The sequence below is a fragment of the Colius striatus genome, chromosome 3 (genome assembly GCF_028858725.1).
Source record: "Colius striatus isolate bColStr4 chromosome 3, bColStr4.1.hap1, whole genome shotgun sequence".
Taxonomy (NCBI): Eukaryota; Metazoa; Chordata; class Aves; order Coliiformes; family Coliidae; genus Colius; species Colius striatus.
In genome coordinates this window covers 89759071-89901336 of record NC_084761.1, presented here as the reverse complement: position 1 = coordinate 89901336, position 142266 = coordinate 89759071, and the positions used below count along the sequence as shown (strand labels likewise).

Sequence of the window (142266 nt, the reverse complement as noted above, 5' to 3'; positions counted from 1 at the left end):
TGTCTCAATCCACAACAATCTTGCTTATCTTTTTACTCCCATTTCACTGGGTCCTCCGCCATCTTAACGAGGGTGGGGGTGAATGGGGGCATCGAGCAAGAAACTGTCGTGGTGCTGTTGTGCTAGCTGGGCCAAACCACGACAAAGGTTGACTTCAGCTCTGGAGTGTCTGATTCTCTTTTGAAAAATTACTTCATTTTCACAGTCATTTAAAAGAGTTTGAGTTTTTTTCCTCTTGCTCTCTCTGGCTTCTCCTTGTGTAAAACAGAGATAACAATACCTTCAGGACCCACCACGTTTTAAAAAAGATTTGTGACCCTCAGAAGGACAGTATGCCAAGCATTGAGCATTAACTCACTAATGGGAGAGTTTAGCAGATGAGAGAAAAGTCAGGGAAAAAATACATCTATGGGTGGCCTGGGTGAGTCTGGGTCTTTTAAAGAGACATCTTTTGCTGGCAGTGGTAAGATGTGTAGATGAGAGTGTTTGCTGTATTCTTTTGGCTTAAAGTGAGTAGCTTTCAGCACATAGGAATGAGGTTGTCAAAAGGTTACAGGAGGATTCAAGCCACTTATGATGGGACTATATAGCATGTGGAATATGTTTGTGCTGTTTGAAAGGCTACAGTTTGCAAACTAAATTAAACCTACCTCACTAGACCTTTACAAGATGACCTTGGCTAAGCACAGCTGACCTTATTCCTCCATGGCTACTAAATGTTTCCTCCCTCCTCTCCCTGCATGGTGCCTTGTTCTGCCAAACTCTCTCTACTCCAGACACAAAGTCCTGCTCCGGGTCAGTGATCTGCTGTGAGGACTCCTGCGTTGATTTCAAGGCTCATGGAGGATCTTCTGTTCCTAGGACAGCAGGTACTGAAGGTTTTTCTTCCATACCATAAAACCCCAAAAGCCAATAAAAGATGAGTTTGTGTATTGAGCCTGTGACTCCCTTCTGCTCCACCTCTGAAAAGCAGAGCAAGGGAACAGGGCCAAGTGTTTCAGGGCTGCAGTTTCTGCATGTGGAGAAGTTGCTGTGTTGTCTCCTCAGACAGAGGAGGTCATGTTGATCAGTGTTTCAGCCCCGTGCAAGGAGTCCTTTCATAGGTTTGTACCTTGTGGAAAGAGGAGTCCATGTTATAATACCTGTTTCTGTGGTGACTGCTGAGTCAGGTTTTTATGGGATTTAACTGATCTGTGCTTTGCTTTTGAACCCATTTGTTTTGTTCTGATGTACTGGCTCTGAGGTTCCTGTTTGACTGGACCAGTTCAGAGACGTGAGCCAGTGGATTGGGAGGGGTGGGTTTTAAAATTTCTAGACTTTTAACATTTATTCATGACTTTAAGTGTCAATTGCTTTTTGTGTGCAGTGGGTTTGTGTGGCCAGGTTTTGGTAGCTACAGGAGTGGTGTCTTCAAAAAAGAGCTGCTCGAGGCTTCTCCTGTATCTGATAGGGCCAGTGCCAGTCGGCTCTGAGATGAACCTGCTGCTGACCTAGACCTGGCCAATTAGCAATGGAAATAACCCCTCTGTGATTAATGTATTGGAGAAGGGGAAAAGGGGAAGAAGTTGCAGTGCAGATGCTGAACTGCAGCAGCAGGGACTGAGAATGTGGGAACAAGACCCATGATGGGGCAGTTTGTGAAGAACTGCTGCTTGTGAGAAGGACTTGCTTTGGAGAAGTTTGTGGAGGACTGTCTGCTGTGGGAGGGACCCCTCACTGTAGCAGGGGAAGTGTGAGGACTCCTCTCCCTGAGAGGAAGCTTTGGCAGAGATAATCTATGATGAACTGACCAAAACTCCCATTCCCTGTCCCCTGGCACAGCTGATGGGGAGGAGGCAGAGACCTGGGAAGAAGAAATGGGTATGGGGAGGTGTTTTTAAGATTCAGCTTTTCTTTCTTATTACTCTCCTCTGTTTTGATTGTTAATAAATCAAACCAATTCTTCTCAAGCTGAGTCTATTCTACCCATGACAGTAATTGCTGAGTGATCTCCTTGTCCCTGTTTCAACCCACAAGCCTTTCGTTATATTTCTCTCACCTGCCTAGTGTTGGAGGAGGAGTGACAGAGCAGCTTTGGTGGGCACCTGGCAGCTAGCCAGGGTTAAACAGCCACACAGTCCTGTATTGGACTGGCAGTTGGTCTCACTGTTTCCCCAAGCTTTTACATGCAGGCTTTGGTCTGATTTTTAGCAGTCTTGAATTTGTCCTGAGTGCAGAGTCAGTAGGGACATGCAATACACTTCTGAATTTTTGGAGGGAAAATACAATACTCTTCCAGTTCCTGAGGTTCAGTCTACAAGTAGAGAGGTTTTCCTGGACTCTACAGTGAGACAATGGCTCAGTCTTCCTTCAGCTGTCCCTTTCTCTCCTCTTCCAATACTGGAATAGTTGCTCTTAGAAATCAACCAGGTAAAATAATGTGTGTGTATATGTATCTGTACACACACAAAAAAGCATGTCTATATATATGTGTGTGTATATAAATAAAATAGTGGCACAGATGTTGGCTCTGACAGTAATTAACACATTCAGATTTAAATGAAAACCTTATTCACAAGGTTTACTTACCGTTTTACTGTGGTTTCATACAGAATTGAGCATTTGGGAACGGAGAGAGTTGCTTTTTTGCTCTGCAATCATGTTAATAATCTAAACCAAAGCTGAACTTGCTTCCCTGTATTGTATCATGTTGAAAGTAGTGGAAAGCATCTAAAATTGTCTTAAAACTTCGAGTGATTCCAGAAATTTTGACTGATAACTCACACCACCTGAAACTTTTTAAGTGCCTAGATGGAAACTTGCCTGTGATACCTGCCTGAAGGAGTTCTCATTTGTAAGATAATGTCATGGGGAGGCAGAGTAGATTAGATCACAATGATGTTTCTAAAACATTCACAGTAAACAGATGTGTAAAGTACTAAGAAAATATTCCAAATAGTTGTGGTGTCAAGTGCTCAGGATTCTCCTCTGCCTTTACAAGAGTAGAAGCTTGGAAATATGTTTTTCTGTCAAAGCAAGGGCTAGTAAGGCTATATCTCATTCTGATTTTGGGATCATGAATTTTATTGCTGAGTGAAATGTCTGGTTCTGACATTCCAGGGTGTGTTTTCTGTTGCTTCAAAACCTTTTTGGACCTTTCTTTCAGCTTTCATCTCTGGTTAAATATCTCCTTAAACTCTACAAGGCACTGCAGTAAAAGCACATTAATTTTTTTTCTTTGTCTGAGGATCTGCCATGATCCAGCATTCTAACTTTTACCCAGAGGCTGGTGGAAGTCTGGATGTCAGTTGTCATTATCTGATAGCTGTGTACGATATCCAGAGGGGCACTGTGCAGATCAGAGGTCAGACACAGAGCTGCAGATCAGTTGATGAAAGAATTTGGTTATTGTGGAAACAGGTTAAAGCAGGGATGCACACGAATTATGGTAGCTGGGTTTTGGCTGGGTCTCATGGTACTCTCCAGATTTCAGGAGGCAGGGAAGATCAGAGAGTTCATTGGCAATATTTAATGTAACATCAAACGGCTCTTGTCAGACTTGCTCCTTTGTTTTCAGAAAGGAGGGATGACATTTTGGGAGAGGTGTTCTATCTTGGTCTTGCTAGACTGGTTTTTATAGCCAGAAGAGATGGATAAAGGTTTGCCTTGTCCCATTTATGAGGCTGACCCAAGTCCTCATTTCCCAGACCTGTGCTGGGTTGTCCAGCCACTCCAAGCTCCTGTGTTCAGTGGTTGTGCCAGGTCTGCACCTCACTGTTGTTCTCCATAATGTATTCACAAAAAGTGACACTCCATAAGAGGCAGCAAGGAATTATTAGTTTAATCTTCAATTAGTTCCTGCTGAGACTTGATGAGAAACCATTTGAAAAGGTTTGTGTGAGCTTTAATATAATCTGCCTGTCCAGTTATCACAAAGCACAGTGTGCAGAGAGGAAAGATGTCGCAAATGGAGAAAACCATGACACTAGCATTGAATGTTTTATTAGACTCCTGCCTGTGATGCATTTTTGGTCTTTTTGAGTGGCTTCAGCCACTGGGATATTGCTACATGGTGTTAAAGACAGCGTGGGGCAAGAGTCAGTGCAAGCAGTATGTTCAAGAACGAAAGCCATCACTGTTGGGTTAAAGATGCAGTTTGCTAGCAGACAAGAATATTTTTTTAAGTGGTTAGTGAGATGCTGAGAAGAATCATAGAATCATAGAATGGTGGGGGTTGGAAGGGACCTTTAGAGATCATCTAGTCCAACCCCCCTGCAGAAGGGGGGGGACAGATCACACAGGAACATGTCCAGGCAGGTCTTGAAGACCTCCACAACCCCTCTGGGCAGGCTCTGACAGGGCTCCCTCACCTCAACAGTGAAATACTTTCTTCTTATGTTTAAGTGGAACTTTTTGTGTTCCAGCTTCATCCCATTACCCCTTGTCCTGTTGATAGATACCATAGAAAAAAGGGATGTCCCAACCTCCTGACACCCACCATTGAGATATTTGTAAATATTAAACAGTTACATTTGTTGTGCCCTTGGTTGAGAAGGTTTGTGAATCAGGCTGTTGAGCACTTTTTAAAGCCACAGGAGCTAAAGCCAGTCCAAGAAGTTTTTACAATACCCTTTAAGAGTAAAGTGAGTGAGGTGGGAGAGGACTGGCTCCCTAAATCCTTTAGATTTGGCTGATTGCCTCTAGTAAACAGTTGCACGAGAGTGCCTCCCTTGGGAAATGCACTATTGCTGACTGCACAGCAAATGAAAACCACTGGCCACTCTAATGAAACAGGACCACGTCCTGTGTTGTGAACTGGCTTGGTTGGCTTGGTTTTGTGTAAATTGTTTCTTATTTTTCTCCTATCAGCTGGTGGTTCATGGTTACTTTGTTCAGGTCACTGGTCCAGCAGTCATTAAAGCTGTTCTCCATAACCAAAACATGCCAACCTTCTGAGCAATTAAAGATTTGCTTAGAACATGGGTATCCAAAAGTGCACCTTCTGGCTATGGAGGAATCTGTCGGTTGAATGTTTAGAGGTTAAACAAAATAAGAACTCCCTAGTGCCATTCACATCTGCATTGGACTCCCTGTGGACAGCTTGTCTGTACTTACATCTTCATGCTGGATGTCTCCTGCAGCTGTGTGGTTTTAGGTTCCATATGTTTGTGGTCTGCATGCTCCCCTCAGACATCTGGGTTAGGTTTCTTATTTGTGCTGGGTATATGCCCAGCCCCCTGTGGAGTTTTACTAGAAATGGGTAGGTTCTGTATTACTGAGAATCTGGTCTGTAAATCTTCAGCTTTGTTACTCTTCAGAATAACCTTTACTCACCTACTGGAGGCAGCTTTGCTGCCAAGAAGAGAGTCCTTTGAGTGCTCACTAATCTGCTACAGATAAGCTGAGTCCAGCTCATCCATAATTTAAACTAATCTTGATTGCACTGGCATGATCTACTCAGCAGAAAAATGGATGGTGGCAAGTACTCTGTCACTCCTTTTGGCAGTATTAGCTTTAGTTGCCTTCAAATCTACATCAAAGCAAGATCAGATTGGACATTAGGAAAAGATTCTTCACTGAGAAGGTGTTGGGTCACTAGAACAGGCTCCCCAGGTAAGTGGTCACAGCACTGAGCCTGCTGTTCAGGAAACATCTACACGATGCTCTTAATCCTATGGTTTAGTTTCAGGCAGACCTGTGAAGAGCAGGGGGTTGGACTTGATGGTCCTTAAGGGTCCCTTCCAACTGGAGGTATTCTATACCCATGTGGTGGGTATTTACAGGCAAGCAGATTATGGAGCTCTTTTCCTGCACATACCTACACTTATTTGGGGCACCTCCTCTGGCTGACAACACTGAATGCCATGTTGAATGAAAAGCACTGGGGAAGATTTGAAAACCACTGGTATTGGACAGGTGGTGCTGGATGTGGAAATGCTTGCATCCAGAGTGTTTTGTGGGTGTGTGTTAGTTCAGGAGAACTTAGGAAGGGAGGTAGACAGACTTCCTCAGGCTGGCCAGAATGCTCCTGTGTGCAATGGCTAGGAAATGTTTCTTTGATCAGTGGGCTGATGGGTTTGCTGGCAGTACTTCACAGACACTAACAGAGGAAGCACATACACACTCCTTGGTTTAGTGACAGCTAAACCATGAGAAGCTGCTGCCTGGATTGGAGTAGCTTGTGAAGACTGGAGTACAAGCTGAGCCCTGGTGAGTGGAGAGTGGTTGGAGCAGCACTGCATCTGATAAACATCAGAAAGAAGACCAATGGCATCCTGGGATGTATTAGAAGGGCTGTGGTTAGTAGGTTAGAGATTGTCCTCCCCCTCTGCTTTGCACTGAGGAGACCGCATCTGGAATATCGTGTCCAGTTCTGGGCCCCTATGTTCAGGAACAGGGAGCTGCTGAAGAAAGTCCATCACAGGGCCACCAAGATGATTAAGGGAGTGAAACATCTTTCTTATGAGGAAAGGCTGAAGGAGCTGGGGCTCTTCAGCTTGGAGGAGACTGAGGGGTGACCTCATTAATGTTTACAAATATGTAAAGAGTGGGTGTCAGGAGGATGGAGTCAGGCTCTTTTCAATGTTGTCCAATGATAGGACAAGGGGCAATGGGTATAAACTGGAACATAACAGGTTCCAAAGAAACACAAGGAAGAATTTCTTCACTGTGAGGGTGAGGGAGCACTGGAACAGGCTGTGCAGATGGGTTGCAGGGTCTCCTTCTCTGGGAACATTCAAAACCCACCTGGATGAGTTCCTGTGTGACTTACTCTAGGTGGTCCCGCTCTGGCAGGGGGATTGGAATAGATGATTTCTTGAAGTCCCTTCCAACCCTTAAGATTCTGTGAGAGTCAGGAGAGGAAAAACAGCTGGAAAAAGCCAGGAGTCAATGAGGAACCTAAAAGCAGTTGCAGTACAGGCTTATGGTGAAGGCTGCCAGAGGAGTGGCATCCCATGACAGAAGGTGGGCTGGTCCTGTCACCTTGATGTGAGAGGGGTAGATGACCCCTCCTGGCTGTCCTTGGCATGTCCAAGGTGCAAGTCGGTGCCTGCTGTAAACCAAGAGGAATCAGCCCAAATGCTGGCAATCCACTATATTAAAATGGGCAATGCTATATGCATATATTTTGGGCAGAGAGGAACCTCATGTCACAAGGACAAGTGCAGAGTCCTGCATCTGGGAAGGAACAACCCCACGCACCAGTACAGGCTGGGGATTGACCTGCTGGAGAGCAGCTCTGCAGAGAGAGATCTGGGAGTCCTGGTTGATAATAAACTGAACATGAGCCAGCAATGTGCCCTCGTGGCCAAGAAGGCCAATGGCATCCTGGGATGCATCAAGAAGAGTGTGGCCAGCAGGTCAAGGGAGGTTCTTCTCCCCCTCTACTCTGCCCTGGTGAGGCCTCATCTGGAGTCCTGTGTCCAGTTCTGGGCTCCTCAGCTCAAGAGGGACAGGGAAATGCTGGAGAGAGTCCAGCTCAGGGCCACCAAGATGATCAGGGGACTGGAACATCTTTCATACAAGGAAAGGCTGCGGGAACTGGGGCTGTTTAGTCTGGAGAAGAGGAGACTGAGGAGAGATCTTATCAACATGTATAAATATCTAAATGGTTGGTGTCAGGAGGTTGGGACATCCCTTTTTTCTACAGTAGCTGGCAACAGGAGAAGGGGTAATGGGATGAAGCTGGAACACAGAAAGTTCCACTTAAACATAAGAAAAAACTACTTCACTGTTGAGATGAGGGAGCCCTGGCACAGGCTGCCCAGAGGGGTTGTGGAGTCTCCTTCCTTGGAGGTCTTCAAGACCCGCCTGGACATGTTCCTATGTGACCTGATCTAGGTGACCCTGCTTCTGCAGGGGGGTTGGACTAGATGATCTCTGAAGGTCCCTTCCAACCCTACCATTCTGTGATTCTATGATACTATAATAAACTTTTCTGCGTTGACAAGATTCGTCCTCCTGCTATCCCAAGGCATGAGAGCTCACCCTTAAGTTCCCAGTACTATGTTTGCCTTGGAGTTAGAATTCAGAGTCCTGGTAGCTGAAGAATGTGTGTGGATCTGCACAAAGGCAGAAGTCATCCTCTCAGAGGGAGCATTTGTGAGTACAGACCATACAGGATTTGGCAGGCCATATGACTGCACAGGATCTGTGGGATGACAGGGAAACACATGTTTCTGCTGGAAACCCAGTGTGTTTTCACTGGGGATAGCAGCTTTTTCACGTATCACTCTGACAGGTTAGTAACCTCCCCTGAAAAACTTTGAGCAGGGCATTGGGAATTAAGTCAAGACCAACCATGACCTGCTGTGTGATACTTTCAGTTCAGTCTCTTGAAAAAAGTACCCATTTCCCATGCAAGGACCCAGAGATGCTGTGGGATGGCTGTGACATCCCTGGCAGCCTGTCCCTGAAATAGCAGCTACCTCTTGTATGGTCTCAACTTCCATTAGCAGCCACTTATGCAGATAAGCTCTTTGGCTACCACAGTGGTGCCCACTGGCTAGTTTGGTTTTTGGTTTTGTTTCTCTTTTTGGCAGCTCTCAGATCAGGCAGCCTTTTACGAGCATCATCTGAACTTTATAGGTTACAAGAATTTTCTCCAATTTCCATTCCTGAGGCTGCCTTGCAATAATACCCAAAACACCATTTACACTTTAATATTTAAATATGTTACCAACTGATATGAAAATCTCCTGTGCCTTAAATATTTTATCTGGTACAGATAATATATATATTTTTAAAACCTTGTAAATTTTCCTCTTTGGGTCTGGAGAGCTGAGCTGAACGTTTGCGAGGCAAAGTCTGGCAGCTGGGGATAATCTGGGATCTCCCGAGGAGAATTTGCCATCAACTTTCACTGCAGTCTCTCTGAGGTTGCTGGAAAAGGGCCCAAACCGCTCTCCTTTCTGGAAGAACAGCAAGCTAGAACCCATTTATTCAGCATAGCTCTAATGCTTGCTACCACAATGGTGAAAAAACTTGCTTAGCTGAAGTCCTGCCAAACTCCCCGTACTTGGCTCACTCTCATCTCTGTGAATCCAGGGGATGGCTTCCTGGTGATGGATCAAACCTCATCAACACTTAGAAGCACCTAAAAGGTGGATGTCAGGAGGATGGGGGCGACACTTTTGTCTGTAGTGTCCAGCGACAGGACTAAGGGTAATGGGCATGAGCTGGAACACAAAAAGGTCCACTTAAACACAAGAAAAACTTCTTTGATCTGAGGTTGAGAGAGCCCTGGCACAGGCTGCCTGGGACAGGTGTGGAATCTCCTTCTCTGGAGGTTTCCAAAACACTCCGGGATTTGTTCCTGTGTGACCTGATTTACCACAAGGCTGGACTTGATGATCTCTAGAGGTCTCTTCCAACCCCAACCATTCTGTGATTCTGTGAATGAATGGGAATGAATCAATAACTTCCTTCAAGCATCTATTTAAATATTACTACCTTTTATGCTGCTGTTAGAGAGGAATGACACCAGCAGCATTAATTCTTGCTGGGACAGAAACACTGGTGTGTGCAGCAGCAGCATGGTCAAAACAGTTGCCATCATCTGTTTTTTCGTGATGCAGCATAAGGCACAGGGCAAATTTCTGCACAGCAGGGATTATTTGTCTTCTTTTGTGATATATCTCGAATAAAAACTGGATTAAATCATGGTCTATGTCTAAAGTGAACTGTTTAAAACAGGTTCTCAGAGGAATTTGCTTCTAAGAGAAATATTTGCATAGCATATTAGGAGCAGTTTTTGATGGACTAGACACTTTCCAGCATGTAGCTTGCTAAAATGTGCTAAAAACCAAACAAGGGCATGAGGACTTATTGATTAACCCCTGTAAGTAAGCAGGGGCAAAATGATTCCTTTCAAGTGGGATTTGGGAAACCGTTCATTGGGAACTGAGTAATTTTCACTGTAATCTGATGTGTTGCTTTCTTACCAGAAAAGGAGTACGTCTGATAGTATGTACTGCAGGGTTATTCCACATGCTAAAGACCTGCAAAGGATTTCTTGACAATAAGCAAATCTCATAAATGCTCTGTTTGCTCTAATTTGAACAGGGAGTGAGACACATGTAGAGCTCATGTCTTTGCTCTTTATACTATATGACTAATTTTTATAAGGATATTACTTGTCTCTCTCTGTATGTCTGAAGATAAAGGCACATGCATGACAAAGTCCATCTTGCCTCCATGTATTGGAAGTGCAAGACATTTTGGGAGTGGTGATTTGCAATTTCTGGACATAAGGGATGTTTTTTCCCCCCCACTATGCTAATCTAGGGTCTGTAGCATGAGTGTTTGTGTTTCTGATAAACTTAATTACAAAATAGTTCAAGAAATCTCACTACTCTAATTCTTAATGTAATTATTAACAACATATCAGTGTATATCTGGTTTCTTCAAGCAATGAATTCCAGTTCTCCTCGTTGTCTGTGCTAATGCTTCCTGGTCTGACCACAAAAACTGCTGAAATCCCATTTCCCATCTTCTCTGCATTCACCTCGCTGTCTCTTGCCATCAGTTCTCTCTCCAACTGAATGTCTGTGCAAAGCTGGCTTCCATGGTTACTACAAAAATAGGCAAAGGAGATATTTTTGGTCAGAATCTGCCAGTTCAGCAAGAGCAAAATGCTTTTGGGAAATGTTCTGATTACAGTGAAATTCAAGCAGGATGTAGTCTAGCAAATGAAATCAAAAAACCCCTCCAGCTTACTGCAGCTCACCTGCACCTTCTCAAACCACCATCCTCCTGGGCTACCCAGTGCCCCACTGCACCCTAGGGACACCTGCCATACAGACAGCCCCAGAGCAGAGCATCACTCTGGAAATGTTTCTTTTTCTTGCTCTTTTCATCCAAAGTGTTGACATGTCAAAATTTTGTGTGCCCCATGTCAGCCAGGGTGCTTTTCCCTCAGCCAGTTTCCTCCAGAGCACTCGCTTCTCTTGTCAGAAATACCTGGTGTCTTTGCATGTATTATTTATTTTAGATATACATAAAAGGTATTCAACCACACAATGCCTTTGCTTGGTAATGTGTTATTGTCCCTTGTCCCTCCTAGTCTATCATGTTTGTTTCCCTTGTGGCATGTCCCAATTAGGTTGCAGGCCCTCTGATGAAAGGGAATGTCCTTTTCCTATGTACTTTGAGGCAGGAACTGTACTTCCTCAGCCTGAATGGGGTTTTTTTTGTTGTTGTTGTTGTTTCTACCATTGTATCAGTCCCTCTTGCAGTTTGGATATCTTTTTACTGCCTTGATGAATGCCTTTGCATTGTTAAACTCCCCTTACAGGCACTAGGGTGGCACCAGCTGTGGCTCCTGTGCAGTTTGACAGCACCGATCCAGTGGCGCTGTGTTCATAACACTTAAGTTTTCTGTAGCTTCTGAGCCTTTACAAACCCCCATCATCCATCTTTACAGGACTCCATCATCCAAGGAGACCTGCAAACTGAAGGGTGTATGGACTTTACTAGATTTCCCAAGCCCAGCTCTGCTGTCTGCAAGGTGTTTCCCTACCTTAGGGTGAGCTTCTGGTTTCCAGCTCTCCCCTGAGCACAACAGCTTCACTGCCATGGACCTGTCGGTTTAGTGGAGGAAAATAAGAAGGGAGCTTCTCCTCCGTGATTCCCTGTCCATGCCTGTCTCCTTGGGCCAAGATTTTCAGAAGCAGTGGAAGACTATTTCTTCTCTCAGTGCATTTATCCCTCTCTGCAAATTGCAGTGTGAGAAATCAGAGAGATTGAAAACATCATTTTCAGTAAGACTTCAGATACTGAGCATTTCAGCCCAGTTGATGGCACAATGTGGGGCAGGAGACAGCTTCCTAATCTGTGCAGACAGCTTTTTTGAACTTCAAATATAGTAACCCCCTGACACACAGAACCCCAGTGCTTTGTTTTTAACCAGCACGTATGTATTTTTATACCCAGTTGAACAGAGTTGTTAAGGCATGCCTGCTCTGAAACAATCGGAGGATGAACACGTGCTCTGCAGCCACTCTCCAATTTCAAGATTTGTTGTTGCCATGTGTGTTACACTCCCAATGGGCCAGACTGGAGGACTGCAAGGAGCAGTGACAAGCCTGTGCTCTGGGTAGCCTTATTTTCAATGGCTTGCCCTAGACATAAAACCACAGAATGGCAGGGGTTGCACCTCTAGAAGGGTGCATGTAACTTTTCATGTTTTTGTTGAATTCTGTGTAATGAAGGCATTACAGGATGATCTACAGAAACAGCCATATGTTTTTGAGAGTTGGACTATGTCTTTGAGGGGTGATGCACATTTCTGATGGCCTTTGAAGTGGGGACATCCTTCTACCAAAGAGTCCTCCTTCCTGCTCAAAGCTGCTGCCTAAAAGGATGTTGAGACTGGACCAGTCAATCTCAAGACTTTTCAAAACCAAAACTATAGTACACTTCCACTTCTGAAATCCAAAAAGGCAGTGACCTGTGTGTCAGCACCTCTACAGGCAGCTGCCCATTTGGGTTTTAGACACAGAATTATATTTAGAAGAAGTTGCAGACGTTTCTTGTGTCTTAATGGAATAAATTCTGATTTGCCCAGAAGGTGCTGCCTGGCTTCTCCAACCACAATCTCCATCAGCAGGATCAGACATGCTCTTCTGTAATCACAGTTTAATGGTTTACAGTTTGTGGGTTGAGCTCTGGTAATTGACTAACTAGAGCTGTTACCTCCCTGAAAACTCAGGGGAAAGCACCTTGCCCTAAAACTTGGCTAGAGGAAGTTTTATTTGGCATGTGTAAGCCCACACTTGCAAGCTTGAAGGCTATGTTTGCAGTTGGTTAGCAGAGATCACTTGACGTATAATCAACAGATATGCCAGGATTAATGGAATTGTCTGAACTCTGATCTATAGGCGAACTTCATTAGATCCACATCTCCAAATCAGAAACCCTTCTACCATTTTGGGTGGTTTGTTATCTTTAGAGATCACCATGAAAGATGGAACAGCTGTGAGAGCTATTATTGAAACTAATATATAATGACTGCAAAAAAAAAAAGGTGTTTAGATAATAGGAAGACAGATTTGCAAGAGGATCATTACATTCACATTGCTCCAAGGTTTAAAAGCTGGTGTGCATTAAGGGAAGAGCATGAGAGAGATCCTCAAGTCCAGGGAGGTTAGTGTTCATGGGAACATTATCTAGACTTGCCGTTGTAGTGCCTAGCAGAGGAGGGACTGGGTGAGCAGGACAGATGTCCCCTACAGAAAGAAGTCTACAAAGCTGTCCTCAGAAGTTCCATTATGCATTTCAGTGGTTTCCAAGAGAAGTAGCCTCATTTTTTTTCTTGATGAGAACAGTTACAGCTTCAGTTATTTGCAGGGTACTCAGTGCTGGGCTGGAGCACTCAGCTATCAGTGGAGACGTCAGAGTGGAGCATGTGAGGGATGTTGGCACCCAGTGCATTGGTGCCTTGAGTTTGGCAATTGCAGCTTGTTGTGCCAACACCTATTCTGGGTTTGGTGACCAGACAGTCTTTGTGGTAGAGGAGGGATCTTGGCTAGCCTGTAGCTTGAGAGGGGCAAGAAAGAGCTGAGTGCTAATGGAGCTTCTCCTCCTCCTGATCCCATCCCAGGGAGGGAAGGCTCTCTCACTGCCACAGGGCTGCTCTTCCCTTAAAGGTTTGCCTGTCCTGTTTTAGCTGTTTCTTGGCACCAGAACAAGGGGTTACTGACTCCCCAGGACTGCACAGATCTGCAGAACATCAGCAGAGAGAGACACAGCCCAAAGAGGTACTTTTTTCCTCCTCTGGCTCCGGTGAGGACTGCAGGGATTATGTGGGGGTAAAAAGCTTTCCTTGCTTTCAGCTCCACGTGGGAAAACAGCCACTTTATCAACCACTTGGCACACGTGCTTCAGTGACGCAGAGGAGGCATGTGGAGTCTCCATAATTAATATCAATGACTTTCTCAGAGGAGGAGATAAAACCTGAGTCCTGGAAACTCGGATTCCCTTCTGGTGCAGAGGGGAGGGGAATAAGGGACATATTATTAGAAAGCATTTCTTTTATTAACGGATTTTAAGTTGCACCATATCACTATCAATCTGTCAATTACACTAATAGGAAACAGCTTATAGAAAAGTTGAGAGATGTGAATTGTACAGGGAAAATTCCCCCACTTCTGCAGGATCCCAGAGCTGGTACAGCCCTGTCTGACTGTGCAGAGCACAGGGAGCAGCCACACGGATGCCATATGCACAGGGCAGATGTGGATGAAAAGGGGAAGAGTTGTGGACTGTCGCAGGAAGAACTTGTTGCAGCTGGACAGATTTTCTCCTGCCCTGCCCTGGTTTGTCGTGCTTGAAACCAGATTAAAAAAACCCAATCTGTAAAGCAGAGACCAGAGATCTTTGGGGTTTCTGCAGTATATACATACCATGCTATGACTTTCAGTGGGGTTAATCAGCGTTTTCAGAACCTGGGTGGATTAAAGTCTGGAGGGGAAAACCAACCTCTCTTGGATGATTAAAGGTTGAAAGGCAAGCTTGGCTTTGCTGCAGTGTGTGTTGGTCCCAAGTCTCAGAGCCAGTGCTGTAACAGGAGACGGAAGGTGTTTTCCTCTCGGACGCTGCGTTGCTTCCTTAAACTTCTCCTGGTGATCCCCAGCCTCTGGCTGTGGCTGCAGCCAGCCTGATCTGGTACAGCATGGAGCCCAAGGTTAAGTGATGGGAATTTCAAAACAAAACAATAAATTAATAAAATGAACGTGCCACCAGCTGATCCTCTTCTGACCACCATCTGTCCCCTGATCATGTGATGTCTCCCAGCTGGCCACCCAAGAGACAAACCATGCGAGATCATCAGCACAGCATATGCTGCTATTTACACAATTTTAAAGGTAATAGTGGCTAGGCTGTCATATTAGTAGTTGAAAGTAGTTATTTGGAAGCTAAGGGATTTTTTTCTTTCTCTCTCTCTCTCTCTTTTTTTTTCTTGAGGAAGCCAGTGACTCAGCAGGTATATTTCTGACACAGACACGTTCAGGGTTGGATCAGTGGAAGTTCCTATGTACAGTAAATGTGCTTGTCCCCCCTCCCCCCCACCTCCTTGTTCTATGGTATGCCGTTGTGCCTTTTGTAATAAGCAATAGAAGAAATAAAATAGAAGGCAACCCTACTACAAATGTTACTAGTGTACCTTTTAGGAACATTTTGTGCTCTCTTTGCCATCTCCAGGATGCAAATCAAGCTGTGCATTTTTAAACTATTGTTAAGATCAAGGATGTGGTTATGAGAAGACTTACACTTTATAGGATACTTAAGCATTAAGGATTGAGGCACAGAACATTTCCTGGGGATTAACGACTGACTGGGTGAGCCTCAGGCCATTAACCCCTGCCTGTCATTAATCTTCAGGAAATGCCCTGCAGTGAGGTCGTTATTGCTGTTTAATGCTGATATAGAAAATAATAAGAAGAAAGGTCCATTTATTTATTTGTATTTTACATAACGTGGTTATATAGGGACTCTAGGAAATTAACCTCTTTCTGGTCATCCTGCTTAAATTAATGCAGTTCATGCACCTCACCGTTTTTGTGAAAGATTATCTTCACCTCCCTCGAATGTGAGCAGAATTTGGCCCACTGCTTGTGTTGCACAATATTTAATACGACTAAAAAGCAGTGCTTCTCTGGTATAACTGCTGGCAGAATTTAGCCTTATATAGAAACCAGCTCAAAATGCTTGTTTTACAGCAAAGCAATTTATTCACAGTTCTAAGCATCTCGCAGCCTTTTTTTAACTCATTGAATAATCCTTTTAGGTTCCCCATAAAGCAGGTGAAATGCTTGTGCTGCAGTCCTAAGGCAGAACACGGGCTGCATAAATAGCATCTAAATTACTAGGAATACAAAATACACATACAGTAATACATACCTACAAAGGCAAATTCATACTGACAGGACTGCAGTGTGTGCTTATCAGCAGCAAAACATCTCGGGGAGAGGGAAAAAAAAGTGTCTTTCTATTGAAATCTCCTATACATTTCTCTCTATATTTAAAGACTTAAATACTATTTTGTGCATGTTCTTAAACCCAGATGCAGGTTCCTTTTTAATGAGCCTGCCTGCTTAAACATTTATTAGCTTAGAGATGTATAGTTTTCATAAAGCTGGCCGAAGCTTTTTGCAGAATATCTTTGCAAAAAATCCCCCCCCTTTTTTTTTTGTATACGTGGCCTCAGTCCTTGCAACCTCCTAGAGAGTCTGTCAAGGCGCAACTTAAAAGCTCGTTCAGGCGACCATGACCCCCTGCTAGCAGATTGTCTGCCTAAAAGGTAAGGGAAAGCTAAAAAAGAAGTAGAAACTTAAAAGTAGCTTCTCAAAGGCTGCATAGATCTTTTTTTTTTTTGTTAAACCTGAAGTGTTTAAAAGCTTTAATATTGATGGCCTGTCAACTTTGTCCTGATTCTTTGGCTTTCAGTTAAAAGGTTTTTGTTGTTGTAGCTTATGCAGTTGCTCTGTTGCTATGGAAACGTGACATCAAAATGACGTTTCTCTGTTTAAAAGCTTTTAACTAAATTCCTGCCTGTCAGATGTAGGCCCCATTTTGTGCACTCAAGCTTCAAGCTGTTGCAAAAAGGTTTCATATGTTCTGTTGTCATTCAAATTCTTTATCCACATATGCATGTCTTGCACTACAAAAAACCTAAACTAAAAACTCAATCTATATTAAGTGTCCTCTTTTAAAACCCTTTTAGGTCAGTCAGCAATGGCTGCAGCAGAAATTCCCAGTTACATTGTCTCTTCTCAGACTGAGAAACACAGGAGGGCCAGAAACTGGACTGATGCAGAAATGAGAGGTTTAATGCTGGTCTGGGAAGAATTTTTTGATGAGCTGAAACAAACTAAAAGGAATGCCAAAGTTTATGAGAAAATGGCTAACAAACTCTTTGAAATGACTGGAGAAATTCGCCACGGAGAGGAAATAAAGATAAAAATTACAAATATGACATTCCAGTACAGGTAAGCTTCAGTTCATTCTTTTTATTTTAAGAGATTTTAGCAGGGACAACGCAGTGATTTTTTTTTGCTTTTCAGAAGAAGTCTCCTAGAGGAAATCTGTCGATAAAAGATTGAAGATTGTTCGTATCGCTTTTAAAATTCTCTCTTGCCAGTGCTGTTACGTCATTGTTAATTTTTTCCCCCATTTCATGTCAAACTCTGGGACAACTTTGTTTCTTTATAATGAGCTAGCATTGTTATGATGCAGAGGGATGGAAATGTATTTTATGGGAAAGGAGATTGATCTTTTTTTTGCTCTTTGCTGAGGGGACTGATTGTGTTAGCTTAGCAGCAGTTCCTTGCAGAGAAACTCCTGCAGTTCGAAGTGGCCAGTGAGGATCGGTACTGCAAGACAAAGTTTAAAAAAACCCCACGGAATGATGTTTTGGGAGGGGGGACTGAAGCTCCTAGATTTTGTTCTCATGAGTTGAAGGGTTACACTTCACGAGGCCAAGAATAATTGAATGTCTTATTACAGAGTGACACACATTGCTATAATTATAAGCAGCAGCAACAGCAGCGAAAGAACTATTATATCTGCAGAGGGAGAATCAATGTGCACCGTCAATACTGCTCAAACGAGTCGGGGGGAGGGCGGAGGTGTCTACAAGGGGATGATAAAGAGCAGGCAGTGTCAGTTAGGAGGGGAAGCTGACTTTAGAAAATGCGAGGCATTTGTACATTTGTTGTTTGCAGGGGAAAAACAATTAGAACAGAAATATTTGCATATCTTTCCCCCCCTCCTTTTTTTAAAAAAAAAGAAAGAAAAAATCTTATCTGTGTGAGGCACAGACTGCCTCATGCTGGAAATCCTGAGTGGTGATTTTAGCTATGTGCTTGTAATGCAAGAAAATCAAATATGTGACTCTCTTATTTAATCTCTCCTCAAAGCTCGTATTAATAATAAAAAAGGTTATTACAGCAGGCAACCATGTTAAAACTGCTCGCTTTTCTGTAAGGCACCCTTACTGTATTTAATGCAGAGGCTGCTCATCACACAGAAAACTGGGGAAAATCCTGTAAAACCCTTAACTTTGAATGTCCTCCTTCTACATTTGTATGATCCCCGAGCATAGTCTTTAACATCATTTCCCATAACATTAAACTTGATATCTTGTAGCAAGTGCTAATGTCTCTAAAATGTTTTACTAACCCTGCTGTAATCCTTACAAATTTCTTCACCCGGAATGTAGATCAGAAAGCTGGAAGTAAGAGAGATTTTGCCCAGCATCACCCAGCAATTCACACCCGGGTGCAGATTTAGAAGTCGGGAGTTGCTGGCTACCAGGCCTTTGCTTAGTCTGCTAAATCTGCAGTCCTCCCTGCTGAGAAATACATCTCGCAGCACCGAGATTTTACAGGTGTCTAGCAACACTGCAAGATATTGAAGTGCTGTAATTGTCAGGTGGAATAGGTTATTTCTGTCAGCCTTTGTTCTAAATTTTTAGTGTTGTCACCCATCAGACTGTCTCAGATTTTCTAATGAATGTTTTTACTTTAAAGTTGCATTGGAGGAAGGGAAGAAATGAAATCACTCACATACATGCACTCTGTGTGCGTGTGTAAACATAGCACAAAACATTCTGATGTTTCTGTGAACTTCTAAGATTGCTTCTGTCGCATGTTGTCGTGCTGCTTTTCTAATTTGCAGTGCATTGCAGCTCCCTGCTTATTGATTAATATGCTAATTTAGGAGAGTTAAAAACTGCCTTGCGAAATGAGACAGCAAATGTGCCGTTTCATTTTGTACCCTTGAATGTGAAATGCATCTTTCTTATTGTTTGCTCTTATCCAAAGCACGGCTTTGTGCTTTGCAGTCAAGGAGAGGTGTCAGAAAGAACAGGGACAAACAAAAGCTATGAGTTAGGATTTCCAGTTTTCTGGGTACTTTTTGTTGTTGTGTGAGGATAGGAAATGTTGTGATGAAACTGTAAATGATGTGAGCTGCCACTGGCTGCTGCCTTTGCTGTGAGGCAGCTGAGTTTTAATCTGCATTTTGGCGCCTAAAGGATAATTGAGGAAGGCGCTTTACCCTACTGCAATTCTGAGATTTATCGTGGCACTGTGGCTTAAACTGAAAGAGAACAGCCCCAGAGGGGGGAAAATGCTCTATTTTGAGATAACATTTTGTAATGATTACGTAGGGTTAGTAAGCATGACCCGGGAGAACATAGCACCAGCAGCAGGAATGAGGAGGGTGTACTGCACCCAAGCTGTTATTTTTTCCCATCTTTCTTCATGATCCTTTACTCTTGTAGAGAACTACTTACAGTGTTGCAAAAGTGATAAGGTCTGTACTCTTACTTTAACAGTCAGAAATGAACTGGATTGGAATATTTAATCAAATGGTATTATTATTACTTAACTATGGGCCACAATGTCATAAAGGAAAACAAAATTCTCTCCTACAAATTACTGTATGTGCATATATATCTCCATGTATGCATATATGTATATTTTTTTCCTTAAAAGAAGTGCTTGAATATTTCTACTAGTCCTTTTAACTGTTCAGTCTTAAAATTGTTATCACTGGCATATCTTCTCTTGGGACATCCCTTGAAACAGATATTAATGACCTGAAACATTAAAGGATCTGAGAGAGGGAGAAGTAAACACGTTTATAATGGTGCTTTCCAGTCTGAGGATCCCATAGCCTTTTAAGATGCAGTTCTATAAATATTGTTTTTGTTATTTTGGTCAGTGAAAGCTATTACTCATTGTGCAGAAGGAGTCAAAGTCAGACAATATTATACATAGGTAGGGGAGGAGCATTTCTTAGCCAGTAATTATTGCAATTGCTGCAGCTAATGCAACTCAGTGGGTGCTTTCAGTGGCATAGAGCTCAGTGTGTGCTCACAGCCTGAGTATTCACCCTGGCTGTGGGTGCTCTTGGATCCTATGTGGAATTTTGTGCTGCCAGATAAAGTTAGTTCAGATGTAGTTTGGTGTATGTGTGAGCATCTGTCACAAAAGCAATTTTAGAGTGATCTTATCCCCTTCCTCCACACCTGAGGTAAAACCATTATTCCGATGTCAAAATGCCACCACATAAATCTGATTTTTGTCATTACTTCCTCCTGGAATTTGTCTGTTTATTTGTGACTGCCCTATATTTCATCCCAGGGACTGAGAAGACGTCTAGAAAACGATATTAGGCTGAGATGTGAAAAGTTTTCTTTATTAAGAGAAATGGGAAATTTTGTGACTTGCTTGGAAAGAAGGCAAAGAAATATAAGGGAGTTCTAGAGGTGCATCCAAATATACAGTAGAACATTTTCAGAATATAAAGCTGATATCTCTTTTGCCATAATACAAGAAGTTATTTGTTGGAATTGCAAGGCAAGAAACGTAAAGCTAGTTAGAGTCATATACATTTGTATGACACTGCATAATAAGCATATGGAACTCATTACCGCTGAGATTCATCAGCACCAAGAGAGTGGTAGGTTGTTTTATTATGATTTTTATTAGACATTAGATTTATTAAATAAAAATACAGACGTTGTTTGTTTTCAAATTAGATAGTTCTGGAAGACAAGGCGTTTCAGCATATTACTAGCTGTCAATGGGAAAGTAACCAGGTGTCTTTATGGGTGAATGTATGCCCCAAACCTGTCCGTTAAAATGGCTCTTGAAGTATTTAACACTGTCTTTTGTCAGGAGTGAGGGAACAGGATGATGGGATGATCTGGGGGCAGTTCCTGTATTCCTCTGCATTACTGTAGTCCAAGTATATTTGGAGGAAACTATTCAGGGGAAAATATCCCATGGCCTGAAGTAATTCTTGCAGGAGTCTCAGTATGTTAAAGGACCATGGAAATTGAGAGGAAAATCCTGCACCTTGGGTGGAAGGAAGATTTTTTCGCTGTTGCATTGGAGTAAAATTCTGCTTTTAGGGATTACTCTAGAATCTGAAATATCTGCTGTGGATAGATCACTCACTAGGTTTCTAATGTTCAATTTTAGAGATGCCTGTGTGCTCAGCTGCGTGAACCTCCTTATTTATCTGTCTTGGAAGGGGGAATGGTTGAGTCAAGCCTGCTGGAATTCAGAGTTAAGCTTTCTGATGTTCTGGTCATCAAAAGTTTTGCTGAGATTAGCATGCCAGCTCTTGCAGTTTAGCATCACTTAAGAGTATGTGCTGAATTCTTTCTATTATGTAGGCTACTTGGAGCATTCAGCACATATGAACCTGTAATTACTCCTCCCAAAAGAAAGCACTGTCCTGTCACTGCTAATATGCTGATCTTGATGAGTAACAGTGCCCTGTATCTGTTGTTATAATATTTCCAGTGACATAAAACACGCAGGCTTATAAAAAGGGAGCAGGGATTGTAAAGCTTGCAGAGTGGTCGACAGTTTTGACTGATTCCTTCTGATGTTTAAAAATAAGAACTGTGTGAATGCAAATTTATTATTTTCAAAAACATTACCCTCCCCAAAGCCTAGAAAACAGGATGCAGCTGTTGCTTTTTGATTGAATCACAGTCAATTAATGCTAATGATTGGTAAATTTGATTCAGTCTCATGGTTTGAATGAAAGATTAGCCTAATTTTTTTATTTTCATGTGTACATGATAGCAATTAAACATTGTTGCTTGTGTAATCCATTGCTGTGTTCTATGACATTAAGCAACTGGAATATTTGACCTCTGCTACAGCAAATGATAAAATATAAGTGCAGCCGAATTACTGCAGAAAGATGAATTTGAATATTTTACCATCTTTTTAATGTCAATAATTTATAGCAGATGCACAACTTAGTACTGTACTTTCATACATTCTTTCTTTTGCTCACCATTGATTGGTTCATGAACAGTTGCTATTTATTATTTATTTTGAAAGCTTTTCTCAGAAACCCCAGGAGATGGATCTCGTATCCGTTCCTTAAGGCAAGTAGTAATATCAAATAATGTCATGACAATAAAAAACCCAATAGTGTTTTGAGTAAAGACTGAAAAAAGAGGCAAGTTATAGGTTGCCTGCTTTCTACTGACTAAATAATGAGGATTTGAAAAAAATTCTTTAGAACATTATACAGTAATACTTTTATTTTAGGAGTATTGATAGGCACAAAGAAGAAAGGTCAATGGCAGCCCAGATCACTCAGCTGTTGTCTCAGCTCATTCGGTGAAGCATTTTGGCGATAGGATCTCAAAGTCCATTAATTTATTCACTTCTCTGCAATTAATCAAGCAGCCACATTTCAGTTTAACTGGGTTGACAGTGTTTTTCATACTGCAGATATTTGTCCCCTGGAAGCACAACTTTTATTCCTGAGTTTTTAGAGAGAGTTCTCAGCTGGATTTTAATAGAGCCTCGTGAAACAGCAACAGGTCTAGATAAACTCAGTGGGAATTTATTTTGCAAGCTCTGCCGACTTTCTCACCTCTGTTTTTTACCTATTTTTCCTGCCTGGCTTGCTCACTCAGGCAATGATTTGCCAAATTTCAAAATGTTCAGTGTTTGGTTTGTCTTCCTCCTTCTTTCATGGGCTATTCCATCCCAGCCTTACTATTGTCCTGTTTCTTCTTAATGTCTTCATTTTTCATTAAAACAAACAAATCAAAGCACAGAGATACAAAGAACCTCAGCTTTACCTTTTGGATGTGACTAAGACTTGCTGTGGTGAGTTACAGTACTGACTGACAGACAGCAGGAAATTCATCATTTAGACTTCAGTTCTGTGAGGATTATGCTTGCCTTGATGCAGGCAAAAACTCTCAGCTGTCTCACTAGATTTTCTGGACATCTGGCAGTTGTAGAAGACAGTATTTTAAAATCAGTGAATCCTGACACCTGATATTAATATTACAGAGTTTGATATTTCATTTATTTTTACCAGAAAGCAAAACCATCACCACTATTCCAGTGAACGTTTTCCCTCTTTACCTCCACTTGCAGTGTTTCTGCTTCTTTTCCGAAGGACTAGCACTCCTTTCCTCCTTCTCATCTCTCTGTCTATTTCATCCTTTTTTCTTTCTCTATGAGCCAGACTCCATATAGGTAGATGATTGCTGCTGGCAAGTTCTCTTGCCTCCCTCATGGTAGTGATACCCCCTTTTTTTTAGGCCAGAACTATGGTAAGCAGTCAGAAACAGAAGAATTAATATCTGGTGTATTCAGAGACTGAGAAATACCTCGTTTTACATAGCTGCAACTCTACAGCTGCGTGGGCAGATAATAAACAACAGCTCCTCCTTCAAAATCATAATATTTTTTTAAGAAGTGGGGTCTAGGTACAGAGCTGAGTGCAAATATAAAAACCAAGGTACTGACCTACTTGGGCAAAATACCTACTTCTGAAAACTTATCACACAATAATAGAATGATTTGGGTTGGCAGGGACCTGTAAAAGTCACTCCTATGCCATGAGCAGGGATATCTTCCACTGGATCAGGTTGCTCAGAATCCTGTCCAACTTGACCTTGAAGGTCTGCAGAGATGGGGCACCTACCACCTCTCTGGGAAACCTGTGCCAGTGTTTCATCACTCTCATATTTAAAAAACCTCTTCCTTATATCTAGTCTGAGTCCACACACTTTTAGTTTAAAACCAGTACCCCTTGTCCTGCTGCTGCTTGCCCTGTTAAAAAGTCCTTCCCCATCTTTTCTGTAGGCTCTCATTAAGCGTTGAAAGACTGCAATAAGGCCCCCTCAGAGCCTTCTCCAGGTTCAACAACCCCAACTCTCCATTCTTTCCTCATAGGAGAAGTGTTCCATCCCTTTGATCTTTTTCTGTGGCCTCATCTGGGCCTGCTCCAACAATTCCATCTCCTTATGCTAGAGATCCCAGAGCTGGATGCAGTCCTGCAGATGTGGTCTCACAAGAAGAGAGGGGCAGAATCCCCTCCCTTGACCTGCTGGCCATGCTGCTTGTGATGTAGCCTGGAATATGATTGGCTTTTTGGGCAGCAAGCACACATTGCCAGCTCATATCCAGCTTTTCATACACCAGTACCCCCAAGTCCACCTCAGCAGGGTTGCTCTCAATCTCTTCATCTCACAGTTGTTGATGCTAGGGACTATACTGAAAATTTGCATGAAGCTTGGTTGATTTGGTGAAAGCAGGTGCAAGTAATAAGGCTGAGAATATTCTATACCTTTTTTATCTCAGTCTTCACTGCCCAGGAGTTTCAGTCTGATGTGCCTAGAGCAAGGTTAGAGGAAGTACCACTAATAGAAAAGGGCTGAGTCAGGAATCACCTCTGAAAGTTTGTGAAGATTAGGGGAGGTTCCGGGGGACTGAAGAAAGGCCACTGCTGAACCCCTCTTCAGAAAATGCAAGAATAGGAGTTAAAAGTTTCAGCTTCCCTTTAGCCTCTAGGAAGATCACAAAGCAAGCCATTTTGGAACCAATATTCAGTCACATAAAGGAGATGATAATGGCTGGAAATAGGCAGATTGTATTTACTGAGCCATATCTGACCTGCTTGCTTTCTGTAGTTCAGAGACTAGATCTGTGGATGAAGGTAATGTATGCTGTCTAGTTTGACAATAGCAACCTTTTTGACACAGTCTTGAAGAACATCCTTATATCCAATTTGTGGTGTTATACTCCAAATGCATGCAGCTGGGTGAAAAACTGTCTGGATGTCTGGGCTCAGAGAGCAGTGGTTCAAGTCTTGTACTCCATCTAGAGGCTCATTCCAACTGGAGGACTGCAGGGATTTATACTGGCACATGTCCTGTCTACTATCAACAAACCAAAGAAGGGGGCACTCTCTCCCCTTGTCTAGATCATTGATAAAGATATTAAACAGAATCTGCACATGTGAGGGCAGGACTGCCATTCAGAGGACCATTCAGGACTTAGACAGGCTTGAGGAACGGGCTGACAGGGACATCATGAAATTCTACAAAGACATATGCAAAGTCCTATCTCTGGGATCGTCAAATCTGCTGCACTGATAGAGACAGGGGATGGACTGGCTGGGCAGCAGCTCTGCTGATGAAGACTTGGAGGTCGTGGTTAATTCTAGGGTCAATATGGGTCTGCCATCCAGAGCAGTCAGTAGGATACAATCTCTGAGTTTTGCATGTCCTTTTTGGCACAACGTTTAGCAGTCTTGAAGACTGAAACCATGCCCTGTGAAGTCTTAAAGCAGCTGCTGGACTTTACACTGGCATGTATGATCTGTTCATGCATGGCTTTTTGCTGTCTTGCCCATGGGGATTACTGACCACGGTGAATGTATTGCAATAAGCATCTGAGGATAGTAATGGTTTAAACCCTGTTGCTTCAATATGTGGAGAGGGTTTCACCACGGGCGAACACATGTGGAGTGTAGACTTGGCTAGTAGCTTATAGTGCTTTAATTAATATGTTTTTCATGCAAATAGCCTAAAAAATTGAACTAAAGATAATCAATATCAAGTGATTGTTGCTGTCAGCCCTTGTATTTAGCTATTTGGTATCTGTGCTGGAAGGATATGCAGGTATTTATAGGCTGTGCTAGATATTCTCCTGACTATGAAATTGCAGCGGTAGGTTGTGAAACATGTATGAAATTAAAATTTTGAATGCATACAGGGCATAAAAATATGGATGGCTGTGGAGACTTTGCTATGCAGGGCTATGATGTGCATTTCTAAACAGCTGGAAAAGCTCATCAGACCTTGAAAGGATGAGAAAAAAAAAGAAGAATCCTTAAATGGCTTTAAAATCTAAGCAAATCTTTCTGCCTTCTTTCCTCACTGGTGGATTTCCCCTTACCCTAGGCTGAGAGCTGTTTAAAAGGAAGAACTTCCAGTTCTCACTTTTAAGTTTGGCACCATTTTTGTAATGTTTACATGTTATTTAATTCTGTGCTTTGCAGGACTGGTGTGGGCAGGGTGGATTCTGAGGAGGAAAAACCTGAAAGGCTTCAAAACAAGGGAGTGGGCCAGGTGTCCAGGAATAGTTTTTATCATTTTTTTTTCTGCAAATAAAAGCGTCTTGCTAGTTGTGAGAATCTGATTTGATTTGTTTGAATGAAATCTGGTTTATGAAAATGGAGCATTTGTCACTGGTCTTGCCTTTCCTGTTCTGTTCCCTTGCTGCATTTTGATTTAGAGTAACAAAATTGCAGCTGGGAAAGGCAAATGAAAAGAAAGTTTGGGACTCTGCTGGGACATCTTTGAGATGTATAATTCATCTACACATCTCAGTGTTTTATTTCTCAGTAAAAAGAAATAAAATAACAGTGGGTACCAAGTGGAATAACAGTGAACTTTATGTTAGGACCGAATAATAGATCTCCCGATCAAATGCATGTGAAAGACAAGTTCACGGTTGATAGTCCTACAAAATGACTGTAATGATTTTGTGCATGCTGTTTATAATGCATTGTTAACAGTTTTGATTGGGGCTTTTGAGAATTAATGGAATTCTATAGTTATTCCTACACTTACCTTTGTTGTGTAACAGATGAACAGACATCTACGTCTCATAGTTGTTACTGAGATATTTACCTAGGCAATTCAGAGCTTTTAGGCTATATTAGCAAAAGCGTATGAATTATATTTATAGCCACTTGTATGCATCATGGAAAACAAATATTCATTCTCCAAAGCATGAAAGGACAAGGCTGTCCATAGTTTGGTAAAGGCTGTGGTGTGTTGTCTAATCCAGTTGTCAGGGGCTGCTGTCAGAATGGTTAGTTTAGCACTCTGTAAGGGCATGAAAAGCTATTCTACAACCATCACAGTACAATTTCCATTCAAAGTTGTAATGTTCTTTATTTGTATTGAATTTCGTTTGGGGTTTACATGCAGCTTTTTATCAGAAGTTAAAAACTAGGAAAAGGAACTGAAAGGCTTCACTGGAAATGAAAGAGTGTCTAATTTCAATCTTGTTAAAAGCATTCCGTTCTACCCCTAAATGTGACCAGAACAAATGTTTTGAGATAGAATATCTGTATGAAAAGTACTTTTATAGGAAAACAAGCTTTAATGTTGTATGCCTTTTCTTGCAGGAAATTAAAATGCATGACTGACAGTGAAACTGTTGCACCTGACTGGCCTTACTACAAAACCATTGATAGGATCTTATCCAAAGTGACAGACCACAGTGATGTGAAAATGCATGAAAATCAGCAACCAGGTCCTTCTACATCACAGACGGAGGCCTCCCAGTCTCCATCAGCAAAGTCTACACCTCTGTATTTGCCATATAACCAGTTTACATATGAAGGAAGGGAAGAGTGCTTTGAAGATGAACATTCAGAGAGCTCGTCAAGCTTACTTTCTTACAAGCTGAGGTAGTATTTTTTTCCCCCTTTTTCCTTGTATTTACAGAATCTGAACCAGATCTTCTAAAGGGGACACCCTAGAACAGCTGCTGTATCTTTCCTGTCAATCACAGGTGAGATCTGCTCCCCAGTCTCAGCCATTTTGCTGAATTAGGGCATGTACTTTACTCTTTCATGAGAGACTGGAAGGGAATAGGAAGACTGGGCAAAAAGTTGCATAATATTGCCAAAACTCAGCATGCATATCACAGCTGACATGGGGTACAGTGTTTATTACAGGAACATAGGCATGTTCAAGTGCATCCTGCAGTGTAATCAGAGATAAAACATACTGCTGGGATGATTTTTTGGCTTGCTCTAGTTTTGCTTTTGGTATGAGTATGAAATTTCTTTGGATTCAGTTATTATTAAAATGGTGAAAAGATGCATCCAAAATATTTCTGTGGACACCAAAATGCTACTCATGCAGTTCAGAAGTACATTGCAACATTTTAAATACAATTGAGAAGCAAATGCTAGTTTGAGAAAGCAAATATGTGTTTCCTTTTTTCATAAGACTGGAGTTCTTTGGAAGGCAACTTTTCAATAAAAGGCAGGTTTGTACGCTTGATACACATTTTAGACCTCACTGTTCTCATTTTTCATCCAGAGTGGTGTGAAATAAGAGTTGATTACAGTTTTCTGGCAGGAAAAGAAGTCGATACTAGAGATCCTTATCATGAGTCTGTGAGACTTTACTGTAACAGTAAAATTATCTGTCAGTCACGCAACTGAGAAGGTGTTGAGCTGGAAGAAGAACCAACTTAACAAGTCTGGGTTATTGTTTCCAGACCTATTCTTGGATGAATAAAACTAGAGTAAATTCATTACATTATTTAAGCAAATGACCCTTGATTATTTTTAAAAATGGTTTTTTTTTTGGCAACTGAACAGATATTAGGATGTATAATTCTTGAACTGTAGCAACCTTTTTGTTCACAAAGCAACTATTTATTTTCATCCTAGTCCATTGTAAGTTGTTGATATCTCTGATACACAATCTGTCTTGATTTTAGGATTTGCACACTCCAAGATCTTGTTTCTGATGCAATAACTTTTTTTTTTTCTCCCCAACTCATGATTTGATTTCCAATGATATTATTTGATATTGAATTAAAAGGTCACTTCCCCACAAACATGAGGTATAGTTTATTCAGTAGACTATTTGATAACATCAACCTTTTTAAAAATGACAGATGTTTAGTTTCTTCAGTTTAGGGACAACTCCAGCACAACACAGATTTTGTACCATAGGTGACTGGTAGGGGGGGACAGAGGTCACCACACCAGGTTTGATTACAGAGCGTAGACAAGTCATCACAGAAATGGAGCTAATCAATCACAAATATGTGTCTGTTATGCTTACAGTTTGCACATGGACTCCCACTCTGATGTAGACATTTTATTTACAGTGAAAGTGGACTTAAGCTGCTCTAATGGAATTACTTCCATAGTGATAAGGTCTGGAGAATTTAGGCTATAATGTGTTTTAGCTTCAGGTTTAGTGGGGTTTTTTTTTGACTTTGTCCAAGGTAATTGTCTAACTTATTTTCTTGAAAAATATTTTAGCTTTACTTGGCCAATTTATAAACTGCAGATCATTTAAATCTAGACTTTAACGGTACAGGCTGGCTTTTGACTGGCTGCAAGTCTGTATGGCAGGTAATGATGTTTTGTCCCTGCAATAGGTCAGGCTGCAATGCTGCTGCTGCCTGCTAAGGGTGACTGTGCAATAGGATTTGGGAGCTGGAAGGAAGGGCAGGTCACCTCTCTCCTATCAAAGAATTCTGTGTAATGTTATGTATATGAATTAACAACAAGATGTGTACACATTCACAAGTTCAAATACACTTCTGCCGTGTTTAAAAACAGAAAAAGTTGAGCAGTAGATATCACTGGAGAGCTTAGGATGACACTTTAGGTGGGCATCATGACCAGATTGTGAAATTAATGGGGCACATATCTATTAATGGGTGACATATCTGAAGATGAAAAAGCGATATTCCAATAGTCATAAGGGCTTTTGAAAAGCTTGTGCAGCTTTGACTTGTTTAGTTTAGCCTGATGAATGAGAGAAGTGTTAGGGAACCCTTTCTTGGCCAGAAGGAAATACAGCCCTTGCTAATGATATCAGATGGGTTAAAATCACTTAGAGCTGCCATGGTAAGACAAGGAAGATAATTCTTTTACAGTTACTAATGGAAAATTATGAATGAAGGAGCAATTTTCAGCTTAAGCAATTAGTGTATCATCCAGTATTTGAAAACCACTTTGAAATAGCCAACAAGAGAGAAAAGAATTAGCATACAAAATCTGAGTCCATCTTGGCTCTTTTGTAAGTGCCCTTGCTTGCTTCTAAATGGTACACACTTGATCTAACAGGCTTAGAAAGGGAACTAAAGACAATACTTGGATTTGAAATGAAAAGAACATTTCAGGACCTCAATTTCCCTCTCAAGTTTTTTTTTAACTTTCTGGCTCTGCAAAACAATTATTTTAACATGTAATTTAAAAATAGACACACAAAGCTGTAAAATATCCATGTATTATGCAGCTGTATATTTTGCAACTATGTATTCCTCATTCTTCTGTGAAGCAGACTGTACACAGACCAGTCAAGCATGCAAAGGAAGGGTATGCTACCAGATATTTTTCCTCAGTAATAAAAATCACAATGTTATGGCAATAATGGATAGTGAGAAACCATCAAACAGTACTTTTTAAAAGTAAACTTTCAAACTTCCGACAACTTTACTGTTGTTCTCAAATACAGCTTCTGAGTGTCAGCTTTGTCTTTTCCACAGTGTACTGGAACATAGCAGAAGGCTACTTGGCTATATGAATGACAACTAAAAGAATTATTTAATGTAATGTTTAGCATTCATGATAGAGAAAATGTCAATATTTGTACTTCAGTCAATACAGTGCTACTCTCAAACTAAAAACAGTTGGAACTGAGCTTCTTTGCATTTTATTTGAAATTCTTTTGAGTTTGCAAACTTCTAACAAACCCCCAATTTTGTTAGTGAGAATACAAGTTAATGTGGGATAAAAGTAATTTTTATTGTTGTTGCAATTTGCAGATGAGGAAAACATTTCAAATCCCTAATTCCCGTTAACAGGGCATCTGCTATTTGCTTACTGTTGTTCTAACACCAATCTTGGGCTTCAGCAAAGCTTGTTTCATCACAGAATCCTTATTATTATTATTATTGCAGTTGGAAAAGACCTTTAAGATCAAGTCCAACCACTAACCTCACACGGCCAGGCCCACCACTAAACTAAACCATATCCCTCACCAACTCATCTATACATTTTTGGAATATCTCTACGGATGGTAACTCCACAACCTCCCTGGGCAGCACATTCCAATGCTCAATAAACCTCTTGGTGAAAAAGTTCTTCCTAATCTCCCATCTAAACCTCCCCTGGCACAACTTGAGCCCATTTTCTCATGTCCTGTAATTCATTACTATGGAGATCGACCCCCATCTCACTAAAACTCCCCTTTAGATAGTTGTAGCGAGTGATCATATCTCCTCTCAGCCTCCTCTTCTCTAGGCTAAACATCCCCAGCTCCCTCAGCCACTCCTCATCAGACTTGTTCTCCTGACCTTTCACCAGTTCTGTTTCACATCTCTGGAGACAATCCAATGCCTCAGTGTCCTTCTTGTCGTGAGTGGCTCAGGACTGAACACAGTATTCGAGGTGCAGCCTCACCAGTGCCAAGTACAGGGGGACAATCACTGCCCTGGCCCTGCTGGTCACACTATTGCTGAGACAAGCCAGGATGCCTTTGGCCTTCTTGGCCTCCTGGGCACACTGCTGGCTCATGTTCAGCCACTGTCAATTAACAGCAAGTCCTTTTCTGCTGGACAGCTTTCCAGCCCCTCCGTCCCAAGCCTGTAGCGTTACCTGGGCTTGTTGTGGCCCAAGTGCAGCACCCGGCACTTGGCCTTGTTGAAACCCATGATTGGCCTCGGCCCATCGCTGTAGCCTGGCCAGGTCCCTCTGAAGAGCCTTCTTGCCTTCAAGCAGGTCTACGCTCCGGCCCAGCTCAGTGCCATCAGCAAACTTACTGAGGGTGCAGTCAATCCCCTCATCCAGATCACGGATAAAGATGTTAAACAGAACAGACCCCAGCACTGAGCCCTGGGGAACACCACTGGTGACCAGCTACCAACTGGATTTAACTCTATTCACCACCACTCTCTGGGCCCAGCCATCCAGCCAGTTTTCCATCCATCTCAGAGTAGGTCCTTCCAAGCCATAGGCTGCCAATGTCTCCGGCAGGATGCTGTTAGAGGTTGTGTTGAAGGCTTTAATGAAGTCCAGGAAGATCACATCCACAGCCTTTCCCTCATCCACCAAGCAGGTCATCTTGCCATGGAAGGAGCTCAGATTGGTCAAACAGGACCTTCTAGATGATCTTTCGAGGTCCCTTCCAACTCTTCCAACTCCAAGTTGGTCCCTTCCAACTCCAAGATTCTGTGATTCTGTGACTGGGCCTGAACCCTTGGTTATCCTATATGTGCTTCACAGTGGCCTTCAGGAAAATCTGTTCCATAACCTTCCCCAGCGCCAAGGCTGACACGCCTGTAGTTCCTGGGATCTTCCTTCCAGCCCTTCTTGTAGATGGGTGTCATATTTACCATCTTTCAGTCCACTGGGACCTCTCCTGTGAGCCAGGACTGCTGGTAGACGATGGAGAATGGCTCAGTGAGCACTTCACCAGCTCCCTCAGTGCCCTCAGGTGGATTCCATCCGGCTCCACTGGCTTGTGTGCATCAGGGTGGAGCAGCAGGTTGCACACAATTTCCCTTTGGACTAAGGGGGGCCTCATTCTGTCCCCTCTCCCTGTCTTCTGACTCAGGTGGACCAGTGCCCAGAGAAGAGCTGGTTTTACTATTGAAGACTGAGGCAAAGAAGGCATTAAGTACCTCCACCTTTTCCTCATCCTTGTTCACTAATTTTCCCCCTTCATCCATTAAAGGCTGAAGATTCCCTCTAGCCCTCCTTTTGTTGCTAATATATTTGTCATGATCTCACAACATCCTTACAGTTCTCCTGGGCTGCCTGACCTTTCTTCCAAAGATCGTAAATTCTCTTTTTCCATAAAACGTCTGACCATAATAGAATTGTTCTTTATGGTCAGATAATATAATGCAATGTGGTGGAGTCTTGTACTGCAGCTCAAACTTTTAAGATCAAAATTCCTGACACCACTAGAAATTAATTTTTACCTAATTGAAAACTGTTTTTTCAGCCTGTGGACTAATTTATAGTCTTTATTTTCATAGTTAAAGTAATGACAAAACGTAATTATACAGACTGTGAATGTGGTTTGGATTTCACCTGTTCTGCCATTTCTAGTGTACTGAAAATAGGAGTGAAAGAGTTACTTTGATAGACCAACAACCCATAGTAAAACTACCATGTCATCTAGTCTGATTTCTTGTTAAGTGCCATCCATGTATTTGAATTCTCAGTTGTGGAACCCAGAAATGTTATGGTGGGGGGTTCTGTGACATGCTTCACTTCAGCAGAGAACTGCTGCCTGCAGGAACCTCAGGTCTCTGTTGTCCTTTACATCTTTGTTTCTGTGATTTGTCTGAGTCTTGGAAATTTGTTCCTAGATATCTGGTCTAGACCTGATATATTCAGAAGACGGAGAATTCGCTCTTTCCTACAGGGATCTGTCCTAATGATTAATCTCTTGCTTAAACCAGTGTCCTGTTTCTAACGTGAATGTGGTAATAAACTTTCAGATATTACTTCTATTCATCTTTCTTTTCACTGTATTGGAGACCCTTTGAGTATTATTCCTTTTTTGCCTCCAGGTAGTTGTGTACCATGACCATACCATCTTTGGTGCTCTTCAATTTTTAAATGTAGATTAAATCATTCGGTACAGAAGATTTACACACAGAGAAAAAGAGTAAGACTTGGTAGCATGAATTAACCAAGACATGAGTTGCTTGGTACAAGTGCATTAGAACTTTGTTGAGATGGTAATAAAGGAAATAATTTTGGTAAGGCCTTTAATCTTTCTAAAATTATGCCATGACTATTTAAAACCTGAATGGGCAGCAACTACAAAGAAATCTGAGCTTTAGGCTATGCATATGATGCAGTGTATCTTAATGTATTATGCAGACTTGTTATCATAGTAAGATGCTTTGCCCAGGCTCCAAGTCATTTTTGTGGTTCAACACTTTACTTCAGGGATGAACTTCATTAATTCCTGAATGCATTAGGCCATATTTGAATGAGCCAAGTTTACCAGAAGATCCGGGTTGCATGATCCTCAGTCCTCAAATGCTGAAGATCTTTGAGTCATCTCTAATATTAATATTGTTTTCAGATCACTGTTAAGCCTCTTCCATAAAGAGTTATCAAGATCTACTCATACGTTATGGGTTATAGAGAACTACTCAGATTTGTACATAGCTTAAAATACAAAAAACAAGCCAGGAACAGCTGCTAGTAGTTGAAAGCCATAAATTCCAGAAATTGATGGTACTGGGGATGCATTTGACATCAAGTAATCTGAAACAAATAATTGTTTTTATGGCTCTGTGGAGGTAATGTGCTTTGGTGGACAGATTACTCTGTATTCAGCTCCTGCTTCATTAATTATTCACACATATCCCTGAAATGAGCCTTATTGGGTGAGTGTAGGCAATCAATCACGGAACATTTAATTGAATAGTGAATTAAATTGATCTTAGATAGGTAGACCATAAATGCATTTGAGACTTGCCTAATTATATGTGGAGGTTTTACTTTGTGCCCCCTGGTCCCCAATACACGCTGTTGTTTCTGCTCAGCCTCCTAGATGAAATGGAACATTTTCGTTCTCTTGGTTTGCTTCTTTTGAACCCTGCCTGTCTGTTTTAGAGCATAGTGGGGAAATAGCCTTGCAAGGTTCTGCTTGGAATATGGTTCAAATGTCAGAGCTCTTCTACACTTCACTTGTGGTGTCAGGGGAATACCAGTAACAATTTCCTTGGAAGCTCTCTGCTGTACACATTGGAGGCCAAAGAGGATTGGCAGATTGTATTTGATGCTCTGGATTTCCTAGACCCATCTTTCCTCCAGATCTCTACATCTACTTTCAGATACTAGGCTTGTCAAAGAGTGGAGATTTGTTGGTGGTCTGAGACTATGGATGCTGTCAGAATCTGTTGCACTCCTGTTGTCAAAGAGCTGTTGGCTGCACAGGGATGTAAAATGGGGAATTAGCAACAGGAATTGGTGTTAGCTACAGAAAACATTGATAATTTCTTATGCTTGTGCCTATAGATTGTGGAACTAGACATACTCTTGACTGAAACTATATGAGGATACTGATGCTGGTGGTTTGCTCAGTCCTCAACTGGTAATTTCTGTCCCTCCTTCCTTCTTCACTTTCTGTTGCAAAAAGTTATTGACATTGGAGAGATCTCTTTGGCGTGCTACCTAGGAGACTTATAACTTCTCAAGAAAGATGTCTCCATATCTGAAGAAACACTTCAGCATTCAGATAATGCCTTCAGGCAGCATTGTACATTAGATATTGTTTCATGCCGCTGAGGGGTTTTAACTTGTAAATCAGATTCTTTGGGTCTTTCTTTTGTAGACCCTTCTCAAGAGCTCTCTTTCAAGAGCTGTTCTGCAAGAAGAGAGGATTGTAAATTCCAAGTCTTTGCCATGGACTTGTGAGTGATCATAAAACCCTCTCATTGATAGTCACTAGGGCTGGAGAGAAAAGGAGATTGGAAATACCATCAAAGGTAGGAGTGTCTGAAATAAGTGTTTCTTTTCAGTGAAGGCTATCTAATTACCAATCCATAGGTATTAATTGTAAACATAGAGAGTACTTAGGAGACCTTGAAGAATCATTGTGCTCTGGCTTTTGAGGGACTTCTCTGTGCTGAAACCTGATTTTGAGCAAGCACTTGTCAGCAAGTACTTTCTCAGTTGTTAGCAGACTGCAGATACTGTTGATACAGTTCCCTATGTGGCTGCCACCACCACCAGCAGACATTTTGCCTCTCTCTCATCTCTGGAATTGTGGAAGACAGGTATTGTTTTAGATTTATGGTTATGTGTCAAGGTTTTAATGGATAGCATTTGTTTAATGGAAAAACAGTCCTGTACAGATTCTGAGAAAACACTTCAAAAGCCCTTTTTCTTCTCTTAAAAATAAGGCTTATTTTAGAGCTTTCATTCCAAATGATTCTATCTCCTTTTTTCATATGTTTTTTTTTTTTCAGTCTTGATTGAAATGAAAAAAACAAACAGTCATCACAATTGGCAAGAAAGTCAGACAATACTCAGTGCAGCTCAGTACCATCAACATGCCCTGAATTTTGTCTCTCATTCCCTACCCAGGACACTCTCACCAAGGCTGCTTTGACCAGACACAAGCCCTCTTGTGGCTTTAGGAGCCAGTTCTTGTTTTAGACGAGGTCTCAACATAGCTACTTTCTAGTACTTTACAGGGAGGAGGATAGCAGTGTAATGGTGATAAAGCCCTTTGAATTGTACAAATAACTTCAAATTCTTGGATAATTTGAAAGCCAGGGGTCTTTATCCACTGCATTAGTGTACATTTATAAAGGAAGATTGTTGTTCTTTCTTACTTGTGCATAGGAGGACAGCACATTCAAATGACTACACAGTACTCAAACAATTTCCCTCAAGATCAATTCTAGGGTATTTTTTCTCTAAGATGTTAACAGCATTTAATTTAATCCACTTGTTTCTTTTCATAGACCTCACCCTTTTTGGGTTACCGCACTCTTAAATGTCAAGGGGCTTGTGTCTGTTTGTTATATTTGCATTAAGTCTTTCAGATGCTAAGGATTGTTTATTTATCTTGCTGAGAGATCTGAATGTCACAGTCACTGTTGCACAAAGCCTGTCAAGTAGAACAAGAATACGAATGAAATTATGATAGAAATCTGCCACAGCTGAGTGACGTCCCTCCCCATTCCTCTTCTTCAAATTAGAAAAACATATTCTTCAAGAGTTCAAGCAATGTTTATTCAAGGATGTCTTGAAATCTGCAAGATGTTGACATGTCGTGCTACTCACAATAATGCTATCTCATTATTGAATTTCACTTAGAAAGGACACTTCAAGACTCAACATCAGATAACTTTGATGCTCAGGACTCCAGTCCGGAGTTACCAAAAGTGAGAATGAACACACAATTACTTTAAGTTCAGAAAAAAAGTTGTCCAGCTGTAACTGTAGTTTTTTAAGATGTGTACAACACTTCCATGTTTATGTTCTACTCTCTTCCTCACAATTCAGCATGCTGCTTTCTTTGATTACAAGTTAAGAGAAAGAGATCTATGTGTGTGTCTATGTAGGCTGGCTTTGAATTCATGTGTTGCACTGTCACCCCAAGCTAGGATGGCCATGTGAGCTCTATACCTTCAGAGCACTGTCTTTATTGCTAGGATTATCTTTCGAAACAGAAACTCAGCACGATACAGCAGAGGAAATTCTTAAAAGATTACCTGAATTGCATATGGCATTTCTACAGATTTCAGATGAGGATGCACAATTTGATACATGCTTATCTAAGCTTTATACCCTGAGAGAACTTAGGAGACATTGTGGTAGAGGAACATCAATGTGACAGGATACATAGACGGACTTAGATTTGGCGTTCTCCTAGGGCTTCAAATACACTTTTTCAGAAGAAACCCAAATACAAATTAATTAGTATCACAGAATCATAGAATGGTAGGGTTGGAAGGGACCTTTAGAGATCATCTAGTCCAACCCCCCTGCAGAAGCAGGTCCACTTAGATCAAGTCACATAGGAACGCATCCGGGTGGGTGTTGAAGACCTCCAAGGAAGGAGACTCCACACCCTCCCTGGGCAGCCTGTGCCAGGGCTCCCTCACCTGAACAATAACATAGTTTTTTCTTATGTTTGAATGGAACTTTTTGTGTTCCAGCTTTATCCCATTACCCCTTGTCCTGTTGCTAGATACCATAGAAAAAAGGGATGCCTCAACCTCCTGACACCCACCTTTTAGATATCTGTAAATATTAATGAGATCCCCCTGCAGTCTCCTCCAGACTAAACAGCCCCAGTTTCCACAGCCTTTCCTCATACAAAAGATGCTTAAGTCCCCTAATCATCTTAGTGGCTCTGTGCTGGCCTCTCTCCAACAGTTTCCTGTCCCTATTGAGCTGGAGACCCCAGAACTGGACACAGTACTCCAGATGAGGCCTCACCAGGGCAGAGTAGTGGGGGAGAAGAACCTCCCTCTACCTGCCGGCCACACTGTTCTTGATGTGCCCCAGGGTGCCATTGGCCTTTTTGGCCACAAGAGCACATTGCTGGCTTGACTTTAGTTTATTATCAACCAGGACTCCCAGGTCTCTCTCTGCAGAGCTGCTCTCCAGCAGGTCAATCCCCAGCCTGTACTAGCACATGGGGCTGTTCCTCCCCAGATGCTGGTCTCTGCACATGTCATTGTTGAACTTCAGGAGGTTCCTCTCCACCCAAGTCTCAAGCTGGTCAAGATGTCACTGAGATACCATTGTCCAGATCATTAAAAAAGATATTAAACAGAACAGTGCTGAGCCCTGGGGAACACCACTGGTGAGTAGCTGCTGACTGGGTTTAACTCCCATTTCCCACCACCCTCTGGGCCCAGCCATCCAGTCACTTTTTTTGTGCAGCAAAGAGTACTTACATTGAAGCCATGGAGAGTCAGGTTCTCCAGGAGATTGCTGTGGGAAACGGTGTCAAAGGCTTTACTAAAGCCCAGGTAAACCACATCCACAGCCTTTTCCTCATCTACTAAGAAAAGAGGGAATCTTGTAAGATGCATCTTGCTAAAGTTTTATATTTATAATGTTTTGTGAAGGAATATATAAACAAGTGGTCAGTGCAACTGCTGTGTCTCATTGCAAGTGTAAATTCTGAGACTAGTACTCTGCAGTGGGACCAGCCCTACTGATGCAATGCTTTAAAAAACAAGCTGTAGCTTACCACCACACATAACAATGCAACACTTTCTCCAGATGGGATGGTTATTGCAGCTTTTAAATGAGAGTTTTAATGGCTAGAGAAGCAAAATGTCTCTCTCAGTACAGTTTATAAACTCAATGTGTAAGAAAAGTCAAGATAAAAGAAAAAAAAAGAGCTTGGTATTTTGCAGGGAAATTTCTTGTGACAAACAATGAGATTTAAAAACTTTTCTTTTTCAGTCTGCAACACTCTGCAATAATACAGTAAATGCTTCTGTTTTGGCATGAACTTGAGAGGGAATTTATTGGGGAACATAGAGGTGTTTAAAAATATGACTAGGTTGTAACTTGGCCAAAAATTTAGTTGAGCATTTTAGGTTCTAACACAGATTTTGTATAAATATCAATTTAATTGTTAACAAATATTCACATTTCAGAGCTGAAGAAAGACCAGTTAAGAAAAGAAAAATGCAAAGCTGCAGCTTCCAAAAGAAGAAGCTAAAATTAATGGAGGCCATGTTGGAAGAACAAAAGAAGTTGAGTAGAGCCATGGAAGAAACCTGTAGAGAAGTGCGCAGGATTCTGGATCAGCAAAACATCATTCAAGTTCAAAGCTTACAGTTACAGGAGAGAATGATGAATCTACTGGAGAAAATGATCTCCAAATCTAATGTGTAATTTCCTTTGTGAATGCCTCTGAGATTACTAGTGATATTATAGGTATCCCTTTATTGCACACCATACGTGCGTCTGTTGCCCTATTCCCAGGTTTTCCATGGAAATTAAAACCCTAATGTAATCTTAGTTAAGCAGAGAGAACAGATAATGCAAGGTGAGAGCTATCCAGTATGATAAAATTAGTGCAATATATGTCTAAGGTGAATTATTTTTATACAGAAAGGTTAATGAATGAATAGCTCTGGGAACTTCAGTACCATTTATGCCTCGGTCAGGTATTGTTTTACAAAAGGTGGTGTTGGATATTGCTTCACATCAGGGACTGTAGCTTGACCTATCATTGTAGGAGAATGAAATACTGCATTTCTAAATATGGTAACTGCATCTTGACTCTGCTGATGATTAAACCCTGTTTTGAAGCATAGGCTGTGATTGTACAAGTGACCTATGGTTCTTGTGAAGAGCTAGTTGGGACCATGAGTTACATAATTTTAAACTCCATGCCTGATATGAATAGCACTCTAAAGTATTAGGGTAAAAATAGCCTATTCAAATACACTTTTGATATAAAAAGAAAACCCCCAATCCACCTTACTATATACTGAATACTAAAATGTATAGAAGATACTTGAAGTTGCTTTTGATATTAAATGTTTAATTTTTTTCATTATTAACTGGAATCTGTTGACTTAATGAACAACCAGCAATGAAAACTCTCATCTATTCTCTATTACAAAAGAAAAACATTGTACTGTGTGCATATACATATATATATATAATCTATCAAATGAAATAAAAAGAAGAAACATATTTATTATTGCTGGGCAGACAGTATGCTTTGGGATGATGAAAAATTCTGGAAGAGATAACCATGGTCAAAGGTTTTTAATTCTTAAATGCAGTGTAAAGATCTCCTATATTGGTGCTGCAAATATAAAGATGGAAGTCACAAAGAACATTCCATACCTCTACGGTAATATTTGCTGGTGGCATCGCTTGGTGTGCAATTAGTTGCTTTAAGGTGTGGTCTGTAGGGCCGATCAACACTGATGCACCACAAGAGGGAGCCGGAGGCATAAAGGATTGTATTTAAGTCGCTAAGTAGCAGCAAGTATCTGGTTCTTAGATGCATTTCCTACCTACCATTTCTTTTTGTCTCTCGGAAAACTCATTTCTGCTGCTTTCACTGTATTGCAAGTCTGAAGGGCAGATGCAGACACAGAAGTATAAAAAGTATAGTTAATGTTTGTACTAGGAACTCAGGCCATTTGCAATTCATAGAATCATAGATTGGTAGGGTTGGAAGGAACCTTTAGAGATTATCTAGTCCAATCCCCCTGCAGAAGCAGGTTCACCTGGACCAGGTCATCCCACTTTTAAACATTGGCCCCCTTGAACTTTTGTTTTTGAAGGCATTTGCCTATAAAACTTAATGTATTGTTGCCTAAGCCAGTGTTAGCTAAACTATTTTAAAACCCAGACCAACCAATTAATCTGTAATTATACTTGGTGAACAGGATAAAGGTTATACTCACTAAGCAAATTAATAATATGTGGAGATCTTTCTTAGAAGATCCTGCAGGTATGAAGATTAAGAATGATTAAGTATGTAAATGTGGCCCATTCCTACAGAGCTGAATTTATGATAACAGGATAATGCAAATGTGGTTGAAGACTAAACCTGCAGAAAATAGTGTCTGCTGAAGTATAAATACCTTTTCTTCATGTTTTCTACAATGATTGGGTGATTGGAAGAAGGGCAAGTGTCTGGTCTGATTCTGCAAAGAGAGGGTGACAGCTGACATTTAGCAAAAGTGAAATTACAAATACTTTTGTGTATGCAAATCAAATTAGTTCTATCTGAAAGAGAATCAGGTAACCTTATCACAGCTCTGCCTGCAGAACTCCTGTTAAAAGCAGGACTGCTCCTGACGTCAAAAGCTTGCAAGAGCATTGTCACACAGGCATATAAGAGAGAGGGAACCTATATGGTGTGCTTTGTCATAAATTTGCACATTCCAAATGTAGACCTGTCACAGATTTGGGTTGGCAGACATATCCACATTGTAGTGCTTCCTGACTTTTTGTTTACAGTAAGATATAAAGAAACTGTCCCCCGACTCCACAGGAATTAATGATATTTACTGATATTATCTACTTGAACCTCGCAGCATTTAAATCCAATTAACGAGCAATAACAATGGCATCATATTTGAACCTTGTACTGTAGCCCCTCACCTTGCATGCTATGAGAATTTTAACTCCAGAGCTGTAGGAACACAGGAATGGAGGAAATACACTGATGCCTTACCTAATACCAAAAGCAACCATGTCATAAAATCCCTTTTGTAAATGTGTGGTTCTATATCTTAAAAGAAATTGAGTGTTTTCCCCCCTAGAATTATATGAAGAGCTGCATTATAGATGGGTGAACTGCAATTTAGAAGATTGCCTCTAGGATTATTCCTGCACAATTTATACTGATTTCTTTTCATGTTGACACTGATTTTGCTGCTTTCTGTAGCATTTACCCTTGAGAGCCAGAGGTGATATCCCATGCAGCCTTTCTTCAGAAGAACACTCTTTCATAAGGTAGGGATTATACTGATAAAAGTTTTGCTAATTTTACCCCTTTAAGTTCATCTTTTTTAAAGAAAGGTGAATGACCAGAATCATATCCAGCACTCTAGATGAGACTCTGAACTTTGTTTTACATAACTGCATTAAAGGAAGTGGTGTTTTCTACACGTTGTGAGATTTTATTCCTATGCACCAACATTTTTTTAGTAGCTAAATTTATAAGATCAATTTTAAAACCCCGTCTCTTCTAACAAAAGGCTTTATTCTCATTCTTCTAGATTATCTGTGTTACAGCTCTGCTTTTGTCCAGAGAGTGAACACAGCACTGCTGTAGGAAAAGACAACTGGTTTTCATGTATGACAATTTTGTTAATGTTCTTTTTGACAACAGGTTGAAAATTCCCCTCCTACTCATAGTTTCTTTTTTTATGCTGTTTCATTTGTTTTAGTTAAGACCAAACATTTACTTGGAAAAAATAGGTTCACTGATTTTTCAGGTTTTTTTTTTCTTAAAGTAGGTGCACAGATTTCTCATCTGTATGAGAAAGTTAGCTGCAGGTAAAGGTGTTTAAATGTTTGATAAAATCAGACTAATTATAACTTGAAAGACCTGCTTAGAATTAAAATGCTTGGTAGAATTCCTGGTTTTGCAAAACCGAGACACTGCTTCTGTGTCTGTATGAGTAGGGAGTTTTAGAGTGTAGTAAGTATTCAAGGAGATCACATCAGGGGTTACTCAAGTTCATCATTGTAACTATGACATTAAAGGAACTCCCTCATGGCTTCTAGAACTGTGATCAACGAATACACTGTAGCATAGGAAAACAAATTTCTTTTTTTCCAGGCAGTAGCAGGGTCAACACCAAGTATGATATCACTTTCACTAAATGTATTACATGTACATACACAGATGGTGCAAATGGAAAAAAAAAAACCTAGAGGAGGAAATACATTGCCCGGAGGGAGGTGACATTGTAAGTCATGTAAAAATAGAATGGAAGGGAACCTGAGGAGCCAGATGAGAAAACGAGATATTGAGAAACATGCAAGCAATTGTGGAGAAGTGGACTGTGATGAAAGATTGAAAAATATACATTGAAAGAGCAAAGTAAATCCTTTCAAACAGAGCTAGTAATGACAGGAAGAACACAATATTTTAAAGGATGGGAAAGTGAAATGGAAGAAAATCCACAATGTTGAAGGTGAAAAATTACAGTATGAAGCGCTAACACTGGTGAAATTCTGTATATTTAAATAGCTCCTACAGATAACTTGGAGAAGTTACAGTGTACAGCAAGTAGTGACTTTTTTTTCCCAACAGAGAAAAAAGTGGACAAATATATGGAAGTAAAAATATATTTCACAAACTCCAGAGGCTAAGTAATTTGTGGGAGAATTCCATTACAAACAAACAGCATTTTCTCATGTTGGCATTAACAATTTGCTGATTATATAGAATGTAACTATATTTTTTTTTACTTCTTGACTTAAAATTGGAGCAGCATTTTAAGATTTCAGTCTATTTCAAGCTGTGCCAAGTTTAACAATTGTCCCCCAAACCAGGCACTATATTTACAGACACAGAATGTCTTTTATCATTTTCTTGATAAAGCTCTTTTGCAAGGTACAAAAGTAGGAGAAAACCACTTCTACAGGATTAAAAAAAAAATTTTCCAGACTTAATATGCCCAGTTCATTAGAGGCAAAAAGAGATTACAACCCTGTAGACTTAAGTCTGGTTCTGTGAATCATCTCTTGTCGGAAAGTCAACAGGACTACTAAAACGTATCAATTTCTTGAAGTCCGTATGTAGATGTTTGCAGGATCAGTTCCTACACTGATAATGGGATGTGAAAGGCAAATTTGAAAATGAAATTTAGGAACATTTGGTGATGTTCTGTCAGCAAGTAAATACTAACCATCTGGTCTCTAGACTGCTAATCTATTTCCCCTGATTTTATGGGTAGCATACTTCCTGTGTGTGCAAGCTTGAGACTACATCATTAAACTCTTGTGTTGATCTTTTTGTGTTTTAGCAGAAACATTTAAATTACTTTGCTATTTTGGAGGGGGGTGAAATTTTGCACCTATGCATAATTTTTCTGGTTGGAATTTTTTCATTCTCCTACAGCTTATTTTAAGGTATTTTATTGAAACACATTTCTGATAAGGTTGAATAACTTCAGATGTGTTCTTTGAAAAATAGTCATCTGAAGTGAATGACGTGCAGTTACATAGAGCTGACTTATGACTACAGATAAGATCTCAGTTTTGTCCTGGTTGAAAGCTAGGTCGTAGAATCATAAAAGCCCAGGTTGGAAGGGACCTTAAGGACCATCTGGTCCAACCTTTCTTGGCAAAATCACAGTCTAGACAAGATGGCCCAGCAACCTGTCGAGATGAGTCTTAAAAGTGTCCAATGACAGGGAGCTGCTGGATTGAGTTCAGTAAAGTTGGTAAAGATAGAGGTAAAGGAAGTGTTGAGAACTTCTGCCTTTTCAGCATTGTTGGTGACTAATTCACTGCTTCTGTTTAACAGCAGATAATATTTTTCTTCTGTTTCTGCTTGTTGTTTACATACCTAAAGAACCCTTTCTTGTAGTTTCTGACATCTCTGGCCAATTTCAGTTCAAGCTGAGCTTTTGCTTTTCTAACTGCATCTCTGCACACCTGAGCAATGCCCTTGTAGTTCTCAATTGGCACTTGTCTGCTTTTCCACCTCTGGTATGCTTTTCTTTTGGTTTTGCGCAGACTCAGAAGGTCACAGCTAAGTCAAGGGGCCCTGTTGCTCTGCTTGCTTCCCTTACCTTTAAAGAAGATGAACTGTTTTTTTGCTTCCAGAAGAACATTCCTGAAAAACTCTCAGCACTTGCTAGCTCCTTTATCCTCCATAGAAGCTTCCCAAGGAACCCTCCTCTCTGAGCTCTGAGTGACCTGGTTTGCTCTTCTAAAATTTATGTGTCTTAAATATCTCCACCTCCCTGGGCAGCTTGTGCCAGTGTCTATAACAACCCCCTCAATGAAAAAGTTCTTCCTAATCTCCAGTCTAACCCCCGGCTCAAACCTGAGCCCATTTCCTCGTGTCTTGTCATTCATTACTGAGAGAAGAGACAAACTGCCACCTTGCAACAACCTCCTTTCAGGTAATTGTAAAGAGTGATCATGTCTCCTCTCAGCCTTTTCTTCTGCAGGCTAAATAACCGCAGCTCCTTCAGCCACTCCTCATCAGATTTGTTCTCCAGACCCTTCACCAGCCTTGTTGCACATTTCTGGATACGCTCCAGCACCTCAATGTCCTTCTTGTAGTGAGGGGCCCAGAATGAAACACAGTATTTGAGGTGTGGCCTCACCAGCACCAAGAACAGAGAGACAGTCACTTCCTTGGTCCTGCTTGTCACACTATTTCTGATACAAGCCAGGATGCCATTGGCCTTCTTGGCCACTTGGGCACACCGATGGTTCAGATGGTTCAGACGACTGTCTGAACACCCTCAGGTCCTTTTCCTTTGTGTGGCTCTCCAGGCCATCTCTCCCAAGCCTGTAGCGTTGCCTGGAGGAGCTGTGGTCCAAATACAGGACCTGTCACTTGGCCTTGTTAATTGGCCTCAGTTCATCCATCCAGTGTAGTGAAAGATGTTGCTTGTATTCCAAATCTCTTTTTCTTTGTTTTAAAGAAAGCAGCTCATATAAAAATATCTTTCAAAGCAGCCATCTAAAATCCTCTGAAAAGTAATCTTTATAATTGTTTTTTTAAACTGTGACTCTTCCATCAGATTCCAACAATTTGGCAAATAATCCTTAAAATGTTTAAAAGATGTTAAACCATCTGATTTTGGACTTGTAAATGTGTTGGTTACATTTTCAACGAAAGTCTTCCTGACTGTATGTTGTTATCTGAGGGGTAAGTTCTAGATTGCTATGCATTGCAAGAAAGAAATGAATTGGTGCATATTATTAAAGGTATAAAATATACTACATACCTAAATTGTCGAGAAGTACTTGTCACAGCTTGAGGAAGGCTCATTTCACTGAGGAAGATATAGGAATATCAATTTTCTATGAACAACGTAAACATATTTTGAAAATTAATTAAAACTACTTTAAAAACTCTCCATGATTCTCATTCTTTCCCCTACAGGTTTAACTATAATTTAGTTTTAATTCAATATAATTAGAGCAAATGCAATCTCCTTTATGAATGCATAAAACCTTGCCCATGTGAACTTGTATGGTATATAATGGTACACTTTCTTTAAACTTATATGAATAAATCATAGAATCGTAGAAGCATTTTGGTTGGAAAAGACCTTTAAGATCATCAAGTCCAACCACTAAGCTCACACTGCCAAGCCCATCACTAAACCACGTCCTTCAGCACCTCATCTATGCATCTTTTAAATATCTGCAGGGTTGAGGACTCCACCACCTCCCTGGGCAGCCTGTGCCAGTGTCTAACAACCCTCTTGGTTTTTCCTAATGTCCAATCTATGTGTCCCCTGGTGCAACTTGAGCCTATTTTCTCTTGTCCCATCACTCATTACTAGAGAGAAAAGACCAATCCCCACCTTGCTACAACCTTTTTTCAGGTAGTTGTAAAGCGATCACACTCCAGCATCTCAATGTCCTATTGTAGTGAGGGGCCCAAAACTGAACACAGCTCTTGTGGTGTGGGTTCATCAGTGCCTGGTTACAGAGGCATAATCACTTCCACGGTCCTGCTGGCCACGTTTGATTTTCTCTATGAAACAGAAATTTTAGTAGGAGGCAAGACCTTAACCTAGTTCTGAGAGGAACTTTCTGAAGTGATAGTGAGAGTACTGAGAAGACTTCTACACATGCTGTCAAGCCCAAAACGACTCTTAAGAAATGCACTTAATTGAGAAATCCATTTACCTTCATTCCAAGAGATCATTTAGAATAACTGCAAGGCAAATCTTAAATGAAACCAAAGTTCTGACTGAACTTTTTCCTAGAATGAGCAGGTGTCTTCAAATCTTAAAAAAACCATTCAGAATCTAGTTATGAGGTAGAAGAGAATGAAGTCAGATTGCGTCAAATAAAATTTCAGAGCTAGGGAGAATCCTGTAATTCTGCATTATTATGGACATGGGAGCCCTTCACACTAAAACCATCTCTGCCAAGGTGGACCTAAGTGTCACTAAGGTCACGTATTGCCTTTTCACCTGAACTTCAGGAGAAGAGATTACCACAAGCAGAGCTGTGCTTCTGGCAGGGATCCTATAGAAAGACTGAACTTGGTCAAGGACAGTCTGTTTTTTCCAAATCCGGAGATAAAAAGCTTGCATGAGGAAATGAGAAAATGGTTGGTCATGACTTTGTCACATTCCAAGTGGAGAGAGGGAAAATAGGTTCTCTGATTCCTGAGTTAACTACTGGGAGTAGGGCATCCCTCCTCCTCACTTCAATGTTGCATAGTTTGTCCTGGAGCCAGGGTCTTTTATCAGAGGAATTATTTTAAATAGGAATGTGCAAAGTCACTTTGTCTATAACTCATGTCACCTCAGGCTCTCATTTTCAGTCAGTTTCTTTTTATGGAGTCATGTGTGAAATTGGAGAAGTCTTACCAAGTTTTTGCTGAGGTTTAGGGGTATGAGTGACACTTTTATACCGACATTTCACTTTGGAAATGTGCTTAGCAATAAACTTAGCCATCAGAGTCCTGTTATGTCACCCTTGTATGACGTGGGAACCTGAAAGCCACACTGAAAATAGCTTCAAAGAGGAAAAAAAGGGAGACAGAGGACTAGGAGATGTCACTTAAGGTCCTAATTCAGGTTGTTGTTTAGATGCAAGGATAGAGCTTGCTTGCTCTATGAGAACTTACTGCTGAATATGAAATTGACTTTTTTGGCATGGTACTTAGAGCCACAATGAATATCTCCCTGAGATGTCTCTTTTCCTTACAGCACCAAAAAAATACAGTGCTCCTTCAGAACATATACATTCAGCTGTTAGATGATACATATTTTAAAGCCCAATGGGACAGAAGACATAGCTTAAATAGAGAAGCAAGGCCAGGGCAGGTTAATTAGTCAAGCAATTTCATGTAAGATTAAAGCCACAAGGCTTAAAGAAAAACCAAACTAAACCAAACCAAACCAACAAACCCTTCATTGATGGCTCAGAGATATCCCTTCAGGGCTGAAAAGGTGAATGACCTACACAAGAAAATGATTTATTTTTCTTCTTTTGTCTATGTGTTTTAAGAATACAAGAAAGTATTCATGATACAATATGAAACTAAAAGTTTAAAAACATTCTGTCTCAGCACAGTATTCCACAGGAACTGATGAATTTAGAGTATAAACTATTTGCCCACAAGAAATGATGGGGTAGAGGTTTCTGTGCTTCCACTGAAGCCAGTAAGGCCAAATCCAATTCTTGGGTCTCCAGTTCTTAGCAGAAATACTTTAGGTATGCCTGTGTGCTTGAAGCAGATATTTTGGTTATGTATATTAGGGTTACTCATCTACATTGGATTCTTCACATGACATCAATTTTAATCACATGTAGTCATAGGTAAGGGAAGAAACATGGTGCTAATGAGCAATAAATTGTCCCCAGTTTTTGTCTACAACAAAACAATTAGATTTATGTCAGTGAATATTCCTAAGATACTAAATAATTTTATTCATATTGCAGTGCTATCCAAAGGAGTAGTCAAGACTGAGGCCTGGCTGTGCCTGTTTTCACACAAAGACGTTCCAGACCATCTACTTTGTAAACCCTCGACTTTGCAAATGGAACCGTTCACATGTTTAAGAGTGTTTAGTTCTACTACTTTATGGCTCCACAAGAAGAGTCTTTATTTTACATCAGTATGCCAGGGTGGGAAACACAATCGTTCAAACCAAAATGAATTTATATATATATATATAAATATTTTCTTCTTTTTCCCATTGCCAAGAGCATCTCCCGTCAGGGAGGAGACTACGTTTACAATTAAGGAAAAGATATTTCTCAAGATTAGATTAACTAGTAAATGAAGGTAGGTGCTGATGGCTACATGTTCAGTTCTCAGTGCAGAAGACGTGATCTTTGCCTATATCCTGGATTGGATTTTGATAATTAACTTAAAGATGTCAAGCTTTTGGAATTTAAGAAGTTCTCCAATGAAGATTTTATTCCCAACTACGTATTAACCGGCCAACACAAACTAATTATAATGTATATGGTACATAATGTTCCTTGATATTCAGAACAAAATTAAGCTAAAAATGGGAAGGAAAATTAAGGAAAAAGGAAATGGAGTTTGTACACTGAAGTGTCATTTAATGCTAACAATTATATCATAGAATCATAAAATGGTAGGGGTTGGAAGGGACCTTTAGAGATCATCTAGTCCAACCCCCCTGCAGAAGCAGGTTCTCCTAGATCAGGTCACATAGGAATGTGTCCAGGTGGGTCTTGAATGCCTCCAAGGAAGGAGACTCCACACCCTCCCTAAGCAGCCTGTGCCAGGGCTCCCTCATCCTCACAGTTAAAATAGTTTTTTCTTATGTTTAAATGTAACTTTTTGTGTTTCGGCTTCAGCCCATTACCCCTTGTCCTGTTGCTAGATATACAGTTTTATTACTTTGAACACATTGAGAACATTTAGAAAATGTACATTTCTGTGAGGACATTTCCGTGTGTCTAAAACAAAACGTTCTTGGAGCAACCAACACTTTCACTCCTTTAACCAAGGTACTTAAACAATGGCAATTAGAACCACAGACTTTGCATCAGATAGTGGACCAAGTTTATTTTCTGACTCCTCATCTGGTGTTTGTGACAGCAATAATCACACTTCATTACAGGATGCATTGTAAATCTCTCCAGATCAAATCTGACAGACACTTTTGTGACAGCCACCCTTCCTGTGATTGAGATGTCTGTAGACCCAACATTAAGCTACTTAAGCTTATAAGCCAAAGCTCTTACAGTCCAAAAGCCACAAATCCTTGTCACTTTGTTTCACACCATTTCTTCCTTTATTGTCTCCAACAATTGTGAAAACAGCAAGAAGAGTTAAAGCTGAAATCTTGTGGGGATTTTTGAGGGGCCAGTAATCACCTTGTTCCAGATTCTAACATAAAGTCTGAATCACCATTTCCAAAAACACTTAAGAAAAGCACTAAATTCATACATGATGAGTTGCATATATCTGTATGCACAATCAGGCTTCACCATTCACTTCTTCCTTGCTGAGCAATACTCTCGTAGGAAATTCTGCTCTACTACAGAAAAGCATTATGTGAAGTCAGACTACATACCTCTGTGCTATTACAAAAGCCCAATCAATTCTGCTGGCTACCACAAATAGAACAGGTTCAGTATCTGTGGAAGAGGTAATCTGATGCTGCCATGCAGTAATTATTAGACACTGACGCCACTTCTTAGTATGTTTCCTCTTTGAAACAAAATAAAGCATAATTTCTTTGTTTTAACTCCACAAGGATTAATAGGAGACCTGCACATACCTCTGTGGAATAGTTACAAATCCACTTCACTACTTGCCACTTTCAAAGAGATTTTCTTCCTTAGAGAAGTCGACAAGGTCAGACTGTTTGAAGTATGTGGTTGACCAATGTAAGTCAATGTACGATCAATGTATAAGTCAATACTAGATCTGTTGGGGTAGCACAACAACAGAAAAAATGGCAAAAGACACATAGTCTTTACATTCTTACAGGGAAGCTGGAAATAACTGGGCTATTAAGGGAGGGTAACCCAAAATAACACTTATTTTTTCTGGAATGCAGTTCTTGTCCCTGTGACATCTCTCCAGTCAAAAGGATAAAGAACTATAATTTCTTTTTGCAAATTCAGATCTCTAGAATTTTGTTTTTTTAAAAAAATTATTGTACCACATCCGAAAGGATGAATCATGTGAAGTTTAAAATCAATCGGTCAATTTTCTTCTTTATGTTTAGAGTTTTTATCCTTCCTAATGGATCAATAATTACTTTGATAGGAAGTCAGAAGGTCTGATATCCTGTAATTTTACTGATACGGCAAGATTGTTCTTTTGGCCTGTGTTTTTGTTTTTTTTCCTGAAATGTTCAGTATACTGTGTGCACTTCAGAAAAGGAAGGAGATACTGAGAAGCAACATTCTACACTGGATAAAAATGAGACAAATTACTGAAGTTAAACTATCAAGTCACAGTTTTAAAAAGTTATCTTACAGACATAACAGTGAGTTGTAGGATAGATATCCTGCTCTGGAGATTGAGAAATAACCAAAACCAAACCAGACCCAAAAAACTCATAAAGAAAACAAGATATAAGTCTCTCCTTCACCTTCTGACTGGTAGGTTCAGTGTCATTTCAGGTTTCCAGTCCATAGAGTTAGACATTGAAATGAAGAAATCTCCCATGTACAAAGGATCCCTACAAGAACTTGTCAACAAATAAAGTCCATAATGTTCTGAAAAGACTACAAAATCATCTCAGGTCAAGCATTTAGTTAATTCTTCCCCCTTTCTGGGCCTTGTATTGCTCAGGAATCTCATAACTATTGGTCACTTTTATTGGTTGCTAACCATCTTTCCTTCTACCTAGTCTTCCTATTTAAGATAAGGTTTTCTAGTATTGCCCTTTTGAGATAAAGAGCTGTTCCCAATGTATTCTGAGAACTTCTTGCCTGTGCCTTGCTCCATTTCGGTGGCAAAACTTCCACTTTACACCGACTCTTGCCCTTTGGATGCTTAGTTATTATGAAGCGCCTCATCTACCTCACCCTCATCGGATGGCTTAATGGTTGAACCTAGCGCCTCCCACTGCTCCCTCCCATATTTACCTTATACCCCGTACCTTCCCTCCCTTTTTCTTTACCTTGTAAGGTCTGTCTCACTTTCTTCCTGGACTTCAAAGGCAGAGTGTACCTGTTTGAAGCACCTCTGAACGCCTCTCGGCCTGTCCTCCCTGACCAACCTGCCGCTTCTCCTCAGCGCCGCTGCAGAGGTGCAGGTTATTCTACCGATCCTCATCCCTGCCAGATAACGTCCTACTGTTGTTAACACGAGGATTGGCTCCTCTTTGTTTTCCCGACTCCGAGACCAAGTTGTCGCTTCTGTACGACATCTATCATTAAACTCCTCCTCTCGCCGCGGTTTCGGCCACAGAACCATTCCTCCCTCCCGCCTCAGCCTCGCGCTCCGCCAGCAGCCGCGTTCGAACGGGCGCCGGCAGCCCGCGCCTGCGCACTGCCTGTCCCGCCGGAGGCGAGGAGGCGGGGCGCCCACTGCCCACCGCGCCCCGGCGAGGCGGCCTGGGGAGCCGAAGGAACTACGCGTCCCGGCACGCCCCGCGCGGCCTGCTCAACACGGCCGAAGCCAGCGGGCGGCTCGCAGGGCACGCCGGGAGCTGTAGTTCTTTAACGCTGGGTATTGTCTCTCCCCTTTCTCTGTCCGGGAACCCGACCGCCACCCCTGCCGGGTGAGTGCGGTGACTGACAGCTCCGTGCAGCCAGTGGCCGAAGCGCTGTGTGGCGGAGCCCGGCGCCCGTCTCCGCGGCGACCGGGGGAGCTGGTGCCTCAGTAGAGTAGCCGGAGTCCTGGGGCACGGAGGTGAGTGGGTCTGAGCGGGGCAGCGCCCACCCCTGCCTGCCCGGCTCTCCCATCCCCCTCGCCGCCGAGCGCCTTGCTCAGGACACGGCTCGGGCTGCGGTAGGAGGAGGGGGTGGCAGATGGGCGGCGTGAGGGGAGCCGGGGGGGGGAGGGGTGCGCAGCGGCAGCGCCCGCGCCGCCCCCTCTGCGCGCCCCTCGGGCAGCGGCGCCGCCCGCGACCCCCGCCGGACAACGCTGAGGGGGAGGGTCCGTCCGCGGCGGGGGCGGGGGGGCGGCGGCGGGTACTCGTTACCCTCCCGTCTTCTTACCGCTTGATTTTTCAAACCCTCCCTGTGGGCTCAGGTGCCGCTTCTCCCCTCCCCGCAGCTCCACCCTCCTGGGAAGCGGCTCTGTTGCGGGGTGGTTAATGTGTAACCCCGCGGACCGTTGCTCGAGGCGGGTGGTGGCGGTGCGGACTCGTCGCCAGCCCCTCCACTCGGCGGCCTGTCGGCTCCTCTCTGGTCCTGGCGCCCACGGGATGCTGTCGCTCCCGCCGAGGCAGCGCCAGCCGCACCCGCGCCCCCCGGCGCAGGAGCCCTCCTGGGGCAGTGGGCTGTCCTTGGGTCCTTGTGCCTCCCCAGAAGCCGGCAGAGTAACTTTTAGAGCGGCTGGCGCGGCGTTGTGGCGAGACTCAAACGTGCGTCTCCCGGCTCTCGCCTTTGCGTGGAAGCGCCGTGAGTGCAAACCGTCCCAAGCCTTTTCCCCACCGCTTTTATTCTGAGCAGATCTCGAGTGTCGCTGCATCAGTCTGAGATGCTGCCGATTTCCGCGGCTTCCCAACAGTTTTGGAACGTATTTGCAAGAAAAGAAGGGGGAAAAAATGCCATACTACTCATAACGCCTTTCACCTTCTTAAATACAACAGATAAATTAATCTGAATTTCAGTCACTGGACTGTTTATACAATAGGTTTAGAAAACTTTGTCCTTGGTCACGCAAGTCTTGTCAGACAAAACAGCAAATGCCCTATTCGTGTTCTTTGTACTTTGTACACGTATTTCAGTGTGAGAAGAGTTTGTATTAACTGCTTTTTAGCCTGCTGTTACTAATTGAAGTCAGTATTTTTTAAATGATCGTGCTAGGTACACCTAATTGTTTTCTGGTAAAGCAGTTGTTTCTCATACGGGAAACATAATAGTATGTTTTGCCAGTTGTGAAATGCTGATAAGATTTAATTTTTTTTAATTAAAATATTGTCCTGCCCAAGTTCTCAAACAACTGGTAGCTGTCTTCTACAGGTTGTGCTGTTATATTTCTTGTGTAACTTGTCTATAAACACATAACACATTTGAATAGTGAGTGGAATTCAAATTTTACAACTTCATTTGAGCTTTGTAGTGGCATCATTTGTGGAAGTCAGTTCTGCCTTGATGAGTGGCACCTATGCTGAAGGCTTTTTTTGCAGTACTTCAAGATGTGTGTGAGGGATGAGGGAATGGTCTCTATCCTTTGTGCACTTCCACTTTGCATGCTTTATCGTCTTGCAGTCTCACTGCTGAAAATATGAATGAAGCCAACCAGTTCTCTGCTTTAAAAAAGAAAAAAGAAAACAAACCAGCACATAAATGTGGATACCGTAGCGCTGAGGATCAGTTTGCTTCCAAAGACTTTTTAAAAGGAATTGGTGGTCAGTAGTATAGTTATAAACTTCACATTTTCCCTCACTGTAACTGTTAAGGTTATAGTCTAACATAGACTATAACGGGAGTATGCCTCCCGTTTCTGTTTGCTCTTTTTGTTGCTATGAGTTAAAAAGAGCCAGAAGCAGGAAACAAACCACCTCTCTCCCTTGAACGTAAGCAAATAAGTAGTATTTTCCCTGTAGTGGAGGCTTTGAAAATGACATGAAAAGCAAGCATGGATATGTAAAAATATTACATAAAGAAATGCAGTATTTGTGGGATAAAGTATAGTTTGACTGAAACTGGTACTTTTGGTGTTTTATACCCCAAAATAATTGATTGAAGTGGTAGACCAGAATGTACACTGGCAGAAAACTCTTTTTGTTTGTTTGTTTTGCAGCTCAGTGACACAGCTGATGTATACAGACAAATTATGTTATTTCACATAATTGCCCAACTCTTAATTTGTATATGTTAATGTTTCTGTCTGAAGTGTCCTGTGAAACATGTTGTAGTTATTAAACTGCATTAGTTCCGTGCCATATTCTAAGCTGTGTTGGTACAAATTTTGATGAACTTTCAGTGTTTTTAATAAGTATATTGATATGTCACAAAACTCTATTTAACTTGCTAAAGATTTGATTGCTATATGTTCCAAATTATTCTGTATTCTCCCATAAAATGCACATAACCTCCTGATGAAAAGTCACTGATGTGTTTTGGTGTTTTAGGGACTTTTTCTTTAAGGCTTACTTTATCATGTTTAGAGATAGCAAAAAATCAAAGTAAGCTTGGCCACATGTAATATTGTGGTGTAACTTTTTCTGACCTACTGTATATGACTGAATGTAGTTATGATATCAAATAAATTTCTAAAATTCAGTGCTATGATTTTCAGAAGTAATTACAGGAGCATATTGTTAGTAGCCTCAGTAAGATTCAATATTTAATTTGAACTGAAAATCAATACCTCAATTTTATCTTTGGTTACTGGTTACAGTTATCACAGCTTATACCGTTTACTAACAACAATGTTGTAGTGAACACACAGACACCCACAAAGCACCTTTATATGGGTGCAGCTAAAATGATGTCTTTGTATCACTGGTTACGCTACACATTTTGTATTTTGTTACAGAAAGGGATGTTCAGACACATGATTACTCTGAAGCTGAGAAAATTTGTGCCATTTTTGTACCATACCTTCTCAGCTCTGACTTTCAAATCTACAAAGAACTTAAGACAATTAAATAATTTGATAACTTAGTTCTGAACTAGTTTGTTCCAGACTAGATTCCAACTAATATCTATTGGAATCTCTCTGGTGATGAGAAATACAATTTTAATGTTTTTTCCTCATCTGTCATTGTTGCAATAGAACATACCTGAGTGGGTTCTTGTAGAAGAGCTACATTTGTCCTTTGCCTTGATATTTCCTAGATCAATTGAGTGAGCTCTTATTTGTTACGAGTATAATTGGCACAAAACCCACACAATAATATTCAGCTACTGGGAGAGGGAAGAGATGGCTCTTCCAATGACGTAACAATGTTTTTTCATTGTTTTTATTGGGTTCTTTTTTAGTGTATATACACATGTTTAATTTTAATGTTTAATTACTTCCTAGCTATACACACAAATATACTAATAGCTGGAAGCTTTCTCACCTCTGGAACTTCTTTGGAAAAAAAGTAATCTATTAGCAGCCTACTGTTTTTGTAATGGTCAGGTTTTGGAATGACATTGCCTTGTCAGTGGTTATCATCTGGAGGAAGTGCTTGATGTGTAAGGGGCATAGGTTAAGAAGGCAAATAGATAAATTGACTTGTGAATACTGTTAAAAGCAATCTTCTTGTAGCAAATGTAAAATGATGAGGTAAGACAGCGCTGAGGTTTACCCCTTCCCTTGAGGAGCCTAACTGCATTTTCATTGTATGTTTTTTGTAGTTGCATTTAGGATACTTTTTAACAGATTAGAAAGATAGCTGGAAAACTCTATTTTTCTGATCAGCCTCTACAACTTCATAGTATTGAATCTTATTTTTCGTACCTACTTATTTTAAAGATATTTAATTTATCAGGTTATATATAATCTAATACTATTTTAATTGTCTGTTTTCCTCTTGCAAGCTAGCAGCACGTTTTCAGGTGCCAGATGGTACTACAGTGCTATATGTTGATCAGGTTAGCAGTGCAGTTTTGGAGGGTACCTGAGGGACACATTAGACGTTTCTCCAGACAATTGAGAACACATATTTTCACTCTAACATGTATATATTCATCCTAGTAGGTGGACTGTTTTTATTTACTGTTGGGCATTTATTGGTTCAGTTTTATTGGTTGGAGAACTGTATCTTGACATGTTTAATGATTATTCACACAAAGTACTAGACCTAATTAGTGATAGCTGACAATGCATAGTGATCCCTTGGTTCAGAAGTTTAGTCTCATCAGGAAAAGGTCAGTTTATATTTAAGGCACGAGACTAGATGCAAGTTGACAGGGATCTTCTACAGCAACGCGTGAGTTTGGTTTAACATTTGCAAAGCATTTCTTATGGTATAATTTCTGTTCAAAGTTTTCAATGGGAAGTTTCATTACTTCTTAAAGCAAACTTATTTTTTCAAATTATAGGGAAACTGTTGTTATTTAAGTGAGATAATGACTATATTAAAACAACTTGCAAAAAACTATGCTACATTGAACCGTCACAGCTGCACCATGGAGACACAAAAACCTGATGTCCCTTTGTTCAAAAAATACAAACTAAACTCCATAAGTAAAGCCGAGTGAATGTGTTCTAGTATCTTAAAGGCTGTCCTGTTTAGCATTTGGAAGGGTCCTAAGGGAATCACACCTTGTAGTTGGGTATTTAGCAGAATATTCAAGGAACAACAGTGATTTTTTAAAAAAATTGGTGATCAGACAGCTCATATGTAGTTAAGTAGTTTAAGGCTTTGATCCTAAATTGTATTTTAGGGTTTGGGGTTTTATTTTAGTGGAACTTTTGAAGTTTATTCTATCCCAGGCAGAAATACTGAGAAAAGAATGTGCTGTGGATTGCATCACATTTTGATTGGGGGGTGGGGTGGGGGGAGTTGTTGTTTTCGTAGCCAAGAGCAATGTTAGAAGGATTTCTTGTTCATTTCTCTTCAATGCAAGTAGTGGCTTGGACACCACTAATATAACACTTTAGGTATAATAAACAAATGTGTTTGTGTGTGTATATTTTTATGTATCCAATGTCTAAAATACCCAGATTTTGCCCAGGTAGTACAAGGTATTAACTTTCAAGTACGTTACACATAAGTATGCGATAATGTCACTGAGTTATGGCGAAGCCTGTGGACCAGCTCAGAGCAGTAATTATTTTCATATTAGTTCTCACTTGCTCAGACCAAGTTTATTGCAATTTTCTGTAGCTGTAGTCCTCCTATTATTTCAGTCATCCTACAGACCCATGAAGTAAGAGCTCATATCACGCAACAAGGAGATGATTTCAAAAGCTAAAGAAGTTGTTGTTTCTATTCTTTGTGTTGAAACATTTTTTAATGCATTTTTAACCTGCTTAGTGAAGGAAACTTCTCTAAAACAATGAAATTTACCCAAGTGTAATTAGAACAAGACATCCAGAATTCAGTGTCAATGTGAAAATGTAATGAAATCTACTATTTCTTGCTGTACACATAAAGCTGCTGTATCTTAATTGTAAAGTCATGACTAGATTAATACCGACAGCATGCGGAGTTTCTCCTTTTTTCCTCTTTTTTTGGAATTTTTAAGCTAATCTGAACCATATGGATGTTGGAATGACTGTCTGAAATGCATATTTTAATAGTGTTTGCTTTTTGACAAATTGTTTTTGAGTAGATTAATTACTGCAACAGATTGAATGTGGTTTTGGATTCCTTTTGTTTGTTGTTGCATGTGTAACAAACATGTGCAAAAGTTGAAGTTTGAGATACTTATTTTAAGCTGTCTTTACAGTTAGTCAGTAGAGACATACAGGCCACTCTAGGGGTAATTTCTCTACCTTTTTTCTATGGACTTATTTGGTACCTGTTTCTCTACATTGAATATGAAGGGGGGTGGACTTCAGCTGAATAGATAGACTTGTGCTCTAACTTTTATGTTAGTGGGAAAAGATAGATGAGCTTCACCCAGGATTTTCACTGTGTTGTAAAATGTTGTATTGCAATGGTGCAGTGAGATAAAAGTTAACTGAATAGTGACAAAGTTGAGGAAGATGTAACATGCTGTAGTATAAATACACTGACTATATGTCAAGATTTAGATTCTGCTCTGTGCTTTGCCATTCAGTTACTTTGTCATTTTGGACAGCCACTTTATTTGCTTTTGCTTTGTTTTGGATGTTGTCTTAATACTTTTTGGTAGAATTCACTAGCAATGTATCTGAAAAGTAAAGGTAACCTTGCATACTAAAAACCGTGAAATATGATTGAGAATTAAAATATCTCTTTTTTTTCTTTCTTTCTTTAGAACTTCATCAGATGAAGGACAAATACTCTTGAAACATGACCAAAAGTTGGACTAATTAAAAGTTTTCCTATTTTAGGAAAAAAAGCCCAAAATGTACAGACCAGGGGAAACAGCCAAACGTCGACTCAACATGCATGCTCCTCCTCGGATAAGAAGTGTGGAAGTTGCTAGAGGAAGGGCAGGTTATGGATTTACCCTTTCTGGACAAGCTCCTTGTGTTCTTAGTTGTGTTATGAAAGGAAGTCCTGCAGATTATGTTGGACTCAAGGCAGGAGATCAGATATTTGCAGTTAATGAAATCAACGTGAAAAAAGCCTCTCATGAAGATGTAGTGAAACTTATAGGAAAATGTTCTGGAGTCCTGCACATGGTCATTGCTGAAGGGATTAGTCATATAGATTCATGTTCAAGTGATGAAGAAGTTGGTTTTTATGATGGGAAGGGGTGGCTGAAACCCAAACCTGACTCTAAAGCTCTGGGTATAAACAGAGCAGAAAAAGTTGTTGAAGAAATGCAGTCTGGTGGCATATTCAACATGATCTTTGAGAATCCTACTCTTTGTGCCAGTAATTCAGATAATTCTGCGCCCAAACAAAGATCATTTTCAGCTTCTGCTGCTGTTAAATTTGAAACTGGCAATGAAAGTGTAAGCAATTCAAACCTACTGTCAAAAGAAGAAATCTCCAAAGTCTTGAATGATGATTCAGTTTTTAGAATTGGACTGGAGAGTGCAGAAGACTTTGGATTAGATGCTAGCATTTTAAATGTTGCCATGATTGTAGGCTACCTAGGCTCTATTGAACTTCCTTCAACAACCTCAAATTTGGAAAATGAGAGTTTGCAGGCTATTCGTGGATGTATGAGACGTCTGCGGGCAGAGCAAAAAATCCATTCACTAGTGATGATGAAGATAATGCACGACTGTATTCAGCTCTGCAGTGACAAATCAGGTGTAGTGGCAGAATATCCTGCGGAGAAACTGGCCTTCAGTGCTGTTTGCCCAGATGACAGGAGATTCTTTGGACTAGTTACAATGCAGACAAATGATGATGCAAGCTTGGCTCAGGAAGATGAAGGGATTCTGAGGACATCTTGCCATGTTTTTATGGTGGATCCTGAATTATTTCATCATAAAATTCACCAGGGCATAGCAAGACGTTTTGGACTGGAATGTACAGCAGATCCAGACACAAATGGCTGCCTGGAGTTTCCAACATCATCTCTACCCGTTCTTCAGTTTATTTCTGTCCTGTATAGGGATATGGGGGAACTGATTGAGGGAATGCGTGCGAGGGCCTTTCTTGATGGTGATGCAGATGCTCATCAGAACAACAGTACAAGCAGTAACAGTGATAGTGGAATTGGAAATTTTAACCAAGAAGAAAAGAATAACAGAGTTCTGGTGGTTGATTTAGGGAGCAATCCGAGTAAACACATTCCAAATAGCATATGGGAAAATCCAGTGGGAAGGGGGCAGAATCAACCTGCTTCCCACTGGAATGGCTTCTTTCATGAACAAGAAGGAAACATTCCTTTAGAAGTAATTCAGAATGATAAGTCCCAAAACATAAGCAAACACTTAAGTCCTGCTGCTCGTATTGAAGTTCCACTGGTTTCCTCCAGAAATTCAGTCCCCCCATCAAAGAAAAACACTGCAGGTGTAGGCAATCAAAGGTGGTTGCCTGTGCATGTGTTACAAGAATGGCAGCATGGAAGTGCTAGTGACCAGGAGTCGTACACTGATTCCACGGATGGTTGGTCGAGTGTTAACTGTGGAACTCTTCCCCCGCCAATGAATAAGATTCCAGCTGACAGATACAGAGTTGATGGCAACTTTGGTCAACCACAACTAAAGTCTCATAAAAGTGAATGGTCTAAGAAGATGTTTTGCATGCAGAACAAATTTGTCCCTTCACACAGTATTAGGAAGTCTAAAGAAGATAAAAAGGTAAGAATAAGCAAAATAAAGTAAAAAACCTCCAAAGCCATTAGCCTGTGTTTTTTTTATACCATGATACTTGCATACTAAAACTTAAGCATGTGTTATATCATTTACAAAATTTCAGATTAAAAAAATAATGTTTCTTTCTCCTTTGCAGAAGCTTTGCATATCCCTGTTTAATTGAGTGCAGCTCTGGAATTGTACTTCTGCTAGAAATGTTGTCTACTAGAGCTTTCTCACATTTCTTCTTTTCTTTTCATTGTTTCCAAATGTTGCAGTGGCATTGCAATAAAAGGAGACATGACATTCTAGCAACTTCAGTTCCTTCTGACCTCCAGCAGAAAAAGAATGGAAAGAGCCTGGATCATCAGTCTGATTCCTTTTTTATAAAAGGCTGGCTTGCAAATGTTATTATTTTAGTGGTATCTATTTTTATACAGATGTAGTCTAAAATGAGTCCAAAAACTTTTGTTAAACACTTTAACTGAATCAGGCAATTTAAAAATAAAAATGTACTCCAGCAAACCTCTCAATACGATAGTGTTAAACCGACATCAAAGGGTGGTTGTTAGTGATAATTATAGTATCCACTATTAAGTCACAAATCTAACTTTCTTCCAGGCTGCTGTAATTTTAATTTTAATCCAAACTATTGCTTTAACCTACTTGCTTTGTCTACCATTGGGCTTCTAGAAACCAAGGTGAGAAGCTTAAAAAAAATAAAATTGGGAGTAATATCCAACATAATCACATGCTGTTCCCTTTCACACGTACACTTTTTGCTGTTGAGGGAACTAACTTCATGGAGTCTGTTGTTGATAATAAAGTGCAGTTCATTAATCCTACACTAAATGAATTGGTAGCAGAGTTGTGTCTAAAAAAAATTTCTGACTTCAGGGAAAGGCAGAAGCTGATACTGTCTTCAAGAAGCATTATCTTTCTCTGAGGAATTATTGCTTGTGTGATTGATTCATATATCATAGACTCATAGAATGGTAGGGATTGGAAGGGACCATCTAGTCCAACCCCCCTGCAGAAGCAGGGTCACCTAGATCAGGTCGCATAGGAACGTATCCAGGCGGGTCTTGAAGACCTCCAAGGAAGGAGACTCCACAACCCCTCTGGGCAGCCTGTGCCACTGCTCCATCACCCTCACAGTGAAATCGTTTTTTCTTATGTTTAAGTGGAACTTTTTGTGTTCCCAAAAGTATCCAAAAATAATATCCATCAAGCTATTCAAATCTGGTTTTGGAAAAAATGGGGTTTTTTTCCACCCGATTTAAAAATACCCACTGCTGCTCAGGTGGATGCCAATAGAGATCCATTAGTTGTTTCATACTGTAAACAAAACCTTGGCATTGATGTGACACTTGGGCATAGCCTTTTTTGGGATTAGAATGCAGAATTTCAGACCATTTTGATTTGGTATGGAAAGAGATCGTTTTTTTAATTGCTTTCCTTGCACTATAAAGCCAACAGCTTTCACATATGTTCTTTTGTACAGTTTTTGTACTGAAAATAATTATAAAAACCCCTAGTATATGTAACAGTTATGCACCAGTGCATTTGTTAAGGGGAAGTGACTGCTACAGGCAGCAATATTTTCCAGACCCACAATAACATATTACATTTCAAATGATCTTAAATACAAAGTGATTTATACTTTAAAATAATCCAATAGATATCCAATCAGAAACAATTTATAAACATAAACCATCTAAAAATCAATTCTATATGCTACCCTGGAGATAATCTGCTTCATCATTTCTTTGTTGAGGGACCAAGGAAAAGCGTCTCTAAATGGAGCACCTGGTGCAAATGCATTATGGATGCTGTGCTCTTTGGGAACTGGACCAGCTGCATGGAATGCTATTGAAATTCTTTCATGGTCTCTGCAATAACTGTATCTGCAGTGATGTCCATGATAGTGATATGTATTAGTTTTTTTTTTCCCCCAGAGACTTAAAAAGAAACAAACAAACATTTCTGAAGTGTTTGAAACATCTATTTAATTGGAAGTCAGGAATCTGCTAATGAAAATCTAATAGAAAATTTTCGCTTTAAAATCAAAGATGTTCTATATTCTGGCTAAACAGTAATAATATTTCTCCTTCTACATCACTCCAATCAGCATACACCAGAATATGTTTTAGCACTGAATACCTCTATTAATCCTCCCTTTTAAGTCTATTTACTAATAAAATAGGCATTCTGTTCTTTGATTAATAACAGATTTGTTTGTAAGACCCATTTATAATGTTCCTATGTGGCTTTAGCATTTAGTCTCCTCGTTAAGACTACAGAACTTATTTTGCATTTTGGTTTTCAATATTATTGAAGGCTATTGAAATTGATGAGGAAAAGCTCATGAAAGTCTTGAAATGATTTACAAGCATAAGTTGCAAGCACTTAACATTACTCAGAATAAGTCATAAAGATGAAGTAGTACTCTGTTCTCATCTTAAATCTGTAATGAAAATAGTTGAGGGATGTCATTACTTTTGAATTTACCTCTGTACTACTTTAGATATTGCAGAAACAGGAAAAATCTATGCTTTTGCATATTAGAGCACTAATTTACTTTCTTAAGAAAACGATATTCAGAAATTCAGACCTGCATTTTGCTTTATGTGAAGAGGAGGGATGAGACTTTTTACAAAAGCATGTAGGACAAGGGATAATGGCTTTATGCTGAAAGAGGATAGATTTAGGTTAGGTACTTGGAAGAACTTCACTGTGAAGGTGGTAAGGCAGTGGAAGAGGTTGTAGGTGCCCCATGTGTGGTAGTGCTTGTGGCCAGATTGAGTGGAGTTTTGAGCAATCAGTTTCTTAACAAAAACCCCAAAGACTATGTATTTCAAAACATTATTCAGATGTGATAGATGCTACTTTCTAGAAAACTATATGTCCTCAGATTACTGTGACCTTTTTAAGTGGTAAGGACTGATTTTACACAGATTGCTCAGACATATTCCTGTCATGGAATAAAGTGTATGAAGTGTTCACGTGGGATTACATTCATATTTTTACAACCTAGTGGCTGGGACTAATGCTTCATTTGGCAGAGCAGTCTGTAAATTGCTTTTTAATTAAGGTGGGTTTTTAAAAATCTTTTAAATTAATAATGAAGGGTAATATATCCTATGATTGGAAATGTGCAGAAACCCCTAGAGGGAGAAAAAGTCATAAAAGCTGGAGTATTTTTGTGATGGACTCTGCACATCCTTATTATGTACCATCTTCCTTGAGGCTTTCGTTACACATTGAGGAAAGGACATGACTTCCTGGGTGCAATTCTGATCTAGCAGAACTGCTGTACAGCTAAACAGCAATGATCACAGCATGTAATTCAGGAAAATATGCTGTATTGTATGGTGGTAGTGGGGAGTGAGGCATAAACTCTTTTGTGCTGATTTTATATCTGCACTGATAAAACAAATGTGAATTGTTCAGTACATGAGCAGATGTGAGAAAACATTAGTCACCATAATGTATTTAAAATTGCACTTTCAGAACTGGACCTTTTGAAGTGTTTCTCGTGGGTAGGAATAAGTATGATGTTTCAGACTTCAGGTTACAAGGTAGTAAACAGGTTTTCTTAGCTTTGTTTTCCCCTGACTGGTGTTGTCCTTTTAATGATGAAGATTTTAGCTCATAAATTAGAATTGTGGTTAATTTTGTAGTAATTGGCAAAGCTACTTTTAAAGTATTACCATTCTTTGCACTGTTAAGTATTACTATTCTTTACACTTTACAAGCATTTTAAAGTTCAATATAAGTGTGAATAGTTGAAAAAAATTAAAAGTGCCTAGTTTGATCAAAGGTTGCTGGGGAGCAGAGGTGTTTTTGTTTGGTTTCTTTTTTTTTTAAAGTGTAATAAATTTATCCCTAAGTTACTGACACTTTATTTATGTATTTATTAAATCTTTGTCTTTTGGAATGATTGTTGAAAGTGGGAAGGGGAGAATGAAATTATGGAAATTTTATTTCTATTCCCTGTCTTCTAACTGAGGTCTAGTGGAAGGTATCTCTGTTCCTATGCACCTCTAAAATTATTTCCTATACTGAACTTCACATTTCTCGTGTTTCTTAGAAGTTTAATGTGAACAGATTTCTATTGAAGCATCATATGTTTTTTTTGGGGGGCCTCCTTGACTTCTGTAGGCTTTAGACTAAAATGAATGGTGGGGAGCCTGATGACATTGCTGAAATTCACTGAAGAGGGAATTTCATGATCATGGAAGATAAGGTGGCTTTGAATCTTAGAATGACTAAGGAAGATTTTTGGTGGTGAGAAACTACTATGAGATTGATACGATGTAGGGTTGTGTGGTCTCATGAGGCCTCTGATGATGAAGAGTCTGGGTATGGTTTCAGTAGGAATGGAGTAATTCTTGCTTTTTCATTTGTTACTCCTTTTGCACTGTATTACTTTTGCTGATGCATTGTTATTACTACCTTTTTCAGCTTCCCACTAAGTTCCAGTCACCTACCTACTCACCCTTTTGCATGATTTTGGGTTACACAAAGGAAACGCACCGTAAGCAATATGAAAACATCAGGGGATGTTAGGGTTGGCAAGGAACTTGAGAAATTGCTGAAAGGGGAAGCATTCCTTTCTTTCTAGACTAAATTAATATAATACGTTTGATTTTGTTCAACCCTCAGTCTCTGTTTTCGGGGTAGCGCCTGGCCAAAAATATGTCTACCCATTACTGTTTTAAATTAAGCTTTACTTGGGAAACACTCCCTTTTCCACTGGAGAGCTTCATGACAGTTGGTTTAGTCTTTGAGTTTTCTCTCCATGAGGACAGAATCCTAGGCATTGACCTCTCACCACTCCTTTTTTTTGTAAAGAAAAAGAAAATCTGTTTTAGTATCGTGGAGGCAAATATAACATTTAAGATCTTAAGAGATTTTACAATCTGAGCTTAATAACTAGTATTTAGATACTAGCTTTATTTCAAAGGATTATGACAAATCTATTAAAAAGTAATGATCAAACTTTTAAAAATGTTTCAGTATTGATTTTTAGAAACTCTTTCCTGTTTCATATTTATTCAACTTCTATCTTGACCATATTGTTTGTGCTTATGAGGAGTGTGACTTTTTAAATGGATCCTATTTGTAGATCTTAAAGAAAGAAAAAATAGATAATCTCGTTGTCTGAGACTCACTGGACAATAGTGAAAATAATAGTAAATAACCTCCTCTTTTTAAAACCAAAAAGCCTTTCAACTGCTTTGTAACCTTCATGACTTAAGTAATGTAAAAGAGAGAAGACAGGTAAGTGATACTATGGGGTTCATTAATACATCTTTCCTTGCTAATACATTTTCTGAGTTACTCTTATTGTTATTCTCTTTTGATCAGAAGTTTAACTACTTCAGAGTTGTCTTTGTTTCTAAAGCAAATATTGCTAAAAAAGATATGCTCTTCAAGTTAAAAATGGAATTAATTTTTTTTGGGGTGAAAATTTGTAATTTGCTTGAAGTCCAAGAATTGCAGTTGTTAATGCTGGTAGCTGAATGGTGAGCTAACTGAAAAACAGATAGTTTAGATGCAAAGACAATGTTGGCAAAGCTGTATGGTTCCCTTATTTGTTTCTTGTTGTATAATTACATGTTTTTTTCCCTTTCCTCTACAATTCTGTTTGCTCACTAGCTTAAATTGTTCCACCCCAGCTGTTTATAAAGCAGAATTAATGGCAGCTGGATTGCTATTCTTACATAGTGCAATTTAATGTTAACCTTTGAAATTACAGGCTTTGCTCTGATCTGAAACGTACTTCTATACCTTACAGAGAACTCAACTGAAATCTCAAACACCAAGCTCAATCTGTGAGTGCGCTACATGTGAATTAATCTGCAAAGGAGCAGTTATACGGAATAGATCCTCTGAAACATTTTGCTATGAGAAAAAGAAAAGCAATTAAATGTTTAGTAATTTCATGCAGCACTTTCATATGTGTTGTAATTTTCTAAAATAGTGATTTAAGAAAATGGTCAGTTTAGAATCCTCAAAAATGTATAGAAAGCCAAAATAATGTTGAGTGCTTTTCTCTGAAAAAGAAATTAGATACAATATCTAATTTCCTCCTTAATGAGGCCTCATCTGGAGTCCTGTGTCCAGTTCTGGTCTCCCCAGCTCAAGAGAGACAGGGTACTGCTGGAGAGAGTCCAGCACAGGGCCACCAAGATGATCAGGGGACTGGAACATCTTTCATACGAGGAAAGGCTGTGGGAACTGGGGCTGTTTGGAGAAGAGGAGACTGAGGGGAGATCTTATTAATATTTACAAATATCTAAAGGGTGGGTGTCAGGAGGTTGGGACATCCCTTTTTTCTATAGTAGCTAGTAACAGGACAAGGGGTAATGGGATGAAGCTGGAGTGCAAAAAGTTCCATTTAAATGTAAGAAAACAACTATTTCACTGTGAGGGTGAGGGAGGCACAGGCTGCACAGGGAGGTTGTGGAGTCTCCTTTCTTGGAGGTCTTCAAGACCCGCCTGGATGCGTTCCTATGCGACCTGATCTAGGTGACCCTGCTTCTGCAGGGGGTTGGACTAGATGATCTCTAAAGGTCCCTTCCAACTCCTACCATTCTATGATTCTATGAAAATCTAGACAGTAATTGGCTGTAGAAGAACAATGTGGACTTTGTGAAATTATCCCATGTCAAATTTATGTGCCAGAGATTTAAAATTTTTCATTACATCTGAATTTAACTTTTTCTCTACATCTAATTTAGATTTGGAGTACAGTTAACAAAATTACAATTCGGGGGAGATGCAGGCATCTGAGTATTTCTGAGTTTTATGTTGCAGTCACAGCAGAAAGTAACATCTTGAGAAACAAAGAGAAGCAATGGAGAAAAGAGCACATAGAAAAACAAATATCACAAAATGAATTGAAATAATGAAAAATTGCTTTATTTTAAATTTTCAAGATAAAAGCTTTGAGTTAAGAAATTATAAAATTGTCTGAGCTTTCAGTTCTATGAAAACGGAGCCCATTTCCTTGCAGATGAGAAGATTTAGAGAACAAAAGGTGCTGTAAAATACAAATTCTGGACAAAAATGGATCAATATGGGATAAAGGTCTTTAACAAAAATAAATATGGTATTCCTCAAACTTACCTGAAGTGCCTAAACTGAAACATGGAAAAATGAAGCACATCTTTAGAAACTTTACTTTGTTGTAGACACCATCCACATAATTGTGCATAATAACCTTTATTCTTGATTTTTTTTTTTCTTAAACTCAGTTTTATTTTTGGCATTCCTGATGTCAATTGATTTACATACTCTGCAGTTTAATAGTGTGCAAAATTGTACCTTTCATATAGTTTCATTTCTTACCTGCTAATATTTGTCGTGAAAAATAGTGCACCACCTTACTCCCTATTTTCTCCTCATAATTTAGTTTTAAACCTCAACCATCAATCACTTTCCAAGCAGAAATCTGCTTAGTCTCTTCCCATACAAAAGTGTTATCATAATTGTGATCTTCTGCCCTTAATTGTACTGTTATTACTGTTAAGATAGTTTGACCAGAACTATAAGCAGTTTTTAAAATGTGTGGGTAGGCAATATATTCATAAAGCTCGTTTCTTGATTTCTTTTGCTTTTCTGATGATTCTTCATTTGCCTTTTTGATTGTTACTAAGTAATCAGTTATTATGTGTGTATTTGTAATTTTCTCCACGTTTTCCCCTAGTGTACTAAGGTCTTTCTATTCCTCTGCAATTTCCAACTAATAGGCTTCCAGATCATGTGAGATACTATTATCTAGTTACACTGAGAAAATGATCTTACTATTCCATCTGCATTGATACCATCAACATGTGTGGTTTCTTGTTTGAAAAGGGATTAAGATAGTACTGAAATGTAGGTGGTCAGTGCCTAGATCCTTAGTACAGGAGATAAGCAATAAATTTTATTTACTTGGATGTCCAGTAGAACAACCTCTTTTCTTTTTCTTCCCAGAATGCATAGAGATCTTACATAAAATTTTACATCACTCTTGATCATATTGTGGGCTTAACTGCCATCAAAAATGCCACTGTAATGGTTAGAAGGCAGTGAAGTGTATCATTATCACCTGATTAGTAAAGAGATGTTCTTAAAAGTGATCAAGTCCATTGACTAGTAATGGTGAGTAATATTATTTGAATCATTGTCTTTACTGGTGCAAAAAAAGGAAAGAAAAGTAATTACAGGAATAGTAGTGTAATTAAAGGCTGTGGAAAAGATGTCAGTGAAGTTTGAGTGATGCTAGCTGGTTTTTTATTTAGCCTGCCCCCACCTAACCCAGTTCTGTGAGATGATGTCAATCCATGATGACATCAGCAGCGGAGGGTGGCCTGAAGAGTGTTACTTTATTCTTTGTTTTCTATCAGCATGCCTACCTGTAACCCAGGACTTAAAACTTCTGTCCTGTTTTGTGCACCGACTATACTGTGACATCCCTGTTTCCCATCTCTTTTCAGGAGGGCCTGAATTTTGAACTTTCTTTCTGAAGTTTTAAACCTGCATTTTTTATAAAGATGTGCTGTCTGTCACTCCAGACTGACCTCTCCGCTATTTAATATCTGAGAGAAAATTTGGCATGTTTAATATCTGCAGAAGTTTCACATTATATAATCTGTGCATATGGGCTCTGAACTATTATGTGCTTTACCATACAAAGTCATAGAGGCAAACCTAAAAACAGTGAGAGTTTTGAAAAGATTCAATAGTTGGAAATAGGACTAGGACATATTAAAATGTGTTGATTTTATAGTTAGCATGATTTAGCTCTGTGTCACATAGAATATAGCAAACTATGTACTAGCTGAGGTCCTTAAATTGAGGTCTTTTAGATGGTGCTGTGGTTTTTTTAGTGATAAAGTCTGAATATAAGCACCTTCCTTTTGTTATGTGCATTTTAGAGGCAATGAGTCAGAAATCAGAAGTCAGATTGACCCTTGTACAGATACTTGTGGAGTTTTTATTAAAGGAATCTAGTTTATTGTAATTTTTATTATAAGGGGATGCTTACCTGGGGACTTGACTCTGGAGCAGGATGGCCAGTTGCTGTCTGGGTAGTGATGGCTATTTCTGTTGCAAGCGTGGTTTAAGTGGATTGTGTAAGATTCCCCAAAGTGGTGTTTCGGAGAGTTTTTCCAATCCAGCTGGCAAGTGGCTCTATTATGAACATTCTAGCATATACATGGTCCTTTTGTATTATTTTAAATGATCAGGATAGAGGACAGTATGCTTATGACACCTGAACAGGAAGAGGAAACCATTTCTATAAAAATTACTACATACCCAGTAACTGTGTTTTTATTTTAGTGCTCTTGTAACTTTGTGATATTCAGTTATTTTCTTATGCTTTTTTCTACTCAAACACTAAAAAAAATCATTTCACTCACCTGCTTGTGAATCCTGTGAGATCAACTTTCAGTGTGAAACAGTTTTCAAACCATTGGAAAGCATCCTTCTCTAAGGGTTGATGATCAGGCTTGTTAGTATTTTTTTAAACTTTCAGTTAGCTCCCCATCTTATATTTTATCTTTCCTTCTTCCTGCTCCTCGATGCAGCAGCCAAAATCTCTGTCCCATAAGATTCAACCTCTTTAGTTCCACCTGAAGGTCACAAATGGTAATGTGTTTTCCATGAAAAGATTAAATTTGCTATATGTTGTGAATTTGACCTAAGACTTGCAAGTTTTCATTCTTTCCCCCCTTCTCCCCCCTCCTTTCTGGGTTCCTGCTGCCAGCTCCATGTATTTTGTCATTGTCAAGGATGTTTGAACACACAGAAAAAATCTGTTGCTTCCTTACCCCCTTGTACACTAAGAGCCACCAGTGCCCTTGCTACCTCCATCCTGCTCCTCCATCTTTGTTGTACCAGATAAGAGGAATCTCATAGCTTTATTAGTTATATACAGATTTTTGGATGAGAGGACAAGATGTGTATAACTATAGAAAGACATAAAGACAAAATGGAAATTTCAGGTTGTTATGCATGACAATTTGTTAAAAAGTTGCAATATTTGATAAAAGCATTTGTTGGAATATGAAATAACATGATACAGCTCATGCTATAGCTGAGAATTTCTTTAAGGTAATTGAAGATGTTTTCTAAAGGTGTTTAGTTTCTTTAGGTTCTGAATAATTGATAAGGTTTCATCAACTTGCTTTTGTGCACTTAAGCTCCAGGTTAGAGTATCGTATTGACTATCAGAGTTTCACATTGCATGTCTTTGGTAGTACCAACTTTGAGTTCCTGTCATGCTCAGGCCAGGGTTGACAGTGAGCATCATCAGTTATGTTGGTGTGACTGTCTGTGAATCTATATTAGGAACATGATTGTTTCATTTGGAACACAAAAAGTTCTATTTAAACATAAGAAAAAAATATTTCACTCTTGAGGTGAGGGAGCCCTGGCGCAGGCTGTCCAGAGGGGTTGTGGGAAGTCTCCTTCCTTGGAGGTCTTCAAGACCTGCCTGGACGTGTTCCTATGTGACCTGATCTAGGTGGACCTGGTTCTGCAGGGGTTTTGGACTAGAAGATATATAAAGGTCCCTTCCAACCCTACCATTCTATGATTCTATGATTTCATAAACTATATTTTATTGTTAGTGGAGATGAGGGGGTGTCCTGCTGCAATTTGGGAGCTGATGTGAGTGGTCAGAGCTACATGCAAAGTCTTTAAGCCATCAAAGCTGCTAAAAAGAATGTTATATGGAACTACTGCTTGTGTATCAGTTAAAATGACTTCTAAGATACCATCCTTTTTCTTTCTGTCTTTAAAGAACTAGATTCGTGCAAGTCAACTTGTCTTGGATCGTTTTTGTTCTTTGTCTCTATTTGCAATCGAACATGTGTCGTGCTTCTTCACTCCCTCTTTCTTGCTAATACATGAGGTATAAAATTTCCCACTTACTCATTTGTGCTTTTCTATTACACCTTTCTTGTTATCAGGCAGAAACCATTTTTGGACAGATTAACAAACTGCTTTAGTTTTTAATGCTTTTCTCATCAAGCAGATTAGGAGGTAGCACATCCACAAGGTCAAATAAGGAGGTTAAACGTTATTATTTTTTTAAAAAAATATTTAAAAGGAAAGAAAGACTATGGTTTGATCAGTTATTGATGATTATTTTAAGGGAATGTATTTACATTTGCCATTTGCTGTTAGCCTAAGGAAATAGAGTGATCTATAGTACAAAATAAAGCAGACCCAGTAATTTTCCTGCTTTTTTCTCTTATCATTATATATTCACCTAGTATTTCAGTCCATGCAAGTTCATAATTTTTACATTCTTATAAGAATAGAAAAAGAAATGGATTTTTCAGACCATGGTGTGTTAATTCCTTCAATCCTTTGTTGATTTTCTTTTCCATCTGCCAAATCATAATGGGATACAGGGGTTCAGAGATATGTTCTTTTGTGCTTTGACTGTGCTGGATAGTAGTAGCATGGTTGTAAGTATCTGTATTGCAAAATGCAGAGGATGTTTTGCTGTGACACATGCTTTTCACTAATCAACTTTTTTTTCACACATTTCCATGATTTTGTTTTCTAATATCTGTTTCATAGTAGCAGAAAGGCTTTTGGTAGTGTAGTAATTTTTAACAGATTCCATATTTTATATTAAAATCGGTCATTGCACCAGCAACCTGTCTTTACTTAAACACTGTGTATTTATTTAGCCATTCTGTTTAATACATTCTAGTTGCAATGGATTTTCTCTCTTCCAATCATGGATGCTTTTATTTCCAGCTCTTCAGAGTCCCATGAAAAACAGTTGCCAATATGTTGCTGTTATTTACTTAGGCTACACAATTCTTTCTTTGTGTGTGTATGTATGCAAGGCAGTTTTAAAAATTGATCTGCAGAAGGAGTTCTGGCTTCATAGTCTTAATGTCTGGAATGCAGACAAGGAAAGATGAAAAGGGAAATTTCTCAGCACCATTACCAGGAAATTAAATACTTTGTGAACTGCAGTCTCTTTTTTAAGCAATATCTTCCTTAATTTCCTAGATAATGAATTTGATTCTTCAAGCAAGGAAGAGATTTTCTGAGTTGAAAACACTTTCCTAATTGTAATTGTTAACCAAATGGGTTGGGAAAACGGTTAACTCAGTGAATTTTTATGTTTTGTAATCGTTTCTTAAGCGCTGTTTTATTCTCAGAGTCTTTTTTCCCCTGCTCTTATCTTTACCATTCCATCCAGGACTCAGTACTGAGTTTTGTTTAAAAATGTTAAAAAATGTAAATAAAAATTTTGATTGGATTTACTGTTCTGTTTTCTAATACCACAAAATTTGCAAGTTTTTTGTTGTCCACTTTCCCTCTTTTTCTTTGTTATGTTTCTGACTACAAATTGATAAGCAGCATTTACTTCTATAATGGGGTATCTGATGATAATTAATCTTACCTAGAATCTGCTTCTCTGTGCAATCTAAATAGATTTGTCTTCAGGCAGTTTGTTTCTCTTCCTTCAATTTGTAATGATACTGTTTCAATTTCTTTTAAGTATATGTTCTCTAGTTGTATGTCTTCAACTCTTGGCATCCTGTACAGCAGTCTCCACTATTTAAACGTACTGGACAGTTTATATTCTTTTGGGGCTGAATTAGAAAGAAAAATGTAAATATATTTGGTGTTCAAAATAGATATGACTACATTTGATATGGTTTTTTTTTTATTTTATGGAGGCTGAAGTCCTCTGAGGGATGAGTCTTGTTTTAAGAAATACATGAAAGTGTATTTACCAGAATCCATACTGTGTAACTATTTAATTAGCTTCAAAATGCCAATTGTACCTGAACTAATGATGTCATAAATTTCACTTAGAATTTGCTGAGCTGTTTCAAAAATGGTGTGGTCATACTTGACTAGTGGTAAAACCAAGTAGTTCTATACGTATATTGTTGCTGTTTTAAAAAGGACATACTCAAAAAGGAGGAGCCATGTCAGTGTTTTGATATGCAGTAATAGTAATAGATACTGCTGAATTTAGCCAGAGGTTAATGTTGAGTTCACTGACACAGATTACTGATTTAGGTATAAGCTTTCAGTTTAGACAGGCAAGACTGCTGTGACTCTAAGGTATGAGCCAAGGGTGACCCATCTCAGCAGTACCTGCCACTCAGTTGCTCAGAAAGACAGGAACTGCCCTCATTCCAGTGTGTGCTATCTGTGAACACGTAGAGAGAGCAACTTTCCTCTTGTCACATTTAGTCAATCATTTTAGCAAAAGCCATCTTAGCTTGTTTATATTGCACTTTTAAAGATGCTCTTAAAAGTCTTAGAAGCTTATCTCCAGTTGCCAGATTTCCAGTTTTCCTTGGCAGGACCTGCCCATTTTTCTTCTCAGCCAATTAAAAAAGTAAATGGGAGGGAAGGAGATTTCATATAAAATGATCACTTTTAGTACTGAATGAAAAAGTTGGAGTCTCAACCTGTTGCAGTGATGAATCCTGCCACATGTTTTAGATCCATATTCCTATATGCTGTGACATTTCTATGACCTTGTAAATTCACAACAGTCTATTCTGAGTACTTGTGACTGCCTGTTGCTAAAGAATAGTGTTGACTCCATGGGAATAAGCAAACAGGCAGATATCTTCTGTTGCGTGCCTTGTCTTTTATTGCATTAAGGAGGCTGTATAATAGTCTTGATGCTCATCTTTACTTTGTATGAATGGTTTGATACCATGAGTGGTTGATAGGGCTAGGAAAAAGGCTGGACTTGATGATCTTAAAGGTCTCTTCCAGCTGAAACAATTCTATGATTCTATGACATATATACAGACTTTGAAACATGTGATTGAAGGGATCAAAAGTCCTGTTTTGAACTGAGAGCACAGCAACTTGCCCAAAGGAATAAACAAAGACCAATATAAAATTTAATAAAATTGCAAAGCTACCAATAAGCAATTGTAAAAGAACTAATAAATATGCATTTAAGCTTACTATGATGAAGATGCTGAAATGAAGTAAAAACCCCACTCTGAATTAAGCTCCATTATTTTCTCAAGTCAAAAAACACCACAAGACAGGGAAGAATTTTCCCTATATTCAATGTTACAGTGAAAGGAGTCCAAAATTTCAGGAACATAATCACAGGTTTTCATAATGTAGTGAGTTTATGTACATCTGCTTAGCACCAGTCACTGAGTGTGTGCCTACTCTTAGGTTTGAGATTACACTTTATCATTTGGCATAAACTAGATATGTACATGCTGAGCTGTTGTAGCTTAACTGACATCTGGTGACCTTTTAAGGAGGAAGAGTATGATTACAGGGAAAAAGAGAAAGTCATTAGTTTTAATTACTGCAACACCAATTCTAGTCATGGAACATCCAAGCGAGTTAGTTTCTTTCCTCAGAACGAAAGTTCCTGCATTTTGTACTGTGTCATTTAAAAAGTTGGACTTCACAGTAGCAAGCCTTAAAAAAAAAAAGAGTAGTGAAAGTAAGATTTTAAAAAGCATGGAGAAAGATTCCAACAGAAGCCGGCTGAGGTGATTTCTAGGATGGTAATTTCCAATAGAAAGAACAAATATTTTGTTATTGTAGGTCAATAAAGACCTAAGATTGTCTTGCTTTTAGTTAAGCTGTGTCTACTCATATGGACATGTAACAAGTATACACTTTAGCAACCTAGCTAATAACTCATGTTTATACAGTAACTTATTGCTGAATATTTATGGTATTTGACTTGAGACATGAAAAGTTAAAACTTTAATGCTTTTAATACGTGATTTTACAAGGACATGGCCAGTGACCAACTTGCATTGAAATTGTGGTGGTGTTATAGGTTTGCAAGTCCTTCTCCTTGGAATTCTGTACCTAGCAATGCTTAAAATTCAGCAATGTACTAAAACTAAAGAAGTAAAATAATAATATATATTTTCTGTTTTATCTAGAGTGCAAAATTTGGACATCCAGTGGGATTAAATCAGGTTCCTCCTCCACGTTCTTCTGTCAGAAGATCATTCGGAAGATCTAAGCGATTTAGTATTACTCGTTCTCTGGATGACCTTGAGGTAATTAACTGCCACTTAAAACTTAGAAGTGAGCCTAGAGGGGACCTTACAGTAGTTAATGCTGATCATTAATGAAAGAAATTAAGTAACATCTATAGTGTAATAAATTTACCGATCATCACCCGACATTTATGTGTTGGGAATACAGATTTCAAGTATCTCCTGACTTTCTTTAATAGTTTACATTGATGCCAGCAGTGGCCATTCTTTCTGTGGGGATTTTTGATTTATTTTACCCATCACAGTTGGTCATGTAAAGAAAAAAAACTACAGTTTTTCTGCTGAAAATCTTATCTTAGAAATCATTGTATCACACTATCGTATAAAATTGAAATGCTCATCGTATTCTTTTTGTCATTCAGCTGATAAGCATTGCACTGAGAAAATTTTTAGGGGTTAAATTTGTTGCTGGGCCAGACTCTGTATATAACTTCCTAAGGAATGTAGCTTACTGAATATAGTAAAGTTTAAAAAAATGCTCAAATAGATTTTTTGTCCTTCCATGTCAGCAGTTGAGAAAAAGCAACTTGGTGTTGGTTGTTGGTTATGGTGAGATTGGGTCTTTCTGAGTGTAATATACTGATGTCATTTCACATTTGGCATAACATCAACTGATGCCTGGGCCTCAGTGCCCAGACATTGTTGATTTTGGTGAAAACAAGGAATAAAAAGTCATCTGAATTTACACAGTTGCTCCTCCTGCTCTGGTGAGAGCTTCCCTCAACCAGCTGTAGGAATATAGCTTTATTATGTCTTCTCTTCTAGTCTGTGTCCTTCAGAAAACTTGACCCTTAGTTATGTGAAGGTGAATGTAGAGATTTTTCCTTTACCACTTTATCATACTTAACTGGAAGAAGGTTTGTGGTTGAGGAGAAACAAAATTGTATGCAGAGCTCCTGGCATAGGAACCGTGTAATACACAGTATGTCGCTCTTCAGCATGGGAGGGAATGTGGCACACTGATTCCTCTATATGGGAAGGAGGTGTTTAAAAAGCTTTTGAGATGAGAGGAGGAAAAAAGGAGATGCTTTGAGTTTCCTGCCAGGGGAAAATGTAGGAAGAACAGCATTTCCCTAACCTGATCTAAAGGAGAGAGGAGCTCAGTGCACTGCATTTTTAGGGAACTGAATATATGGAAGGAGCTTCTGACGTGCTTAGGGAATGCAGGTAGGAACTGTAATTACTTATTTCTCAGATGTTTTTAAGGATATTTTTGATTGTGATCTGTTTCTTTCTTGTTTTCTGAAGCTTTTAAATGTTATACTATTTTTTTTTTTAGTCATGGAAAACACTTTCATTTATTTGCAGTCATAACTTTAATACAGTAAGTGCATAACTTTAACAGAGCAAGATCTTCAGATAAAGATACTTGGGAACCATCTAGCTACATCTTTCTCATTGGAAGGTGGTGATACTTCTAAATTGAAAAAGCTTTCTGCTGTGCATTACCATTTTTCACAGAGTTCCTGGTTACAGTAAGACAGAATCCTCTCAGAATATCTGAGAGGCTAGTGCTAGTAATTCTCGTGCAGTAGGAATAACATGATCCACACTATGTTCTTCCAGATTAAAATTTCATATAGATTTATGTGCACATCACATGTTTTGAGACAGTGTTTTAAACACCAATTATATAATAATTCTTTTTTAAAATTTCATTTTTGGGGTGGGACTAGATAATCTTTAGAGGTCCCTTCCAACCCCCACCATTCTGTGATTTCTGTGGTTGGAGCTATTTTGTATTGCATAAGTAGTCATTAAAATAGCCACTTGGAACTTTCTATTAGAAAGATGTTATAGTTACCTGCCTTAAAAGCCCATTTTTGCCTTTGTATGTCTTTATTAACATGTATATATTTATTATATATTGATTAAGTGTATATGTGTACATTGAGAGATTGAGTAGCACCAACAGGAGGGATTGAGGGTTTTTTGTGTTATCCTATGTCATAATTGCGAAAGCTGGTACCTTGGACGAGGGCACTTGCTTTCTAGGTCACAATAGGATTGGACAAAGAAACAATCTGTATTAAAATCTGTATTTGGATGAATGCCCTTATTACATGTAGCTATTTGGGTGTGGACTGCTCTGTATCGGTTGCTTCTTTTCACTTTCAAATCTCTTTTTTTCTGCATGCCATAGGAGAATGATATCCTAACCATCAGGAGAAATAAAACTCAGAGAAGAATTTAAAAAACTTCAAAAGTCGAATAGTATTGAGATGTTTTGATTTTGTTTCTAACTTTAATGGTGTTACTGCAGCAATTTTCCCAAGTGCCATTACACTGTGTAGCAGAACACAATGTTGTTAGTACATATTTAGATTATTTCAGGCCATCTATTTAAAGTTACTGGAAGAGGAAATAACAATACCAGGAAATTCTTAGAGACTCCACCTTTGGAATTATGATCACAAACATATTATATTGGCTACTTGATTGCCTTTGTGTTCTTTCCAGTTATCTTAGCAGAATGGATAAGGTACTAACCCAAACATGAAGTTTGAACGTTTTTATGCTTCTCTAAGCTTGTGGGTTTGATTCCTGCTGGCAATTTAATCTCCTAAATTGGGCAATATGAGTAGGTTCCATGCAGTTTCCTTTATGGGCATATACCGAACACTTCATTTGCCTATGAGTCTGAAGAAGAATGTATTTGGATCCTTTGTAAAAGTAGGAACTCGTTCCTCTTGTCTTTGGAGCTGTAGTGTATGAGATACCAACTGTCAGTTTTGCTGTCTTCTGCCATAAGGTGGCGTGATTTCTTTTCAGTTTGTTTTATTTTTTTGCCTTAATCTATCCAGGAATATAACATTTTTTATATGTATTAGTTTATTGAATAAAAACAATGATTGCAAGAGAATATTTCACTTTTTCTTTGAATTCTTAGATCATGGATGGCCATACGTGCCCAGACAATATTTTTGTAAAGTTGGAATTAGCTGTAACGATACGGATGCCTCTGCTTAAGAATTTTCCTCTTAGCCACAGAAGCAGTATTATTCATAGAAGAAAACTGACAAGTTTGTAGGATTAACCTCTAGGTGCTGTTTTCACTAATAGAACCAAAATACAACATTATTTTAAATCTGCAGGGATCAAAATAGGATGACAGTGCAAAATAAATGAATGTAGTTATGCTACGACTATGGTACAGAAAAGCTCTCACAAAACACACTTTTATTTCTGAACTGTGGAATTTGTGCTTGTTCACATTAGGGCTGAATATGACTATCTTGTAAGTTGGTACTGAATTCAGCAAATTAACATGTCTAGAATATGCCTTGATTATGTTGTTTCCACAAGAAAGGTATTTAGAACTTTTAATTAAGTTACAACAGATCTGTTTTTATTAAGAACAGATTCCTATTGTCTACGTAGTAATAAATTTTTCTTTGTGAGTCATTTTTTGTTATGAAATAGTGTCCATTAACAACCACGTTGAAATTCTGTGATTTCCACCAGTTTTACTTTATAACATATTTGCTGGTTCACATTTGCAAGATGTAGCTTTAGATAAATGGATTTAGGATTATTTAATACTTGGAGTAATGAGAGAGCATGATCCTATCTTTCTTCCTAATTCTGTCTAGGTAAGTGCCACTATTCCCATCTTCTTGCACGATCCTGTGCTGGCAGTTATGTTGTTTATAGATTTATAAATGCATTAAAGATGACCATGAGACCGCAGAGACTAGAACACTGCCTCAATAAGAATTTAAATTAAACAAGGCAATCCATGTACTCATCAACAGTTTTGGAACCGAATTCTGTAACACTTTTAATTTATCTTGAGGTCAATAAAAATGGGGGAGCCTTGCAGCATTCCCTGTAAGTCAACAAATTTTAGGTTCCTCCTCATCAAGTAGAATATTCAAAGCTGTCCTGTTTCTTGAAAATCACTGTGGCACTTGTACTTTTGGTATTTCTCTATGGTTAAAAATAGAGCAGAATAGTATCATGAGAGACATCATAAGTGGCAAGCTCTGTGAGTATTGTTAAATAATCTTTTAATGTGGACATCTTCTTAAAATTAAAGACTATTTAATTCTTTTAAATAAATATCAAGACAAAAAAAGATGATTGTTGCTGTTTTTCTTCTTGTTCTCATCCTGTTTTGGAAACCTCAAAGCTATATAGCATATGAAAAAGAACATTTGTTGGATTCAATTTCTAGAGTTTAGTAACGTTTTCAAAGTTGGAACGTATCATATATTCTTTTTAAAAATCAGTGTGAGGAATTTTGTTAGAATGTTCTATCTTAATTATAACCATTATTAATGTAGTATTATTAGCTGTTATTACAGATAATAGTGCTTGATTTTTTTTTTCTGTTTTTGTTAATTCCACTGAAGCAACCTTTTTTCTTTTCATCTGCTAATTGAAAGCATACAACACATCTCTTTGGTATGAGACTTTTATACTAATGAATGACTTGTCTCTGCTGGATATTAGCTTTGGCATCTGTGGGTGGCAAAAACCCCTAAATGCTCATTTGACTTAATAATGAGTTTTTAAGTGAGTACCTGTCTTAGTTTGACTGATTTAAATAATAAGACAAAGCTTACGCAGGGAGATAATAGCTTATATTAGTCCAACTAGTATACTAGGAAAATCAGACAAGATGAGCTAAACATGCCCCAAACTTTTCCCACCCTGTCAGTTGATCTAATAAAAAGTATTAACTCTCCCTGTAGAGCTTGCTTTACTGATGTTCTTAGATCATCACTACGGCCACAATGCCACCGCTATGGATAGTATAATGACATGATTTAAACCAAGAGGCCTCTTCATTCTCAGCCTATAATAGTGAACTCAAAATTTGAAAAGAATGTGTATTTTTGTCTTAGATTTCAACATTTTTTTAGAGCTATAGTAACTTTCCATGAGCTGCCAGCGTACACAGGTTCTGTTGTCTACCACCTTTAAGTATTCCATCTATTGAACACATTATGTCCTAACTTTTATCTAAGATATTAACTGACCAATGAACAGTTTTGCTGTCTGCTTTCATGAAGGTGCAGAAAAGGCCAGTTATAAAATAAAACTGCATGCAAGAATAAAATCTCTGGTTTTGTATGTGAAAGGTAGTTCTGTACTTTTAGTATGGTACTAGTAGAGTTCTTAAAGTGCTACTTTTGTCTTTTATGTGGATATTCTGAAGTCCGAATGCTGATGCAGTCCAACCCCTAACTCCACTGTTTTCTAAGCCTCATGGATCTGTGGCTGCAGCCTAAGTTCTTTGTTTTTCTCTTCCCTTTGCTAGAACTTGTCTGATGTTGTTTGTTGGTGCAGCAGTGAATGACAAATCCCGTTTCTTGAAGTGTGCCACCAGGACTCAACTTTTAAAACAATGAAAAGTGTAAGAAATATACTTAGTGATTTTACAGTCACTTGCTATAATAGCTCAAACCATCTTGCAGAACTATAATATATATAGCTTTAAATAATATAAGTTAGTCATGTCATTAAACATTGATCTCTTTACCTTGAATTACTGTAGCATATGTGATTGTGGAGCTGATTAGCAAGGCTTTCAAGTCATCCAGTGGTTTCTGCCAGAAACCACTTTTTTTTACTCTGTTCACACCTTTGTTATGTTCCTGGCTGGAGTTGTGTCCTACTATGCTACATAGTGGTTGCACACCTCAATTGGTAAATGAAAGAGTGCCAGGACATGTAGGCAGGCAGGGGATTGCTGTCATCATTCTCAGTTTGTCTTAAAGACTTCCAGGAGCACAGTTTCTTTGCATTTGGTTCTCTAGATTACTCTATTAAGAATTTTAAATTATTTTCAGCATACTCTAGAGGATCTTCTTCAGGCTTTTACTTTGGCATATGTGATCTTACCAGGTACTTTAATTATATCCATTGTTACTTCCTAAAGAAGGAAAACGTAATGCTAGCAATATGCACTTATTGATTTTTTTTCCCACAAATTGTGCACTAGCATTAGTGTTAAGCCTTTGCTGGTTTTTTATAAGCTACCATGATTTAAAAATGATTACAATATATGCTCTTAAGGGGTTTTTTTGTGTTTGTAGACTTTATCATGGAAAATTCTTACAATCTTCACACTGTTTTGTAATGTGACTGGCAAAGGTGACTTGGTCAACAGATGAGTACAATTGTGTGTAACCTCTGTATCGTGTATTGGAGACAGTTTTTTTCCAGCTACAATCCAGAATGTTAAACTGTCTGATTTTTTTTTTTTCCCCAGGCACTGAGAATAATGGGATTTGTTTTCTTTTACTGAAATTGGTAAAATGACTGTAGATTGGTCATTTTCCAGGGTACCGTTTTCTCTCACTTTTGGGTTATGTTCTTTATTTCACATTCTGGAGAAATTTGCCATGTGAATTTGCATGTAAAAAGGGGAGTAGTCAGAGAGTATGCTGAGAGATGGATCTCATTTTTGCTTTCTTTGTGAAGTACATATGGCAGCATTCATCCCATACTTTGATGCCTGAGAAGAAACCAACAGTGTTGCCTAGGATTCCGTAGGGAATTCAGTCCCCTTATGTGCAAAAACTGTTGGAACTGTATGAAGAAACTTCTCCCTGAGGAAGCAATCAGTACATTGTCTGACTCTGTCACTCAAGTGCTGTCCAAGCCATATTGCCTCTGGACTTGCTTTCCAACACAAGCCCATTTCTGTCTCAGAACCAGAGGCACAGTATATGCTTTCAGAGACTAGATGTGAACTTGTATTCTGCAAAAATCTTTAGGCAGCAGGCCTTGTTTTCTGTCAGCAGCCAGTACTACCATTCTTAAGATGTGTGACTAAATGGACACAGGTGAATTCATAAGCTGTGACATCTCTGATACAGTCACATTTGTGGAACTACAAAGACCAATCAGTGAACAAGTTAAAGTAACCGCCTGAAACTAAGAGGGTCATATCCCTTAGTTCAACAGTATAAGATATCACATCTTGGTTTTGGCTCTGTTCTTTGGTTCAGGTTTCCTTGAGTAGTGACAAAGGAGTCAGTGGTTGTAGAACCGCACTTTTCTTCGTAGGTGGACAACCTCTCAGAGGTGTCCTTCTGTGTAATCTTTGTTACCTAGCATTCTTGTAAAATTGGTCTTGCTCTCTTTGAACTGAAACTCTTTGCTCTTCTGGATCTAATTCATGAGACACATGACATTAGCCAGAATAACAGCTTACTGCATGGGGGCCAATTATTGAAACCCAGAATTATTTGCCACTTAAGTCTGGTTCCTTCTTCAGTTTCATGTGTTACATGTCTTCATTCAAGCGCATCTTTTAAGGTTTCCCCTAGGAAGGTGAGAAGTGAGGTGGAGTTACTCAAGGTAATAAGGACAAGTACTCTCTGATGAGAGCAGGTTGCTTTTATAATACTGAATGACTGGACAACAAAATGGCAGATGAAAATGTATGCAGATAAATGTAAAGCAATGCAAATGAGGCAAAATAGCCCCATTTTCATATATCAAATGATATATACGTGTCTGAGCTGACTGTTTCTTCTCAGAAGTGAGGTCTTTAAGTTATAAAGGAGAGTTACATGAAAATATCAGCTCAATACACTAGCAATGAAACAAAATCCTGCATTATGAATTATTAGGGAAAGAATGTAGGGAAAAATACCTACATAATGAATCCATTGTATATATTTGTGATTTTCTCATACCTGCCTAATTCAACAATATTGTGATGTATTTAGAAGTAGAAAAAGTTCAGAAAGGTGTAAGAAAGAATATGGGTGGCATAGGAAAAAAATGTGGGTTTGGCTGTTCACTATCTCCTCCGGGACAAGAAGTTGGCACCATTAATTGAAGGTAGTTGGAGCCAGGAGCAAAACAAACAGAACACGATTGTTCATGCAGGAGGTGAGTCGGTCTGTGGGATGCCTCACCACTGAGTGCTGTGGATGCAAGAAATTTGCATGTCCTAGGGGAGAAGTGGACAAGTACTTGGAATAGAGAACCCTTGGCAATTATTATGGAGACAAGTCACACCAGGTTCAGGAAATCTCCTGAACTAAAAATACCTGGAGTCTGGGAGACTGTAATCAGGCAAATGTGCTATATATTGCCCTTGCTACTCATCAGTAGACATCCATATGTGTTGTATTTGGTTTATGTGGCAAAGTGTTGGTAGCAGGGGGGCTACGGGGGATGGCTTCTGTGACAATTTACTAGAAGCTTCCCCTATGTCCAACAGAGTTGGATGGCTCCAAGGTGGACCTGCCACAGGCTAAGGCTGAGCTCATCAGTGATGGTGGTAGCGTCTCTGGGAGAAGAGATTTAAGAAGGAGAAAAAAACCTGTGCAATGCCAAGTTCAACCAGAGAAGAGAAAGTGTATGTGAGAGAAATAACTCTGCAGACACCAAAGTTAGTGCAGAAGGAGAGGGAGGAGGTGCTCCAGGCACCAGAGCAGAGATTTCCTTGCAGCTCGTGACGCAGCCCATGGTGAGGCCCTGCCCCTACAGCCATGGAGTTGATAGGTGAGCAGAGACCCACCTGCAGCCCAGGGAGGACCCCACACCAGAGCAGGGGGATGCCTGAAGGAAGCTGTGACCCCTTGAGAAGCCCATGCTGGAGCAGCTCCTGACAAGACCTATGGACTCGTGGACTGAGAGGAGCCCACAGCAGAGCAGGTTTGCTGGCAGAACTTGTGACCCTGTGGGGGACCCATGCTGGAGCTATCTGTTCCTAAAGGACTGCACCCCATGGAAGGGACCCACATTGGAGCAGTTTGTGAAGAACTGCAGCCCATGGGAAGGAATTACTTTGGAGAAGTTCGTGGAAAGCTGTCTCCTGTGGGAGGGACTCCATACTAGGGAGGGGAAGTGTGAGGAGTCTTCCCCCTGAAGAGGAAGGAGCGGCAGAGACAACACGTGACGAACTAACCTCAGTCCTCATTCCCTGGTTCCCCTGTGCTGCTCAGGGGGAGCTGGTAGATAAAATCAGGAGTAGAGTTAAGCTTGGGATGAAGAGAGGGGAGGGGAGAAGGTGTTTTTAAGATTTGGTTTTATTTCTTATTATCTTACTCTTGATTGGATTGGTAATAAATCTGATTGGTCTGTTTTAACCGTGACAGTAATCACTGAGTGATTTCTGTCCCCTTATCTCAACTCATGAGCCTTTTCTTGTATTTTTTGTCCCCTGTCCAGCTGACAGGGGAGTGATAGAGTGGCTTTGGTGGGAATCTGGCATCTAGCCAGGGTCAACCCACCACATGTGGCCAGTACTGGAAACATAATACTGGGCTTGAAAAACCCATGTTCTGAACTGATTATGTTCTTAGGGACTTGGGGATTATGACTCAGGGACAGACATTTCTTCTCCTTAAGTGTGGGATTATGGTTTGTACTCTCACCACAGGAAGCTGCAGTACCTTTCTCTTGGTGTGAACTTCTTTCTTTGTAAAGTGAAGGGCTTGCTGACTACAGTATCTCCTAGTGCAAAGTAACTGCTGGGGGCTGTTGGAGCATTTACTGTTTGTGCTGCAGCTGTCTGAGGGACAAAGCACCTGCAGCTCTCCTGGTTGGAGCTCCTCCTGCAAATCAGACTGCCCATGCAATTCCCGGGTGGGAATGAGGAACTGGGTGACTGGTTTCAGGCTGCTCTGGTCCTGCCCACCCTCGGCTGCTCTTCCTGTTACCTGGTATGTCTTTTTGTCATGTCATATGCTAATGAGAGTGAGGAGAGATTTTTGCTCTGTGAGACCTGGTTAATGAATTAAGACTTTATTAAATGGAGTAATTTGGTATTTCTAGTTGGTGCATCTAGTTGGTATTTCTGGTGCATAATTGCAAAATGCACATGGCACAAATGACTGCTGTAGCTATCTGTTTCTGACCTTTTCTCCATGCTTAAACTGCTAGAATTTCACTAAAAACCAAAAAAGCCACTACTTTTTATTTGGTATTAAATCATCAAATCATTTGTTCTTCTTATACTTAAAATATACTGAAAAATCCCATCCTCTACTTCCCTGTAGACTGAGGAAGTGCAGGAGGATGGTATTTAAACATTATTTGTCGGGCAGAAAGTGTGTGCATTTCTCCCTGAATATACACAGATATTGCTGGTCTTTCTGGAGAGTAGGTGTGGTATTGAAAATGATGCGAATCATATTTCACTTGGAATACGATCCTTGTAAATGCCAATGCCCTGCTTACTCAAAAGAACGTGGAGTGCTTTGGTAGGATGAGATAGATTGCATAATATGCATACATGTGATTGTAATCATACAGAGACACGTACCTACATGCCAGAAACTGAAAGAATTTTTCTGTGAGTCGTACAAGTTTAACTTTTGTTTTGTTTTGTTTTTAGAAAGTATGTTTAAATTGTATTTTAAGTATTTTTAATAGGGATTGATGACCGAATTAATTCAGCTAATATACTCATCAAAGGGGAATATATTAAAAAAGTGAATACTTCGGAGGAGAAAACAATGTTGACTCAATGCTGAAACAAGTTTGGACAAATGTTTAAGAGTCCTGTAGGCCCTTACCGAATGTATTTTACATTAGCAGATTCCTCAGCAGCATGCTGTTGTCTTTACAGAAGTTTTATTGTTACACAGGACCTGCCTAAACACCATTTTAAAAGCTGCCTGTTCCTTTTGATGAGAAGATACAGAACCAGTATTGAGGGCGGAGAATGTGCTGAGGAGGGAGGAGAATGGGAGAGGTGTTGATAGGGCAACAGAGAGAGAAGCCTCAGTTTTTTACTGGACTCTAGAAGAAGTAAATATGTGTTCAGAAAGAGCATAATAATAAAGTTGAAGGGACTGTTCCTTAACGATGAGCTATTAAACTATTTATACATGGAGAAAACTTTTACTGATAGTCAAGTGTCTGTAAGTATAAAGTTTTGTTTGTCTAAAGCGAACAGAAAACAGGAATATAGTTTAATGAGTAGTCTTCTGAGCTAGAAAACTTGCAGTGAAATATGATAAATAATGCTTCTAAGGATTCAATGAGGTTTTAAAGAGACGAGTTTGTAAGTATGAGTATTTAAGTTGACTTTCTATATAAAGTCTCTTATGAAATTAAGAATACACCTCTTTTATAAATGTGCTTTAAATCTCTCTTTAGCATTGTATTGTTTCTAAAATGTGGACTGACTATAGCAGATATGCAGATACCTCTCTAATTAAGTTTTTTATAAATCTCACTTAATTTTAACTATACTGGTCATAAGTTATCTTCTGTTAGAACAATTTTAAAGGTGTGCAGCTGAAGTGATTTTTTTTCCTTCCAGCTGTATTTTTATCTAATAAAACAGAATCCAGATTATATGAGTTGTTAAATTAAAAGTATTTATACAGTACAAAATTTCTGAGATGTAGAGACTTTTGGTTCAGAAAACACAGACTTTGTAAGTAAAGGTCTTAGCTGTATTATCAAATTTTGTCATTATAGACCTATACTTTATATCTCTATATCTCAGAGTATAATTGTGGTTGATTCTAAAAGTATAGCAGTAAAACTATTAGTTTTTAAAATGAAAAGGTAAAACAAAACAATTGCAAGGCTTAGGAAGAAACGTATGCATTGTTTACTTAAAAATTTGTAGTTTCTATGCTCAGTTTTAGCTTGATGTCCTCAAAATCTATTTCTTCTTAGAGATTCCACCTGCGGTAGTAGGAAATTCAGAATTGGCTTAATGTGTTTCAGTGATCCATCACTTAATCATGTTCTCCTTAATATGTAATTTAATTGTAATTTACTATTGGGCTGCAGGTCACCTTCCACCTGGATGTGCAAGTTACGCTGTTTCTGCATGTTTTTATTAGTGGAGAGAATTCAGTTGTCTTAAAGTGTTGTTCAACAGAAGGAAAAATATAGTAATTATTTAAAACCATTTTTTGAAAAAGTGTATTGTTTTATTATCAGTTTATAGTCAGCTTTTATGGATGTAATTGTCAGCATTTACAATATGTTTTATTTACAAATCCTCCTGAATTTAACAGTTTAAAATGTGTACATCAGCCTCAGAAGTGTAGGCAGACAGCAGAGGGCACTCGGAACAGCAGTTTGCATCCAGTCTCTTTATTCCACTGAGTTTACTGTATAGGAAGTTTTGATATTTCACAAGGCAACTTGTATTTCAGTTATTTATACATGAACAAATTCCAAATAGTTTATCTTGAAATTTTTTTTGTTAATATTGCTTTGGAATAGGAAATACTGTTATCTTTAAAATGGAATGAAGGGAAACCACAATGTTATGTATAAGAGAATCTTCCCTCTTTCACTCAGTAGCACACATGGAGTCTGCTTATTGGTGAGTAGTTGAGAAGTCATTGCAAAATAATATATCTAGACAGATTATAGAAAATTTGGAGAGTTAGGAAAAGGAAACATTTTAATGTAGGGCAAAGTTTTCTCAGTCTGTGTGTAGGCTTTTTAAATCTCCTGCTTTGGTAACTAGGGTCAGTGAGCTAAGTCACTCAACAGATATTTTTTTTCTCTGGCTTTTGTGCAAGTGGTTGTTACTCTCTTTAATATGAGATAGAAAAAGAAATACTTGATGAGGTTTAAGATTTTAGATGGTTTGTTCTGCCAATGTCAAATTCGCTTTAGGAATTCTTGTGACTAGGAGCTAGTCCAGGGGATTGGATCTTTGTAGTTGCATCGGGTTTTTTTGTGTATGTTTTTTTCTTTTAGGAGTCAGGGATATACTAAATCCTATTCTTCTTTTGACAAGTTAAAACCTATCCAGGCTTCCTGTCATTCTGTCTTTCTCTTCAGTTTTTTCTGCTCTGAAAACAAACGTACAGAAGAAAATATGAGCAGGAAGTGGAGGGAGGGTAGAAGTGAGAAACAGATCAACCATATCTGGGGTCTCTACCCCTTCCCACAGTTTAGCTTCTAAGCAGATGGATGTGGGTTTACAAATGTCGTCTTTGGTATATCTGAATAAGGTTTTTAAAGCTGTTGTGTCATATTTTAACACTTTCCATTAATAGCATTTCAAATTAACATTCCTTCTGCTTTTGACCTTTGAACTTAGAGTTGCCTGCGTGGTTTACAAATATGGAACAAAAAATCACAAGATTTTGAATCTGGCAGCTGCTGAAATAACCTGTGAAAATGTAGAGGGGTATGAATTTTTTAAAGGACTTTCAGAGTCACATGACATTTCATAGCCATTATCATTAACTGATACTGTCTAATTGGTAGAGCTTATCTGTAGTCACTGTATGGAAAAAACATGTTCGTGCAACGCTTAGTTCAATGAAATAAAATCAACAACTCAAAAGGTTTGTTTAAACTAAGGGATTATTAGGTTTATAACGCCAAGTATGAGCGTCTAGAATGTATAAAGCATTGCCCACACACAGTGTTCCTAACAATGTTCACTAGGATTGCTCCGGTGAAGTGCAAGTCTTGTAGCAACTCCACATGCAATGGGATGTAATTCTTCTCCTAATCATTCTTGTGTTCTTGTGGGCAAATGCCACACCTGTTACAACTCTGCTAGTACATTTGGTCTTTCAGGGTGATTCCAAGAGAACTTAGGTCAAGTTCTGTTATGTAAACACTGTTGATAAAAGTCCTCTTTTTGTGTTACCCGGAAGAATGTTCACAGGAAAGTTTTTTTCACTAGACACTTTTGATGCATTTGTGTTGTCTACTTATCTAATGTCAGAGTTACTATGCACCTGATCACCTCTATATTTCTAAAATACATTCTGCATCCCACTGGCTTTAATGTCAAGCAATATGAAACTTTTAAACACCTCTGCTTGCCATGTTTCCTTCATAGAATTATAAATTTTTAATACCTATATGTGTACAGTCAAACTGTTCTGCTGTGCAATTACCACAGGGGATTTGCTTGTTAAGTCCAAAAATAATGGAGTGTGTAATTTGTAAAACACATTCCTTCCTATCTACCCACCCATTTGTTTCCATTGCATTGCTTCATGTCATTAAATACGTGTAGAAGACAGTATTCTAAAGTGCAGTGGTATGCCTATTCAAACAAGTAATCAATCATAAAATGGTCTTTGTTTCAGCAATTCGCTTGTGTCTCTGGAATGCTTGTTAAAGCATGGTTCTTCCATTTGCATCTGCAACTAGCTTCAAATTTCTTCTCTGATCACTCTAAATTAAATTGAGAAGATTGATTTTTTTTTTTAATTGATTTTTTAATCAAAATTTTCTCTAGGGACATGATTTAGTGGTGGGCTTGGCAGTGTTAGGTTAGTGGTTGGATTTGATCATCTTTTCCAACCACAATTGTTCTATGGTTCTAGAATTCTCCATCCTAAATTCAACAATGGGAAGATGTGCAGACTTGGACTGTCTTTTGCAAGACAATCTTGTGAGATCTTGAGTAAAGGCTCTTCTTTTTGCTTCATTTTCTCTACATATAACTTCAGGGCAATATTTTACTTCTTCATAGGATTGTTTTTTTATTAGGGGCTTTACCTAGGAACTTCAGGGCATTTTATAACATCCCACCAGCATGAAAAAGCCCACTAATCATTACTAGTTGCCAATTCTGGTCTTTATTTTTAGCAGAAAATTGTATTCTGTTTGCTTAAAAAAATAACAATAAATGCTTTAGGTCCTTATTGCTGTTTGCTTATAAGTAGCAGCAAACTTCATAAAATCCTATACTTTCCATATGCAGTCTCTTGAAGACACTGCTGTCACAGGCAAGTTAATAGCACTTCCCTCTTACGTTACAAGTAGCCTATTTTACTCTCTGTTCCTAAGGCGCTGCGCACAGAACTGTCTCGACATCAGTTTAACACAGGCTCAGGTAGTGAGGAAGGAAGGGCAGAATATCAGTTGGTTTCTGAAAGGAGAACTTTGTCTTTAGTGACAATGGGCTGCTCCTAGGTTTAACTAAATATGCCAAGTTTCCTTTTATTGCGGATTTTTACATGCGGTTTATAGTGTTAACCGTGGAAAAGTTAAGCAGAATAGACCATTTGAGGTCCTGCTTTATTTTGGCTTGCATTATGTAAACCTCTGAAAATAGTGGTTTACTATGTAAATGTTTCTATAACTAATGTTAGGGTGATTAACTAATGTTTTTCTGGAAACTGTTTTGGAAATCTGTTTTATTGAATACAAGACTATCACACAATTCAACGTCATTTTATTTTCCTGATTTGTTATAGGAAAGGTTTTAAAATACAATCAGCAGGATTTATATAAAATCATCTAGCTTTTCTGGTGAGAGATAATTGAGATCTAATCTGAATCCCTGACGAACCACAGCTTCCTGCATTGGCCTGTTGCTATGGGTAACATAAAGAGAGTAAAATAGAACTTCATATGAAATGCCTTTAAACTTTACTGGCATGTACAGACATGGAACAGGGTTGGATTTTTTAGTTTAGTCTTTGAGAAGCTGATGTTTTAAGGAAATGCATTTTTCATATTAAGTGAAGATGAATTTAGGAAGAGTACTGTTAGGAAAAATAACTGCTGTTTCTTATGAAGAGCGGGTAAGTGATATGAATTATATTTAGCTGAAGCAAGGCATCGTTGCAGTGAGAAATTAGAAGAGACTATTATTATTGGCAAGAAATAGAGACTAATATTATCTGCTTCAGAATGCTTTTCGATTTGCCTTTAAGCTTTTTTACTTTAAAGCATTTGAGCTCAAATTCCTTTCTAAATTGCCAACATTGGGCTTCATTATCAGAGAAGAGTAAAGGTAATCTTATTGTACTAACAAATATTCATATTTTGAGATGTGTTTGTAAACTGTGCCCAATATGTATAAAGCTAAAAAAATCAGTATGCTTATAATCTGTGCCTATTTTTTGATCCTGTGCAATGTACTTTGTATATGCTTTCTATACCATTATAACAGGTAAAGCTGTATATATTTTGTAGATATTGTTATCAAAATAATTTTGGGGATGTATTTGGTATTTAAGGCACTGTGTTTAAGTGTGATAAGATTCATTTTGTTTGAGGTAAATGTTGAACATTTATTTCTGAAAGGAATTTAAAATGTCACATCATTTACTATTCATATGTTGTTTTTATAGGTTCAAATATTTGACAAAAATATTTAACCTTCAGAGAAGGCTGTATTCAGTAAATGTATTATACAGTAGTTGTACTGTATCTTTTTTTTTCCTTAGGAACTCTTACACCTTTAATACTTTTGTATTAGCTGTTATAAATGCACTTCTTTGGTGGTAGAGAATTGACAAATTATATAAGATTCCTCATTTAACTGGCATACTGGAGGGGCATTCTCAGAGAATTCTAAATAATGAAATTAATTGAAATAGCATTTTGAAATGAGGGTAAAAATACTACAATATTACCCCAATATTTAGGTTAAAAGTGGATTTGAGGTTTTTTATTTGAAGAATATCTGGCAAAAATAGGACTTTATTTTTTATTTCAAATGTTAGAACGGTGTATACCATATCTCCTTCCCAGAAATCATTTAAGTTCATGGCATTTGTACAATGTTAATGCTGTAATGTATTTTAAAGGATAAAAATATACATAAGTCCTGCAGTAACGTAACTGATGATCTACAGACCCACTCGCAATTCATTCATACCTTGGTAAAAGGAGAAGTTGCTTCAGGTGATTTAATAAGGAGTTTGAACAAAGCTAGATACAAGCAGGCAGTCGACTCAGTGATGGACTTTCCTTGAGCTAAGTGGAAAGTGTTTGAAAGTTGGCTGTTTGTATACAATTTGTACATCTTCAGTGCTTCATCTCTGAAAGAGCACAAGTTTCTCAAACTTATTTTATATATTGAAATCATATGAGAAAACCAGTTTAGAAGGTTGGTGAAGCTAGATATGCTATTCCAAGCTGAAAGACTTATTTAGAAAGGCTTTTTGTAACATAGTGTGTGGTATAATATTGTACTAGGGAATTTTAACAGATTCTGAAGGCAGCAGCCAGAGAATTCTTTCGATGCAGCAAGAAATCAATGCCTGTATGGGAAGAAAGTGTGCTTCAGTATTGGAAGAAAGTGTGCTTTAGAAAGGACACAGAGAGAGGTAACTTTTAATCCCCTTTTCTTGGAATCTTTCTGGATGCCCAGGGGGAAAAAAACCCCAGATCTTTTTGTTTAGTCTGTGATTTTATCATTGGTAGGGTAGGAGAGTGTTCTCCTCATAGATGTTATCCCTCCACAAGTCAGAAGGAGCTGAAAATAGATATGTCTTTTTTGACTCAGGAAGGCAGTCACCCACATTCCATTAGCACAGATGACTTCATGTTGCTCCATTTTATTGCTAAGGCCTGGAATTTCCTAGTATGTGTCACCTTTCCTGGTATCCCCGTCATTCTCTTTGTTCTAGTCATGTATTTGAGCATGGCTTTGACTTGAATGATAAATCTTGAGGTGGAGAAAAAGGACATTTTTGTATTGTGTTATCAGGGTAGTCTGTATACGTGGACTTATTTGCTCAATGTCTTAAGATTTGGGTAGGGTATTTTTGGGATTTCTATATCATAGTATTATGGCAGACTTTGACAGTACTTACTTAGTTTCCTGGGACCTGATCCATGTAAAATGGAACTAAGTAGATTTCCTGGATAAGAGTTTCTGTCAACTGAAAGATATAATCAGACTAGTTTCATGCAGTGGTGTACATGTCTAGCAGGTTATAGACCATGAAAGCTAAAAGATAGAGTCTATTTCAACCTTATGAATTATTCTTCTTTATGCCCTCTTTCCCTTTTTACCCTGTTATTGGTGCAGGATACTATGTTGTCTATTTCTATTCTGGAAAAAAAAAAGGTACTCACAAACTACTTTTCTCCCTGTTAATTATTGTAAGCTAATACTCTTAGATTTGTTACAAGTACATCTTGAACACAACATCAAAAAACTTGTGGCCCCTTCTGGTTTTTCCACCTGGCAAAGAGAGGTGATACAAAGAGAAATTTTACATATTTTATCTTAATCAGGACTTTATGCTATCTAATATATGCTGCAGCATTTGCTAGTTTACAGAGACTTAGCACATCTTTTATCGTGTATGATAACTGGGAAGCCACTGTTCAGCCTGCTGGCCCTGGCACTGAGCTCCTTCCTTGGATCACAGGGATAAAGAACTTGCCCTGAAGTCTAGGGAAGAGAGTTGCATCCTACACCTTTGTGGGAAATGTGTGTGTCTGTGTAACTCAGCTGCTAATCCAGTTAGATGAGCAACCACAGTTCCTGTGGAGAGATATACTGGAAGACATTTTAGTTTTCCTAAACTAGATTTCTCTTTTAAATTTGAGTAATTTGTTACCATCAGATTCCTGTCATATACCATGGGCTTTTTCCTAAACTGATTTTGAAGTCAGGGTAATTTGAAGAACTAATTTCAGTTCTTATCAGTTGTAAAACATTTTGAGGGTTGAATGAAATTAGATTTTATCTCTGGGTGTTAGTTCATATGTACATTCACAAAATGAATACATATATGTCCTGTCATTTGGAATGAAATATTTAAACATGTTTTTTTAAATCCTCACACATTAGCCGTAGCTAGTATGGTGTCATACCTTAACCTTCCTCATCTCTCAGTTATGGCTGCATACAGGAACTGTTCAGTTTTGCAGCTTTTTAATAGATATGTTTTTAAGTAGCTAGTCCTTAATATATTTATGCTGTTAAATTTCATCAAATAATCAAACATTCTAGTGGATAAGATTTTGTCCTGAAGAGCCTTCAGTGGTGGTAGGCATGAGCAATGAAGAATGAAAAACAGTGAATTTTTAAAGTGAGATCATCATAGTATTTAAAAAAATCTGGTCTTGCAACTTATGCTTTGGACAAATCTAGACAAGTTTAATCTGAACAGTTTAGAAGAGAAAATACTTTGTCTAAATGACTGCATGCAATTTCTGACAAGTTTATATTAAGATTTTCAGGAACTCACAGACGTGTTTTGTGTATATTACGTGGATACTTACACAATAATGAGGAGCTTTAGTTTCTAGCTGGTTTTGTTTAATTATAAGTATTTAGTTGAGTTGCATGGATAAATTTAAAGAAATGTTCTTAAAATAAATTTTTGTTTTGTTGCCTACAAGACTAAACTGATATGCTTGGAACATGCTAGATAGTTGTAGTGACATTGCAATGTAAAAAAACCCCATGTAAAAACCCTTATGTAAAAAGAAAAGGAAAGTTTGAAATATCTTAATAGCACAGAAGTGGTTGATATTTAAATAAGTTGATTCTGTGATTCTGTAGACACTTTTTTTTTCACCATTTCAACATAATAATTACTAAGGCCTTGCATGGAGAGATTTTAAGATGTTAATACATGTAATATCCAAATATATAATAGCCAAAGCATTTAAAATAAACACAGAAAACCAACCCATGGTGTGTAGAAAGCAGTAAAACTGTATCTCATGGTTCATAGAAGTTACTGAAGTGATACTATGACCATTATGTTTCAGCTTTTCTGTGACATCACACAGTTTTTCCTTAAAATGATATTTTAGAATTGTTTTTGAAAAAAGTAATGTGAATTTTCTTTTTAGGTTGTGAGAATAGAGTGCATTTTACTTGACACCTTTCAAAACCATGAAGGAGAATTGTACTTGGTTTTTGAATCGAGATTCATGCAAACTACCATAGTAAATGACCATTCCTAAAATGTATATATTTTTAAAGTATTTTATTTTTTTTCTGTCTAATGTGTAAACTGATATTATTAGTTTACCTTAAGTCATTTTTTTCGTCCTTTGATAAATGATATTGAAATTGTTTATTCATCAGCTGTTCTGTACAGTATGTGAATAAGAAATTAGAAGCAATTGTATTTATAAAACAAATTTCAGTAATGTAAATTAAATTTTCTAAATTACAAACATAAATTAAGTTATGGCTTCTGAATGTATAATATGCTTCCTAAAGTTATGTGCAAAATAGAATTAGAAAAGATGCCCTAAGCTTCACTGAAAAACTGAACCCAAAAGAGAAGTATTCTTTTCATACCCAAAACAGTGCTAATAAAAAAGTGAGAGACCTGGATACACTTTAGATTCTATTATTATGCTTCACAGATGTAGAAGCATTTATTTTTATGTAGTTAAAAAAGAGGTGCTAGCATTTTTTTTTAATCTTTTCCATGAAAGATATATTTGCGTTTATTTCAACTAGCACCAGAGGAGTCATGTCAACAGGGACTAGTCTAGACTTTGAAAGTTCCAGAATACTTATGTTAAAAACTAGACCCGATCCTCTGCTGATGATGTGAATGGTAAGGCCACAAAGGTTCGTAACAAGCGATGTTTTTCAGATAGTGTTAACAGTGGTGTGAGATCCTGCAGTGAAACAGAATGTAATAGAGAAAGGAGATATTCTTCTTTCAAGAATTACTAAAGGTTTTTGTGGAGTTTGGAGGAGAGAGGGAATGTTTGTTGCCAAGGTTGGAACATACAAACTATGGAGAGATAGCTTTTCTCTTTGTGCATGTATATGTGTCTGGGGTTTTTTTTCTTGTGTATTTTTGGTCTTCAAGAAATTGTAGCTATTATGGGGATATTTTTTCTCCTAGTTTTTGAAAGAATTTCTTTTTAACTATTTAGAAAATGATCTCAAGGTTCAAGGACACTCTAAATGACCAAAAAAATATTCCCCAACTGAAAATAATAAGAATTATTTTTAATAGCCATTAAAAATCAATACAAACTTAAATTTAAATATCAGCTGTCATTCCAGTCTTTCATTCAGATGAGTGACAGAGTGCAAAAACTGGAGGATGTGTTTGGGAAAAGGTCATCTACTTGGTTTTATAGAAATGCTAGCTGCCTTGAGGTAATTTGAGATCAAGGGTGAAAAGTTTATTGTAGATAGGCACATAAGCTTCAGGATTTCACTATAGTAATAATTGTCCTTGAAAATTTGACGTAAAATACCAATAGAGATGGTGAGGAGTTTTTACATAGCTTACTGGAAACACTCTTAACCTCCTTTTGATTCTGTGGAAGTCAGAAGTGATTGGCAGTGGGAAGTTTTGAGTCATCTGACAACCTACAAAATTTTAATTTTGATTCCACATATCTCTAGATATTGCAGCAAAATAAAATATATGATGTGTTGTAATTTTAAGTCTTTGGAGGTCAGTTTGAAAGTGTCTGCTTTCCAACATCGACCAACCAACTGATTGACTGTTCTTCTAAGGAGGACAATTGGAAGCAGTATAGCTACTCACAGCAGCAGTTTGTCCAGTAAATACTAGTAGGATCAAGTTCCAGGACCAGTGTTTAGAAGGCCTAGGGTGAATTTCATGGTGGAGAGGAAACACCTGTGATAAAGTAACAACTAATTTCTTTGAATTTTCCTCTCTCATGATATCTGTTGTTAATGTGACAAAAGTAGGTAAGACTTCAAATATTATGTGAAGCTCAGAGATTTCTGATAACATGAAACTTAAGTAACACTTATTTTTCTCTTTCTTATTGCAGTCAGCAACTGTTTCTGATGGAGGTAAGCCAAAGCTTATTTTTACATTTATAATGGATAAGAATTGTTTTTTTCACATTAAGAAATATATACGGTAAATAAAGTGATATATTACAAGATGTGAGTCCAAAGTGGTGCAGAACTCTGACTTCTTTGGGAACTGTGCCAGTGAAAATGTTGCAAGTTTATGTTCACATACTTTCACTGACGTGTTTACATATTTTTTTATTGTACATCTCTATATGAATGCTTTTATTATAACTACACTTCTTCAATCACAAGGCAGAGCTGGTAGGCTTTTGTGTAATTGGATGGCAGATAAAATCTTGTTCTCTGTTTTATTGTCATTTACACCCCCTCTTTGCTTTTGAAAAGATGTGCGCTAGCTCCTAAGTTGTAAGTTGTGTTGGTGCATTGTTGAGGCTGAAATTTCTTTACAGTGTGATGCATTCTGAGAAGGGGGTAAGTAATTTGATATTTATGAAATCCTAGCTTAGAGCTTTTGCAGTTCTGGAGAACTTCTAAGTGAACTTCTCTTCATGTCACCTAAGCTTGTTTGGCTTGATTTTAACATGGCTTTAGTGTTTTAAAGTACTTTCAGTCTTTGTTAAACATTAGAAGATGATTTCTCTGAACCTCTGAGGTGGATTGAAATAGTTTAAGTATGCTTCCTTAACAGAATAAATGAATTTGTATAGTTTAAGGTATACAAAAGATGCTTTTTCTCATTTGTCTTGCTTGGCAGGAGTTGGTTCACTTAATCCTACAGAGAAACTCGCTTCCGTACATATTATTATGTCTGCTATTCTTTGACAGCAGTACAAGACAATTTTATTAAATAAAAAGAGGACAACTGTATTACTCTAGTGCAGGGAAAATGTAATATTTTGAATAGTAAGGATTTTTTTTAATGTTACAAATGTAAATGCAAAGCTAGCAGTACTAGTCACAAAACTCCATCGTGTCCTAATTTCTGATTCCTTGCAAAAGTAAAATTACAGTTGAGAGAAACATTACTTTCAGTCCTTTTGATGGGACAATTTTCCAATGTCTGGCTGACTTGGTCAGGTATTTTCCTTCTCTACTTCTGTCAAAGTCTACTGCTGTCTCAATAAATGTTCTATTATATCTGTCTTGTCTGCAAAGTGTCAAAAGAAGGAAATGGAAAATAGTTGTGTCTATTCTATTTGTAAAATGTAGACTATGTTTTTGTGGGAAAAATACTTTGGTTTTTTATCCCTGCAGATCTTACATATATGACACAAAAATCAAGACAAAGCACAGACTTTTTTTCTGTTTCTGTCTACAGTTGAACTAAGTTTCGGGGGCTGAGGGGCAAAAAATGTGATTGGTCTTTTTTAGGTAAAATATAATGTACTTGTGTCTTGTTCCCATGAGGGTTCTTGTTCCATGTTAATGAAAATTATTTTACTTCTGCTGCCTATCTAAACATGGAGAGCCCTGTGATAGTACTCACATGGTAGTCATTTCAAGCTTTTTATGCTCCCAGATGAAAAATTGTTTTAAAGATCTGACTTCTTTTTGGTTCCTCTACTATGACTTTTCTATTGCATTCCAATTTCATAGGTAGTTGTTTTTTCACAATTAATTCTGTACAGTTTTGTGAACTTCCGAAATCTAAAGGCCTTGTAGGTTGCGAAGGTGAAAGAACAGTAGGTTATATGATGAAGATTTAACATGGACCCTCTCTTCATTGTTAAATGCTACTTAAGGGAGGATGTAATGTATCTAAAAATTGTTAGTTGAACTATACTGAATAATACTGAATCAATGCTTAAATACTTAGAAAGTGGATTGGAAAAATAAGAACCAGAGAGACTGTAACCAGGAAAAGTGAAATTAAATAAAATCCTAATTAATTTTGTTTAAAGCTGCATTGAGCAAAAAGCTCTGATTCATGTCTAAATTACATTTTGAGTCTTTCACTTTTATTGACTGTATTACAGCAGTGAAATTTTTCCAGTCTTCTGTAACCTCACTAACTCATTAAAAGATCCACAGACTTACACATCTTAGGGCAAGTCTAGATTAGTTTGCTTTAGTGTAACCATTAGTATAGCAATGCATGCTTTCCTTCTTAGACTGAATCTTACTATTTGTACATGCAGCTAAATACTATAAATGCTGTTGTATTTATAGCCAGATAACATGTAAAAAGTATAGATATTTTGAATTAGTGTTGTTTCCAGTGTGCTGACAGGTAACAACTCTGAACTGTAACAGATTTGCTTAATGCATTGCAGAAAATCAGCATGGAAACTGTAATAATACTCAGATGCAAGATCACTGCTATAGATCAATTAATCTGCAGTACCTATGCTCTAGGAATAACAGAAACCATTAATATTACTACAGTGGCCTGTAATTAGCAGATTTCTCTTATTTCCCACCTCAGAAACTATCCGTTCCTGCTGCCTATGGGAATAACGAGAGTGCATGCACAGCATGCAGGCTGTGACTGATGTTTTGAGCTCTGTGAAGTCTAAATCATCACAGGGATGATCAGTAGTCCCCAGATAATGTCTGACTTTGGCTGTTGATACCTAGATGGCTCTTTACAAAGGGAAAACATTTAAGATCAACAGACATATAATAGAAGCACGTTATCGTTTGTCTCCCAGACAGGTGGTGAGGTATTTGAGCGATTGAGAATGTCGAAGTCAGTTCTTACCTGGTATTCCCTACAGAGATCAGTTCCACAAAGCTGAAGTCTATTACTTCCAAATACTTAATCATAACAGATACTATATGCATGTCTTTTTTCCTAAGGTAGTGCTTTGCAGTAGTTTCTGGTGACTTTTGGTTTTAGTGTTCATCACCTGGAAAGAATTTTCCTGTGGAAAAACTTTTAAGACACTTTTTTGAAAGGAAACTGTTGTTTACAATAATAAATAATGTAGAACTGTATTTTTAAAAGTAACTAAAGAAGGTAGAGCAAAAACTCTGCAATGAAGTCCAAAATAAAACAAACCAGTCTTTATGCTCTTCACGCTATAAATACAGATGGATTATTTCCTCCAACAGGTATACGCTTTATTTGTCAGTTACGTTGGCAGAGCATGCTTGCTGTAGCTGTATTCCACTGTAACATAAATAATTCAAGTTCCTTCAGCAGCAGTGGCAAAAGGTCTTTTCTTTAAATTATTTATGTACCATTTTATAATGCTTTGTGTTAAGTATACTATTGCTTTCCTCTGCTTGAAGCCATGAGAGTAAAGAATCAATTTGCTTAGAACGTGTTAGAGGCTACTAGGAATTGCTGGGGGGGATATGCATTAGCTTCCCTTATCCCAAAGCTGCTGCAATAGAGGAACAATGTGCCATACAGTAAGACTAATCTACACCCAATGGGTTCCGGGATGGTACAGCTGAACTTGGTATGGATTCAGAAGGATGGCTTTCAGTGAATGGCTTGAAGTATTTGATTAAGTGGCACCACAGTGGTTCTTATCAGCTTTATCCAGGTAATGTATTTAGTGATTAACTGGAATATCTTAATTATCTGAATGTATGCATCAAGATGATTACAAGGAATGTGTATAGCTTCTCACAATAATAAAAAGTACGTTGAAAGCTCTATACAAATTGTATAAACAAATGCATTAAAAAGGTCCTTAATTGTATTAATATGTACTGCTTTATATGATTTAAGTTGAAACTTTCACAGCCATCTTATCCTGAATATTTTCAAGATTTGAATTTACTAAATGCCTGAGTTTTCTTACATAATGCTACTTTTATAGAATAAGTAAAGCCAAGATCGTCCACAGATTGTGTGAACACAAAAGTTGTAAAATACTTGCTTTTGAGGATTTTTGGAATGCATTTTAGAAAACATTCCCTACCATTCTATGATTCAATGATTCTGTGTCAATACCATATTTGAGGAAGGTGGCAAATAAACTAAATGAGTTTACACAGAAAGCAGTACTTCCTTGCTAGGTACTGTGGCTCTGAATCAGAACAGAAATAAATTTAAGCCCCCAGGATTCAGGATGCTTGAGTAAGGAGCCTCCCTGTACAGGTAATGCAAGAGGAGGTGGTGCTTGCACACACCAAGGAGAGAGGCAGGTAGGCAGGCATTAGGAAACTTTGCATCACTGCTAAGTTGTCTGTGCATACTGATTTCCACAGTGAACTCCCCTGGCATCCTGAGATTCTCAACAGATAGTTTTCCTTCTTTTTAAAACAGTTAACAAGAAGTGTGGAGGCAGATTTGCACAACAATCTTGCCCTGAGAACACTTGAGGGTGGGAATCAAGACTCTACATTTCCTGTAATGATCATCACAAAGTGCTCATTAGGTGAAATATGTGTTGGAAAGTTTCTCTAGTCCTGCTTTCCAAGGTGGGCTTTGTGTACCTAGGAATGCAGAGTTGTGAGAGTCAGGAAACCTGACACTGAACTCTTACATTAGAAACATTCCTTCACAAGAGGAGTGGAGCAGTAGTTAGACTTATACAGTCTTCAGCTAAGAGTTATTTGGATAACTTGTGTACTAGTGTTATAGTTGGTGATTTTTTTTCTTCTCATCTGACACTTCTTTTTCTCTTGTTCTATATGGTATACCTGCACTAGGCTGTAACAGTATTATTTGCAACTGTTAATCTATGAAGGAAACCAGAATAACCAAGCCTTTTCTGGGAAACAGCCTTGTTATGTATTGTTTTCAGGCTGACAGGCACTCCAGTAGAAATCTGTACAGATTTTAAAAGCAAATTAACTGCATTTTTGCTTTAAGTGAAAACAAAGTAGTGTCAGGGTTAAATATGAATTCAAAGTTATTTGTGAAAAAAAATCTGAATTATCTAAAATCCACCAGAACACAGACAGTTTACTCTGAATGAGTAATCCCTTAATGCTGCATTAACACATTGGAGGACCTATGCCAGTAGCTCTCAAAGTTGTTGAAAATGAAGTCTTTCTTTGGTTCATTTGATTTCATGAGGCCTCCAGAGTCAGCAGAAGGAGAATCCAGGCTAGTTTAGAGCAAATATAACTCTGACAAACTGGAGAGAGGGAGCAGCTGCTAGCAATTAAAGGTATTTAGCAGTCACCCACTGGTGTAAACACCCTGAGACTGTAATTGCAGTTTGGCCTTCCTGCCTGCTATAGGGAAATTGCCCATGGAAAAAGAGAGGGAGGTGAAGGTGACCTGTTAATTGTTATGCTTACCATTTTGCAATCCCTTCTGAGTCCTAAGGCACTTGGATTTGGGGATTTAGAATTGAGCACTCTGTGTGGCTACTTGGTAATTTCCCTCTGTCAGCCAAGTAGGTTTAAATGGTTTGGTGTGTGGGGTGAGTTTACCTTTCTGATTTTTCCTGAAATGAACTAGGAAATTTTCATCATTTGTCACTGGAGAACACTGGGGATTGAACCCTTTAGGAGTGAGGCAGTATCTGAAACCGTTCCAGATGTATCAAGAAGTGGGTGTCTATTTATATCCTGGCCTGTAAAATAAAACGTATCTACCCGAAGAGTTAAAGCAAAATACTTCAGATAATAAATTCAGATATAATTCTCTTCAATTTCACATTAGCGTCTTTCACAATAGTTTCACTGTAGTGACAGGTATTCTCTAAAGAAGCTAACAGCTGACTTGGTTATGCTCTTTCATATGTCTTACAGCAAAAGTGAATAAATAATTGTCATACGAAAATTTGGCGTTATTTGTCGAGTTTTTTTAATTACCTTTGATTAATATGACAGGCAAAGAAAAATGTTTATATATCTGATTTGTTATTCTGGTCCTTAAATATTGTCCTTTTTCAAAAATATAAAGTTACATTTTCGTTCTTCCCTAAACTAATTTTGTATCTTTGTCTTATTTTTGCCTTAAACAATATAGCTTTGCTCACAGAAAATCACAGTAGTTAAGTGTTACATCTTAGTAAATATATCTGGGCTATACAATATCAAAATGACATTTCATAACTTTTTAACTTTTCCTTAACTTTGCAACTATCTTTACAACTTTTTGGTATGCTTATAGGTATCTTTGGATGGACTTGTTTTTTCAGTTTCCAGGGAAGATCAGTAAAGTTTTGTAACATAGAGTTTGGAAATAAAAAGTGCTTTCAAATAAATGGAGACCTTGGGAGATTTTATAAAGTAGGAATTTTGGCGAATTTTCTCCAGGTGATTAACTGAGAAAAATAAACAACAATAAAAATGTCCTTGTGAAGAGTAGGCCATTTCTGACTGGGCTGTGAGTTCAGTTTTTGCAATCGGTTTACATTTATAGTGTGCACTGTATTTGCTTTTCCATTTGACATAGAATTATTGAACATATGACCTATTTTATTTGAAGATATTATTTTCTCACATCTATTACTTCAGATTTTTCAGAGAGTTGAATGTCTGCTGGTTTTTTGGCCCTTCATCACAGAATCTCATTCAGTTTGGCATCTCCCTGGTGCTCAAAGCAAAGTCTGTTATGAGATCAGACCAAGTAGCTCAGAGCTTTATTTAGTTGTGTCTTCACAATTAATTAAACCTCAGATCACTTCTGTGAAATGTGTATATATAAGTACAGCTGTACGGGTTCTACACTTGTGTAAGCTGTGAGACAGAGAACAGTGACTTGTAAAAGAGCATGCAACAAATAAATGACAAGTTTGTGAACAGAACCCAGTTGTTTACAGTTCGCTCTTTTACTTAGAGCAGACATTTCTTCCAACTTTCCACTTTTGTGAACAAATGGTCACTGAGAGTATTTTTTGGTGTGTATTCTATTTACTGATGTGACAAAGATGACCTGGGTTGATATATGAAATCATTAGTTGTGCTGCTACACAAGTTTGTTTTCCTGAATTCTCTATGAGTTTTGTTAATTCATTTTTCAGAATACAAAAGCATCATACAAGAACTAAAGAATATAATTATTTCTTAGCTTCAAGTCTCTAGGTTATTGCACTGTGATGACTTGAGTCTGGAAAGGAGTCACAGATCTCAGTTTCTATCAGAAACCATGATAAATTGAGGATCTATGGTTTGATACCTCTACTTGCCATGGATGAGGAAGCCATCCATTACTAGCTCCTTTTCCTTACTATTCTTCTCCTCAGTTGACTCCTTTCCTAAATTTTCGGTGTTTAACAGGAATCTTTAATTTCCATGAAAAACTTCAGAGTCCTGGTCTCTACTGATTTAAGACTATATGAAATTTTGCCAATTCCTATCACCAAATAGAGTTTTGCCAACTTTATGGTGAACAGTGGGTTCTTGAAGGTCTGCCTTCCTTGGATAATCTTATGAAGGAGTGCATTCCATGGGGTAAGGATTATAAGCAGAAGATTTTGTCCAAAATATTTTATTAGATGCTTCTGGGTATTGCTTTTGAGACACTCATGTAATTTTCTTTGCAGTAGAACAGAAGAAAATTGAGAGATGTTTAGGGTTTGCTTTGTTTTTTTGTCTATGCAGATACTCCCAATAGAAGTGGGGAGGGTTATTTTGGAGTCTGCACTACTGTAAGCTTGAGCTGGAGGTGTGAGACACCACGTAGACAAAGCTGAAGAACAAAAGTGAATAATACTTTATTGACAGATTTATTTATTTATTTTTTAAACAGAGCTGAATAGTACTGATTTGAAGGACTGCATCAGTGAAAACAGCCTCAGTAGCAATGCTAGTCTTCCCAGTGTACAGAGCTGTCGACGACTTCGAGAAAGAAGAGTTGCAAGTTGGGCAGTTTCCTTTGAGCGTCTTCTCCAGGATCCTATTGGTGTTAAATATTTTTCTGTAAGTTTTGAGGGGCAATAAGATGCTTTCCAAAATACCTGATACTGCTTCAGTAATTTGCCTGTATGCTATTTCTTGAATCTACACCCTTATATAAGACAAGAGATGTCAATTTGTTCTTACACAGTTGTTACTTTTGCACCTTCCTAAGTTTAAAATGGTTCACAGTTGAATAAGAAGTCATAGTAATAAGTATATTGCCATGCATTTCTGGATAGAAACAGTTTTGGATATAAATAGAGGCTATATTTTGGGTTGTATCAAAACTTTTAAAAAGCTTCTCCATGTTGTAAAACAACTAGATTTTGTTGTATTTGCATTGGTAGCCTTTGAACAAGAAGAAGGCAGTACTCCCAGTAGTGTCTTAAGAATTGGTAATCTGTTCTTGTTTACCTACTCAAATGTTGGAAGCCGTGGTGAAGATTTTTTCCAGGACACTGACCTATCTTCCTACAAAAGGTTTTTAGAAATATTTTTGGAAGTAATTGAGGTTGTTAAGAACACTGGTTAAAGTTTCAACTTGCGGCAATAGTGTTCGGTATTTGAAAAGCATAAATTAATCTTCTTGACAGCACATTTATGAAGTTGTAAATAGCATCTTCTCTGTTTTACATGTAAGAAAATGGAGGCACGCACACTTTTGCATTGTTGCACTGAAAGTATGTTGCTCTATTCTATGAGGACAGTTTGTACTGCCCAAATAATTTTCACAAAGAGGATATAAAGAAACCTATGGTGTAGAAGATGTAGAATCATAGAATGGTAGGGGTTGGAAGGCACCTTTAGAGATCATCTAGTCCAACCCCCTTGCAGAAGCAGGGTCACCTAGATCAGGTCGCATAGGAACATGTCCAGGCGGGTCTTGAAGACCCCCAAGGAAGGAGACTCCACAACCCCTCTGGGCAGCCTGTGCCAGGGCTCCCTCACCTCAACAGTGACATAGTTTTTTCTTATAAGTGGAACTTTTTGTGTTCCAGCTTCATCCCATTACCCCTTGTCCTGTTGCCAGCTACTACAGAAAAAAGGGATGCCCCAACCTCCTGACACCAACCATTTAGATATTTATAAATGTTAATAAGATCACCCCTCAATCTCTTCTTCTCCGAACTAAACAGCCCCAGTTCCCACAGCCTTTCCTCATATGAAAGATGTTCCAGTCCCCTGATCATCTTGGTGGCCCTGTGCTGGACTCTCCAGCACTTCCCTGTCCCTCTTGAGCTGATGAGCCCAAAACTGGACACAGGACTCCAGATGAGGCCTCACCAGGGCAGAGGAGAGGGGGAGAAAAACCTCCTTTGACCTGCTGGCCACACTCTTCTTGATGCATCCCAGGCTGCCATTGGCCTTCTTGGCCACGAGGGCACATTGCTGGCTCACGGTTAGTTTATTATCAATCAGGACTCCCAGATCTCTCTCTGCAGAGCTGCTCTCCAGCAGGTCAATCCCCAGCCTGTACTGGTGCATGGAGTTGTTCCTTCCCAGATGCAGGACTCTGCACTTGTCCTTGTTGAACCTCATGAGGTTCCTCTCTGCCCACCTCTCCAGCCGGTCGAGATCCCGCTGAATGGCAGCAGAGCCTCTGGGGAAACAGCCAGTCCTCCCAGTTTGCTGTCATCAGGGAACTTGCTGAGGGTGCACTCTGTCCCCTCATCCAGGTCACTGATGAAGATGTTGAACAAGACTGGCCCCAGAACCGATTCCTGTGGAACTCCACTGGCCACAGGCCTCCAACTCGACTCTGTGCCATTGATCACCACCCTCTGGGCTCTGTCATTCAGCCAGCTCTCTATCCACCTCACTGTCCACTCATCCCAGCCACACTGCCTGAGCTTTCTGACGAGGATGTTATGGGAGACAGTGTCAAAAGCCTTGCTGCAGTCAAGGTAGATGTCAGCCGCTGCTCTCCCCTCATCTAGCCAGCCGGTTATGCACTCATAGAAGGCTATCAGGTTGGTTAAACAGGATTTCCCCTTGGTGAATCCATGTTGACTCCCCCTGATAACCAACTTATCCTTCATATGTTCAGTGATAACATTCATGATGAGTTGTTCCATCACCTTTCCAGGGATGGAGGTGAGGCTGACTGGCCTGTAGTTTCCTGGGTCGTCCTTCTTGCCCTATTTGAAGACTGGAGTGACATTGGCCTTTCTCCAGTTCTCAGGAACTTCACCTGTCCTCCAAGATTGTTCAAAAATGATGGAGAGTGGCTTAGCAATTACATCAACCAGCTCCCTCAGCACTCTAGGATGCATCAAGTAAAGATTTCTTTACTTGATATAAAAGTATTAAAATATCAAAATTACTAATAAGCAGACTCCATCTTAACTGCTGTGAGGTCCCAATAAACACATAAACAGTGAACAGTTCTGAGAGGACAGAGTGAAGATGAAAGGAAAATAATATATCCTGGATATGTTGTTCCCTGTCTTTGCATTTTTCCTAGAGTAGCCTAAAAGTTACTAATATTTCTTGTTAGATAGGGAGATTTCTTGTCAGAATGAAAGAAAAAACACCATTCTGATCAGATAAGAATCTGAAAAAGAGTGTAATTTGTGGGGATGCTACTGAAAGTTTGGTTGTCTTTTCTAATTACTTGCAAGCCATCTGTGAACTTACATAAGTTGCAGTAATGAATTTTCAGCACTATGAAAGTTTAAAACTTAGAATAAAAAACTTTAAAAGTAGCTAATATATTTTTTGTTAAATTTTCATTTTAAAAGGTTAAAGTTACATTTAATTTCATCAAAAGCCAACCTCAGATATTCAGGCAGTTTTACTTTTCCTCCCTATTTTACTTTAGCTAAAAATGATTTTTTAGAAACATTGCAAAAGTGTATGTTTAAAAGAAATGCTGAATTAAAGAACAAGTAGGGAATATTGAAATTTATGTACACCACTGTTTTCTTGAGGCCCAGATGAGATCCAGAGCTGTTGCTTAGATTTTCTTGCAATCTGGATATCATAACAGTGTGTATTACAGATTTCTACCAGTATTCAAGAGTGTGGAAACATCCACATTTAATTTGTAGTTACATAGCAAGCATCTTGATGTGTTTGGGATTCAGTATGCATGGGCCTTTCCTGAGGACAGCTTTGTCACAGAGCAGGAATTACTCTCTAAGAAGAAGAGATTTTGCATGTTTTGCATATGCTCACATTTTGCATAATAGTCTGCTGATTAGAGCAGTCATCCAGGAAGTGAGAGACCTGATTACAAGTTCCCTCTCTCAAGTGGTTCTAACCAACATCTCCAGCTTCCTAGCCATGTGTGACAACTGCTAGGGAACAGAATGTTCCAACTGGGGCACCACTCAGTCTTCCTGATGAAGCTTGAGTTGTTTTACAGCCAGCTGTGCCCAAATCACGTGGCAAGAAAGAAAGCAAGCAGGAGACTTAGTGTGGATTCATAGTGAAGGCACCAAGTGGGGAAGCAGGTAGTTGAGTTACAGTTCCTACTCACTAATTTGATTCTCCTTTCATCTGTAATTACATGTAAAATGCAGAAATGTCCCCTGACTACTCTTTGGATTGTCTTTTATACATTTGGTGTCTCAGGTTAGGTATCTGAAGAAATTTTAGTTTAAATTGGATTTAGACTCTCTGTATTGTAGTTTATTTCGATTACTTTCTTATAATTGGAATCCTTAAACTTGATGAAAATCTTTAAAAGCACAAATAAAGTTCGGTTTTAAGTATTTCTGTGAAGATTCCTCTTACATTGCTCTCTGAGACTACAATGTATGGTTAAGGAAGCTTAAATGATACTGGTGTGATGCTTTGCATGAAGGTTGTAGCTTCTGGTCTGACTTAGGATAAAAATTCCAATTAATCACTGATACCTAAAGCTCTAAAGTATAAACAAGCATTGTTCCAATTGCAGGAGTGTCTAGAGAATTTTTTCAAAGGAGCATATTAATTTTTTTTTGTATCTCCCCTCCTCCCAGTGGTTAAAAAGCTTTCAGGAAATGTACGCTGAGAGAATTTGGAATGATACTGATTTCAATCAGCAACAGTTTGTGTTTGTACAATTTCCCAACTGAATTGGGTTCCAGTCTTCATTTAGACTTTTGGATACTCTAATATAAATGTTCTGATTATTGAGTGGTATACTGGGAGATACTTTTTTTCCCCTCTAAGACAATGTTTTCCAGGGGAGAACCCGTGTAACCACATCTGCAACAGTGGTAAAAGACTTCGTGTAGTTGCCATGTGAGGCAGAAAAGCACTTTCATGAACATAGAATTGATTATGGACACTGCTTGATAAACATCTACTCTATTATATTAGTAGAAATGCAATTAAAGACATCTGGTTTATAGTGTAATTTTTAAATGTAGTTACAAATTATTTAAATGTTTGTTAAAAGCTCATTTACTAGTTTATGCAAATGATTTGATTATAGCTTGATGGTTTCTTCTCTATTGTATACACTTTAATAGAAATGAGAAAGAGGAGAAGCACTAGACATATATGGGACAAGCATTGATTTTTACTTTAGAAGAAAACTGGACTGTGAGACTGATTCAAATGTTACAATTACTCAAACTTATCAAGCATTATAAATTGTTGTTTGAAATGTCAAATAACTCTTTTTCTTTGTCATAGTTATTTGTTTATTTTCCTCCTAGGAATTTCTACGGAAAGAATTTAGTGAAGAAAACATTTTATTTTGGCAAGCCTGTGAATATTTTAACCATGTACCTGCACATGATAAAAAAGAGGTAAATCAGTATTGTATTTCAATACATGGTGTTGCTCCTTCAAAAACCATTACTTCTTCACGATTATTAGAATTATTGGAGCTGTACTTGGTCTTTTTTCTGTAACCTCAGGGCTGGAGCCTCAGTTGGGTTTTCTCAGTCCCCTGAGAGTGCTGTCCCAAGATTGAGATGTTGAGAATATTTAGACTGCAGTAAAGTGCAGAGGTAGCTCTGTAAAAAATGAACTTTTTCTCCCGCACTTTCTTCTGTCTTGAAACAATGTATTTTGTGAACACCACTCTTAAGGGCTCTGAGCTCAGTTTGGTGTTTTTTCATTATTCCCAGAATGTGGGTGATTCAAAATAAACAAGTTAAAAATGGAGAATGAATGTTTTTATAAGTATTCCTATATATACATACCTTTTTTTTAACTTCTAGAAATTAAAGCATATTTATTTAAACAGTAACTGTTACGTAAAAGGTCTAAAATCTAAAATTTCTATTCTCCTTTATAAGACAGCATTTGATGTGCTTCTTATTTTCATAGTTTGATTAATTTTTTGCTGGCAACTTTTACTGCTTAAAATTACAAATATTTATCCAATATTTCTTAGAGGAATAACCTTACTTCTATTCCTAAAACTAACAAAAGCTGTTAAATCAAAAATGCCAATATATTAAAGAAACTGGGATGGCAGTATATTTTTGGGTGGAATATATCAGCATAACAACGGCCTGTCTAAAAATATGATTTTAAAGCAAACATATATTTAGCATTTCTTTTCTGTAGCTTTCTTACAGAGCTCGGGAGATCTTCAGTAAGTTCCTGTGTAGCAAAGCTACAACTCCAGTTAATATTGACAGCCAGGCGCAGTTGGCCGATGATATTCTCAATTCTCCACACCCAGATATGTTTAAGGAACAGCAACTTCAGGTAAACATTTATGTATCTAGTCTTTTCCTTTGAAGTACTTTAAAATCTATAAAAGTAGTTTCACATGCTGTATATTTTACTATGTGTTAAAAGACATTGAAGTCAAGTTCACTTGACTGCTGGACTATTTTTTCTGTACATTTGCATATTTGTAGAAAATTGCTATTAACTAAAAATAATCTGAAAAATGCTGTTATTGAAATGAAGGTTTAGTACAAGTAAATAATTCCATGTGTTGCAACACTGTTGCATATGGTGTTTGCATATGGTTGCTTATTCTTTTCTTCAGTGGACAGTTGTGTACACAAATAGTGTCTAATTTTTTAAGTGGTTTGTAGAATATGTCTGCTGTATTAAATGAGTCCTTCCTTTATGCTTTAACAGAACTGTCAGACAAAGAGCTTAAAACTGTTGATGTCTGAAGACCTATTTATTTTAAATAATTATTGATGTTCAAAACAGTTATGTACCAACAGGATATACTTTACATTTTCTGTAGAATTTAAGTTTCTTCTCTCTCTCACTTTGGTAACGCTTTCACTCTAACAGTTGATGAGTAGAAATAGTTTTGAGAACATGTTGTTTACAAATCAAGGATATAGCTTTAAATGCACAAATGAAGCAGGTCAGAATATTGTTCTTTGAACAACCTCAGATATCATGCTTTTGGGGCAATCTGAATACTTGGGTATAGTACCTTGCTCCATCGATGGAGATAGAAAGGTAGTTCTAATTACTGGCCTGGTAGCTTCTAGCATTATGATTACCCACTATGTGCCTACCAAGGCCTGAGGCTTCGGTGGGAATTGCCAGCCACAATCTCCTCCAACAACTTTCATACATTCCTCATCTTGGCTTTGTATAGCTCGTGCCTAAATTCCTCTTTTGTGTTCTCCCAGTTGTTTGGTGTTCCTATGAGTCTGGTGGCAGGGGTGATGCAGATTTTCTTCTTTCTTTGAAAGTTCTGTGTCCTCTGGTTGGAAGGCCATAAGGAGTGTGAAAATGCTGATATGAAGTGCTGCTGTGGGTCTAATCACAGCTCTGTGGCCTTAGCTGGGCCTGACCTGATTACCTCAAGTTGTCAATGCCTTTGTAGTTCTCCTTCTGCAGTCAGGTCTGTGCTTCCTGCTGAAAAAACAGGTGTAGTAGGATGATAGTTACCTCCTTCAAAGTAGGCAGCCTTGGAGGTAGGTGTGTGAGTTGGAGTGCTAGTGGTGTGTCACCTGGCTGAGGTCAGTGCTGGGTAATCAACTGCCTTGATGGCCCTTAATGTCTTGGTTTCAATAAAGTGGAGGTTCTGCAGTGGATCACTTTTGTGTTGCTGGTGAGTGGTATAACCTCAGAAACATAGAACTGTAGGTGTGTGTAGTTAGCACAACACACTGGCAGATTTCAAAGTTTGGCTCACATTGATGACATCACATTAATAATGCAAAGGCTTTGCATTTGTGATCTTTCACAAGATTTTTTAGATTTCAGCACTGAGCATAGAGTGCAAATGTGCTGATCTGTGCTGGTCATCGGATAAGTGTTGGGGAGTAGGGAGTGTTGCTGTAGGGCTGCAGGGGAGTTGCGGAGGTGTGTGTGGGAAAGTGCCTTGGAAAGCAGTACTGAAACTCTTAGCTCTAAGGCACTGCTTGTTTGGAATGCTACTGAAAGTTGCTTTCTGTCCAGAGTCTGACAAATTTGCCCTTGTTGTTAGAGGTATAATATAACAAGTGTGAATGTTTTCAAACTGTCTAGTTAGGATTTCACTGTTTCGTAGAGTAAGTATTTTGAATGTTTATCAATGCAAGATGGTCACCTTAAGATACTAAACTATCATTTACTTTATGTAGAGTTGCATAAATGGATGTAACTTTTTCTACCCTTTTAATGTCTAAATTCAAATTATACTTTTCTAAGCTATATTGCTCATTTGCAAGAAAAAGAAATAGTATCTGCTAGATTTTGCCAATGCACATTTGTATATTAATATGATAATAATATTAAATGTAGGGAATTGTGGATGTAATGGGCACTAGCAACACAGGGCAGATGATGAACAGCTCAAGATAAAAGTAAAATAGTTAAGCTGTCATCAGTCTGTCCAGTAAAATTAAAAGATTGGAATGTTCTTGCTGTATTAGGTATATATTATCTGCAGACTTCATCTCTGCAGTAACTCTCTTTGTGTGTCTTAGGAAGAATAAAGGAACTACCTAGCATAGCATAACAATGTTATCTTCTTCTTGTGATAGATTCTGTGACAGGACATGACTCCTAAAACCTGATATTTTTCATCCTGAAAATGTACTAAATTTAAGGTAATTAAGGTTAGCTATGTTGTAAAATACTGTCTTTATTTTGAAGGCACAAATTGCACTGAGCTTCAAGTATTGTGATTTTGAGCGTAGTCTCTCAAGGACAGGTGAAGTTAGCTTGAGTTTTGCTTTGGTGGTAGTGTACAACAGAACTCAAGAAACAAGTTCAACAGAACTCAAGAAACATTTTTGAGCTATGTGCGTTGTGTACACTGGGTAATATGTTGAGCCTTGACTTGAAGACTCTGAATGCTCTGAAACCTAGTTTTTGAATTTTTCCAGTGGACCTCTGGTCAGAGGGTTGTATCTTTCATAGTTACATAGTTGGTTGCTAAGCCACTCTCCATCATTTTTGAACAGTTATGGAGGACAGGCGAGGTGCCTGAGGACTGGAGAAAGGCCAATGTCACTCCAGTCTTCAAAAAGGGCAAGAAGGACAACCCAGGAAACTACAGGCCAGTCAGCCTCACCTCTGTCCCTGGAAAGGTGACGGAACAACTCATCCTGAATGTTATCACTAAACATATGAAGGATAAGTTGGTTATCAGGGGGAGTCAACATGGATTCACCAAGGGGAAATCCTGTTTAACCAACCTGATAGCCTTCTATGAGTGCATAACCGGCTGGCTAGATAAGGGAAGAGCAGTGAATGTCATCTACCTTGACTGCAGCAAGGCTTTTGACACTGTCTCCCCTAACATCCTCATCAGAAAGCTCAGACAGTGTGGCTTGGATGAGTGGACAGTGAGGTGGATCAAGAGCTGGCTGAATGACAGAGCCCAGAGGGTGGTGATCAATGGCACAGAGTCGAGTTGGAGGCCTGTGGCCAGTGGAGTTCCACAGGGATCGGTTCTGGGGCCAGTCTTGTTCAACATCTTCATCAACGACCTGGATGAGGGGACAGAGTGTACCCTCAGCAAGTTCCCTGATGACAGCAAACTGGGAGGACTGGCTGATTCCCCAGAGGCTGTGCTGCCATTCAGCAGGATCTCGACCGACTGGAGAGTTAGGCAGAGAGGAAACTCCTGAGGTTCAACAAGGACAAGTGCAGAGTCCTGCACATGGGGAGGAACAAACCCATGCACCAGTACAGGCTGGGGGTCGAACTGCTGAAGAGCAGCTCTGCAGAGAGAGACCTGGAAGTCCTGATTGATAATAAACTAACCATGAGCCAACAATGTGCCCTCGTGGCCAAGAAGGCCAATGGCAGCCTGGGATGCATAAAGAAGAGTGTGGCCAGCAGGAAGAGGGAGGTTCTTCTCCCCCTCTCCTCTGCCCTGGTGAGGCCTCATCTGGAGTCCTGTGTCCAGTTCTGGGCTCCCCAACTCAAGAGGGATAGGGAAGTGCTGGAGAGAGTCCAGCACAGGGCCACCAAGATGATCAGGGGACTGGAGCATCTTCCATATGAGGAAAGACTGTGGGAACTGGGGCTGTTTAGTCTAGATAAGAGAAGACTTAGGGGGGAGCTGATTAGTATTTATAAGTATATAAGTGGTAGATATCAGGAGGTTGGGACATCTCTGTTTTTCTATAGTAGCTAGCAACAGGAGAAGGGGTAATGGGATGAAGCTGGAACCCAAAAAGTTCCACTTAAACATAAGAAAAACACATTTTACTGTAAGGGTAAGGAAGCCCTGGCTCAGGCTGCCCAGTGAGTGTGTGGAGTCTCTTTCTCTGGAGGTTTTGACAACCCACCTGGACATGTTCCTGTGCAACCTGATCTAGGTGAATCTGCTTCTTCAGGGGGGTTGGTCTAGATCATCTCTTAAAGGCCTCTTCCAACCCCTACCATTCTATGATTCTATGACAGCCTGAGAGATTACCCTTTGTGAGCAGTTTTTCGAGGGGGAAGAGTCATTGATGTTGGATTGTCCCTATGATGCTGCATTGAGGGCATGTTAATCTTTGTGATGAGCTGTTTCAGCAGTTAAATTGGCAAAACTGACCCTACAAAATATTTTTCTATAGCTTACCGTGTGTTAGAGGGCCAAGCAATCATGGCAGATAGCCCCTCAGAGGAAACAGGAGAATATGGAAGTCAGCAGTCAGCTTGAATTAGGTCTCTTACACTGCAGCATCTTGTTGTTTGCCTGAAAAGCTTTGGGCTAATGCTGTTGAGAAGGTTGTCTCTGCACAATCTGAAAACCTATTTCCTTCTACAACTGGGCCCCTGTGGTTTAGTGATGGAATTCCCTGTAGACTCTCAGGAATGCCATAACCAGTTGGGATAGTGCATTCCATTCTTCACTTGTAGAGAATTCATCATGTCCAAAGAAAGTGGCATTCATACTGTTTTTTCAGGTCAAGTGAATCACTGGATAAGATCTAAAGCTAAAAGTATGAATTTGATTAAAAGCATAGATATGGAAAAATGCTACAAGGAATTAAAACATTGTTTAGTATTTAAGAAAGAACTTTTCTTCCTTTTTTTCCTAAATTTATCTTTGGTTAAATTAGTCTTAGATGTTTTCACCAGGCCTGATACAGAGCTGATTCCTTCCTATGTAGTTAAAAATGTTGGTCTGGCCCAGAGACTAGATTTATTTTATGTAAACTGTACTTTTTCAAGGTCTTGTTTTTACATCACCTTGATTGTTGAATCTTCCAAAGATAGTGTTCTTTTTTTCCTATATGATTGGGCATGTGTCCTTTACAGTACTGTGTCATGTTCTCTTTGCTCCTCCCTGTGTCAGGAGTTGGCCTTGTCTATCTTGTATCATTTCATACTATTACATATTGTGGTTCTATCATATTCCTGAGGTTTAGAGCATAAATTTTTTCCTTGTTCACACTTGTATAACTTAATCCTGTCACATATAGTATCAATATAATAATATTTTAGAAATGTTTTAAATGGCTAGCATGCTGCACACCATGCATAGATTGTACAAAGGCATAAATGCAGGAAAAGATAGCTGTGAGAATGGTGGTGTCAAGACTCGGTAGCATCTCAGTTTCTCATGTACTTTGCACAAATCACAGCATTTTTCTGAATCTGTTCTAAGGATATTGATCCAATTGTGTTTCACTGTAAACTGGTGCAGTGTATTTAACCAAGTCTAAACAGAGTGAGGCATACTGCTGTTTACAGGTTAATGTCCTAAATTCTGTGGGAGTTGGCTCTTGCAAAATAGTTTCTTGATGTGTTATTTTAAGCTTATGTAACCATTATCCATTGCACTTTAATTTCAGATATTTAACTTGATGAAGTTTGATAGCTATACTCGATTTCTGAAGTCCCCCCTTTACCAAGAATGCATCTTAGCTGAAGTAGAAGGCCGTCCTCTTCCTGATCCTCAGCATGTTCCCAGCAGCCCCACTTCTAAACACAGTATCAGTTCAGAGAAGTCCAATATCTCAACGCCAAAAAAGGTTATTTTTGTATTGCTGTTATCTGAAAACTATATTCTTAAATAATGTTTTTCAAGTTTTTTAGAAGATCAAAGACACTATATAAAATCCAAGTAGAATATTTGTTTATTGGTGCTAGCAAATCTATGTACTCAGGAAAATACTTATTGTTTTTAATCCATAACTTTGAATCAGTTTTCTAGCAATTGACTTCCTGAACATAGTTTTTAATCTTTGTTATTATTTGACTATATTGTAAAAAATAAAAAAAGAGGATTATTTTAATGCATCAGCTCAGAAACTTATTTTCATTGAATATTGATATTTCAACCTTTGCTGAGAGCAGATATTTTATCAGAAATTATTGAAAAGAGCTTAAATTAATCTAGCTCATCTTTGCAGAGTAAGATTTTTAATTTCTTAGCCACCACTGAACTAAGATAATTCTGTATAAAACAGATACAGTTGTTTAAAAATTAGACCTGTAGTCTTACTGATATCCTAACATTATTCTGAGTATATTTTTTCCTTCAGGTAGACAATACCTCTGAATTATTACATAACTGTATGGGTAAATGATAACGTTGCATTTTCCATGTCAATCACTGCACATCAGCCCATCTGCTATTATGTATTTTTATGACTAGGAACCTTTTTAAAAGTAGGATTTTAAGGAATACTCTAATAATCAAACAAAAATAGTTCATTAAAAGCAAATTTAGTTTAATATCAAACATTCCTGATGTTTGTATACTTCAATACTAATAAATACTTTGATTATACTTGTAAATGCTAAACAATACTTTGTCTTTAAACACAGTTTGTGGTCAGTCCTGGCCTAGAAAAATACTTGAAATACCGAAATGAAATTCTTTCCTTTAAAAGCAAGGCAAATACCTTTTCCACATTAACTTAGGCATTACTGGTGGGCCATGGAGACTTCTTTCATGTTTGCAGGAGCTCTCTGGCTTGTTTCCAGCTACCATTTTGCACTTCCTGCCAAGTAGCACACTTTCATCTATGTATTTCTTTTTGTTTACGCTGGATTTGTGTTTTGAATTGAGGTTATTTTGATTGTTACTGAGAGGCAGGCTGGCATATACACAGTGGGGTAAAGAAAACAGCAAGATAGCTAACCTGACCATTACACTTTAGATTTAAGAAGATGTATGGGAAGGTTTATTTTATGTAATACAACTGTGATCCAACCAATGATTTAATTGTGTTTTGGTGATAGTTAAGTGGTAAATCGAAGTCAGGAAGATCTTTAAATGAAGAGTCAGGAGAGGAAGACACTGAGAAGAAAAAAAGGGGAACATTTTTCTCATGGTCAAGAAGTAAGAGTTTGGGAAAATCACAGAAAAGAAAAGAAAATGGTGATTATCCTAATGGTGAGTATTTGTGTTGCACTTTGTCGCAAAGTTATGACTAATCACACCATGTTTAATTTGCATCTAAATGCATCATTAGATGTGAGGGAGGCAAAAGAAACTGTCAAGTCAGAAGCCAATAGTGTGGCTAGTATCACTGAAGTTTTATGGAAACATGCACAAATAAATACATTAAAAGTATTTAAATTTGTTTTTATTGACTTCCAAGAGACTTTTTTTCTTCATTCCAGTGGACTGCGTTTCTGTATACTGACAATACATTTCCAAGTGAGAGCTACTCTTTTTATAGTGATATAAATTCAACTCTTTACAGAGAATTTCAGGAGCTGTACATGCAAATATTGTTATAGTTATAACTATTTACGAAGTCCTCATTCTGCATTATCATACCCTTCTTTTCTTAATACCACACAGATATGTTCATTTTTGAACACACTACCTATTTTCACCTTTCCTGGCTAAAATGGAAAAAAGCAGTCAAGAGTTGTGGAAAGCCTTGTAATCTGCTGGTGTGTTACTTAGCTCTTCTTGAGAGTTTAAGGAAGAGTTCCCCTATAAAAGCACCTGGACATGACCTTTAGAGGAAGAGATGGAAGTTTTGCATTAGCTCATTCCATTGAGTTAAAAACAATAGAGGAATTCCACTGAAGCAGCAAATTTGGAGCATGTTGTTACTGTGGTTTCTTTTCTGTTTTCTAGTAAAGGCCCAGACCCACAGCATATCTTTGATCATATCCTTGAGTGTTCTCACTAGTACTCATATGTGAGAAGACATGAAAGACAGTTGCTAAGATTATGGACTTAAACTTCTGAAAGTGACTTAGTGCTTGTCTTAGATTTTAGTTTACTAACACCATACTTCACTTAAAAAAGATATTTATCTCCTTTTAAAATATCTGGATAGAATAATTTTGAAATTTTAAAAAACATTTTAAGATTTTTCTTTTTAAAAGTTTTAGGTTTTGTAGTATAAAAACAAGTAGGATTATTCAAGGGTTATTAACCAAGAACTACTAAACCAAGTATTTTTTTCAATTTGAAATAGCTTTCTGTAGTGTAATAAGTAATAAAAAGCCTTTTTGCTGATTGCTAATTCTTTTCACAAACAGATTCTCTTCAGTCCAATGGATTATCATACAGACGGGAATCCCAAGGCTCCATGTCATCAACTGCTAGTCTTGACTTGGTAATGGACAGTTCTTAATAATGAACAAATGGAGAAGCTGTGAAAACAGTGAAACACTAATTTTATAAGTAGTGTAAAGTAATTTGTTTGAAGTAATTCTTTGAGAAAGAGGCTTCAAGTGGTACGGTTAGAGGTCAAGATTTAATATTAAACAATTTTAGAAGACTAGAAATGTAATAGGGATTGTGTTCATACAGTGCTGCTTATGTTGTCCATGTGAGAAAGATGTCCTTTGCATCTGTCTCAACTTCAGCCACCAGTAGGCTTCCAGAATAAAAGTTTGCCTTTCAAAGGGTGCGGCTATAGCTCTTTATAACCGTTTCCACCTACCAGTGCTTTGAGACTCTGTTCTGAACAAACACATGATAAAGATTGACTGTGTGCAAGTTGTGTTAGGTTGGTTACTGTGGTGCCAGTGTCTCTTGTGCTTCTTTGTTCTCTGTTTCTTTTAAAGTTGTGCATTTATTCTTCTTGTCATTATCACTTAACTCTTCTTCTGAAACCTGAGAAAAGAGAAGTAGGGAATTTAACTGCAATCACTATGATTTTGTCATAGTATGTTGGAAAAATGTCAGTGAAGACACTGTGATTTCTAACCATCAAGTTCTACCTTTGCAGTGTAAATAATGAAATGCAAAATTAAGGCAATATCAATCATAGAAAATAAATATAATACTTAACTATGTTGATGTGGAGGAAGAATATTAAAAAAGGAAAGTTTGAAAGGGTTTTTTTTTTGTAGTTTTAATGTCCCAGTAGACTAAATTCTAGCAACTATGCAATTTTGCATATGCTACAAATATTGGTCAGGGAAGCAAGCATGGCAAAGACATGTTTATTTCTCTTGCAGGAAATTCTTATCTTTAAAACCAGAAAATGCAAGGCCTTTCTAAAGCAACAACTGCTGTTTTCTCTCCCACTCCAACTTGTTAGGGTAGAAAGTTATTGTGATTTGAATGACAGGGAGCAAGTTGAAGAGGAGACAATAAACATGACACATACCATAAACGACTGTTGAAAACAGTATTTTCGTAATGCCTTTTTAAGTCAGCTTTTTGTTAAATTTCGAAAGATGCTTTTGATATTTCCTAGTAGTGTTACTACTTTACGCTTGCACTAGAATAAAGGTTAATACTGTGCCCTTCAGCCTTGTCCATAACACAGTACTTCTGTTCACTTTCATAAAAATACATCAACGATCATTAAGCGAATTAATTTATTTGTGGTGCATTTGTGTATGTAGCATTCAGATTATGTTAAAAGCAAAGGAAATTTTGAGGAACTTGATGTTTAATGGGGTTCCTCATCACTTAAATGTGGATTTATGGTGGTAATTTTTATATTATCAGTTCATTATTGACTACAGACACTTAACTATTTGGAAGCTAAATAAGATTTTATTTACTACTTATACTTTTTTGATTAGGAGCTGGGATCTATATTTTGAGAATCTTTCAGCCTATTTTACAAACTCATTGTCTAAAACTTCATCTGTCCTAGAAATACACTTACATTTGTGCAGTGTTGTTATCTTTATGTAATTTTCTTTGGTTAAGATTTAAATTTATCTGCTATTTGTGACATTTGGAAGGATTCCTTAACTGTAAACATGGCAGAAAATATGCCTCTTGTCTGGGTTTGGTTTGTACAGACTAAGTTTATACATGTTCTTAGTTTTCCCACTGGGCACTGACTTTTCTTTCTTTTTCCTGACAAGTCTGAAGCCTCAAGATTACCTGCATTTGTACCAGATAAAGAGAAATCCCCCAAATACTGCTGTGTAAACCTTCCAGATGGTTCATCCAGCAAAATGGCTGTTAAATCTGGATTCTCTATCAAAGAGGTGCTATCTGGGGTCTGCGAGAAGCATGGCATTAACATAGCTGCAGTGGACCTTTTTTTAGTTGGAGGTGATAAGGTATTACATATTCCTGTGGGTTTTTTTAAAGCATTTTCATAATCCTTATTAATGAATTCTGTTTTCTTGGCTGTAGTATGTACCTCATGTAATATATAATCTGTTGTAGTATGTACCATTGGCAGTGCAAGTTAGTTGAAGGACAGTTGTAGTGAAACAAGAACTGATGGAGTTCTGTGATTGATTGTGTGTTCTACATTACAGAAGAGAGCTAATGACAAAGATTTTCTTACTATGAGAAGTTAATGTAGGTATCTAGTCCATGTAGTTTGTCCAAGGCAATGGTTAGTTTGTACTTAATTGAAAGTATCCACAAAGAAAATGAATGTGTTGTAGTAGACGGTATTTCATTAAAGCAGAGAAACATGATGAAATGCAGTTGTTCAGAGGTCAATGAGATGGATTTCATGCTTGAATTAGGGACATGTTTTAATATTGAGGAAAATTTCCAAGACAGCAGTCTATGTTCGTGCAGAGCGATGGCTCTTATTCTAACAGAAGTATCTTCACTTCAGAGAGGACCTGTGGATGTAAAACATTGCTTGTCTTAAATTTGTGCTTATGATCAATCTAGATGATTACAATGTCAAAAATCACAGAATAGTAGGGGTTGGAAGGGACCATGTGCCCATTCTTTTGGATTTTTTAAAGTGTGTTAATTTGCCATAGTTTCCAATGCATCGTCCTACGTAATCACTTATTTAAGTTGAAGGACCTAGGCTTATGTTAAAGTTCCTGAATACATGCTGAATCCAGTGGAAGTTGAAATTTGGTCATTCCTCTCAAATAGCCAAAATGAAATACACTTCAATTGTGTTGCATATTGTGAATGAATATCCACTGGAATGTGTACAACCAATATTAATAGTTTCCTGAATAATGTGAAAAAAAATTGGTCGAACCACTCAGCTGTTCTTTTTTTAGATGTTTTAAAACTAATTTGCTCTGCCTTCTGTTGTTTCTGTCACGCTCTGTAGCCACTTGTACTGCACCAAGACAGTAGCATCCTGGAGTCTCGGGACCTCCGTTTAGAGAAACGCACTTTATTTCGGTAAGAGCCAGATACATGGTCTTGCTCTGACATTTTCCACCTCATCCTACATTTTACTTTTTGGAAATGCAATAAAATATCTTGTCGGTTACCTGTGCAGTAAAACAGTAGTTAATACTGAAAAGACTGTCTGAATCTGGTAAAAAATCCAGTTGCAATGCAACATGTTAGATTGTATTCCAGAATCCAGCATTAGGGAATTGGATGTTCCCATTCATTATACAGGCAAATCGGAAGAAATAGACCTTAGTATCCAGAAGAGTCTCATGTGAAGAAGGAATGTGACTTGACGTTTGTAACTGAAAATGATTGAACTCCATGTGTTGCAGTTAGCTCACAGTTTGAGTTTCTATTAAGTAAAAGTCCATTTTTACTTTAGATGGCAGTAACACTTCTACAAGAGATACACATTTAGTATGGGGATTCTCTGAGTTACTCAAGTACCTAAATTAGCTACCCTGCCTACATTTAGGCACTGGTGTCCCTTAGATTTAGAGCCAGCTGCTAAGTGCTTCCTCTACATGTAATGATGAGATTAGAGTACCTCTAAAGGTAATTCAGATGAGGGCAACAAGGGTAAGGATCAATGAGCAAAAAGTGGGCCTATAGGACTGTTTGAAACAAGCAGCACCTGATGAGTTTTAAATGCTGCAGGAGGGAGCTTTCTGGTTAGCTGACAGTTACAGTAAGGCTAATTGTATAAATAGAAATTCATCTGAGTGAAGATTTATAGCCCTGGATCTTAAACAAGTCAATGTTAAAATAGTATTATTAATGTGACTATAATATAATTCAGTACATTATATATTCACTATTATGTAATATTAGTACCTGTTTTTTTCAAACTAATCTTTTTTTTTTCCAAAATGCCAGAAAATGTTTTAATGTTCTTAAATTCTAAAAATCCCAACTAGTGCTATGAACACTCCTGAAATAATTTTTTCAGGAAAAAATAATGAAGTAGAAAGCTTGTGCTGCATTATTGAGTTGCACTTTTAAATTAAATTTAAATTATTTTGTTAGCATTCTTAATTTTGACTTTATATTACTTTTCATTAGGAAGTAGGACTGGTTTCTATTTAAAAGAACTTCAGATTAATGAGTATGGTATAGCATATTCAATTTTGAATTTGAGATTAAACAATCTTTTATTAGGTGTGACTTTGTTGAGTTTCCAAATTAAAAAGGAAAAGGAAGTGGGCAGTACCATATGTTACTTGTGTTAATTGAAATGTAGAAATGTTCTGTGGGTAGACATTGTGTAAGCAGAATTACTCCAATATTCAGAATATTTTCAGACATCAAACAAATACTATGTGCATATACCTGGTTGCCTGAATGTCTGCCATTTCTTTGTCAATTGCTAGACAAAAAATTGAGTCATTTGTGTGTCTTGTGGAAAGGAAAAGTCAGTAAGACTAAACATGCTATATTTAAGCAGTTTGTGTGAGAAAAAAGGTGGGATTTATGTTTAATCATGTCAAAATCACTAACCACTAAACTGACAAAATGACTGATAATTTTCATTTCTGTTGATGATGTCTACTGGTGATAATTTTGTTAGTAATAAGCCCCTTATTTTCATACTATAGTGCCATTATAGTCAAATATGGCTGTTCCGGAGGAATAGGGGCACACATGAAGAGCATTTAAAAAAACAAATCAAAACTAGGCATAGTTCTGTGCAGAGAAACAGATATATATGCAGTAGTTTGGGTTTTAAAAAGGTTTTTTTATTGTTGTTATTTTGATGAAATGATGTAAAATTGTGTAATACATTCTGAAGAGGGCTGTATTTATCTTTTAAATTCCAACTGATTTGCTTTTACTCCTTCTACATGTAAGTTTCTCATTCATTTTTTGTGATATGGTGGCATCTGGCCAGAAAGTAGCCTCATTTGGAATTCCACTGTATTTGTTCCTGTGCTTAAAACTAAAACTTCCTTTCCAGGCCCATTTCAAATAGTTGAATAGGTCATTGTGAGTCTGTCTTGTGAAAATGGGAACATCTATTTTTCTTGCATCCAAGGCTATAGTACAGGCATGGAGTCAATTTGGAAACACTCCTGGACCAGAATGATCAGAGCAATGTCTCTGTAGAGATGAAAGTGCTGTGGAATGTAATTGGTGTGAGGATCCCCATGCAGTTAGGTTGGCTCATGCCTTCACTCATCTCTGGTGAGTGAAAAAGTGGAAGTTGTACCTGTGTTAAAAGTCCTTTATACGTTGAGATTGGGATTTGTACTATTGAAGTTTCAGGATCATTAGCTCTAAAGTAGTGTAACTTTGCTGTAGATTGAATTTTATGTATTTTGTACATTTGGTTTATTAGTATAGATCATACTTAATGTTACAATTTATTTGTTTCAGGCTGGATCTTGTTCCAATCAATCGATCAGTTGGTTTGAAGGCAAAACCCACCAAGCCAGTAACAGAGGTCTTAAGGCCTGTGGTTGCAAAATATGGTTTAAATCTTAATGAACTTGTGGCAAGACTAGTAAGTATTTTTTGATGTAATTCAATCTGAAATGTTTTTTGTCTAGGGAAGATCATATCGTCTCTGAAATTATTCTTATCCTTATAATTAGGCATTAAAATCTGTATTTATAACTACACGTTGAGATGAAAATGTGTAGTAGTCATAACCATTATGCCTTAATAGTAGCTACCTCAAAGCTTTACTCTGCATCTGCTTTATATTCTCCCTCAGAATAAATCCAACGTTCTAATTAATAGAGCCTGAACTTAGCTTCTTCCAGAGCTCAACTTTCCCTATTATTAGCCAGACAAAGTTGATTGAAATTAGTTAAAGCTGTTGTTCCATTATCCTAGGAATTGTGAAAGTTGCCTCAAATATCCTTGCAGAAAATTTCTAACGAAGCAGACAGCTTCAGCTTCTCTACTACTAAACACCTGACTAGCATTTTCCCTGTTGTCTTATGATAGAACATCAAGGAATGGAAAGTCACTTTTGTGGTATTTCTAGAATGTATAGTGTCTTGGCAAAGCTAGTCTATTTTTTTCAAATAACTGAAAAGCATGTTGATATGAAGATAACTTCAGAGAATGCAACCAATTTAGAACAGAAAATAATCTCATACTACCTCTGGAAAATATGATTTGCTGAACATATCATAGCAATGGTTGTAGAGCATTTGTGCACACCTGCAAATTGATTGATTTCTTTTCACCTTGTATCTTGTACTGAAATACTATTGCCCTCATAAATGGGTTACACTCGTTGTCACCAAGGTAGTTTTACACAAATGGACTTTTTTTTTTTACAAAAATGCAATGGTAGAAGAAAAATATATTGAAGCTACACTGAAACATAAAAATGTTTCGCTCATTTTCTTTGAAAAAACGTCAGACTGCATAAATTTGTTCTGAAAACAGCGTTTTCTTTATTATATACAAACTGTGATCCGACATTAGAACGGTGAGCAGGAACCACTTGATCTCGGTGTCCCTATATCTAATCTGGATGGTCAGCGGGTTGTGCTAGATGAAAAAGAGCCAACAAAGGGTAGAGGTAAGTTGCCATAAAAGCTTTTAGTTATGATGACAAGTCAGTTTCAAAGAACTAAGAGAGTAAAGGTGGAAGTATTTACTGAGGAGAATCAAATTTGTCATTTTCCTAGGAAACAGAACCAGTTTTTATTTTGAAAAGAGATATCAGTCTAAATACTCTCACTGATTATTAAAGGATTACAAGTAAGATTGTAATTCTATATGCTGTGAGCTTCTTTAAAGCCCTAAATCATAGTGGATCATTCTAGCAGTAGATTGATTCTGTGTCAGTATACCAGTGAAAAAGGGCCATGATTCTGTGTTGGCAGCTCAGTCTCCAGGTAGTGTATTTGTTGTAGGTAGATGGGACTTGAAGAAGCCGTTTACTTACTTAGAAATAGACAAGGAGCATATGATAATGACAAGAAAACAATTGATGCACAAAACAGGTTAGGAAAGATTCAATATGACCTTTTCATGATCCTTTCTGTTGATTTTGTTGTTGTTGTTAGAGTTCCAAATTTGAGAACTAGACTTAATTATTAGCTGAGATTTTAAAAGCTATTTGATGCAAATCGACTGAAAATTTAGGAGAACTTAAATGGAACTTCAGCATTTGTAAACTTTAGAAGTATTTAAAATTATTATGTAAAGTATTATGAAAATTTAAGGATGAGAGGGAGATTCTGGTAGGTTTTGACTGACAAGTCTCAGGGATATCAGCTGTGCTCTGTCTTTATTTCTGACTACATCTTTAAGAATTTGAAAACAAAAGACTGTTTTGTGCATCGTGGTCCCTTAAATGTTACTTCTTTGTGAAATGATAAATTTGTAGTTACAGAAGGTATGTTTATGCTTAGTGTTTACAGATAAACAAAAAGGTGCATCAGTAAAACAGAATGCGACTGTAACTACTTCCAGAAGTCAAGTATCTACTGTAAGTCTTCTACAATGATTTTTGTCCCTTTGTATGTCTTTTTGTTTCCTTCTGGGATTCAGTACTAAGAGCTGCATTCATCTATGATTTTGAATCAGCCAAATCTACGTAACTAGATTGAGTATAGCTGTAATCCATCTGATATTTTTTCACTGTCAACAGCATTTATTTGTGGGACTTTTGTCTTTGTGGTGAATCAGTTCTTTCACCGTGTTGTATTTGTTGTTTCATGTTTCATTGTCTTAACTTTATTTGAAAATGATTGAATTACTCTGAAGGTCAGAAGCCCATTCTGTTACACAAATTCTTCAGAGTAAACTATTATATTTTTTATAAATTTCTGGGGACTACTATGGCAAATGTTCTCTGCAATAATCAATTTTAAACTAAAACATTTGTTGTGGTATTGGAAAAAAAATGTGCTTTCAAAATAACTTTTATTCATTTAGGCCATATTATGTACACAGTGATATATAGCTCAAATGTAAGTAGTACCTTAACTTTCCTTCTAATGCAGGGAGAGGGAAGAACTCTAGGAAAGTCTAATTCTATCAAAATGAAAGGCGAAAATGGAAAAAATGCTAGGGAAGTCCGGCTGTCAAAGAGAGAAGACTCTATTGCAAAGATTGGGAAAAAAAAATGTCAGAAAATAAATTTGGATGAAGCAGAGGGTATGTGAACTTTATAGTTTACGTATTAACATAAGTAGTCTTAGAAAAATTAGAATTTTGTGTGTCTGTGTTGGAAAAAGTACTGTGTGTTTAATAGTGTATTGTGAAAATCATACTCATGATCCTTATATTTTTGTTTGATATTGTGTTTGAATTTTATAGTTTTTAAAGCTGAAGGTGAAATTTTAAGAATACCTAAAGTTAGGTATAGGTATTAGGTGCTTTCTCAAAAAAGAAAGCTTCCTAATTCCAGTAAAATAGAAACAAATTAGTAACTCAATTGCAATTGAGTATCCCATTCAATACCCTTTGCAAGCCATATAGAAGCTTGCCTTTCTGTTCACCTTTACATAAGAGTCTTCAGCTCACTGAAAGGCATTCTGCACAATGGTGCAGTCTCTAACTTACTCAGGTAAGAAATTTTTCTGCTGAAGTTTATAACTGTCAGGAAAATACAATCTGGTGGCTGTGGAGGAGCTGTGATGGGCGGAGTAAAAGCTTAGTTTACATTCAATAACTTCTCTGTAAAGGTGGCTAGAAGTGGAAAAAAGCAAAGTGAATATTGGTAATCTTGTATATTCTGAATTCTGGTTTTGTACCTTCAATTATATCTTAACAGTTTTGGCGATGTCATTTAAAAAGAACTCATAAGAGAATTTCTCATAGAAAGATGCCCATGGGAGAAAGAGGAATAAAAGTGATGTAGCAGTAGAACTCTTGACATACCTCCCTCTGCTCTAGGGCATTAACTGAAGCAATTACCTTTCTTGTCAGCCCTACACGTTCCTCCCTGTTTTCCCAAGTTGAAAAGAGTCAGAGGACATTTTTTACCCACAGATTAAAATTCACTGCTGATATTGCCTAATATTGCATATCCAAAACGTGGTTATGTACGGTGATACAGCAGCTGAATGTTCATCTGTGAATAAATATCCTCTGACTGGAATTGAAAAAAATGCTGTGGTTAAAGCTTCTATAGCAAATTAGATATTTGTAAATGTGTTATTACAGAATATTAGTGCATTTTAAATAAATTTCTGTTGCTTACTATTTTGTTAACTTGTTTTCCATATTTTAATATTTTCATTTTTCTTCCTAGGGCAGAGTAAAACATTAACATAATTTGAAAACTTCAGAATTCGAGGCTTTCACATTTTGTTTTGAATTGTGTGAAATTTGTCTGTGTTTGGAAAATACATACCAAATGTTGTAGACCGTTTTTAAATGAAAAAAAAACCCAACCCAACAACTGTTCTATGAAAGGAACATTTTTGTATCATATATATTAGAAATGTTGCATGTTTTAATATGCATACGTCATTTTGCAAAACTTTGGCAATAAGAAGCATTTTGAAGCTTCCATCTTGGCTATGTTCAGATTTTAAGTCACTTGACAAAGCATGTTAAAAAGTCATTTTTACAAATACGTTGCAAAGCTTGCCAAATATGAATCGAAGATTATTAATAAAGTCATATAAGTGTAAGTGTATGACTTCATATTATGCTAAGTTAAAACTGATGCTACCATTCTGTGCTCTATTTTGTAATGGCTCTTGCTTCAAACAGTATTTATAAGCTGGGTTGAAACTGTTGACTTTAATTCCTCTGTTGGAGATAGCCTTTTTAAGCATCTTTAATATTCTGTAGTTTCAATACTGTCTTCTTGAAAAATTAGGACATGCAGAGACTCTATATTAAGGATTACATATTTTTATATTTATATGTTTTGTACCAAAGAGTTTGGTTATTGTTGCGATGCTTCTTTTTTGAGGAGTGGTACAATTCTTGGCTTATGGTCGATAAGTTTCTTGTTGCCAAGTTTTGAGACTTTCTAGAACAGTGGTGATACTGTGAGTATTATTTATATAGAGAAACATATTAAACCATTATACATCATAAAGGACATGATCAGAAAAACACTTACAATTGTGTTAAAAACTCCATTAAAAAGCTACCCCATTGCTTTTAGTAAAGGCTTCTGTGATGGTTATTGGCTACCTATATGCTGCCGATTCATTGCAGCACAGAGTGAAAGACAGTTACTGAAATAATCATCTGATCATGCCCTATGATGATAACATCCACGATTAAAACTATACCATTAATTGAATTGAAGCTGTGATTAAAATATTATTAAACTGAGAGATATTCAATATAACGAGAAAGTTTGCAGCATTTTGAATCTTTGAGCTTTCAAATGGCATGGCTATTTTTGAGTTAAGATGGTTAAAAACCATCTAGAATATAACGTGCACCCATTGTCAGTAAGACCAGAGCCTTGTTTTGTATAAAGAGTTAAAAAATGTGCGTGTACCATTTTATTAACTGCGTAAAACAGAAGATATGTTCAAGGCTCAGCGAATTGCAGCTGTTCTAAACTGCAAAACTCTTACAATAGCAATCCTGATGGTCTTAATTATAGTGATACTAGCAAACATTGCTGCAATTGAAAAAGTTCCTAATTAACATGGGATCTTATTTCAAGGCAGCATTGAAAGGATTGAAGATCTTCATGGAAAATAAATGTGCTGAAAATTTACGTTTTAATGGCATTGCACTTTCTGACAAAAATTTGTCAATTTTGGGTTTTTCCCCAATAGAATTTTTTGAACTCATATCCAAAGCTCAAAGTAACAGAGCAGATGACCAGCGTGGACTACTAAGGAAAGAAGACCTTATTCTTCCTGACTTTCTTCGTTTACCGCCCACTGGACCAGAACCATCCTCCTCTACTCCCGCGGGCCCTAAGGGCCTCAACAAGAGAGTTTCAAAAAATGATGGCAAGGATGGATGTACATCACCAAGTGGAAAACAGGAGTCCATTCAAAACTTTAATGAAAATTCAGTTAAGAAAATGGGTTACTCAGAAAATAAACATAAATCTGCTTTGACAGCACTCCACAGTCAGAAGACTTTCAGTGTTCCTTTTAATACTGCATTGTCTCCAATCCCGCATGCACAGGAAAGCAGTGCAACCATATGGAAAAGGCAGTCAAGAGAATTGCAAGCTGAAGGCATACAGATGGTAGATGATGAGAATGTGGCAGACTTGACTCTTGTGGCTGAAGGAGATATTAGTAGCCCTAACAGCACTTTGCTACCGCCGCCACCACCAACACCACCGTCAGACATCAGTAAACTCACAGAAGCCAACTATCCACCCCCAACTCCTTTTGCAGGTAATCAGGAAAAATCTGGATATCAAAGATCCAATTCAGGTATTTCTAGATTTTAATAGTCTTTCCTTTTATGTAAGGCTACTTTTCCTTGGCACTGTTAATCAGTATTTGGCACCCATTAAAACAAGAAAGAAAATTCTATCTGCACCTTAATTTTTCAACCAAAAAATAATAAAAGATTTTCATTGCCTTAGTCTGTGCTAACTGTAATATTTCTGGTTGCCTTCAACGACATACTTTTGTTTGGATTTGGCATGTGGCCAAAAAAAAAAAATGGACACATGCAGACAAACCTTTAAAATACATCCATATGCTATAATTATCTGCTTCTTTACCCTAGGAATACAAAACAGGATATCAGCATTTGGAGCACCATAGCACTGTTCCATTCCAGATTTTCTGATCCATTTGTAATAATGAGATACATGATTAGAGTTTGGAAGTTTAAGTGCTTTAGCAGGAACCCTAATTATGTGTTGAAAATTGCAGTACTGTTCATGATTAAAATTTGAAATGGATAAACCTTAATTTGAAAGACATTTCTGTAATAAATTAGATATTTGCGAACTAAAAAAAAGTTCCTTTTTTTTAACCCATACTTTGCTACACAGAGACACAGAATATTAACATGTGAAATAGCTCTTTCTATTAGATAATTTAAAGTGAGATATGTAACGTTTTTAGGATGTAAGTTTCATGGTCTAGCAATATCACAGAGCAATATTAGCCCAAGGCTGAAGTATGGAATTTCTTTATCAACACGGACTCTAATAATAATTGCTATTACCAGAAACAACCGTTGGAGGACAATAGGTGTTGTGACATTGACGTTTTACAGTCATTATACTGTACATTTTAATGTAAAATATAAGAAGAGGTATCTATGTGCTACATTTATTTTTGATGTTTCTCAACATATGGTGCCATAATTTGTATGATCACATTTCTTTGTGATGTGGGAATATACATTTTAATTATTTATCTTTTTACACAGAGTATTTGATACTGTTCTTTATCTGTATGGTTGATGATTTGTAAATACTTCTTTGGTTGTTGGATGCTTATAAAATGGCAATGCAAATAATTTCATTCTCTTGGTATTTTAAAAACAAAGTCCTTGATTAGTAGTATTTGAGAAATGTTCTATAAGCGCTACCACTTAATTTCTGAAACTGAGTATTGAACGGACTTGTAACCAGTGCCTACAGATAACGGAACCACAAAATGTACTTCAGGCATATTGATGTGTGTATGCATAGATTTGTGTTGGTATCTTTCTGATGATATGACAAGTGTACAACATAGGTATCAATTTGCATATTTTTCAGTGAGAACTGTTTAAAAAAAACCATTTGCACTTAAAAAAAACTTCATGAATTTACAATATTTTAATGCATGCCATACATTTCTGTGTAACCACTGAACTGTAGCTTTCCCTTTTCCCACTTTCTACTTTTTACTTTGTAGAAATCTTTGTGTAGTTTTCACATGTATTTTGTATCTTTGTTCTCTCAGGAGTAATAAATTCTAGACTTAGTTACACAAACTGGTTTTAAGCTTTGATTTTCTTTGTTATTTTGAAAAAGTTCTTTCACTGATAGATTAAGAATTCCAATTGAAATTATCTTCCAATAACAAAGAGATTGATAGATATGAACTAGCAATTACCATGAGACCAAGCTGACAAATGTTAATTTGTTAGCAATCTAGGTACCAAAGGGCAAATGCTGCCTTGAGATGCTGATGGGTTCAAATGTGAAATCCATGGCATTGACGTGTGCACCAAAAGGCAGATAAGACAAGAGATTTCTTTTAAATGAATCATAACAGGAACTCCTGAAAGGAGAGTCTCTTCTGTTTGTGGGTTCTTGGGCTACACTTTATATTCATTACTTTCCTTCTCATTTTAAACTAAAGCAATTCTTCCCTGGTCTTTAAAAAATGATCTCAGATGTGTGGTAACTAATATAACAACCTCTTTATTTGGTAATCTTGGGTAAGAAATGAAAAGTTGGATGGATGCTGGAGACAGTGCTACCCTTTTCATTCTTAGAGATGGGTCCTATATAACAGTACCATGAAGCCTAATTAAAAAGGCTTGTCTTACTGTTACCTAGGGCTCATTGTGTTCTGGGGGCTGAAAATTGAGTTTTTCCAAAAGTCACTGTGTTCCCATGTAGTCATGGATCTCTATGAAAGAAAACAAAGCAATTGAAAGTCCTATAGCCGTTCCTCTTTTAAAATTATTCAGACATTTCCACAAATAACAATAGCAAATAACTTCATGTCTTACATATGATTTCCTTTTCTTAATCAGATTTTGATTTTCATGTGTTCCACTTGGTCTACTTTCAGTGGTGATTGTGTTTCATTTTTGTGTCATAGTCACCTATGAGAGACCTTCAAGTGATCAAACAAAATAATTTTGTAGAGCTAAAATCTTAGTTTCTCTTGGCTTTGTGACAAATGAGATTATTTTTTGCCTTTTTATGTTTGGAGTAATAAAAATTTAAAGAAAAATGGAAATCACCATCCTTTTTTGATACAGCCTTATTGCATACACTAACCCTTCTACACTCCTGTCACAGCACACTACCATTTTATGGGAACTGTGTTCTATGAAAGAACAGTGATTTTATGGAAAAAGTGTGGGCTGAAACAAAACTCTTCTACTTTCATGATTTCGTGGATTTTGCATGGACTGTTAAATGACACATAGTAATTATAATAAAGTCTACTGGAAACTATCTCCAGTCAAGAATCAGTATTTCAAAGGACTAAATATTAATGATTGCTTTTTTAAGTGCTTTAATGGTTCTTCATTCATGGTCTCATATCAATGGAAAATGCATTTCTGATTGGTTTATTGAGTTGAGATGCTGAGGTAAAAAGAAAAACAATGACTACACAGTGTAAAGTGATCTATGGTCTTAGTTTCAAATTGGTATAAAGGCAAATTGTGTGTATGCTTGCTTACGTTATGCTTTGGACTTCTGTACATTGGGTTTATATAGAATGGACAAAGGACTAAGGGAAGATGAAGTAATCCCTCATGTTATGTATGAGGCAATTCATTAAACACAGGCTGATATAGCAAAACCAGGCCGATACCCAGCCCTGTAATGGGCAACTCTTAAGATATTTGTCATTTGAGGATCTAGAGAGCAAACTAGAAGTAATGGAAAACAGCAAAAAGACATTTGCTCTGCTCAGAGCATTTGAAAACAGTTTTGAGCACTGAGCTTTCTTAAGTGAAATGTGTTTATACTGTAGTAATGTTTAGCTATGGAGTAAATATTAAATTGGTTTGCAACATAAGGATCATTACTGATTCTGGTTGCATTACTCATCAAGAGAAACTGTCTTGATTTTTGAATTATAGAATAAGCCTACTAGTTCTGCTGAATGTCCCACTTGAAAAATCAGGGCTTTCTGGAATTAGAAGACTAATTCTGAAACACACTTACTTCATGTCTCTACATATAATGGTGGTGGTACTCATCTGGGGAAGAAATAATTCTCGTGTGATATAATTGGCTTGAAGCAATGCATTCATTTTCAAAAGTGTTAAAATACTGATTTAATCTCTTTGGCTTTATTTTTTTAATAGCATGGTATCATCTAAGTACCTTGAAAATTGTCCAGTTCTTCCCAAGGGGTTAGGAACATTTATTACCCAAGTGAAAAATGGCTCTTGTGAGGAGAGGCAGTCTTTCAAACCTTTAGTCCCCTCCAGTGCTGTGAATATTAAGCCAGAGGCTCTGCACTAGATGATGTATTCAGCAATATTCCACTGGGACCTGTGAGCTGTTCACTGTGATTGTTGCCTCTACTACAAAGTAGATGGGCATTTAGTCTTAGCAGCAACCCCACATTTTCAGAGAGTACCATTTCCTCTTCAGATAACAAAATTTGCAGAAATACAGACTGAAGGTGCAAAGACTGTAGATCTGATTCCATTAAATTGTTCTTTTTTAATGATATTTTTAAAAATCCCACCCTTTTTTTTCATTTAGCATGAGAAATATTATTAAAATGACATTATGATTGCAATCAATGGGAGAGGGGTTGTGGAGTCTCCTTCCTTAGAAGTCTTTAAGACCCGCCTGGAAATGTTCCTATGCGACCTGATCTAGGTTGACCTGCTTCTGCAGGGGGGTTGGATTAGATGATCTCTAAAGGACCCTTCCAACCTTACTATTCTGTGATTCTGTGGTAAGGTGTTTTTTAGAGTAGATGTATAGACTGGATCCAGCAATTCAGTCGAATAAAGAGTTTATTCAAAACCCCTTTTTCACAGCTATACAATGTCGTAGGTTAAGATGGAGAGCCACCTCTGGGAAAAAATAAAAGCATGATGAGATCTCTGGAATTATACTTATGGAAGATAAAGGGTGAATTTAGAATATATAGACAGTTAACTTTTTCTGAAGACACAGCTTTGTTTCTGAAATAGATGGGCAATTGTATCCTCAAAATAAACTAGCTTCCTTTCTTTTATTGTAAGAATTCTTTCAGAAATGGGATACTTAGTACCAAGACTAGGATGTTTTTGCTTTGAAAGATAAATTATGCAGAAATAAAATGCAGGGTGGACTCTCAGAGCCTGGGGCTAACTATTGTTCCCAAAGACAAAAATCTTCCCAATTGCTCTTTTTTATTATTCACAGAGAGGACGCAGCATTCTACAACTGAGGAGCAGAGATCAGATAATATCAGCGGTATTCTGTGACTTTCACTTTTGGCTATTAAACTTTTTGGTTATAAGGCTAATGCCAGGTGCAATAAATTTAATGATAACTGAGATTAAAAGTAATTATGCATATATCTTAAAAAATTCCCCTTATTTTTGAAACCAATTCTATAATATTTTACATAATTAACATTTTACATAACCCCTTAGTTCATGTGGCATACCTCAGAGACAAGCTGGTGGCATTTCCTATGTAAGTCAAGATAAACACATAAACAAAACTGAAATAAAACATTAACAAAAGGAAGGGATTATGCTTAAAAGGTGTAAAAAGAATGTAAATAATTTCTTAACAAATGCTGTTGTCATGCAGTTAATTACATCCTTACTGGTGCTGTGTAATTTTACAGAACTTAATTGGATTCTGGATCAATATAAAGAAGTACTCTTGGGGATCCAGTACTACTAAAGCCAGAATCTGTTAATCCTCTTTTAATCAGAATATGATTAAATGGGGGAATTACATGCAGTACATGACCGAGATCAATAATAAACAAAGAAAGGGAGTTAGGTTAAGAGCCAGGAAGGCCTTGGGGGATGATTATTTGAAATACAAGCTTATTTCAATCAAACAGCAAGATAGATGTTTTAGAATGAAATACAAATTTATCAGTGACTAGATAAATATTAGAAAAATCACAACTGGTCTTTGAACCAAATGCACACAGACTAAAACCAGATCAGTGCAAAGGCATGACTTGTATTTGGATGGTGAAATGAACTTAGTTGAATTATTAGTTGAAATGTAACTGGTAGCCCTGCTAAACCACATTTTAGGATTTCTTAATTGAAAAATAACTTAATGAGCGGCATATTAAATTAAAATTGATTCAAGTAATTGAATCCACTATTTCCCAGCATATTACCCTCTGTAATAATTAAACCTGCTGTTACCCACGACTGACAGAAAAGCAAAATGAACGTTTACAATAAATACTGGAAGATGAGATTGAGGGCTGAATACTTGTAGACTGTTGTGATTTTTCATGCCTACTGCTTGGAAAGTATTCAAAATTTATTTCAGTGTTACCAGTGAGGAACCAGAAAGTTTAAGCAAATTGGCTGGTGTTATTGAAGGCATGTCAGTCTGGAAGAAACTTCAGAACTTTTAATTTATTCTCAGCCTGTTCCTGGCTTTAAGTGGCGTTGTGTGCAGTTCCCTTCGGCAGCTGTTGTAGCCACGTACATAAAAGATCACTGCCCTCAGCAAACAGTTTCCAATGTTTCCTTTTTTCAGTTGTGCTACTGGTAAGCACTAGTGGTCATACCAGCACCCTCTTTAATATACTCTTCAGAATTTGTCTTTCTGAGTAATGTTTTGTGCTTTGTTCTTCTCAGCGAGTGCTTTTGTGATGAGTGCAATGAAAGAATTTCTATCCACCCTGTCTTTCTAAACTTAATGCTGCAAATGGATTCCAGAAATTCCCAGGACAAAAGTAAATACATTGGTAATACAGAGTACTACTGCTTTGTAGAATAATCCATTTCCAAGTTTGATGCCTTCATTGTTACTGAGTCAGATTTCAAGGCACCAAGCATACGCTGCAGTTAGTGTTTCACCATGCAACTGAAATACAGCATATAAAGTCAAATTTCCATTGAAAAGATTTAGCATTAACTGTAGGTAGAAATCTTTTATTAAATGCTCTTTCTCCTCAGCATTCTATCAGTTAAGAGATGAAGAAAGAAACTGTTAAAGGAAATTTAACCTGCAAAATTCTAAATCTTGAATGTAAAATATCCTTTTCACTCCAGAAGCAGAAATCACTTTACAAACTTAAAAAAATAGAAATGTTTACGGAACCATCAGCTAGTGTGGAAGTAATTTATCTCCCTCTTAAAAGAATGCACATCTGAGAAGGCTAAAATTTTGAAGTAGTGTTTCCCAACAGTTTAGGACAGGAAGGGAGAAGTGTCCTTCCCAGAGAGACACTGCCAGATGCATGTATCTTAAGGAAAAGAGTCATACTGAAATATTTTCAGGACATCCACTGCAGAGGTGACCATCACAGAATCACAAAATTCCTTTTCAAAGACTGTTGTAAAAAAATGCCCTCTCAGAGACAAAACCAATATCTGCCCAGTCTCCTGCTTTAAAGAGCACTCGAGAGTCATTAATTTGTAGATTGAAAATGACTGACTACATTTAGAGGTGGTATATGCCAGTAAATACCAATTCCAGGAATTGTTCCTGAAAAATTTGGTGATTTGTTTTCATAAGAGTTATATTAGAAGTATTAAATACTTCAAACTCATTCTTATCTGATCTAAGTCAGCACAAAATCATCAAACTGGAGCTCATTCTTTTTAACTGAATATGTCATCCTTTCTGACATTAGAAGTTGAATGCCTGGGATTAATGGTATAGAAATGAGCAGAGTATTCTTGTTATCTTTCACTAGAACCAAGAGACATCTAAGTAGTAAATGCTTTTGACAAGAACAGTAGGATTTTAGCAAAAGTAGAATGCTAAGTGAAATGCTGGATCTATGTGGAAGAGATATCTGTCTATATGGAAATGGTGCTGGGAAAATTATGGAACAGAATTTAACATCCTGTCATTTATGAAATCCACCAAGTATGGATTTTCAATCACAGAGCTCTTTTCTTCCAGTGAAACTTAGTATCACATCTACTTGCTTTTATAGATATATGTATTAAAGGTAAATGTGTGAATGGAACTGTATCGAGAATTGGTGACTTAAAATTATAGGTACTGAAATTTCAGATCAGACCTGAATTAAGATTTAAGAAGTGAACCGTAAGTAAAATTTGGCACATTAAAAATAAATAAATCTAATAATTGTGGTATAGAAACTATATCATTGTGAGATGTTGTGGGTGGACCTGTAACTCCATTAGTGTTATGGTCATTTGATCTCTCATCTGCATTTCACAGCTTAATGCTGAAATTACCAGGTTTTTGATGACCTTGACTTTGCCTGGAATTTGGCCAAATGTTCTCTTGGTCCTAAACTACTCAGAAAACAATGTCTTCTGATATCTTACTTAGAGCTTTAGCAGTATTTTATACAGAACAAGAAAAATTCCCTTTGTTTTCCTCTGTGATGACACCATTCCATAATAATAATGTAAATTCACAGAGTTTGAGGACAGTAAATAAACCCCAACTTTCAGAAAAAGAGAAATGTCAGTAAAAGAAGTCAGGAGGTGAATTAAAAGAATGCCTGGTCATTAACCTTTGAAAAATGAAGACCAGTGAACTGAGTCCTTTATCTGTGAGTCTAGAAAATAGATCTCCAGTTTAAAGAGAGAAGACAACATGCATCTTATCTCTAAACCATGTGGAATGTATTAACAGGATCAGATGCACAAGGAATTTCCGTGAGACCTACATGGAATGAGTATCAGAGATTAATGGAGATTAATCTGTGAAACTACTGCTCTAAGTACTGGCCTCTTTTCTGTTCTGGAGTTAGCTAGGACCTTTGACTGATTAGACTTGGGAAAATGCAATGCTATTCCTGACATGCTTTGTACAAGATCAAGCTATCGCTGAGGTATCCATGGAGGTTTTCATCACTTCAGTGCAAGAATGTATGAAGACAAATTTTATTTGTGAAAGCTCTCTGCACCTTGGATGGTGCCCTGTATAGTTATGTTTGCTCAAGTATTTGTTGCTCAAAAAGAGAATATGAGGAGGAGAGCACTGCAGAAAGTGTTGTAGATACAGTTTAAGTCTCATTGTAAAGCTCTATTGCAGATGGGCAAATCTTGAGTCTATTTTACAGGATGCATTTATATACAAGCTGTTCTGGGGAATCTCTCCTGTTGTTTGTGCTATGTATATAGAGCCTTGCTTCATAAATTCCCTGTTTTTAAAACTGAGGAAAAAAAACCATAAATTTCTTCCTTTTGGTGGTGTGCTACTCTTGAAGTCATCCTCCTCTTAGGTGTCCATGAGCCAAGGTCTCTCCTACTCTGCCAGGAAAGGAGAAATCATCTTCCCAGTATCATCCCTTAGTAACTCCATATTCTTTTGAACCAGTATATTAGATAAGGCCATGTCTGTTACTCTTCTGCCTCTTGTAATAATTTATTAGATGCTTCATAGGGATTGCTTCTGAAAAGAGTATTGATAGAAAAACCTGACCATAATACAGATTTATTCCTCTTCAGATGAGCTTATGTCTTGTGAAGCCCAAGAGCCATTAAGCTTACATTTGCTTTGTTCACCTTAGACAGCTTGCAAGTCCAGTTGCTTTGTCTGGTGACTCGATGACAGCATAATTCCAAGACTTAATGGCCTTTCTTATATTTAGCTGTAGAAAGACTGGCAACCAAGTAAATACAGCAATACTTACACCTTCTGTTCTGCATTCCACAGTAGGAGTTCCCAGCTCATTCATCTGTTGTCCCCTGTTAATGCAGGCTGTGTCTTTTGACTGTGAAAAGTGTTTCAGCTTAGTTCAACAGAATAATGAGACCTTACACCACCATCAAAGCTGTTTCTTTACATTGCATTTAGTAGAAGGATGTCTTCTCAATACTAGGACAAATGGGTGACTCATGGTCTCTCAATGCAAACTGTTTATTGCAATTTATCACTCGTATGGCATCTTAGAAATGAATAAATCTTTTAAACCAACTTGAAAAGAGAATCAGAGATCTGCCTCAAAGGATACAGGATAGTAAATTAAAAAGATCAAGAGTAGAATTCAGTACATTCATGTTCAGATAAACATTTTAGAGTAGAAGAATAACATTTTACACCACAGCCATGAAACTAGTTAAAGTTAAGCCAATGTTCGGCTGCAGTAGGAAGATGTAAACGTGAAGCACAATGTAGTGCCATTAAATATTGTGTAATTTAGTAAGCTGGAGTCGTGGTGAAGTAGCAGGGCAGAAAATGCTTTTTGCCTTCTCTCTGCTATTACTCAGCTGATTTTTTTGGGCTTGATCTAAATCCTCTGGACTTGAATAAAAGGCCAGCAATGCTGATGTAGAATATCCACATTATTAATGTAAGCCTGCAGTGTAGCTAAAGCACTAAAATAATGTTGCACTGCTTAGAATTTTAACTTATTTTAATTAAAGAGAAAGCTTTAACTCTTCAGAACACCCTGGAGTGATTTGATTGAAACAGAAAGAAATTGCTTTTTTGTCCTTTTGCATTTTTCCTCATCTCCTTGTCAAAAACTTCTTACATTACGATGATTATACATTGAAATTTATTTTTCTTGCTAAAAACTGTACACATCACTTTGCAGAACAAACACAAGTAAGGGATTTCAAAGCCAGCTATGGGCTTTAACCATGCAGGTCTCGTGGGATTTGTGTGACTACATGTGCTAGTCAGACACTCGTGTGTATTGTGTCAAAAACTTTAAAAATGCTTTAAATAAGGCATGTTGGATAAGGTGGAAAGATACATGGAAAAAAAGAAATTGAATATGAAGCAGAACCCCTTACTCAGATCTGTCTTTGTGCCTTAAAAGTTTCTGGTTTTTTCTTGGGTATAAATTGGTCTAATAATAGCAGTTCTCTCTCCCTGAAAATTTTGCCTATTTTAATATCATTATGCTGGGGACACCTCAACTATAGAAATAATGGTGATAGCTGTGGTACAAATAATGACATCAACTCATTCTACATCCTTCCCTACTTGTTGTCTGTTGAAACAAAAAAACCAGCTTCATCTGCTTTGGCTTTAAGAAGTGCCTAGCAGTTTGCAGTGTCACACCTAACACAAAACTAGATTTTTGTGAGCTGAAAGTCTTAATCTATCTAGGGTGAAGTTGGGATGCCAATGGCTTCATATGAGTGGTTCTGGAGAATAGAATTGAATCCTGATAATTGTGATTTTAGAAGCATTGTACGAAAAATAAACTTCAATGTTAAAATAAATCACATGTAATTCAGGTGTTTCTTGAATGCTTAAAGCCCTTCAGCAGATGAAGTTATTTCTCTTTGTCCTGTAAACTGGGGCCTGTAATTGCTTGGTTACAGTTGAGGACAGTGAACTGTAACTTCAAATCATCCTTTCTTAGTCTGCTAGAGAATTAATCTCTAGCCAAGTAAGAATAATATCTCAGCAGGGATCTGGTACTGGAGGCCAATTCAAGTCAAGGAACAGCTCCTGTTCTGCACCAGTGGAAGTTGTAAATTCTTCAGCTTTGGTTTTGCTGGTGTGAGAGTTTTTGTTCTAGACATGTACAAATTTACACTAATTAGTTATTTTTCATGGAGTCTTTTAAAAATCTCTGAAAAATGCCAAATTAAGACAGATACGTATGAATACTTTATCTTCCAAATCTACTGTTTAGTTACCTACTTGGTACATCAGTAAGTCTCCTTGATGGGCTGGAGGAATATCCCAGCTCACTAGCTACAATTAGGATCTCAGAGGAGGCTGAAATATTGAAAACTGCTAAAACCAGAAGATACATAACCCCTCTGTTTTATGTTTCTTTTGTTTTTAATTCTTTGTTAGGTGCAAACCACAGAGAGAAAAAAGATTCACAGGGGACTTCAGGAAACTCTTGTGAGAAGACTACTCACAAAGCGAAGACCAGCAGAAGCTTTAATCCTCCTGGGGCAAGAGAGAACCCTGGAATGGAGCTCCCTGTAAACAGGATCATTGATGTGGATGGAGTTAAAATGGAAGACACTGGCACACGGTCCTGTGATGATTCTGAAGGGAACCTCAGCTTTGAAGGTTACATCTCTGAGCTGAGATCTTGCCAAGGGAGGATGAGGACTGGAGTTTATAGGACATCAGATCTTCCATCTCTGATTACTGTCAAAAGTGAGAAGAATAAGGGCACTGAGATTCAATATAAAGCTACTTTTGTTTAAATCCCTGTTTCTAATTAAGACTTCTGGTATTTTTGCTTGGCATCAGCAGCAATGCAGATATGCCTCAGAGACATGTCTCTACAAGTTATGAGTTTCAGTATCCACTTGCCTTCAATGACCATCTCTTCTGATATGAATTAGAACCCATAGAATGAAAAATAGTATTTCATCAATAATATTGAGCTATCTGGTTTTGTTCTGTTAGTGTCTCTATATCATTTTCCCTGGTATAATTCCATTTCACAGTGCAATTAATATTATGATTTCCACTCTTAATCTTCTTGTCTTTAATAAAGACAAACTCACTTTAAATTTCCATGTCCAATCTTTTTATTTAAGATCATTTCACTTTTTTTCCCCCTCCTGGTCTGCAGGATTCTCTGTGTGTCAGTAGACTTTTGAAGTAGATGTAAAATCAGTTACCACTCTAAAAAGATTAGGATTATTTTCTTAGTATCTTCCTATCTGTCTCAAAAGACTTGGGAAGAGGTCCAGGTGAAATTCATTCTTGCCTAATGCATTGCCCAGATGGATATATGCAAGAAGACCGTTGTTATACAAGCAGTAAGAAGAAAAAAATTATAAAGCCATGAATTTCCTGTGCTGGGAATAATAGCTGCTCTCATAGCCACCACTGGTCACATTTCCATACCAGAAATATATGTACTAATTACACGGTGGTGGGAGAGTGGTTCGGATGCCTTCTCGTCAGGGCTCTAGGTGTCTTTCTGCTTTAGGGGAGAGTTTTATTATTGCTCTTTCAATAAGCATTCTTGTCCTTGATTATACTTTCAGTTAATCTTTTAGTCTTGGGGGGAGTTTTGAGAAAGAAAAGATGCTTAAGACTACTGAACATGTTTTTGCCACTTGCTCCTTTCCCATTCCTTCAGAAGAGGTGATGAGCCTGGACGTGCAGAAGGGTGTGCAGAGAAATGAGAGTATTGGAACTCTGCTCATTAATGTGAAACAATATTGAGTGTGAATATTGAGACCTTTTGGTTATTCACTGCTTTGAAACTATTGTGAGACTTAAAAAGTCGTGTTGCGTAGCTCCTAGACTGCAGATCCACAGAGGCAGTTAAACCTAAAGCATCACAGTAGTTATTCATTAACTTTGCACTGAAATCATACCAAGAATCGTGAATTTTCT

At 38.1% G+C, this 142266-nt stretch overlaps 2 protein-coding genes across 4 annotated transcripts; both read left to right on the top strand.

Moving 5' to 3' along the window:
- Positions 1-839: 839 nt before the first annotated feature.
- MSANTD1 (Myb/SANT DNA binding domain containing 1) lies at positions 840-38940 on the top strand. The gene is given in 5 exon segments (XM_061994092.1): positions 840-933; positions 936-1103; positions 16706-16970; positions 26965-27249; positions 38700-38940. Coding segments are annotated over 5 exon segments (1053 nt in total).
- A 13064-nt stretch (positions 38941-52004) lies between these two features.
- RGS12 (regulator of G protein signaling 12) lies at positions 52005-141360 on the top strand. Of its 3 annotated transcripts, none has more exons than XM_061993321.1 (18): positions 52005-52093; positions 58255-60202; positions 75124-75243; positions 96649-96670; positions 104244-104413; positions 109042-109134; positions 109904-110047; positions 115543-115722; positions 116939-117092; positions 118202-118278; positions 119996-120196; positions 121174-121247; positions 123618-123744; positions 124683-124779; positions 125618-125694; positions 126212-126365; positions 128966-129544; positions 140752-141360. In XM_061993321.1, the coding sequence occupies exons 2-18, from the start codon at positions 58346-58348 to the stop codon at positions 141114-141116; spliced, it is 4491 nt and encodes a 1496-aa protein (XP_061849305.1). In that variant the 5' UTR covers positions 52005-52093; positions 58255-58345; the 3' UTR covers positions 141117-141360. The 3 variants fall into 3 exon arrangements, with proteins under 3 accessions (XP_061849305.1, XP_061849304.1, XP_061849306.1); XM_061993320.1 differs by having other exon boundaries at positions 128966-129583; XM_061993322.1 differs by lacking the exons at positions 128966-129544; positions 140752-141360 and adding an exon at positions 127465-128053.
- Positions 141361-142266: the final 906 nt, after the last annotated feature.

Bases quoted from the DNA above. Each gene is read 5' to 3' on its own strand.
- RGS12 (XM_061993320.1), top strand. From the start codon at position 58,346: ATGTACAGACCAGGGGAAACAGCCAAACGTCGACTCAACATGCATGCT. The intron at 104,414-109,041 runs GTAAGTTTTGAG...TTTTCCTCCTAG, and splicing joins TTGGTGTTAAATATTTTTCT to GAATTTCTACGGAAAGAATT. The intron at 123,745-124,682 runs GTAAGTATTTTT...ATCCGACATTAG, and splicing joins ATGAACTTGTGGCAAGACTA to AACGGTGAGCAGGAACCACT.